The 144,179-nt window shown below is 44.0% G+C and overlaps 1 protein-coding gene across 1 annotated transcript; it reads left to right on the top strand.

Moving 5' to 3' along the window:
- The first annotated feature begins 26,010 nt into the window (after window positions 1-26,010).
- Window positions 26,011-119,312, top strand: LOC120977667 (formin-J-like). Its single transcript, XM_040405698.1, has 12 exons — window positions 26,011-26,303; window positions 34,588-35,023; window positions 45,698-45,759; window positions 52,090-52,192; window positions 52,273-52,358; window positions 69,834-69,934; window positions 80,482-80,552; window positions 88,767-88,874; window positions 92,967-93,037; window positions 97,244-97,367; window positions 106,262-106,426; window positions 116,741-119,312. Exons 2-12 carry the CDS (start codon window positions 34,643-34,645, stop codon window positions 119,096-119,098), a joined length of 3,630 nt encoding a protein of 1,209 aa, XP_040261632.1. The 5' UTR covers window positions 26,011-26,303; window positions 34,588-34,642; the 3' UTR covers window positions 119,099-119,312.
- The last annotated feature ends 24,867 nt before the right edge of the window (window positions 119,313-144,179 follow it).

Below are 144,179 nucleotides of genomic sequence, written 5' to 3' on the forward strand. Positions count from 1 at the left end.
TAATTGCATGTGAGATTATCTAGGGAGTTAAAAGATGACCTCAGAGTATGGGAGGAGTTTCTCATTCATTTTAACGGTACTAGTATTTGGCAACGGGAGTTTATAGATGGGGATACAATATTCACTGATGCTTCTGGTTCCTGGGGCTATGGAGCCTTTTTGCAGGGTCAGTGGTCAGCTGAGCCATAGCCTGAGTCTTGGAGAGCAGGAGGAGTTACATGAAATTTGGTTTTATTGGAATTATTCCCATTGGTGGTGTCATTGATTATTTGGGGTAAAAAGTTAGCGGATAAAAGAGTATTATTGCATACTGATAATAAAGGGGTATTATTTGCAGTGAATTGTTTATCTTCTAACAATAGGATGTAGTCAAGCTATTACATGTGGTGGTTAGCTGTTGTCCTTTTAGAAATATATGGTTGAAAGCTACTCATATAGCTGGTAAAGTTAATACTATAGCAGACTCTCTTTCTCGTGCGCAGTGGAAGGAATTCTATGCCCTGGCTCCGAACGCAGAGAAGGAAGGTATCCCGTGTCCACCTTACCTTTGGGAAATAATCTGGCACTGATGTGTGAGAAGATCCGGAATTCGCTAGCACCTAATACGTGGAACGGGTATGCTGAAGCTTGGAATAAATTGGAGTTTTTTTGTATTAGGAATAATTTTAATGTTTTTGATAGTGAAGTGGGGTCAGTTATGGAGTTTATTTGTCAATTGGTTAGAGCTGGTTTGGGTTTTTCAGCTATTCAGAAGTCGTTGGCAGGCGTATCTTTCTTTTTTAGGTTAGCAGGTCTTTTTCCTATAAATAGTTATTTTGCGGTAAAGCAGTTTATGAAAGGTTTTAAGAAGGGTAGTTTTGTTGCTGATGTTCATAGACCAGTTACAGTGGATTTATTGTCTAAGTTGGTTGTTGCTGCAAATCATATTACTTCGTCAGTTTTTGAGTTTAGTTTGTTCAGATCAGCATTTGTGTTGGCATTTTTTTGGTGCACTCAGAGTTAGTGAGCTGGTCGCCTCTAATGTTCGTGCAAGTCGTCATTGTTATTGTCTGATATTAAATTGTTTCAAAACTCAGTTAAGATTACAATTAGGAGATCAAAGATGGATCAAGTAGGTAAGGGTTCAATTGTCTCACTAAATCAGATCTGTGATTCTGAAGTCTGCCCAGTGTTAGCGGTCAAAGAATTTTTAGAGGTTCGTCCAGCTGGAAGTAATTCATTTTTAATTCATGAGGATGCTACCTTTTTATCAAAATTTAAATTTAATGCAGTGTTTAAAAAATGCTTGTCATTTTTGGGACTAGGATCCGAACGTTACTCATCCCATTTGTTTCGTATTGGGGCGGCTACTGAAGCCTCTAGAATGGGTTTGGATAAGGCTTTGATAAAAAGAATTGGAAGATGGGAGTCAGATAGTTACAAGATGTATGTTAGACCTAATTTAGTTTTATAATTATAATTCTTTTTCAGATTCTGAGCAGATCAGAGTTTGGATTGTCAGACATTCATTCATTTTCTGGGCAGAGAAAAGAGCCTCTTTTCGTAACTATTCTCAGCAAATGTTTTTTGATTGTCCTTCTGTCTGTTTGTATTGGCTAGGTTTCAGAGGATTACGCTGGCAACAGGTGATTCCTATTATAAAAGGAGAATTACAGTCTTGTCTTCCTCCTCAGGTTTTTATACTCCATGTTGGGGGTAATGATCTGGGTAGGAACAAAACATTGGACTTGTTGGCGGAAATGAAAAAAGATCTGATTTCTATTAGTCAGCTGGTTCCAGGAGTTGTTATAGTTTTTTCTGAAATTATCCCGCGTTTTTTATGGAATAATTTTCATAAATTTTTTTTTATTAAGATTTGCAAAAGAATTAATAGGGGCGTTGAGAAATGTATGCCTTCAGTTAATGGTTGGTCCTTTCGTCATGCAGAGCTAGATGGTTCTGTTTTAGGTCTTTACCGTGAGGATTTGGTTCACCTATCTGATATAGGTCTTGACATTTTTAGCAATGGTTTGCAGTCTATCATTGAAAGGGCCGCGGTTTTGTTGGGGGGGGGGGGGGCAAGTGTGTCTAATGTCGCACTTGCCTGTTGGGGTTAGTCGCCCAGCCTTCTGGGTGGACAAATGATAAGTGGTAACAGACTTTATTATTATGGATATTTTAAATTCATAATGGTTTATTTGCTTTTGGTTTATGTTACCCCCAAAATTTAATAAAGACCGCAGCCTTTTCATCCACAATGAATTTTGTCATTATTTATAGGTTATTTATGATATGGTCTGTTTATTGTTGAATATAACACAATGTTGGGGGCAGGGCCAGAATGGGTTTTGCCCCTCATGGTGTCATTGAAAACACAGTATGTTTTTGTGGTATTTCCCCCCCCCCTATTTTCTATTCAATTTCTCCTCAGGTTGTCAGTAAGCCGGTGACAAGTCAGACAGCTTCTGGATTGGTCAATTTGGTTGCTGCCTGGTTGTTGGGCATATTTTCTATTTTTAAATGAAACATTGATTGGTTATGGGCCCTTTGTGGCGGGAATTTCAGCTATTTATGGAGCAGTACTTAGATTGAGGACTCAGTCAGCGTGTCAAGATTCAAGCTGGAAGTTCGTCCCGCCCGCCCTCCCGAAGATTTGTCTCGGTTTTTGAATTTTGGGGGGGGGGGGGTGGGGGGGTTTGTCGCCCAGCCTTCTGGGTGGACAAATGATAAGTGGTAACAGACTTTATTATTATGGATATTTTAAATTCATAATGGTTTATTTGCTTTTGGTTTATGTTACCCCCAAAATTTAATAAAGACCGCAGCCTTTTCATCCACAATGAATTTTGTCATTATTTATAGGTTATTTTTGATATGGTCTGTTTATTGTTGAATATGACACCATGTGCCACCTATATTTTTCTGCCAGTTAAAACAACATAGTGACACAACTCCTTTTTCTAATCTGTGTATATTTCCTGATTGTATATTTTTTTATTCTATTTCTTGAACATAATTATGAGGTGCGGCCATCTTGCCTGAGCTGTTCTTAGCAGCACTAAGAAATATATTATAGAGCAACGACCATGGACAACAGACAGGAGGGGACTTGTACGGGAGAGTTTTCTAGGCATGCTCTGTGACCTGTGCAGTGGTCAGTAGGGAGTAGATAACCTTTGATATCATCTATTATGATTGGTGGATCCTGTGTTTTCTATATATAGTTGATATCTGTTATTTTAATCTTGCCTGTGATCATAATGAGATAACTTTAATAAAGTGATCTGTACAGACCAAGAAGTGGCACCTAATACTAGGCATAGTGGTCAATATGAAAACTACAGGATGTTTAGAATTTTTTACATATACAGATCGACATGGAAAATTAAAAATAAATCACCATAAATTATTTAATAATATGTTTAACATAAAACTTGCTTGTCATTTTCTGATGACACATTTCCTTTAAAGCTGGGGCAACCAAGTAACTTTGGTCACTGCAACCAAAGTTCGCTGTGCGGCATTGCCTGGATCGCAAATAAAGTAAGTGAATGCGTTGCCTTGTGATCAGCAAAGTGCTGCGACTGAGACGTAAAAAAATCCTCAAAAATTTGGATATTTTTTTTGCAAGTCTCTGGTTGCAGTCGTGGCAACTTGCAGGTCACAATGCAGCCCTATGCACTTACTTTATTTGTCACACAGTGAACTTTAGTTGTGCAACGCTTTATGTAGCCCCAGTCGTCATGATAAACACAGACCCATGAGACTTAGCAGCACCCATTTATACAGTATCAAAGGTATGTAAAAAGCTTGGTGACAGTCCCGATGGTCACAGTGTCTGTTACCCATGTCCAAGGTCACAGCAGAGTATTTTGAACATGACTTCTGGTATTTTTTTTACATTTTAAAGGGATCATTTTTAGGTAATAAACTAGCGCATGTCCTAACCAACGTAGTTTTACCCTTGCTCCACTTCAGGCCTCCGCAGACAGATAATGACAGTTCTAAAAGCCACTAAGTAAAATAACTGGTTCCCACAAGTCACCATTGTCCTACTTTCTATGCCTGTAGGTTAAGGTCTGTATACAGAGGACAGGGGGATGGCGGAGCTGTAGCATCTCTGTTGACTGCCAGACATTTATTTTAGGGAGCCAGGAGTTTGAAAGAATTATGGCTGTGTATGAACAACTCTTGCTGCTGTTCACGTCCCGGACACAGTGATGTGTGACACGTATTCCCTGGTCCCCCTCCCCCACAGGAGAACAGCTTAGCACATAACGAACAAGAACGTGACACTGTTTAATTGGCCATTGAATATACTGGAGAACACAATATACGGATGGACAGAACTCTGGAACTCTCTGATATCAGGACACCAACCTTTTTAAGGTTCCATACAGCCTCATCTGACACGATCAGTGATTTTTGTAGCATTTTTTAGACATTTTTGAGGCGTTATTGCCTATAGAACCTAGCGTTTTTTATGGCAGTTTTTGGATGCCTAGCGTTTAGATAAAAGTTTGCGCCTCCCTGTAATGCCACCTCCTCTGTAAAGCTTTATGGGAAAAAGAATTGTTAGAAATAACACCATGCAAAAACACCATTAAAAACACCAACACACATTGCACATACGGTTTTTTAAAGCTGCAAAAAAAATAAAAACAATGCAGGCCCATGGGAGAAAAACGCCAGGCAATGACAGAAAATAAAAAATGGCATTGATTAAAATGCCACAACAAAAAGAACGCCTCTTTGTCCTGCATTTAATATTTCCCATAGGCTTCCATGCAAGATCTGGGGCTGGCGTTTTTTGCCTACAAACGTTACAAAATATGCTAGAGGGAGAAAAGCACCAAAACCCACAAAACCCCTACAAAATGACATAAGAAAACTACGTGTGACACTTAGGGCTCATGCACACGACCACGCAATTTGCGGACCGCAAAAACGGATGACGCCCGTGTTCGTTCCGCAATTTGCCAGCCATAATAGAAATGCCTATTCTTGTCCACAAAACGGACAAGAATGGGAAATATTCTATTTTTTTGCAGCCCCACGGAACGGAGCAATCTTTTGCAGCTTCATTAAAGTGAATGGATCCACATCCGAACCGCAAAAAATGCGGTTCGGATGCAGAACCAAACAACGTTCATGTGCATGAGCCCTTAAACTGATACAAGGTTTGAACCAAAATAATGGCAAAAAATTACAGTTTAGCAAAACCACAGTAGATTTATTTGACAGTCTGAAACCTGTGACTACTCCCTTAGGCCTTATGCACACAACCGTAGTTATGGTCTGCATCCGAGCCGCAGTTTTTTGCGGCTCGGATGCGGACCCATTCACTTCAATGGGGCCGCAAAAGATGTGGACAGCACTCCGTGTGCTGTCCGCATCCGTTGCTCCGTTCCGAGGCCCCGCAAAAAAAATATAGCATGTCCTATTCTTGTCCGTTTTGCGGACAAGAATAGGCATGTCTACAATGGTATTCCGTTTTTTGCGGATCCGCGGTTTGCGGACCGCAAAAAAACGGCACGGTCGTGTGCATGAGGCCTAAAGCAGTGATCAGCAACCTTCGGCACGCCAGCTGTTGTGAATCTACAATTCCCAGCATGCTCCATTTATTTCTATCAGAGTTCTGAGAAGAGCAGAGCAAATATGCATGCTGGGAGTTGTAGTTTCACAACAGCTGGAGTGCCAGAGGTTGCCCACTCCTGCCCTAGAGATTAGAAGGACCACTATGCAGCCTCCTGTGCGTCACGGAGCCACAAAATGCCAGACTTTATGAGGTTAATTCACAAATCACAACTTATAAAATATACAATATGATGAGTTCACAGGAATAGGATGGCACCACTGGGAGGCATGGTTCATATAACAAATTCATACATAGGAGCAATGGCAAATAACATATTAGAGCATAATTAAAGTATATTACCCATTCTGGCTGCAACCGACACAGTTATGCTCTAATATGTTATTTAGGTGACTGTGGCGTGTGCTTATACACTGGTACCCTCATGCACTTTAGTTATTTTTTGTTTTGGGGATTATATGTAGATTTTATACACGTGATTATGGTTTTCAGGTTCTGTATGATGCCATTGTTCCTATCCTATGTATGAATTTCGTATATTAAACATGCTGTCCAGGTGATGGCATCATATTCCTGTAAATGTATTATGTTTTTAAAGTTATTTGTGATTTTTGAATTAACCTAAAATGTGACATTTTGCAGTATATATGGCTCCAGCTCTTTTAGGTGTAGTGTTTTGGTTTGGAGCAGATAAAGTATATCGGTTATATATGGCAGATGGGGTACAATGTGATAGGGCAGATAGATTATGGTTGTACCGTACACTGCGTGGTATATTTATTGTGTCTCTTTATTTGCTGCAGTTTTTCTATGCGGTTTCTGCACCGGAAATCTCCAGCCATGTACAGTGCAATGTACAGTAAGTGAATGATGTTTTCAAACAATACAGAACAACTGTGCACAAACTTTAAAATCCACAGCGTGTTGTATTCTACTGCAAAAAGGCATCAGATTTCACAGCGGATTTCAGCCTTGCCATGAAATTCAATGTCCAGTATGCGTCAAAATCCACGAGTGAACTATATCGTGGTCTGTCCCTGGTATGTGTGTGATGTACTATATCATAGTCTATAATGGTATGTTACTTGCATGGAAGCATTTAATGGGTATTTCGGTTCCAGTAAATTATTAATAAATTATAAATTATTCTTTGCATATAGAAAAGTTATGCAACTTTCTATTATGCCATACTTTCTGTATCAATTCCTCATGGTTTTCAAGATCTCTGCTTGCATTCATTCTGTAGGAACCTTTAAAATTCACGCCAAATAATGTGATTTTGTTTTGGAAACGATGTAGATGTGCAGTACAGATATCCACAAAATAAAGTTAGGTGTGGCTATATGGGAGAGAACATAACAAGTGCACTGTCAAAGCTTTTGTGGACCAATCATCAGCTTTGGCATCCAAGACCATACTTCCCTGGCATTATGTTGGTTGGGCATGGCCAATTGAAATGCATCAGAGAATCACCATATCCTTATGTAAAAACACCATAATTATACATAAAACTAGCCGCCCTTAAAGGAACAGTAACAAAAATGTTCCTTAAATCTTCCTTCCTAGACAATACAAGCTATATGCACATGCATAATACCGTAACATTTGTCCATTCAATCTGTGGCATCCCTGATGCGAGGAAGGAACATGTTAAACACTTGAGCTTTATGCACATGACTATATTTTTCATCCATGTGCTATGCGCATTGTTTGCAGATAGCACACTGAGCCATTCATTTCAATGGGGCCATGCACACTGAGCCATTTTTTTCGGATGTGAATGGCATTTCCGTAAATTATAGAACATGTCCTATTGTAGTTCACATTGTGGACAAGAATGGTCATTTCTGTTGATGGGAGTCGTAAAATGTGGAGAGCACACAGAAAGCATCTGTATTTTGCGGACCGCAATATGGACACGCCCGTATGTATAAAGACTTAACCAAAGCACATTGTGTCATGGTCCTAAATTATATGTATAAAAGATATGAAAATCAACACATCTTGGGGGGACTCCATCCGAACCTCCCAGGAGGATGGAGATCTTCCTTTGTCACTCATTACATGCATGGAATATTGCTATACATGTTACTCTGTATGAAACCAGACGGAACAGAGCAAACTTCAGATAGTGTGATTTTAAATATGAATTCACAGTAGAAGCCATGGTTTTCCCTGAGCAAGGGCATCAGAGTCTGCAGGTTGAGAAACAGGCCCTGAAATAGTGAAATACCCATGTGCAGCAGCAAAAAAAATAAAATCAATTCTGGGATGCTGATTGAACAGGCTGGTGGAAACTGGCAAATACTGGAAACTGGCAAATAAAAAAGGCTAGGCTAGGGCTAAACTAAGTCTTAATAAGGCCCTAGTCTAAATAAGGCTGGTCTTAATAAGTCCCAGCACTGGCGGTGGATCCGCCAGAGGTATGTAGAGGCGCCGACCTCTACATAACTTAGGCGGATCCTCCACCACTTCTAAATGTAAGACCACTTACTAGCTGTCTTACATTTAGACCATTTTCTATTGCAAAACCAGGCATAGAAAATGGTAAATGAGACGGTCCTGCTGAAAAGTTGCACCACAATCTGCACCAGAAATACGCCTAATATAGGCGTATTTCTGTTTAATAAATGACCCCTTATGATTTCCATAAGAACATAGCTACGGCAGCCTCGGATCCTTCAGAGGGACAGAGCCTGCCACAGGGAATGAATGGCTCCCACGATCGCTGCTACGGGGAGCCGGCGCAGCCCCGGTAGCGCAGTGCTCCTGGGTTTTTTCAGCACTCTGAGGGGAATCTGAGGGGTTCAAATGTCTGCAATTGGCATTATCGCCGGTTGGAACATTAGCCCCAGCTGTCTGCTGTGTAAAACAGCAGGCACCCGGTGGCTATGGCACTCGCTCTACTCTGGAGCTGGAGCCATCTTTAAAGAGACAACATCCGTCATACATGTACGGCGAATGTCATCAAGGGGTTAAGGTAATATATCATGTTTAACACAAAATTTTATTGAATAAGTCTTCTGTACATAAAGATTCCAAACATGTGCACATGACTTAATGTATGACAATGCGATAGTGAGAACAAAGGGGGAGATTTATCAAACTGGTGTAAAGCAGAACTGGCTTAGTTAACCATAGCAACCAATCAGATTCCACCTCTCATTTTTGACAGCTCCTTTGGAAAATGAAAGGAGAAATCTGATTGCTATGGGCTATAGGCAGTTTGATAAATCCAAAAAACCCTATATTAGTTGTAAATGTATTCCCCCCCCCCCCTTAAAGGCGTTGTCCTATATCACAGTTCTGTAGTTACTTGATTATTTCATGACTGTCAGCATGCAAAGAAAGCTAATAAATTAGAAATAAAACAGATGACCAAGGTGATATCACTAGTGTATAGCTTCATAGCTTTTATAGAATTAGACATTTTTGTATACAGATAGGGGACAATTATTTGTATTATTACTATCAGTGGAGGTCTGACTGATGGGGCCCCCACCGATCACAAGAATGGGGGGCTTCTACCCTGAAATGAATGGAATAGCTGATTGAGCACATGGCGTGCCTCTCCATTTATTCCCTATGGCACTGCCAGAGATAGCCGAGTATATCACTCAGCTATTTCGGGCAGTCCCCTAGACAATGAATAGTGCAGCACAGTGCTCCCATTTTTTTGATCGGTCAGTGTCTAAAATCCATAAAATAGGAGATAACTATTAAATCAGTGGGCGTCTGACTGCTGGGACTCCCATCAATCTAATAATTATCGGCTAGTCCAGTGATGGGTAACCTCCGGCACTCCAGCTGTGGTAAAACTACGACTCCAACTACAAAGATGTACACTACAAACACTAAAGCTACAAGATGTACACTTGCTTGGCTGTTCTCAGAACTCCACAGAAATGAACGGAACATGCTGGGAGTCGTAGTTTCACCACAGATGGAGTGCCGGGGGTTAGCCATCACTAGGTTATACTGTGGATCGCAAATGACTAGCTATAACCGGAATAGACTTTGAAGGTCCTCTTAAAGTCTCTCTTAAGACTGGATATATTGAGCTCTTTGAGGCTCTTGCACAGTATGGGGGAGATTTATCAAACTGGTGTAAAGTAGAACTATACCTTAGTTGCCCATAGCATCCAATCAGATTCCTCCTTTTCCTCATTTTTCAAAGGAGCTGTCCAAGATGAAAGGTGGAATCTGATTGGTTGCAATGAGCAACTAAGGCTACTTTCACACTTGCGTTAGGTGCAGATCCGTCTGGTATCTGCACAGACGGATCCGCACCTATAAATGCAAACGATGGTATCCGTTCAGTGCGGATCCGTCTGCATTACAGCTTTTTCAGATCTGATTTTTCACAATCGTGTAAACTCAGATCCGACAGTATATTCTAACACAGAGGCATTCCAATGGTGATGGGGACGCTTCAAGTTAGAATATACTAAGAACTGTGTACATAATGGCGCCCTGCTTCCTGGCAGCACCCGATCTCTTACAGGGGGCTGTGATCCGCACAATTAACTCTCTCCCCAGTATTAAAAGCATTGGTGGCCAGTGTGGCCCCCCTCCCCCCCAGTATTAAAAGCATTGGTGGCTAGTGCGGCCCCCCCCCCCAGTATTAAAAGCATTGGTGGCAGTGGCCACAGGCTAACAACCCCCCTCCCCCCCATCATGGTTACTTAGCTTATACTTACATGTGCTGTCTGTGGCCAGCCGGCGCTCCTCCTACTGGTAAGTGACAGGTCTGTGCGGCAGTAGCGTCCTGGCTGCCATGGTAACCGATCGGAGCCCCAGCAATTAAACTGGGACTCCAATCGGAAATGCCACTCCGCTGCTACCAATGATGGGGGGGGGGGGGGGGTTGTTAGCCTGTGGCCACTGCCACCAATGCTTTTAATACTGGGGAGGGAGGGGGGGGGCCGCACTGGCCACCAATGCTTTTAATACTGGGGAGGGATGGAGGGGGGGGGGCCGCACTGGCCACTAATGCTTTTAATACTGGGAGGGAGGGAGGGAGGGGGGCCGCACTGGCCACCAATGCTTTTAATACTGGGGAGGGAGGGGGGTCTGGCCCCTGCTGCCTGGCAGCACCCGATCAGGGGGCTGAGATCCGCACAATTAACCCCTCAGGTGCGGCACCTGAGGGGTTAATTGTGCGGATCACAGCCCCCTGTAAGAGATCGGGTGCTGCCAGGCAGCAGGGGGCAGTTATGTACACAGTTCTTAGTATATTCTAACTTGAAGCGTCCCCATCACTATGGGAACGCCTCTGTGTTAGAATATACTGTCGGATCTGAGTTTCACGATGTAACTCAAAACCGATGGTATATTCTAACATAGAGGCGTTCCCATGGTGATGGGGACGCTTCAAGTTAAAATATACCATCGGATTGGAGAAAACTCCGATCCGATGGTATAATAATAGGGACTCCTGACTTTACATTGAAAGTCAATGGGGGACGGATCCGTTTGCAATATTGTGTCAACGTCAAACTGATCCGTCCCCATTGACTTGCATTGTAAGTCAGGACGGATCCGTTTGGCTCCGCAAGCAGCGTTTTGGTGTCCGCCTCCAGAGCGGAATGGAGGCGGAACGGAGCCAAACTGATGCATTCTGAACGGATCCTTATCCATTCAGAATGCATTGGGGCTGAACTGATCCGTTTTGGGCCGCTTGTGAGAACCCTCAAACGGATCTCACAAGTGGAACCCCAAACGCAAGTGTGAAAGTAGCCTTACCCAGTTCTACTTCATACCAGTTTGATAAATGACCCCCTCTGTTTTTACTGTGTCCATCTGTATGGGAAAGCACAGTAGACTACACTTTTTTATAAAGTGGAAAAAGGTATAGAAGTAGTGAACGGTGGACATGTCAGAGGTAGATGTCAGAAAATAATCTTTCCCTCACTTTAGACTGTGCTGGGCACATTATTCACAGGAGGCTGACATTGCATTCCTGGTAATTTCACTAGATCTTGTCTGATTTCGTTACCTATGCTTCTTCTGAAATCTTTTCGGTTGACTCAATAGTCAGCGTCAGGAGCAATCTATGTGATATGTGAAGTACATACTGTAAATGGGCTTTCTATGGTGACTGTACAACATATACATTTTTATATCTTCGGCTGAAGTTGCGGAAATGTTTTCTTAGTGTCTGAGATATACAGTTGCTCTTTGTTTAGAGCTGATATATGCCAGTATGCCGTGAAGAAGTGTAGACGACGCATGCACAGCAGCAGACCAGCTCTGGAGAAGGGGTTGGTGATAGCTGCTGTAGACCTCCCACAATCTGAGTACTTTCTGTAGCATAATCCATCCTTGTGTTTCTTTAGCCACGTTTTGTTATGTCTATTGTGAGCAGGAGCAATGGGTGGTGATCCGATATAAGGAGGCGTCAAACATACAAATCTTCAGTGTGTTTAAGCTTTACAGTAGCGCATAGACTGATTTCAATGCAGCTACTAAACCAAAAGAAACAAAGAGAGAAGAGTCCAGACCTGTCTGGGTTGTTACTAAAGAAATTTACAGCTATCTTCTTAGCACTCAACACAACGCGCCATACCTTACAACAAGTTAAAGAGCGCTTGTCAATTTTCTTTTCTTTTGTGTGCACTGCATTTGTAAAATACTTTGTAATATTTAAAATGACTGTAAATAGTAATATACTGTATGTATTTTTGCATATAAAATAAGACAACGGTTCGCGGACCCATTCAAGTCAATGGGTCCGTGAAAAAACACGGAGGCACACAAGATTGTCATCCGCGTCCGTGATCCATGTCCGTTTTTTTCCTATCATTTTCAAGGCAAACTTGACTTAGGCCTCCTGCACACAAACGTATTTTTTTGCGGTCCGCAAAAACGGGTCCCGTTTTTCCGTGATCCGTGCCCGTTTTTTCGTCCGTGGGTCTTCCTTGATTTTTGGAGGGTCCACGGACATGAAAAAAAAGTCGTTTTGGTGTCCGCCTGGCCGTGCGGAGCCAAACGGATCCGTCCTGAATTACAATGCAAGTCAATGGGGACGGATCCGTTTGACGTTGACACAATATGGTGCCATTTCAAACGGATCCGTCCCCATTGACTTTCAATGTAAAGTCTGGAGTCCCTTTTATACCATCGGATCGGAGTTTTCTCCAATCCGATGGTATATTTTAACTTGAAGCGTCCCCATCACCATGGGAACGCCTCTATGTTAGAATATACTGTCGGATATGAGTTAGATCGTGAAACCTCATTTCCGACAGTATATTCTAACACAGAGGCGTTCCTATGGTGATGGGGACGCTTCTAGTTAGAATATACTACAAACTGTGTACATGACTGCCCCCTGCTGCCTAGCAGCATCCGATCTCTTACAGGGGGCTGTGATCAGCACAATTAACCCTTCAGGTGCCGCACCTGAAGGGGTTAATTGTGCTATCATCTCCCCCTGTAAGAGATCAGGGCTGCCAGGCAGCAGGGGGCAGACCCCCCCCCTCCCCAGTTTGAATATCATTGGTGGCCAGTGCAGCCCCCCCCCCCCCCCCCTTCCTCCCTCTATTGTAATAATTCCTTGGTGGCACAGTGTGCGAGCCCCCCCCCCCCCCCCCCCTTCCTCCCTCTATTGTAAAAATTCGTTGGTGGCACAGTGTGCGCCCCCCCCCCTTCCTCCCTCTATTGTAATCGTTGGTGGCACAGTGTGCGCCCCCCATTGGCCCCCCTCCCTCTATAGCATTAACAACATTGGTGGCCAGTGTGCGGCCTCCCATCTAGCCCCCCCCCCATCATTGGTGGCAGCGGGTTACTAGCAGTAGTGATTCATACTTACCTGGGAGCTGCGATGTCTGCTTCCGGCCGGGAGCTCCTCCTACTGGTAAGTGACAGTTCATTTAGCAATGACACTTACCAGTAGGTGGAGCTCCCGGCCGGACACGAACATTGCAGCAGCCGGTAAGTATGAATCTTCTACTATTGTACTATTGCTAAGTAACCATGGCAACCAGCGTCCTGGTTGCCATGGTTACCGATCGGAGCCCCAGCGATTAAACTGGGACTCCGATCGGAACTCCGCTGCCACCAATGATGGGGGATGGGGGGGAGATGGGAGGCCGCACACTGGCCACCAATGTTGTTAATGCTATAGAGGGAGGGGGGGGGGCCGATGGGGGGCGCACACTGTGCCACCAACGAATTATTACAATAGAGGAAGGGAGGGGGGGGGGCGCACACTGTGCCACCAACGAATTATTACAATAGAGGGAGGGGGGGGGCCGCACTGGCCACCAATGATATTTAAACTGGGGAGGGGGGGAGGGTCTGCCCCCTGCTGCCTGGCAGCCCTGATCTCTTACAGGGGGCCGTGATCAGCACAATTAACCCCTTCAGGTGCCGCACCTGAAGGGGTTAATTGTGCTGATCACGGCCCCCTGTAAGAGATCGGGTGCTGCCAGGCAGCAGGGGGCAGTCTTGTACACAGTTTGTAGTGTATTCTAACTAGAAGCGTCCCCATCACCATGGGAACGCTTCTGTGTTAGAATATACTGTCGGTTCTGAGTTTTCACGAAGTGAAAACTCAGCTTGAAAAAGCTTTTATACAGACGGATCTTCGGATCCGTCTGTATAAAAACTAACCTACGGCCACGGATCACGGACACGGATGCCAATCTTGTGTGCATCCGTGTTCTTTCACGGACCCATTGACTTGAATGGGTCCGTGAACCGTTGGCCGTGAAAAAAATAGGACAGGTCATATTTTTTTCACGGCCAGGAAACACGGATCACGGATGCGGCTGCAAAACGGTGCATTTTCCGATTTTTCCACGGACCCATTGAAAGTCAATGGGTCCGTGAAAAAAAGCGGAAAACGGCACAACGGCCACGGGTGCACACAACGTTCGTGTGCAGGAGGCCTTATACCATCGGATCGGAGTTTTCTCCAATCCGATGGTATATTTTAACTTGAAGCGTCCCCATCACCATGGGAACGCCCCTATGTTAGAATATACTGTCGGATATGAGTTAGATCGTGAAACCTCATTTCCGACAGTATATTCTAACACAGAGGCGTTCCCATGGTGATGGGGACGCTTCTAGTTAGAATATACTACAAACTGTGTACATGACTGCCCCCTGCTGCCTAGCAGCATCCGATCTCTTACAGGGGGCCGTGATCAGCACAATTAACCCCTCAAGTGCCGCACCTGAAGGGGTTAATTGTACTATCATATACCCCTGTAAGAGATCAGGGCTGCCAGGCAGCAGGGGGCAGACCCTCCCCCCCCTCCCCAGTTTGAATATCTACAGTCGTGGCCAAAAGTTTTGAGAATTTGATAAATATTGGAAATCGGAAAAGTTGCTGCTTAAGTTTTTATAATAGCAATTTGCATATACTCCAGAATGTTATGAAGAGTGATCAGATAAATTGCATAGTCCTTCTTTGCCATGAAAATTAACTTAATCCCAAAAAAACCTTTCCACTGCAATTCATTGCTGTCATTAAAGGACCTGCTGAGATCATTTCAGTAATCGTCTTGTTAACTCAGGTGAGAATGTTGACGAGCACAAGGCTGGAGATTATTATGTCAGGCTGATTGGGTTAAAATGGCAGACTTGACATGTTAAAAGGATGGTGATGCTTGAAATCATTGTTCTTCCATTGTTAACCATGGTGACCTGCAAAGAAACGCGTGCAGCCATCATTGCATTGCATAAAAATGGCTTCACAGGCAAGGATATTGTGGCTACTAAGATTGCACCTCAATCAACAATTTATAGGATCATCAAGAACTTCAAGGAAAGAGGTTCAATTCTTGTTAAGAAGGCTTCAGGGCATCCAAGAAAGTCCAGCAAGCGCCAGGATCGTCTCCTAAAGATGATTCAGCTGCGGGATCGGAGTGCCACCAATGCAGAGCTTGCTCAAGAATGGCAGCAGGCAGGTGTGAGCGCATCTGCACGCACAGTGAGGCGAAGACTTTTGGAAGATGGCCTGGTGTCAAGAAGGCCAGCAAAGAAGCAACTTCTCTCCAAAAAAAACATCAGGGACAGATTGATCTTCTGCAGAAAGTATGGTGAATGGACTGCTGAGGACTGGGGCAAAGTCATATTCTTCGATGAAGCCTCTTTCCGATTGTTTGGGGCATCTGGAAAAAGGCTTGTCCGGAGAAGAAAAGGTGAGCGCTACCATCAGTCCTGTGTCATGCCAACAGTAAAGCATCCTGAAACCATTCATGTGTGGGGTTGCTTCTCATCCAAGGGAGTGGGCTCACTCACAATTTTGCCCAAAAACACAGCCATGAATAAAGAATGGTACCAAAACACCCTCCAACAGCAACTTCTTCTAACAATCCAACAACAGTTTGGTGAAGAACAATGCATTTTCCAGCACGATGGAGCACCGTGCCATAAGGCAAAAGTGATAACTAAGTGGCTCGGGGACCAAAATGTTGACATTTTGGGTCCATGGCCTGGAAACTCCCCAGATCTTAATCCCATTGAGAACTTGTGGTCAATCCTCAAGAGGCGGGTGGACAAACAAAAACCCACTAATTCTGACAAACTCCAAGAAGTGATTATGAAAGAATGGGTTGCTATCAGTCAGGAATTGGCCCAGAAGTTGATTGAGGGCATGCCCAGTCGAATTGCAGAGGTCCTGAAAAAGAAGGGCCAACACTCCAAATACTGACTCTTTGCTTAAATGTCATGTAATTGTCGATAAAAGCCTTTGAAACGTATGAAGTGCGTGTAATTATATTTCACTACATCACAGAAACAACTGAAACAAAGATCTAAAAGCAGTTTAGCAGCAAACTTTGTGAAAACTAATATTTGTGTCATTCTCAAAACTTTTGGCCACGACTGTATTGTAATAAATCGTTGGTGGCACAGTGTGCGGCCCCCCCCCCTTCCTCCCTCTATTGTAATAAATCGTTGGTGGCACAGTGTGCACCCCCCCGCCCCCCCTTCCTCCCTCTATTGTAATAAATCGTTGGTGTCACAGTGTGCGCCCCCCATCGCCCCCCCCCTCCCTCTATAGCATTAACAACATTGGTGGCCAGTGTGCGGCCTCCCATCTCCCCCCCCCCCGATCATTGGTGGCAGCGGGTCACTAGCAAAGATTCATACTTACCTGGGAGAGGCGATGTTCGTGTCCGGCCGGGAGCTCCTCCTACTGGTAAGTGACAGTTCATTTAGCAATGCGCCGCACAGACCTGAGGCTGTCACTTACCAGTAGGTGGAGCTCCCGGCCGGACACGAACATCGCAGCAGCCGGTAAGTATGAATCTTCTACTACTGTACTATTGCTATGTAACCATGGCAACCAGGACTGTAGTAGCGTCCTGGTTGCCATGGTTACCGATCGGAGCCCCAGCGATTAAACTGGGACTCCGATCGGAACTCCGCTGCCACCAATGATGATGGGGGGGGGGGGGGGGGGGATGGGAGGCCGCACACTGGCCACCAATGTTGTTAATGCTATAGAGGGAGGGGGGGCCGATGGGGGGCGCACACTGTGCCACCAACGAATTATTACAATAGAGGGAGGGAGGGGGGGGGGCGCACACTGTGCCACCAACGAATAATTACAATAGAGGGGGGGGGGGGCCGCACTGGCCATCAATGATATTCAAACTGGGGAGGGGGGGGGGGTCTGCCCCCTGCTGCCTGGCAGCCCTGATCTCTTACAGGGGGATATGATAGTACAATTAACCCTTTCAGGTGCCGCACCTGAAGGGGTTAATTGTGCTGATCACGGCCCCCTGTAAGAGATCGGGTGCTGCCAGGCAGCAGGGGGCAGTCTTGTACACAGTTTGTAGTGTATTCTAACTAGAAGCGTCCCCATCACCATGGGAACGCTTCTGTGTTAGAATATACTGTCGGTTCTGAGTTTTCACGAAGCTTGTATAAAAGCTTGTATAAAAAGTAACCTACGGCCACGGATCACGGACACGGATGCCAATCTTGTGTGCATCCGTGTTCTTTCACGGACCCATTGACTTGAATGGGTCCGTGAACCGTTGGCCGTGAAAAAAATAGGACAGGTCATATTTTTTTCACGGCCATGAAACACGGATCACGAATGCGGCTGCAAAACGGTGCATTTTCCGTTTTTTCCACGGACCCATTGAAAGTCAATGGGTCCGCGAAAAAAAAACCCGAAAACGGCACAACGGCCACGGGTGCACACAACGGTCGTGTGCAGGAGGCCTTAGATTATTTTTTTCACTTTTCATGTCTGGTGATCCTCCAAAAATCAAGGTATACACACGAAAAAAAAATCGGAACGGATCACGGAACAACGGAACCCCGTTTTGCGGACCGTGAAAAAATACTGTCGTGTGCATGATGCCTTATATGTATGTACTGACTGGTACGCACTAGAGAAGAAACTGTTAGGCCTCATGCACACGACAGTGTTTTTTCACTGTCAGTGATTTGGCTTCAGTGGTCCGTGTCCGATTTTGCTTCAGTTGTGTTTCCTTGTGTCTTCCTTTTTTTTGTCTGACAGGGGGGAAAAAAGGAAGGTTAATGAAAAGTGTAATTATATTGCACCAAGGTCTTGTAGAAAAAAAACGGACACGAACGGGACACGGATGGGTCCGTTTTTTTTGACGGACCCATTGACTTGAATGGGTCCGTCCTCCGTTTTCCACTGACAAGAATAGGACAGGTTATATTTTTTTGACGGACTGGAATCACGGACGCGGAGAAAAAACGGAGTAATATCAGTTTTTTTCACAGCTCCATAGAAATGAATAAGACCTCCGCTAAACTGTGAAAAATGACGGAACGGACGCGGATGCACACAACGGTAACAAGCTGCCTGAAAACACACTGCGCTGTAGGATTTCTTTAAAAAAAAATTCAAAAGTGATCCCTTATGGTGGAAGATGCCTTCTTCTCTGTCTTCTCAACTATAAAATAGAGATCGCCATTTTGAGTAATTTATACAGGATCAATCCTAACAAATTTGGAAGCCAAAGTGATTTGGAAATTTGTAACTATTATTGGGACTTTAGGAGCACTTTGGGCTATCTATATGGCACTGTTATTTTGTAAGTATAGTACTTGGGGGCAGAGGGGATAACAACGGGCACAGCATTGAGGGATAGCAACAAGATAATACCATTGGGGCTCCAGGAGGAGAAGGATGATAGAAAATTGAGGAACCTAAGATATCTGTGTGGCAAACTCTGCAGAGATGTCATCATGGCGGTCTGGTCTGAATGGAGAAAATGAGGAAAAAGAATGTCTACATCAGAGGAGTCATCACTGGATGTAGTAGGTATGTAGTGCTGTATTTTGTAGCTCTCTGTGTAACGTCTATCCAAATATGTCTTTAGCGCTGGGGCTGGAGGGGTTGGATCAAAAATTTAGCACATATGCATTGGGGATTGGGACCCTAGCAACACCCCTGTCCATTTTGTTTAGATTTACAGGTATAGAGACCTCTAATGGGAGAAGCAGCCAAGAGCTCTCTGGAGGAGCAACAGAGATCCACAGCTCAGGTAGGAGAATCTGTCCACAGAACAATTGTTAGTCGTATTCTCCATAAATCTGACCTTTATGAAAAAGTTGCAAGAAGAAAGCCATTTTTAAAAGCAAGCCATAAGAAGTTCTGTTTGCAGTTTGCCACAAGCCATATAAGGGACACAGCAAACATGTGGAAGAAGGTGCTCTGGTCAGATGAGACCAAAATTGAACTTTTTGGCCTAAATGCAAAATGCTATGTGTGGCGTAAAACTAACACTACACATCACCCTTAAAAACCCCATCCCCACCGTAAAACAGGAACAGGGAAGCTCGTCAGAGTTTATGGGAAGATGGATGGAGTTAAATAGAGGTCAATCCTGGAAAACCTGGCAGAGGTGGCAAAAGACTTGAGACTGGGCAGCGGTTCACCGTCCAGCAGGACAATGATCCTAAACATACAGCCAGAACTACAATGGGATGATTTAGATCAAAGCATATTCATGTGTTAGAATGGCCCATTCAAAGTCCAGACCAAAATCCCATTGAGAATCTGTGGCAAGACTTGAAAATTGCTGTTCACAGATGATCTCCATCCAATCTGACTGAGCTTGAGCTATTTTGCAGAAAATTGAAGCCTCTAGATATTCAAAACTGGTAGAGGTATACCCCAAAAGACTTGCAGCTGTAATTGCAGGGAAATGTGGTCCTACAAAATATTGACTCAGGGGAGATGAATACAAATGCATGGCCAGGGGTGGTCTGGCCATAGACCCTACAAGGAAATTTCCTGGTGGGCTGATGCACAGAAGGTTGTCCGAGCTCTCTTCATAGCTGCTGGCCAAGTACATAACAATCTGATACTCTTAGCACTGGTTAATGCAAGCAGCATCAGGTACTTAAAGGGGTTATCCGAGTTAACTTAACCTTTATGGCTTTATTTCTCCTATACCTTAGTTTTCCTAAATCACTTACTGTACCTATCTTGTGCCGTTTCTCTGCTACACTAAACAGTCATGTGACCGCCCACGTCATCAGCTGTGACGTTCCGTTGACATGGAGCTCTCTGCTTGTCGGAGTGACTAAGCCATGTCAACGGAACGTCATCAGCCTTGGCCACGCCCCCACCTCTCTGCATTACAGTCCATGCGGCTGTGAGTTGATCGCGCATGCGCGATCCTCACTTGTGCCGCGGCTACCTCCAACTTTCTAACTGCGGCTAATAGCTCAACCCCTCCCACAAATATAACAGATCAACCCCTCCCACAAATATTCATGAGGGAGAGATGAGTCATTGTTGTTACTGCTGCATGTAAACACAGCAATAACAGAACCTGGAAAAGGTGTAAGGATCGTTCTTTTTTCAAAAAATCAAGCTTGACTAATGTATATGTATATCCTGATTAATTTTGTTAGGTTTTATTTTTTTTCCCATAACTCGGATAACCCCTTTAAGCACCTGGTCAGTGGTGAGGTGCTCTTCCGAATTCAACTGTATGGATGTCCTAAGGACAGTGATACGGTTGAATACTATAGCTGGGGCACCAGTATTTTGTGCTGCACTGCACTATTTTATTCTGCTGGGGCATTATTTTGTGTTGCACTATGGTATTATTGGCTCTGCCTATTTGTTCTGCTCTCGCCCTGACAATCTGGACATGGGGCCACTTTTTTTTTTCCAGGTCCACTTTAAGTTCCCAGTCCATCCCTGTGCACGCCACAATTTCCAGATTTTGATTTATTAACAATTTTGAAAAACATTTATTATTTTCTTTTCACTTTACACAAACTTGCTACTTTGTGTTGGTTTATCACATAAAAACCCAATAAAATGCATTTAGATTTGTAGGTGTAACGTGAAAAAATGTAGAAAAGTTCAAGAGGTTAATAATTTTTTGAGGCATTGCATTGTATATAAATATATTACAATTTCAGTGTGTTCGGCTGACAATATAAAGGCAAATGTCCAAGTAACCATGGCGCACAAAAGCATGTGTAAAACGTATATTTTCCTTTATTTATCTATCCAGCAAACAAATACAATCACTGCGATCACCGGGCACTCTGCTCTCCAGCTCTGCAGGCCATGAATAAGGTCCGGGAGGGACCTTGTGCTCTCCAGCTCTGCAGGCCATGAACAAGGTCCGGGAGGGACCTTGTGCTCTCCAGCTCTGCAGGCCATGAACAAGGTCCGGGAGGGACCTTGTGCTCTCCAGCTCTGCAGGCCATGAACAAGGTCCGGAAGGGACCTTATGCTCTCCAGCTCTGCAGGCCATGAATAAGGTCCGGGAGGGACCTTGTGCTCTCCATCTCTGCAGACTGCAGGCCATGAACAAGGTCCGGGAGGGACCTTGTGCTCTCCAGCTCTGCAGGCCATGAACAAGGTCCGGGAGGGACCTTGTGCTCTCCAGCTCTGCAGGCCATGAACAAGGTCTGGGAGGGACCTTATGCTCTCCAGCTCTGCAGGCCATGAATAAGGTCCGGGAGGGACCTTGTGCTCTCCAGCTCTGCAGACTGCAGGCCATGAACAAGGTCCGGGAGGGACCTTGTGCTCTCCAGCTCTGCAGGCCATGAACAAGGTCCGGGAGGGACCTTGTGCTCTCCAGCTCTGCAGGCCATGAACAAGGTCCGGGAGGGACCTTGTGCTCTCCAGCTCTGCAGGCCATGAACAAGGTCCGGGAGGGACCTTATGCTCTCCAGCTCTGCAGGCCATGAACAAGGTCCGGGAGGGACCTTGTGCTCTCCAGCTCTGCAGGCCATGAACAAGGTCCGGGAGGGACCTTGTTCATGGCCTGCAGAGCTGGAGAGCAGAGTGCCCGGTGATCGCAGTGCTGAAGGAAGCATGCTGAGCATTGAGCGCCTGGAGATTGTGACTGTGCATGTCACAATCGCCAGACCTTCCGAGGTTGTATTTGATATTTGTTTGCTGGATGGATAAATATAGAAAAACATAATTTTTATATGCACTTCTATGTGCCGTGGTTACTTGGACATCTATATTTGGAAATGTTCCTTCCACAGCAAACTGAAGAGTCAGTGTGCCCACTATAATCCTTTTAATGACAAAATAAAGGCGGTCTGACTCTCACTGTCCATCTTCTTGGGAAAAGAAGGATTGGGCTGGATTTTGGATTTTAAAATCCTATATAGCTGACCACCTAATGTATATCATAGTTGCCAACTTGAAGTGCCTTCTGGGAGATCTGAGGGTTTGGGTGTGCACAGAGCTAATCTTTTTTTCTAGCGTATTGTCACACCACTTTTTCAGACCATACCCCTAGGTAATGCCACTTTTCATTTTGCACCCCTGCCCCCAAAGTATGTTGGGCCTGTGTCTGATGACCCAGCTTCCTGGTGCCACCCACAGACAGGGCTGCTTTTCAGAAGGTGTTGGGAGCCTTCCGAGATTTGACAACCACAGGGGGGTCTCCCCTTTTTCCAGGAGCCTCCTGGACATTCATGAAAAGTTGGCAAGCATGACATGGGTTTGTCTGACATCTATCTGAAGGTGGATATACACATTAGAACAACCACTGATCAACTGACCACCTGAAGAACGATTGTTTTGAAGATAAACCCATACACAATTTACTCCATACTGGCCATTGCAGTTGTTCCAACTGGTAATACATGTTCAGTAACACCAGAAGAAGGATGAATGATCTTTCTGGTAACATTCTGTTGATAAAAGATCTTTCATCCAACTATTGGAAATAAATTTAAAACACAACTGACTTCTTTTCAGACAATGATGGTCTGCCATTGGTTGGTGAAAACAACCGTTAGGTGTTAAGTTTCGCCCAACTACTTTGACCAACTTTAGACTAACTTGCATGGGTACCTTTAGGTGCTAAGAACAAGCAAACATTTTAAGGTACCCATACACATTATTCTGAAGTTGATTTAAATGGACAATGTAAACCAAAACTATAATTCGTAGGGTGAAATTTAACTTTGAACGATTGTTTAAGCTGATCAATGACAGACCATTGCTGCCTGAAAAAATACTAGGACAAAAGATTATTCATTCAAAGAGAGGTTGTTCGTGAACGAAGGGTCAAAATTATTTCAATGGCCAGTTTGAAGGACTGTAATGGTCAATATGGAGTAAAAAGTGTTGTATGGTTGTGTCTGTGAGATGGTTGTTTGCTAGATGATCAATCATCCAATGGTTGTTCAACCATCAACCTACTCCTGTATGGCCACCTAGTTCAGCATGTTACACAATGCTAGTGAGTACTAGTGATGAGCGACAGGGGCAATACTCGAATTTGCAATATTTTGCGAATATTTGGGCGAATATTTGTCATAAATTCGTGAATTTGAGAATTCGCGATTATTTTCTTGATTGCGAAAATAGGCAACTTCACATTTTAGCATATTACTGATTGGTGCACTAAGTATTGTTGTGAACTTGTGACATCACAGCACTATGTCTGTAGCATGTATGTATGGACAGCAGAACCTATCAGCTACACTATATCACAATCTAACCTACACTGACTATCTCCTCCTAACTATCTGTATTATATATATATAAGTTAACTAACTAACTAACTAACTAACTAATGTAATGACACAGCAAAGCACAGAGCACAGCAATGACACTGCTCTCTCTCAGAACTCGATAAAACTACAGAAAATGGCTGCTGGGAGGTTCTTATACAGTAAGGGGTAAGCAACTTTCCTATTGGTTGCTAGGGATGTTGCTAACCTCAGACAAAGACATTGCAGCCTTCTCATTGGCCCACAAGCAAGAAGCAGGGAGGGATCATGAGTTCAGATGAAATAAAATCTAGAATATTCGCGAATACGAATATATAGCACTATATTCTACATCTTTGCGAATTCTCAAAGTGGGGATATTCGCGATTTGAATATTCACGATTTGAATATTCGCGATCAACACTAGTGAGAACATAAACATAACAGTTAGGGCTCATGTCCACGATTGTAAGCGCTCAGTGCCCAAGCTGCGGACTGCAAATAGCGGTCCACAATGCATGGGCACAGGCTGTGTGCACTCCGTTTGCGGATGCGGACACATTGGCTTGAATGGTTTCGTGATCCGCAACATACGGTCAAAGATAGAACGGCTGGTGTCCGTATAACGGTACCGACCGGTGGGCGGGGCTAAGCTCTGTTCATGTGAATGGAGATTAGCCCCGCCCAGGCCAGTGATACTAGTCGTGACGTCACTGGGCCTGCGGTAAACAGTGAGAAGGCCGCAGCGCTGCTGCCTTCTCAAACATTTGATCGGCAGGGGTCCCGGGTGTCGGACCCCCGCCGATCAGATGCTGATGATCTATCCAGAGGATAGATCATCAGTTTAAAAAAACTGCAGAACCCCTTTAAGAACCTAATGAAGTCCATAAATTCTCATCTTTTGGAAAGGTCCGTTCCCGCCAAATCACATGACCAGCTCAGCGCAGGAAACATGGTCTGTGTACTGCATCTCCTGGACCAACTGCCCTGTCCTGACTGTATCATAGTGTTTCCCAGACTGAGCACAGTCGTGTGAATCAGCCCTTGGGGTAACAGCACACGGTGGAGATGTGTCTGCAGAAAATTCCTATGGCATCCATACCACAACCGCACATGAGTCCACACTATTTATTGCAGTTTTGGTGTGTTTTTTTGTGCAGTTTTTATGTGTTTTTTGTTGTGGATTTTATGAGGATTTTCTGTTTATAGAAAATATGTTAACAGCCCCATTGAAGTCTATGGGAAAACCACTGTTCATAAAGTGCAGAATTGCGCAATTGACACGCTGCAGATTTTAAAATCCACACAACAGGTCAATTTTCACGTGGAAGGTAAAAGCACAATGTACATCAGATTCATCAAATCTCATTCACTTTACTGGTACTGTATTACGCTGCGGTTTTAACGCACACAAATCCACGAGGAAAAAAACGCATATAATGCACATTGTGTGCAGGTCCCTTTGGGCCCGTTCACATGACGCTTTTACGAGCTAGTTTTCTGCTAAAAAATGCCACCAAAAAAACCTTTTCCACACTGAAAAAAACATTGTGGAGAAAAGAAGCAGCATGTTCTATCTTGGCAAGAAATCTGTGCTGATTCTCCCATTTGAATGAATGAGAAAGTGAAAAAAGCGCCAAAAACCATACTTGTCCCTTACCGTTGTTTGGTTCCGCATTTTTTGTGGGTCGGATGCGGACCCATTCACTTCAATGGGGCCACAAAAGATGAGGACAACACACTGTTGTCTGCATCCTTTGCTCCGTTCCGTGGCCCCGCACAAAAAGAACATGTCCTATTCTTGTCCGTTTTGCATACAAGAACAGGTATTTTTATCATGGGCCGCCCATTCCGTTCTGCAAATTGCGGAACCAATACGGCTGGCATCTGTGTTTTGCGCAAAACATGGAACGGTCGTGTGCATGAAGCCTTCGGGAGAGAGAGAGGCGCAGCTGGCGGTGGGTTTTTTGCAAAATTTTGGCACGGCTGTCTGCGCCAAATTCTGTGGTAAATCCTGCCGTGTGAACTTAGGGTGCCTTCACACACTGCAGATTTTGTTGCAGAATTTTCCGTGACTGAAAATCTGTTCTATTTATTGGAATGGGGTGGATGAATGGATTTCTGCAAGCCCCAGTCACGTGAATGGAACCAAATCCGCAGTGTGTGAAGACGCCCCTGTGAACGTGTCTGACAACCCAGTCCTGAATGACACATTACCAGGTGGGCACGGTATCACTGCATAACCAGCCAGCAGGGCTCAGTAAATGAGTGACAACCCCTGGGCTAGACCCTCCCAAAAAATAGAAAAGGAGAAAAACATGTAACTGAATAAACCAGGACCCCTTAGGAAGATGGGCTGTATCTGGGGGGAGCTCTGAGGGAATGCCCTCCTCACCCCTGTGCTGTGGTGAGGAAGCAGCATCTCCTCAAGAGAACTAAGCTCGAGCTTCTTCCGCCATCTGCGCATGCGCCAGTTACTTTGCGAGGGACAGCGGCAGGATCGGGCAGACTGGACTGCAGGGACCAGGGAGACGGTGGTCGGGGCAGAGATCGCCAAGAAATCGGCTGCGACTAAAAGCCGCTCAGTGTGAAGATCTGCCGGGGATGCGGATACCAGACGGATGCGATCCTGAGGGGATGACAGCGGGAGAGTGCACGGCAGCTGCAGCCACATAGACTTATAAGGCAGAGACTTTACCCTGCCAGCATCAGAGAGATGTGATCGGTGGAGAGAACGGCCAGAGCACAGGAGGGCCCCCGGGGCCACACACCACAGGAGGGCTCATGACAGGTACCGAGAGCATCTAAGGGGAACTACAAGGCTCAGCATGCCTTATCTTCATATCTTCATCCTGGTATAAATCAGGACAGAAGGAAAGCAAGACATGGTGGGCGTTGTAGTCCCTGCACATTATATTATCAGCTCCATCCGATCCTGGAAAGTTCTGCAGATCTGCCCCTCTCATCTACTTTGTCTTTCTGTCCCACTATTTGCAACATCTCTGATTGCTGTCAGCACATGGAAGTCTATGGGGAATATTCACTGCAGCACACCCAGGCAGTTTTTCTTTTTTAGATTGCAGCATGTTCTCGGTGGGGCATTCTTCCATCCTTGGCTTTTTGTCCTTTGCAATGTGTGCTGCATTATTGGTTCCTTGTTCTTGTACCAATGCAAGAAACACTTAAAAAAAACGTATCTGCTCAAACACACTCTTTGGTCAAAAGTGCTTTAAAAAAGCTGCAAAAAATGTTGCAGAAGTTTCCACTTTTCCAAAAAGTGAGTGAGGCAGGGAAGTGGCGGCTACAGCCTAGCCCTTATTGTAATCGACGCCAGGAAGGTGCCAGAGATTACGGTGGAAAGTACATCTCGCTCCCACGCTGGTGCCTGTTTCCCTGCACAGATGCGTCGCTGGTGGTTTTTGGGTGGATTTATTGTGGATTTTCCACAGATCTCTCCGTTGCTTTGAAAAGAGTAAAAAATGCACGAAATGCTGCGGATTTGAAGATCTGCACAGTAGGTTTATGTCCGAAGGGAAAGAAAACGCAGTGTATATCAGATTGGTGACATTTTATATACTTTGCCAGTATTGTGGTTTTTCCGCATGAGAATCCACATGGAAAAACTGCACGTAATCCGCAACATGTGCAGGTTACCTAATAATTCTGTCACATCTGACTTTATCGAGGAATAGATTAAGACCACCATGTAATACAATGGGGGTCATTTATTAAACTGGTGTAAAGTAGAACTGGCTTAGTTGTCTATAGCAACCAATCAGATTCCACCTTTCATTTTTGACAGATCCTTTGGAAAATGAAAGGTTGAATCTGATTGGTTGCTATGGACAACTAAGCCAGTTCTACTTTACACCAGTTTGATAAATGGCCCCCAATGTTCTTAATAAATGTCCTCCATAGTATGTAGGCATCCTTACACCAGGAATAATACTCCTCAGAGCTGACAGACTGCTTCCCTTATGTCCAACCTGTTCTGTGTACCATGTATCAGTCTGAGGCCTCTTGCACATGAACGTATGGCTTTTTCAGTACTTTGTGGTCCGCCCAAAACGGATTCGCAAAAAATACGGATGACATCCATGTGCATTCCATTTTTTGCGGAACAGAACAGCTGTCCCATGATAGAACAGTACTATCCTTGTCCGTTATGCGGACAATTAGGCTCCATTCACACATCCGCAATTCCGTTCCGCAATTGCGGACAAGAATAGGCATATTCTATTAGTGCAGGCAATGTGCGGTCCGCAAAATGCCAAACGCACATTGCCGGTGTCTGTGTACAGACGGTGTGCAGTGTGAGGTGCTGCAGATTTGCACAAGGATTAGCCCCATAAGCCTACACCCGTCTTTGGCGTTACACGTTTTTTGACATGGTTGTTTTTACGCTTTCCTTGCCATATGGTAGTGGCGGGGGCCCGGAGATCGGCCCTGGTAAATTTACTAACATTTATGTAAAAGAGGAGAGAAAATGGCTCCGTTCAGGGGCTGGAATAGTCTTCACTCCAGGCGCACAGACTGCCGGCGGTGCCCCTAATTCGTCACAATCCCTCGGTATAAATGAGGTCCTTTTCTCAGACTGGCTTTGATAGATGACCCCCAATGTGTGTTGGGCTTGTCTTTCAGGTCTTCCCTGCAGAATCGGTGGGAATGAGGAGCATGCTACTTATTCTCGCTGATTTATTTCCGCACCAGAATTTTCCAAAGCATGTAAATGGATAGTTAGCTGTCATCTGCAGTAGGCTCCCGATCTCCCGCAGTCCATAGAGAGTACATTACTGGGGGAAGGAGTGGAAATCTCTGCTGGGACGGCGGTTCTGTCATTATTACATTTGTAGTTTGCTGAGCTTAGGCTACATTCCCACTAGCGGTTTTACTGGATCCGGCAGGGATCAGCAAAAACGTTTCCGTTACCAATAATACAACCATCTGCGGCCATTATGAACGGATCCGGTTGTGTTATCTGTAACATAGCAAGGATGGATCCGTCATGAACTCCACTGAAAGTCAATGGGGGACCGATCTGTTTTCTATTGTGTCAGAGAAAACGGATCCGTCCCTATTGACTTGCATCCCAGGACGGAAAGCAAACAGCAGCGGTTTGCTCTCCGGTAAGAGAACGGAACAGAATGCATTTTGGAGCATTCCCTTTCCCCATTGACAATAAATGGGGACAAAACTGAAGCATTTTTTCCGGTGTTGAGACCCTATGACGGATCTCAATACTAACTAAAAATAATATTACCGTTAGAGACTGAGCAGTACATTGTGTAACAGGAGTAGAGTATTGTCTGAAATCTCAAAATGTTATGATTTTTGTAAAAAAATATTAGCTTTAGGCCTCCTGCACACGAACGTGTGCGCCCCGTTGCCGTATTGCGGACCGCATTTGCGGATCCGCCATACACGGGTGCCGTTCCGTGGGCATTCCGCATCACAGATGCGACCCATTCACTTGAATGGGTCTGCAAATCCGGAGATGCGGAATGGAAGAACGGAACCCTACGGAAGCACTACGAAGTGCTTCCGTGGGGTTTCATCCCGTACTTCCGCTCTGCAAAAAGATAGAACATGTCCTATCTTTTTGCGGAACAGCCAGATCGTGGACCTATTAAAGTGAATGGGTCCGTGATCCGCTGCGGCTGCCCCGCGGAAAGTGTTCGTGCATTGCGGACCGCATTTTGCGGGCCGCAGCATGACCACGTTCGTGTGCAGGAGGCCTTAGTTTAAACAGCAACATAGTATTAGGGTGTGCAGATGGCTGGGGCTATAAGGTGATGTGTGTCGCGTAACAGCAAGTCGCAGAAAAATCATGTGGTAAAAAAATCCGTGCGACTTGCTGTCGTGCACTGTTTTAGACTAGGGCTGCACCATGACATTTCTTGCCCAACTATTTGTCGCAGTAATGTCGTACGTCATAATGCTAGTCAGTTATGTTGCACTGCGACATACTTCGACATGACAGTTGCAAAAAACATCCAAGATGGATTTTTGTGCAACTGTCATGTCGCAGCGCAGCATGTTTTGCAATGCGACACCATAGACTAGCATTATAAAATATGTTGCGTGCCATTACTACGACACAAATGTCGCGTGACACATGTTGCAGTGTATTGTACCCTATATGTCGAGTGACATTACTACGACACGAATGTCGCGTGACACATGTTGCAGTGTATTGTACCCTATATGTCGCGTGACACATGTTGCAGTGTATTGTACCCTATATGTCGCGTGACACATGTTGCAGTGTATTGTACCCTATATGTCGCGTGACGACACATGTTGCAGTGTATTGTACCCTATATGTCGCGTGACATTACTACGACACGAATGTCACGTGACACATGTTGCAGTGTATTGTACCCTATATGTCGCGTGACACATGTTGCAGTGTATTGTACCCTATATGTCGCGTGACACATGTTGCAGTGTATTGTACCCTATATGTCACGTGACACATATTGCAGTGTATTGTACCCTATATGTCGCGTGACACATGTTGCAGTGTATTGTACCCTATATGTCGCGTGACACATGTTGCAGTGTATTGTACCCTATATGTCGCGTGACACATGTTGCAGTGTATTGTACCCTATATGTCGCGTGACACATGTTGCAGTGTATTGTACCCTATATGTCGCGTGACGACACATGTTGCAGTGTATTGTACCCTATATGTCGCGTGACATTACTACGACACGAATGTCACGTGACACATGTTGCAGTGTATTGTACCCTATATGTCGAGTGACATTACTACGACACGAATGTCGCGTGACACATATTGCAGTGTATTGTACCCTATATGTCGCGTGACATTACTACGACACGAATGTCACGTGACACATGTTGCAGTGTATTGTACCCTATATGTCGCGTGACACATGTTGCAGTGTATTGTACCCTATATGTCGCGTGACAACACATGTCGCCATGTAGCCTTAGCGTGAGAGCTGTGATTTGGCCTCAAGAACACAGCCAAGTCACTGAAAAGTCGCAGGTGAGTCGCATATCGCACACAACTAACATTAAAGTCAAGGGAGGGAAAGTACTGCGTGACTTGCAACACAAAATCCATCCGGTCTTGACTTTTTACAGTTGTTGCATGATGCCCTGAAACTCCATTGACAATCATTAGATCCAATGCCATGCCACACATATCATCACGCTGTCCCCCAATGGGGCTCACAATCTGAGGACATCTCAGGATGTCTTTGGAGTTTGTGAGGAAGCCTACACATACATGGGGGAACATACAAACTCCACGCAGATGTTGTCCTTGGTCAGATTTCAAGGCACCAGTGCTGACCACCGAGCCACCGTGCTGCCCAGTGACACATGTTCTCTTTTGCATAAGGCTGGGGTACATGGTGATCTTGGATGCGACACACATTGTGCAGTGTAGCAGCCATAGAAATAAATGGGGGTGCGTGTAGCCTGACGCACATGTTACCACAACCCCAGAATTGCAAAGAAATTCAATCCTGCTGGTTCCTGTTGTGGCAACTTGCAAGTCGCGCCGTGACCTCATTCCGGTCTATGGTTGCCCTGCTACACAGCCAAGATCGCCATGTGGCCCCTGCCTTCTATAAGTGGGGCACCACAGGTCCAGTAGCATAAGAGATTAGGAAATGGGGAAGAAATTGATACAACATAATTTAAAGGCTAAATCAAGACTTGAATTGTCTCACCCAAAATAAAAAATAAACTGGATGTGCAAATAGTCCTAAATTACAAATCCTGCGTGGCCCGATTCTGCGCCCATCCTCCAGCGCTATCTAGTGGGTAGCATAGAGTACAGATGGAGGAGACTGTGCCTGCAGGATCAGACTAGACAGGGTTGTAGTCTGGATACCTTCATACCTTCAGAGAGCCTTGCCCGGTGCAGACTTCTGTGCAGTTTACACCTCATTGAAATCAGTGGAGACATTCTGCGTTAGAAAAGCCACAACTAGTGTTGAGCGAACTTGTGTTTTAAGTTTGGCGTCTAAAGTTCGGGTTATCGAAGTATCCCGTTATGGATTCCACTACCACGGACCATAACGGAATTTAGAATCCATAACGGGATACTTCGATAACCTGAACTTTAGACGCCGAACTTAAAACACAAGTTTGCTCAACACTAGCCACAAGGCATCATTATTTACTCAGCAGAATGTTATTCCGCAGGGCAGAGCACTTTCCCACCTTATAACATGGAGGAAGTCTTTGTGCCGCAGATTTTCTGGCAGATTTTTCCATGAAGGCATCCTAAGGCTTGTTTCAGACTTGTGTCTGCTGATCCGGCACGGAACGGGCTGCCAGAATGCCGTCCGGCCCCATTAACAATAATGGGCTCTGGTGGTGATCCAGCCGCCATTCGGCAAATATGCTGAGAAACGGACAGACAAATACTGGTTTATGTGCGGCCGATTGCCGCCATTCTGTGCCGGCAGCGTGACACAGGCCTAAGTCTACATAAGAGCTGTGGACACAAAAGGAATTTTTTAATTTTAGATGAATTACAAAGTTGCTTCTTTCTTTTAGATACTTTGGAATAAACAAAATTGTTTGCAAGGTGGACATAGCCTTAAATTGTCAGAAACGGGTATAAGCATCAGACTGGTAGGGGTCCGATGTCAGGGGCCGTCACAGTAATGAGAATGGAGCTCCTGTGTCTCCCCAATGGAATGTGAGGATCTAATATGTTCACATAATTGCAAATCTGACCTCCTATTTTACTCCGAAATCCAGTTTCCCTAGGTGAATGGAGCGGCGACCACGCCTGACATCATATACACTGCGTGCAGAATTATTAGGCAAATGAGTATTTTGACCACATCATCCTCTTTATGCATGTTGTCTTACTCCAAGCTGTATAGGCTCGAAAGCCTACTACCAATTAAGCATATTAGGTGATGTGCATCTCTGTAATGAGAAGGGGTGTGGTCTAATGACATCAACACCCTATATTAGGTGTGCATAATTATTAGGCAACTTCCTTTCCTTTGGCAAAATGGGTCAAAAGAAGGACTTGACAGGCTCAGAAAAGTCAAAAATAGTGAAATATCTTGCAGAGGGATGCAGCACTCTTAAAATTGCAAAGCTTCTGAAGCGTGATCATCGAACAATCAAGCGTTTCATTCAAAATAGTCAACAGGGTCGCAAGAAGCGTGTGGAAAAACCAAGGCGCAAAATAACTGCCCATGAACTGAGAAAAGTCAAGCGTGCAGCTGCCAAGATGCCACTTGCCACCAGTTTGGCCATATTTCAGAGCTGCAACATCACTGGAGTGCCCAAAAGCACAAGGTGTGCAATACTCAGAGACATGGCCAAGGTAAGAAAGGCTGAAAGACAACCACCACTGAACAAGACACACAAGCTGAAACGTCAAGACTGGGCCAAGAAATATCTCAAGACTGATTTTTCTAAGGTTTTATGGACTGATGAAATGAGAGTGAGTCTTGATGGGCCAGATGGATGGGCCCGTGGCTGGATTGGTAAAGGGCAGAGAGCTCCAGTCCGACTCAGACGCCAGCAAGGTGGAGGTGGAGTACTGGTTTGGGCTGGTATCATCAAAGATGAGCTTGTGGGGCCTTTTCGGGTTGAGGATGGAGTCAAGCTCAACTCCCAGTCCTACTGCCAGTTTCTGGAAGACACCTTCTTCAAGCAGTGGTACAGGAAGAAGTCTGCATCCATGATTTTCATGCAGGACAATGCTCCATCACACGCGTCCAAGTACTCCACAGCGTGGCTGGCAAGAAAGGGTATAAAAGAAGAAAATCTAATGACATGGCCTCCTTGTTCACCTGATCTGAACCCCATTGAGAACCTGTGGTCCATCATCAAATGTGAGATTTACAAGGAGGGAAAACAGTACACCTCTCTGAACAGTGTCTGGGAGGCTGTGGTTGCTGCTGCACGCAATGTTGATGGTGAACAGATCAAAACACTGACAGAATCCATGGATGGCAGGCTTTTGAGTGTCCTTGCAAAGAAAGGTGGCTATATTGGTCACTGATTTGTTTTTGTTTTGTTTTTGAATGTCAGAAATGTATATTTGTGAATGTTGAGATGTTATATTGGTTTCACTGGTAAAAATAAATAATTGAAATGGGTATATATTTGTTTTTTGTTAAGTTGCCTAATAATTATGCACAGTAATAGTCACCTGCACACACAGATATCCCCCTAAAATAGCTAAAACTAAAAACAAACTAAAAACTACTTCCAAAAATATTCAGCTTTGATATTAATGAGTTTTTTGGGTTCATTGAGAACATGGTTGTTGTTCAATAATAAAATTAATCCTCAAAAATACAACTTGCCTAATAATTCTGCACTCCCTGTATATTAGGAATCAGAAGAACCAACAATACCTCTAATGTACATCTAGTGTCAGACTCAGTCCGTTTATAATATTAGAAAAAGGCAGGCACGATGCTGAATGTACACCAGCATGTCCTCTCAAGCAGTCATGGATGATAGGACTTAAGGAGCACTCTGGAAACTCTTGCGACATCCCGTGAAGCACATCAGCGGTTTGGAGGATAACCCCACACTGCTGCTCTGGTGGGACAGACCTTGATATAATGCAGGTATTCCACCTCAGTCCCATTCACAGGGATCACGGAGCGCTGTGGCCTCTTTCAACAGCCGATCTGATATTGATGACCTATCCCGAGGACAGGCCATCAGTATCAAATTGCCAGATAATCCCTTAAAACTTTTAAAGGTATATCACCATTTATAACACTATCCATAACGAGCAAAGGAAGAGGGAGGTAGGGATTTGTTATCAGTAGTGAGATCTGATATCTACTGAAGGAGGCTTTGGTGTTGACATGTGCGGAGTGTGTGTTGGTGGTACTGCAGTCACCATTCAACACTCTCAGGTGTAGACATTTGGTAAATCATTTATATGTGAAGAAAGTGCATTTTCTTTTGTCAATGCTGGAATTCCTGTGGTTTATCTCTTGTTCTGACAGCTGTTCACAGGGATCCCACGCGTGCCTATGCTCAATGAGCCATGTGAAGCCTCCACTGACAATCTGCTGGTTATTATTCCCATTCTGCAGGTTCCAGCCCTGATCCAAGTCTGGAGGACAGAAGAACTGTGCCAGGCCCATCCACATGATTATCAACATGGGATCCATCAATAAAGACAGGACTGCAGTCCTGTACAATGACCTGGAAAAGTACACTGCTCCTGAAATCCCGGCACCCCCACCTCCACCTCCTCCAGTCATTACTTTCTCGGAGTCCTCAAGAAGCCCTTTTCAAAAATGTGACCCAAAACCTCGATCACGGTTGAAGAACTTTAACTGGGAGGCTATACCACTGGAGAAAGTTAAGGGTCGGACAAGTTTGTGGAGCTCAGAAACATTCCATGGAGATCTACAGATCGACACAGGGAAAATAGAGGAATTATTTGGAAAGCAGGAAGTAGAAGTCCTGCCAAAACCTTGTGATCGGCGTAGATCTATTTCGATCAGAGATGCAGGTTTGAACAAGGTAATATTTATCTATCTATCTATCTATCTATCTATCTATCTATCTATCTATCTATCTATCTCTCTCATATCTATCTATTATCTATCATCTATCTATCTATTATCTATCTATCTATCTATCTATCTATCTATCTATCTATCTCATATCTATCTATCTACTCTATTTATCTATCTATCTATCTATCTTTCTATCTATCTACCTATCTATAGTCTATCTTTCCATCTATCTGTTAGCTATCTATCTATCTATCTATCTATCTATCTTTCCATCTATCTCATATCTATCTATCTACTCTATTTATCTATTATCTATCGATCTATCTATCATCTATCTATCTCATATCTGTCTATCTATCTTTATCTCTATCTCATATCTATCTCTCTCTCATATCTGTCTATCTCTTTCATATCTGTCTGTCTATCTATCTCTTTCATATCTGTCTGTCTATCTATCTATCTATCTATCTATCTATCTATCTATCTATCTATATCTATCTAATATCTATCCATTTATCAAATCTATCTAATATCTATCTTTTATCTATCTCTCTCTCTCTCTCGTCTGTCTATCTATATATCTCTCTCATATATATCTATCTATCTATCTATCTATCTCTCTCATATCTATCTATCTATCTATCTATCTATCTATCTATCTATCTATCTATCTATCTATCTATCTATCTATCTATCTATCTATCTATCTATCTCTTCTATCTATCTATCTATCTATCTATCTATCTATCTATCTATCTATCTATCTATCTATCTATCTATCTATCTATCTATCTAATCTATCTATCTATCTATCTATCTATCTATCTATCTATCTATCTATCTATCTATCTATCTATCTATCTATCTATCTATCTATCTATCTATCTATCTATCTATCTATCTATCTATCTATCTATCTATCTATCTCTCATATCTATCTATCTATCTATCTATCTATCTATCTATCTATCTATCTATCTCATATCTATCTATCTCATATCTATCTCTCATATCTGTCTGTCTATCTATCTCATATCTATTGGTCATTATCTGTCTCAGTTTTTTCTGTCCATCTATGTAGATTACCTATTATATGTATTTTGCATTAATAACCTTCCCTGTATGTGAATCAGTGTTGTAGTTTGATTTGATTCACAGTTCTACTATACTAATATATGATGGTAATCATTATCCTGCTTGTTTGATGTGTTCAGTGTGGCCTGAACATACCTTCTGTCTTCTCTGTATGTCACACATGCCGTATACATCCCAGCTATATAGAATTTCTATTTGGTCAGGAACTCCTTATACACCTAGTACTGCATAGAGTATCTGGGTGGATGTGACCTTTGACTGCGGTGGTGATATACCTGTACCTAGCCCACCTGCCCCTACTCTTCTGACTGTAGAAGTAAGAAACTTAAAGTAGAAGTTGCTTTCTATAACTTTCACACAAGAACACACAAGGCTCTGGCTTTGTGAACAGGGGTCTCCCAGTCACCCTCTGGGATGTTAGTTTATGGAGAATTTGAGTGATGGGGCTCATGCAGTGGTAAAGCTGTGAGATGTTGTGCACCCCCTGGTATACAGGGACCACTCACTGTACTTCTGTACCCACTGACTCCCTACAGTTCTTCTTGAACCTCTACAAGCTTCATTTCTGATTTTCCCATGAAGCAATCTCTGATAGCAGCCAATAGATACTTTTTATGGCCAACCATCATACTGCAACCACTCCTGGCAGGAAGGATGTCTGCGGTCTTGGGAATGGGCTTGTTCACACGTGTTCCGTTTGCGGTCCCCAATGCACAGAGAACGTTCGTGCAGGCTCCGGGACGGATCCAGACCTATTCAACTTGAATGGGTCCTCATCCTTCCGTTCCGCAAGTTCTATCTTTTTGCGGAATGAAAGTACGGACCGGAACCCCATGGAAGCACTCCGTAGTGCTTCTGTAGCGTTCCGTTCTGTACTTCTGTTCCGCATCTCTGGATTTGTGGACCCATTTAAGTGAATTGGTCCGCATCCGTGATGCGGAATGCACACGGAAAGGTGTCCGTGTATTGCGGATCCGTATATGCGGCCCGCAATACGGAAACGGAACACATACGTTCATGTGAACAAACCCTAAGGCCTCTTGCACACAAACGTTTTTTTTTTCCGTTTCCATTTTTTGCATTCCGTATACGGAACTATTCATTTCAATGGATCCGCCCAAAAAAAAAAAACAGAAGGTACTCCGTATGCCTTTTGTTTCTGTATTTCCATTTTTCCGTTCTGTTCAAAGATAGAATATGTCCTATTATTGTCCGCATAACGGACAAGGATAGTACTGTTCTATCAGGGGCCAGCTGTTCCGTTCCGCAAAAAACTGAATACACACAGACGTCGTCCGTATTTTTTGCAGACCACAAAATACTGAAAAAGCCATACGGTCGTGTGCAAGAGGCCAAAGGGTCCATTCACACGTCCATAGTGTATTGGGATGAGGACCCATTTGCAGACGTGTGAATGGACCCTAAATCAGGACTTGTTTGGGTGTGTGAGGACGTTATGGAAATGTCTTACTTTCCCTTGCCCAACATTTATTTCATTGGAGACTGTCCGTAGCAAATGAGGTCTTCTATCCACCAGGAAAAGGGACTGATACCCCCTAGTTTTCTGGATTAGTTGAGGCTCCCACAGATGTGACTTTAGGGACATTTTTGATTGGAGCTTTTTGTTGGGAAACCCTCTTATGGTGGCCTAGACGAGCAATAATACGTCATAGAAGTAGTAGAAGACGTCAGAGACCACAAAGGGAACTACAAGAATGGCAGATCGTGCCGTTGTTATGGGACTGAGCTGCGTTGGAGGTCTATGTGTTGGAGGTCTCTAACATAGAGAACCTTATGGATTATTATAACTGATATTCAATGCTGTCATGTCAGTGATCTATGCCACAAATACATTTATGATTTATTTCTACGTGCTTTCTCCCACGCACATCAGTCAGCATCTTCTCCAAGCCACAAGTCGTCTAAGCATGCTCCTCCTGGATTATCCAGACTAAAATAATTGCAGTAGATTTGTTTGAGGGTCTCCAGTTATAATTATATTATGTTGCAAGGGGCCTTAGTAAATAAACCACCGTAATCCTATAAATGCATTTGCTGCACACTGAAAGATACATTTCATGACAGGCTTGATTAGGGAACACGTGGCACATCCATGAACATATTTTTATGCTGAAGTAAGATCATTCTTGCTTTTAACCACATTATTATTTAAAGGCACCCAGTCGTGACCTGTCTATAAACAATTTGCCATTATTTGGAGCTTCATATAGCGGCGTGGGTCATAGGCACTTAGACAGTATGGTTATTATTATTTATTATTAAGGCGCTATTCATTCCATATCGCTGTACATACGATAAACGATAATATTACAGACAACTGCACTAAGCATGAACAAGACGAGTTGTAAACTGGTACAGAAGGAGAGAGGGCCCTGCCCGTGAAGGGCTTGCAATCTACATGGTATGGGAGAAGGACACAGTTGGTGCGGGTGAAGCTAGTCATGGCGGTATAGAGACAGCAGGGTCACTGGTTGTAGGCTTGTCTGAAGAGGTGGGTTTTCAGGTTTCTTTTGAAGGATACCACTGTAGGTGAGAGTCTGATATGTTGGGGTAGCGAGTTCCAGAGTGTGGGGGATGTATGGGAAAAATCTTGGAGGCAATTGTGGGAAGAGGCGATAAGAGGAGAGGAGAGAAGGAGGTCTTGTGAGGATCGGAGAGTGTGTGTGTGGATGTATCGAGAAAGTAGCTCAGAGATGTAGGGAGGGGACGGGTTGTGAACGGCCTGTATGTATTTGTTAGTATTTTGAACTGAATTCTCTGGGCAATGGGGAACCAGTGAAGGGATTGGCAGAGGAATAACAGGGTGAGAGGTGGATTGGTCGGGCAGCAGAGTTGAGGATAGATTGGAGGGGTGCGAGAGTGCTAGATGGAAGGCCACAGAGGAGAATGTTGCAGTAGTCTAGGCAGGAGATGATGGGCATGTACAAGCATTTTCCACGCACATATAGCCAGTATAGAATCCAGCAGTATTGCATACACTTTACCTCCAGTTCACATGAACTATATTGCAGACATTGTTGCGCTCACTTCTTTGTACGCAGATTGTAACTATTCTAAGGACAGGAGATTTCACTGCAGTGGCCGTAGGTAGGTCACTATGGTATGTACAGAGGCCGATTATTCTTCTGACCATGTGTTATTGTTCACATTTAGTCCTCACATTTATAGTATTAATAGACTTATGTATATACCTATAGACACAGAAAGCTCTTTCCAAGGGGAGAAGAATATACATGAACTAATTTACAATTGTAGTACCCCAGACCTGGGGGTACTACAAATTGTATATTGTTGTGCCTCATGTATTTTACTGTTTGCTTTTGGCCGTAGCTACCAGCAAGAGATGGTTGGCAAAGATTAGAAAGGAACAAGGCTAACCAACTTGTTCCTTCCCTCTTGGTAGGAGTGGGCTGGGAGGAGTTCCTCTTAAGCTACATAGAGGAGAGGAAGCAACCTGCTGAGCTCCTGCTCCTGATATAGCATTCTCTAGAGAAGTACTCCAATTGTCCTCAAGTAATGCCTTGAGATTCCTGACAGCAGTGTGAACTGCTGCGAGGTGTGGGATTACAGCCAAGCCACCCATCACTAAATTATCACTAGGCCAGTATGACTTACAGTTGCAAGAAAAAGTATATGAACCCTTTGGAATGATATGGATTTCTGCACAAATTGGTCATAAAATGTGATCTGATCTTCATCTAAGTCACAACAATAGACAATCACAGTCTGCTTAAACTAATAACACACAAAGAATTAAATGTTACCATGATATTATTGAACACACCATGTAAGCATTCACAGTGCAGGTGGAAAAAGTATGTGAACCCCTAGACTAATGACATCTCCAAGAGCTAATTGGAGTGAGGTGTCAGCCAACTGGAGTCCAATCAATGAGATGAGATTGGAGGTGTTGGTTACAGCTGCCCTGTCCTATAAAAAACACACACCAGTTCTGGGTTTGCTTTTCACAAGAAGCATTGCCTGATGTGAATGATGCCTCGCACAAAAGAGCTCTCAGAAGACCTACGATTAAGAATTGTTGACTTTCATAAAGCTGGAAAGGGTTATAAAAGTATCTCCAAAAGCCTTGCTGTTCATCAGTCCACGGTAAGACAAATTGTCTATAAATGGAGAAAGTTCAGCACTGCTGCTACTCTCCCTAGGAGTGGCCGTCCTGTAAAGATGACTGCAAGAGCACAGCACAGACTGCTCAATGAGGTGAAGAAGGATCCTAGAGTGTCAGCTAAAGACTTACAAAAGTCTCTGGCATATGCTAACATCCCTGTTAGCGAATCTACGATATGTAAAACACTAAACAAGAATGGAGTTCATGGGAGGATACCACAGAGGAAGCCACTGCTGTCCCAAAAAAACATTGCTGCACGTTTACAGTTTGCACAAGAGCACCTGGATGTTCCACAGCAGTACTGGCAACATATTCTGTGGACAGATGAAATCAAAGTTGAGTTGTTTGGAAGAAACACACAACACTATGTGTGGAGAAAAAGAGACACAGCACACCAACATCAAAACCTCATCCCAACTGTGAAGTATGGTGGTGGGGGCATCATGGTTTGGGGCTGCTTTGCTGCGTCAGGGCCTGGACGGATTGCTATCATTGAAGGAAAAATGAATTTCCAAGTTTATCAAGACATTTTGCAGGAGAACTTAAGGCCTTCTGTCCACCAGCTGAAGCTCAACAGAAGATAGGTGTTGCAACAGGACAATGACCCAAAGCATAGAAGTAAATCAACAATAGAATGGCTTAAACAGAAGAAAATACGCCTTCTGGAGTGGCCCAGTCAGAGTCCTGACCTCAACCCGATTGAGATGCTGTGGCATGACCTCAAGAAAGCGATTCACACCAGACATCCCAAGAATATTGCTGAACTGAAACAGTTCTGTAAAGAAGAATGGTCAAGAATTACTCCTGACCGTTGTGCACGTCTGATCTGCAACTACAGGAAACGTTTGAAGTTATTGCAGCCAAAGAAGGTTCAACCAGTTATTAAATCCAAGGGTTCACATACCTTTTCCACCTGAACTGTGAATGTTTACAAGGTGTGTTCAATAAAAACATGGTAACATTTAATTCTTTGTGTGTTATTAGTTTAAGCAGACTGTGATTGTCTATTGTTGTGACTTAGATGAAGATCAGATCACATTTTATGACCAATTTGTGCAGAAATCCATATCATTCCAAAGGGTTCACATACTTTTTCTTGCAACTGTAAGTGAGGAATTGCCACCAACCAACTTTCCTCCGTATACTTGCTGGTGCCAAGAGTAGCTAAGGGTACTTTCACACTAGCGTTTTTCTTTTCCGCCATAGAGTTCCGTCCTAGGGGCTCAATACCGGAAAAGAACTGATCAGGCATATCCCCATGCATTCTGAATGGAGAGTAATCCGTTCAGGATGCATCAGGATGTCTTCAGTTCAGTCATTTTGACTGATTAGGCAAAAGAGAAAACCGTAGCATGCTACGGTTTTATCTCCGGCGAAAAAAACTGAAGACTTCCCTTGCATTTTTTCCCATAGGAATGTATTAGTGCCGGATCCGGCATCCAGAATACCGGAATGCCGGATCCGTCCTTCCGGTCTGCGCAGACTGAAAAAAAGGTGAAAAAAATAAATGCCGGATCCGTTTTGCCGGATAACACCGGAAAGACGGATCCGGCATTTCAATGCATTTTTTCGACTGATCAGGCATTTTTAAGACTGATAAAGATCCTGATCAGTCTTACTAATGCCATCAGTTGGCATACGTTTTGCCTGATCCGGCAGGCAGTTCCGGCGACAGAACTGCTTGCCGGATCTCTCTGCCGCAAGTGTGAAAGTACCCTAAATCTTTATAACAATTTTTAATATGATGTCCCTAGTGCCCTAATAAAACTATTTCTAATGTACTTTATTAATCAATTTAGTATTTTTCTTACTCATTTATGTCCCTTAAAGGGAGTCTGTCACCACATTTGAGCATATTAAACTGATCAAATAGCGTTATATGTGCCACCCAGAACTTAAAAACTGTACCTTTGTTGTATCTAATGGAGTTTTCTTTCAGCCAAAAATGAACTTTTAAGATTATGTAAATGCGCCCTCTCAAGTGCCCAGGGCAGTGTCTCAATCGTCCGAGCCCCAGGCAGCACCTCCTCAACGGCTCATAACCCCTCCCTCCGTGTGCCTCTGCCCGCCCGTTTACTCTCCTCCTCTCTCCTTTTCCACTGCAGCTGCGCGGTCAAATTCGTAGCGCAGTGGAAAAGGAGAGAGGAGGAGAGTAAACGGGCGGGCAGAGGCACACGGAGGGAGGGGTTATGAGCCATTGAGGAGGTGCTGCCTGGGGCTCGGACGATTGAGACACCGCCCTGGGCACTTGAGAGGGCGCATTTACAGAATCTTAAAAGTTCATTTTTGGCTGAAAGAAAACTCCATTAGATACAACAAAGGTACAGTTTTTAAGTTCTGGGTGGCACATATAACGCTATTTGATCAGTCTAATATGCTCAAATGTGGTGACAGACTCCCTTTAAGTGCACCATTCACTGTGCGCTTAAAACTCAGTTCTCCAAACACTGCTGACGTCTCAGCGGTGTACGGAGTGTGAAATTTATGAATGGCAACAGCAGCAGTGCTGTGAGTATGGGCAGGATCGCATATTGCTGCTCTTTCCCGTGCTCCCTGGAGGATTACTAATTCCTGGCATAGCACATGGGTACCCTGTACCAGGATCAGCTGAGCGTAGCGGGCTCCTGCTTCTGCCAGCTCAACTAAGCGCTGACATGCAGTTCTCTTAGTTTAGCAGAGCAGGCAGATGCAGGAGCCCGCTCCGCTAATCCTGGCATAGCCAGAAGTTACTTATCCTCCGGGGAGCAGGGGCAGGAGCAGCAATATGCACTCCTGCCCGTACGCACTGCTGCTGCTGCCCATTCATAAATTTCACACTCTGTACACCACTGAGCTGTCAGCGGTGTATGGAGAACTGAGTTTTAAGCACATAGTGAATGGTGCGCTTTAGGGACGTAAAAGAGTTAGAAAAATACAAAATTGATTAATAAAGTACATTAGAAGTTGTTTTATTAGGGCATTAGGGACATCATATTAAAAATTGTTATAAAGGTTTAGTTACTCTTTAAAGCCCACTGCTACTGTAAGAATTTAAAGTTCTATGTTGCACCTAGTAAAAAAGACTTTGGTATGATTTAGCATTTCCCTTGTGTCTGGAAGGTGGCGTTAAAAAGTTGCAACTTTTTACCTGCAACCTTTTAAAAAATTGTTGCATCTTTTGTTTTGATGCTGCACTCGCCACTTTTCAGAAAGGGGGCATGGTAACGGCGGGAAGTGGGCTGAAAATGGGTGGGGTTTGTGTATGCCCCAATTATAAATGGGTGGTCCCACAGTGTTTAGGGTTGTCCCAGGATGGAACCTATTTGTTCCGAATTTACCAACTGCAAAGTCTCTATTGTACAGATCTGCAGTATTGTATAACAAGGGCGGACTGGGAACTTAAACTGACCCTGAAAAAAGGAATACAAGTGGCACCATGTTGTAGGCGGGTCCAAATTGAGAGAAGGCAAGGCTAACACAAGTTGGCGGGCAAGCAATACCACATAATTGTAGCACAAAATACTGCCGCAGCAGAGCCAAATATTTTTTCTGATTGGAGTCATTCACTTTCTCTTTTTCTCTCTATCCAACCAGGACCACCATGACAACTTCTTCCATCAATAACTCATCTCTGCAAAATTTGCGGCCCAGATATCGATATATATATATTTTTTTAACAAACAGACTATCCAGGCATCTTGAACACCTCACTTTTCCAGTACCTTCCCACCTATTCTCTGTAAAAGTAGAAGAAGTGGATCAGCACTCACTTTTTGATGCAAATAAATCTTCACTGTATTGCCATAAACAAAATACAGGCAGATGTGATGTGTTTCGGGTAATCAGCTCTTTTCAAACATCCTCTGTACAAACTTACCAGTAGTACCTTCCTGTTACTACATCTATTACTGTGGCTGCTGCTTCCTTAGTTACCCACACTGCTGGTTATTAGTTATTACAAGTGCCCCAAAATACTGGACTTCATAAGTAGTGGTGTCACAACTAGTTACGCCAAGAAAATGACCAGATAGTGCCTTAGATGGTTAAGAGTTAGAGTAATAGTGCCCCCTTAGTGTCTGTTTACAATAATAATGCTCACTTACTGCCACTTATAGTAATAGTGCCTCCTGTTTAGTAAAAGTGCCTAATTAGTGCCCTCAACTTAGTTTTTAAGTGCCTCCTTAGTTTTCTCTACAGGGTGAAAGTTCCCCCTAAGTAAGCCCCAACACAGTAAAAAGGGCCCCTTCATTGACACTTCTCCCGCATAGTAAGTACCTGCTAATTAATCCCCAAAACAGTACAAGTGCCTCTACACAGTAACAGTGCCCCTACATAGTAATAGTGCCCCATAAGTAAGCGCCGACACAGAAAGAAATGTGCCCCCAAAATAATAATATGAATAAACTAGTATTCTCCTAACTCCATTACCACAGTGCAGGCGGTATGATGATATTACTACATCACTGTGGTCTGTGCCAGGGTATCTTGTAGGCGGCATGCCTGAAATAAGAGCTACCTGTAATGGGAGGATGGTTCTCTTTTCCGCCATAGTATTCAACTGTTAACATGTCCTGGGGATGGTGATACAGTTAAAAGTGGCAGAGTGAAGAGGGACTTGCCCTGCTTCATCCTGCCAGCCAAAAAAGTTGCCAGGGTTATCCCCTGCCCCAATGAAAACCCTGGGTTGTGTGATTTTTTTAAATATGGCTGCTTTTTACGAGAAACCACACCATCCTCGTCCTCAGACTTGTGTGGTATTGCAGCACAGTCTCATTTCAGCGGCACGGTTTCCTTAAACTGGTTGGCCAAGATGAAAATAACCCACAGTAAGAGACAGGCCAAGTTATGGAAATGTCAGCTACTCAAACAGCATAGCACAGCAAGATGCACTGCTTCTGTAACTGGCCATTCTGGGTCCTTACTGTAGGTTAATCCCATCTTGACCATGAACGGTCGAGATGGGACAATTCCTTTAAGAAAGCAGCCAAGTTATTTTCTAATTTTAGAAAACCCCTTTAATTTGTATTGTTTGTTTTAGGGGAAAATGGTCTTTGTTTTATGTAAAAGTCTGTCCAGCAAATATCTTGAAAGAGGATGACATATGATTTTACATGACTGTGCTAGAGATTCCGTGTGAAATGTGCGGGTGGCGTCTTCTCCCAGGAAGAGATGGAGAGAGTTCTTTATTATCGCTATTGTTCAGGACAGTACTGTAACTTAATATGGAAGTATTTGATGCTTCTATAGGAAGCATAGTTTGCGTTACAGTACTACATAGTGTTGTTCTTGGCATGAAAAGATATTATGAAATGGGAGTTCTTAGAGAACAGGCTGGTACATGAAGATACTGGCGGCAGGCTGGTACATGAAAAGCCGGCATGAAGGGCAGACAGGTTGTGCAGGTGTCACTTCTTTGTATTAGGATATCTTTTTAATCTTTGATCATTTACTTTGCAGGTCTTTTTGCTTGATTCAAGGAGAAGCATGAATATTGGCATCTTCCTGAAGCAGTTTAAAAGGTACCAACGAACGGTTCCAAAACAAATTCATTATGTTATGTAACAGTACACTTTATACAGAGGTGCTTGAAATCTTTTCGAATTTCTAGATTTCAGCATGCATTTGACTTATAACTACATTACATTTTCACTCAACTCCCGAAAGTACATAACGCTAAACAAATGAGTCAAAAATATTAGACTTGGTCATTTATTTATTGAGGAAAATGATCCAATAGCACATGTCTGTGAGTGCCAAAAGTATGTGAACCTTTAGGATTAGCAGATAATTTGAAGGTGAAATTAGAGTCAGGTGTTTTCGATCAATGGGATGACAATTGGGTGTGAGTGGGCAGCTTGTTTTATTTAAAGAACTGGAACCTATCAAAGTCTGATGTTTAACGCATGTTTGTGGACGTGTCTCATTGCAAAAACAAAAGAGATTTCTGAGGACCTCAGAGGAAGAATTGTTGATGCTCATCAGGCTGGAAAAGGTTACCACCTCTACAGAGGTTGGAATCCACCAAAGCACAATTAGACAGATAGTGTACAAATGGAGGAAATTCAAGACCATTATTACCCATCCCAGGAGTGATCGACCAACAAATTTTACACCAAGAACAAGGAGTCAGCAAGGTCACAAAGGAACCCAAGGTAACCTCTAAGCAACTAAACGCCTTTCTTACATTTTCTAATGTTAATGTTCTGGAGCATAGGAGGACACTGAAAGAAGAAGAAAGCCGCTGGTCTCCAAAAAAAACATTGCTGCCCATCTGCAGTTTGCTAAAGATCACCTGGACTAGCCAGAAGGTTATTAAAACTAGATGATGTGACAAAAAATATTGGTTTAAATAAGAAGCGTTATGTTTCGAAAAAGGAAAACATACTGTAGAAACCACATCCTATCATTATGAAACATGGTGGTGGAAGTATCATGGTTTGGGCCTGTTTTACTGCATCTGCGCCAGGACAGCTTGCCATCATTGATGGAACAATGAATTCTGGATTATACCAGCAAATTTTAAAGGAAAACGTCAGGACAAATGTCAGTGAGCTGATTACAGCAAGGCAATGACCCCAAGCATAAAAATCATTCTACCAAAGAATGGTTTAAGACTAATAAAGTTAAAGGAGTTGAGAGGAAGTTAATACAAGGCACTTACTAATGTATTAGCCTATGTGAGCTCCCACAGTCCCCGCTGCCAGTCCTGCACATGGCTAAAAAAAGACCATACTCACACCATATTCGCTAGTACTGATATGATACACTGATTTTTACATTTTTTATGCTATTTTCAGTGAATTTCTACAGAATTTATATTTATACCAGCCAGAAATCCTGCAAGGAATGACAAATACCTGAGATGCATTTCTCACAGGGTTGCTTTGATTATTACATTGTAACAGACTATCAGCTGTGGACAACAGGATAATAAAACGATTTGTAATCCTCTGAACGTAAAAAAGAAAAATCTCCGTTCATTGAAAACAAGAAGAGATTTTCAAAATGCTGAAATATGGAACATGACATTATATTAAACATTTGTGGAACGCTGCATAATACAGGTGAAACTCGAAAAATTAGAATATCGTGCAAAGTTCATTTATTTCAGTAATGCAACTTAAAAGGTGAAACTAACATATGAGATACTCATTACATGCAAAGCGAGATATTTCAAGCCTTTATTTGGTAGAATTTGGATGATTATGGCTTACAGCTTATGAAACCCCAAAGTCACAATTTTGAGGTACCCTTTGCTCAGGGGGTATGGATTAATTAGCTGACTAGAGTGTGACACTTTGACCCTAGAATATTAAACCTTTTCACAAAATTCTAATTTTAAGCTGCATTAATGCAATTCCTTTTAATTTGCATTTACTGAAATAAATGGACCTGTGCACGATATTCTAATTTTTTGAGTTTCACCTGTATAAATATGAATCTGGCACTCTGCCTCAATGACTGGGATCAACGAAGATGCCGATTTCCAGACATTTAAAGGGGTGTTCTGAGATTTATTTTTTTACTGATGACCTAGCCTCAGGAAAGGTAATCAGTATCTGATCAAAAGGGGTCTGACAACTGGGACCCCCGCTGATCAGCTGTTTGAGAAGGCACTGGTGCTCCTGTGAGCGGTGCAGCCTTTTCTGAGCTTTCCCTAGGCCAGTAATGTCACATTCATCCATGGTGATGGATCATGTGACGGACCATGTGATGAGCGTAGTGACGTCATCAAAGGTCCTATTCCTCACAAAAGAAGACAGAAGAGATGCTGGCTGCGCGAACAAGTGGATTAAGGTGAGTTAAATTATTATTATTATTTTTTTAACCCCTCCAGCCCTATTTTACTATGCATTCTGTATTCAGAATGCTATTATTTTTCCTTATAACCATGTTATAAGGGGAAATAATACAATCTACACAACCTTGAACCCAAACCTGAACTTCTGTAAAGAAGTTCGGGTCTGGGTACCACATTCAGTTTTTTATCACGCGCGTGCAAAACACATTGCACACGCGCGATAAAAACTGAACAACGGAACGCAATCGCAGTCAAAACTGACTGCAATTGCGTACCTACTCGCGCGGGTTTGCTGCAATGCACCGGGACGCATCCGGACCTAATCCGGACACGCTCGTGTGAAAGAGGCCTAAAAGTGATTAAGAAGTCATACATAACCCAAAAATGGTACCAATAAAAACGACAGTTTACCCTGCAAAACCAAACCCTCTTACGGCTCTGTAGACGGAAATATAAAAAATTATAGTGGTCAGAAAATGGCGATGCAATGAAAATTTTTATATTTCCAAAGGTTTTTATTGTTTTTTTAAAGTAGGAAAACAAAATGAAAACTATATAAATTTGGTATTGCTGTAATCGTACTGACCCTCAGAAAAAGGTTGTCATGTCATTTTTAGCACACAGTAAATGTTGCAAAAACAAAACCCAAAAAACCTTGCCAGAATTTGCTTTTACTTTACAATTTCACCCCACAAAACATGTTTTCCCATTTTCCAGTACAAGCTATGGTAAAATAAACAGTGGCATTAAAAAATACAACTTGTCCCGCAAAAAAAACAAAAAAACACAGTTATCGGCCATGTGAACAGAAAACCAAAAAAATGATGGCTTTTGGAAGGCAGGGAAGGAAAAGGAAATTGAAAAAATAAAATTAGTCCATGTTCCGTAATGATTAAGACAGGGAAAATGTGATGCTACTTTTGGACCCACTCAACATCAGGGGAGAGCAAAGAAAATGTGCAGACTCAGATGTGTCAAATCCCCTGTCAGGCCACAGATTTATGCTGACACTTCACCCTATATGTAATATTGTTTGATAAATCCCCGCCAAGTAAGCTTCGGAGTCCTGGCACCGTGTGCATAAGGATGAGCAGTAAGACTGGGTCCTCTGTCTCACCAGTGATGTCATGCAGCAGCAATGTTGGCAGTGTTACCCTGTGCTCCCACATTGTTAGGAAAATTGCTAATAGTTATTTTAGGCAATGCAAATACTTATTATATATTTGGGACACTTGAACTTGCAGACATTTGCTGTGTAGTTAAATGCAATCTTTCGTTTCCTGTTATCAGCCATTTCAGGATGGAGAGATGCTGGTTGGTTACTTACAACAAAATGACCACGACTTTCTCATATGCCACTGGCACTGAGATTGCCAAAGGCATTTACTTAGGTATTCTGTTTCAAAAAGAACACTGAATCACTCTGGGAACCTACACTGCTTGCTTACAGAGGATGAAAACTTGTCCAGGTCCTGTAGATGCTTGGCTCACCACAAGACGGAAATCTGATAGTTGTACTATAACCATAATGACCTGTTTGAGATATACTTGAGTAGGACAGAAACTTTCACACACAAAGTAAGCACTTAAAGGGGTTGTGCAAGAGTGGGGGGGATTTTTGGCAAGCCCCCACTTGGCAGGACCTGTAAAAAGAAGATTACTTACCTGCTTTCTGGCGGCGGCTCTTCACTCCTTCTCCTCCCGGCCTGCGATGCTCCACTGTGTTCCCTCACTGTCATCATCCTGTTTGGCATCGCCGCAGCCAATCACTGGCCATGGCAGAGACTGGATGCCCTTGCGTCATGTGACCATTTACCATGGCGTAAGGAGAATCAGTCTCCGCCGCGGCCAGTGATTGGCTGCGGCGATGTCAAATAGGATGTTGACAGTGAGGGAGCCTAGTAAAGCATCGCAAGAGAGGAGCCAGCGTTGGGAAAAGCGGTGAGTAAACTTCCCTTAACAGGTCTGGCCAAGTGGGGGAGTTACCAAATTCCTCCCCTCCCCATTCTTGCACAAGCACTTTAAGGTTACCATGGAATTACAGCAAACGGATCTTGAAGACTCTGGGAAAATGAAGCTCACACATATTGAAAGATGACATAACCTTTTATTATAAAAATGTGTCATTTGCTAAAACCAGAAAATAAAACATCAGAGAGATTTATCAAAACCGGTGTAAGGAAAAACTGGCTTAGTTGCCCCTAGCAATCAATCAGATTCCATCTTTCATTTTCCAAAGGAGCTATGAAAGGTGGAATCTGATTGGATGCTATTGGCAAGTAAGCCAGTTTTTCTTTCCACCAGTTTTAATAAATTCTCCCCTTAATGTTTATTCTATATAAAACTGACATCTGAACATCATTTTCGTTGCACAAGAGTATTTGAAAGAATTGGCATTTCCAGTTGCTAACTGCATGCAGAATGGTAGGATCTGTTCATATCTGCTGCCTCCATCACAGATTCCATCACATTTGATGGGGGAAAAACAGTATTGCATACAGCAGTGATTATTTATTTTTTTAGCAACAGACACCTCAGTGTAACCCAACAAACCCCAACATAAAGCCTCATTCACACGTCAGTGTTTCACGGACGTGTGCTGTACGTGTTCTCCACGGACAGCACACGCCCCCATTCATTTTTATGTGTGTATTCAGACATCAGTGTCTTAGCACGGTCCGTGGGTCAGTGTTTTTAGCACGGATGCATGCACTATTTTGTCCGTGTTAATGGATCCATCACGCCTATTATAGTCTAATGGGTCAGTGAAAACCACAGATGCAACACGGATGCCATCTGTGTTGCATCCGTGTTTCACAGACCATTAGGAAGAGATGCTTTGAAAAAAAAATTTCAGCTGTTCAGTGTTAGGCCTCATGCACACGACCGTTGTTGTGTTCCGTTCCGCAAAATGTTGTTCCGTGATCCGTTTCCGTTTTTGTTTCCGTGTGTCTTCCTGTCACGGCGGACTGGATCTAAGATACACAGATAACAAAACAAACAAGTATCTAGGCGAGAAGCTGGGGATAAGGTCACCTCCTAGCAAATCCCTAACAGCTCTCCCTATACTGCTAAGCCCACATTCAGACCCTTATGGTGGGAATAATATGTCCTCGTCCCTGGGCTGAAAATACCCTAGAATCCCTGAGATGGTGAAAGGGGAAAAGGGGCAGCCTGCTCCCTCAGAACCAGGAGGGGATAGACGTCATTCAAACAGCCTAGACAGCAAACCAAAGAAATCAGAAACCAACTTATCTTATCAGAGCAGGAACAGCCAATCCTTCCTTCCTTGCTTCCACAGCCTGACAGAAGCTATAACCCGCACGGAACCCTGGGAGTGAGAGTAATTTAAACCAACGACCCCACCCAGAGCACCTGAAGGGAGGCGGATCTAGCACGACTCCAAAACAAAACAAATGACTAGACACGTGCTGCTAATCTGGCAGACCTCCGCACATCGTCTGAGCAGGGCATGACACTTCCTTTATTTTTGGAGGATCACCAGACATGAAGGAAAGTAAAAAAAAATCTAAGACAGGTTTGCCATGCAAATGATAGGAAAAAAACCGACGTGGACGCGCGGACGCGGATGACAATCTTGTATGCCTCCACGTTTTTTCACGGTCCCATTGACTTGAATGGGTCTGCGAACCATTTTCCGTGAAAAAAATAGGACAGGTTATATTTTTTTGACGGACTGGAACCATGGATCGCGGATGACAAACGGTACATTAGCCGAGTTTTCAACGGGCTCATTGAAAGTCAATGGGTCCACAGAAAATCACGAAAAACGGAACAACGGACACGGAATAATACAACGGTCGTGTGCATGAGGCCTTAGTGAAACACGGATGGCATACGGACAGCAAAAAGCGGACACATGGAGCGCACACAGAGCCTTCATGGACATCTTCACGGATACATCACTGACCACCTCACAGATTTGAGCACGGATGTGTGAATGAGGCTTAAGTCATTGGGGGACAATCAAACAGTTTTTATGTTTGCTACTATGAATGAATGAGTCATGGATTTGCTTTCCTTGTAGATCAGCTGCAGAGATTGTAGAAGATATAAGGCTGGGGAGAGGAGATATATACACTTCCGAAAGACTAAATGAGCTTCTGAAGCACCTGCCCGACAGAGAAGAGGTAAGAAGCAACCTGCACGTGCCGTCATCTGTGGTGGATCCAGTCTTCATTATTTTTTTTAACTCTTGTCTTCACACAAGGTGCAACGTCTGAAATCCTTTCAGGGGGACAGAAAGTGTTTGAGTGAAGCAGATCTGTTCATGTTACTCCTCTTGGATGTTCCATGGTAGGTGATGTCACCCTTATTCCATGATCTCCTAAATGTTGCTGTGATTTCATGCTATTCTTATTAGTGGTGTGTGATGTTTGCACTGGAGGTGGACAGCGCAATTTCATGATAAAATGGCTTGAAGTATAACTGAGGGAGCTGGTGAACACCATACTACACCAAAAGCTAGAGAACTCTGTGTTATCACCTGCCTAGGCAACTGGGCCGCATGCTACTCTGACCACATATAACTTCTGGCCTGAGACACAGCAATCAGAACTAGCATTGAGTACCATTCAGAGCACCCATAGATAAGACACAGTTGGATGATGCTGTAGCCAAAAGATATTTCCATAAATATGGAGCTAGGATCCATCATGCATGGTTACGTGTGAGGGTAGAAAAGCAGAATGCAGTAAAACACAACAAAGATAACTAGATCAGTGACTGCACAGAATTTATTCTGTTGAATTGCATTGTGGGCATTGTAGTCATCAGGCAATGAACTATAATCTGATGTAGGAGAAACATATGGTTGTTTTATACCTGAAGATAAATTTGTAATAACAAGCGCCGATTGACGATGTAGAGTTGGTAAAAAGATTTTCCAGCTTCCCAATACTGGTGATCTGTCCTCAGGATAGGTCATCAATATCCAATCGGTAGGGTGGTGGTTCCAGTGGTCCAACCCCCATCGATTGAATATTGATGAACTATCCTAAGGAAAGGTCTTCATTATTTGGAGCCCAGAACACATCTTTATATTGAAAGACTGCATTTATATGTAACAGTGACCCTATGTTTTTGTAATTTTGATTGCTTTTGAAATTGCTTGTCTTTCCTACTGTCTCCCTTGCTAACAACTAAAAGATGCCTGCCTATACGAGGGGCTTTATTGTAGACAAATGATCATTTTTAGGTCATCATAACAGATTCAGTCAACAACAAAAGGTAAAATTATTGGTAATTGTGCAGGCGAGTTTACACTGTACAGCACTGGCAAAGTTTTACTTAATATAGCAATATTTTACAGAACTTACCTGTAGAAGAAATTTAGGATTTACAGTACTTACTTTCTCAAAATTGTGTGGATTGGCCACTCGGGAACCAAGTCTCGTGATGCTCATCCACTGACGTCACATATTTACTAGGTTTCAGGCCTGGGACGTCACTTCCACAGTCCAGTATGGGAGAACTGATGTGGATGAGGCAAGAACTACTCTACTCCCTGGCAAATGCGCAGATGAGGTGGATTAAGGAGTTTGTAGAACTTTTGCAAGGGAGAGGAAATATTCTTGCCCATCCACAGCACCTTCCCCATCATGGGCTGTGGAAGTGACATCCCGAATGTAGCCCAGGCCAAAAACCTATGATGGCAGAAGCATGATTTTTAGAAGAGGAGCATTACATGATCCAGTTCCCAAGCGGGTGATCCATGCAACTGCAAGACGGTAAGTATATTAGGAACGTTGTTCTGCAGGTGAGTTATGTGTAGTTAAGGTGGATTTGCAAGGCCTGCTGAATCACAGAAAACTATCTAATTTAATGATTATCTAATACTGTGCAGGAAACATACCTGCCAGGCTGGTTAAAACCAAAGAAATCCAGCAACCAGTTAATGGGGTGTTCTGCATAAATTTCAGAAATCCCATACATTGACCTGTAATGACATAAGACAATGCTACAGCACTTCAAGGCTTACCTTAACGAACGCAGAGAAGCCTTCTCCTGGTGCCCATGGGTACCGATTTCCTGTTCTTCTCTCACTTCCATGCACTCTGAGTGCATAATTAACATATAAAGACATATAATTTACATATTAATATATACAGTTCAGTGTAAATTTTCCATTCAGCAGAGACCCTTCCTCCAGAGCCACATAAAGTCACAGCACTAGGGTGCCTATAGGTAAATCCGGCCCTCGTTACACCGTTTTAAGCATGTTATACATGTGTTATCGCATCAAGGTTTTATGCTTTTGGAACCAATTAGACTAATAGATATTATGGTCGTGGCTACGGATACTGATGCTAGCGTGGTGAGCCCAGGAACCTAGACATACCATTAAACTAAGTAGGCCTGGATTGTGCCCATAGCCGTGAAACGTGGGTAGCCTATAAGGGGCCAAAAGCAAGGCAAAAGGTAGATTTAGCATTAATTGAAGGGTACATGGTTTACAATGCCAGTTTGCGGAAAACGTCTGATATTTCCTGATGCGGATTGGGAATGTACCTGGTGAAGCAAGATAACTCCCAACGTCCCGTCTTGCGGATGATATGACTGGGAACGTTGTGCTTGGAGGCTGCGGAAGCCGCCCCGATCCGAAACGAGTGATCTGAAATTGTTTTGGGATCGAAACCTAGGCCGGCGACTAGAAGGTGAATGTGGGAAATGATTTGCGCGGTCGTGAGGGGCTTGGATTTGAAGGTCAGCAGCGGGCTGTCTGGGGAGGAATGACCTGAGGAGCTTATTAATTGGTTGAAAACCTGGACTGGGCACCATTTGTTGAAGGACCTGAAATAGCAGTAGCAGGATGAAATGGTCGTGACTCCAAGCTAACTGGCTCTTGGTCAGACCCTTGGATTTTGGGGAGAAACCTGTGAATGCCCCTGGCCGCAAAAACCCATGGAAACCTGAATGCATGGCCGCTTTTATGACGGTGCTGGGATGGAGCCCGAAAGGGTTGCTGTCTAGGGAATTGGAAGCTTCCTAAACAGATCCCCTGAGACTGGTTGCCTGCTGGGAGTGCATGGCAGGCTGCTTTTTTTAATCCCCCTAGGGACTGCCTTGATGGAGGGGAACGCAAATATGGCCTTACTACCTGGATGTTTGAGAGTGAAGTAGTATTGCACCCCTGCCATGTACAATCTGATGGAGATGTAGCCAAGCTTGAGGTGATGGTGACAATAAGCTAGAAAAGCCATCAATAGGTGGTCCTATCCGTGCTGCTCCTAGGATGTAGACGATAAATTTTTTGGAAGCTGTTCCAACCGGTTTTATAGTTTCTAGCTGTTTGGGCTGATAGTGTTTTTTTTGGTTTTGTTTTTTAAGGGATTTGGCGTATGAAATGATTTGCGCTAGTCCGTGCGTAGGGTGTTGAACTCTGGAGGGGACAATCCTGCTGGATCAGCCTCTGGCATGACCTGAAAGAACGGTGGAAATGGAAGCGGGACAGCGCGTCAGCCGCGGAGTTCTGGACACCCTGGATGTGTCTGCATGAAAATTGGAAATGTGCTGCAGGGAGAACCAAACTAATTTGCGGACGAAAGGCATGATGTGACGGGATTTGGACCTGCCTTTGGTAATGATGTCCACTACCGACTGATTGTCCGTGATGAATGTCACCGGGGAGTTTTTCCACTGCCTGCCCCAACTTGAGCGGCCGCTACAATTGGGTAGGTTTCTAGGAGGGGGGAGGATCTGAGTTACTTGCTGAGCGAAGGAGGATGAGAGCGATGGCTTCACTGAGAGAGGAGTTTTTCATTGAGAACTCCTCAGACGGAACTAGGGCGTTGAGGCTGGGAATGTGAGAACCATGAGGAGCTGAGAGGTCATGAATTAAACTTTTTTTTTTTTGGTAAATATTTTGGTGATGATTCCGATAGGGTTTATCCTCCCGTGACCAAAGGAATGCTAGAGAAAGGGTCGATGAGAAAACCCCTCTCCAGTTCCACCTGGACCAGAGAACCCACCGAGGCGGCCTCGGAAATGGCGGACCTGAGGTTGGGGCCCTCCCAAGATGACTGAGGAAGGGCCACGAGATCAGTGTGAAACCCTTCCTTGAACCCTTGATGAGGAAGTGAACCTGGTGGGGGTTGTGATGGTCGCGGAGAAGTGCGGCTAGCAGGTCCACGTTTACCACGCCTAGTCACTTGGTTCTGGCCGATCTGTTGGGCAAACCGATAGGGGTTGGGCCCTGAAACAAGTGGAGCAGACATGGAGTGCTCTGCACTAATTGTAATGGCAGGTTGCAGAGTTGTAGTTGTTGCATACCTGACTATTTTCTAGGAAAAACTATGGGGCGACCCAGCTTGTCCGTGCCCGAGGTGTGTCTAGGCTGGGACCCCGAGGTGCCTGCCACAGACCTAGGCTGGGACGATGGAAGGCTGGGATTTGGACGCCAATCTGAGGCATGCAGAATGGATTGGCATGATGAGCAAACGGGGGGCCGTGAGGCCAGCGAATGTCGGCCAAACAGCTCCCTGTCCAGGGACGCTCAATTGGTGAACGTTGGAACTGGGCGAGGGCCGCCGCTGCTTTGGCCGAGAAGGAGCGATGGTAGTCATGAAATGTGTACCCTCCGTACTTGTGCCCCAGATCTGTGACCCTGTACAGGTACAAATCTAGCTCATCGCGCCTTTTCGGGAAGGCGGAGCAGATTATGTCCCTGAACCGGTTGAAGGCCAGGACGAACTCTGGGATACAAAGTTTCCTGTTCAATCGGGCGTCCCTGGACCTGGGAACTATCGACACATTTTCGCAGGCGATGGTCCTATTCTCAACCGTGTCGTGGGTGGGAATGAGGATGGTGGCCAAATTTACGTCCTCCAAGATGTCTGGTTGAGGGTGTCAGTCACGAAATGGGACGGGGCTACCTCGGACAAGGCGGGATGTGGATTGGGACGTGGAAGCGACCGGGAGAGGAGGGACGGGGAGGCTGGGAGGCGGATTTCTGGACTCCACTGCCGACAGCCTGGTCTGAATGTCTGAAACGGAAGTGGCTAGGGTGTTGATGGTGGCGTGCAGCTGAGTTAATGACAACTGGATTGTTGACATTGACACCTGTTCTTCGGAGTGAGAGGAATCGGCCACCAGGAGTCGATAAAGGTCCGCCTTCCTGGCCGAAGCTGGGTAACGAATCCCTCTTTTGGTGAACTCAACTATGATTTTGGGGATCGTCCAGCTCCGAAGTGACCCCACGCTGGCGTGGCTGGATGCCAGGGAATCTGAAAGGGAAGCGGAGTCATCGATTTCAGAACGATGTGACATGTTGGAAAGCTGAAAGAGAGAGCAAGATTTAGTGTTCTTTTGGGGTTAGCCGAGACGTAGCCTCGGAATCATTAGGGCCCTGGATCCAAGGAGGTGCGTTGCGTTTGCTGCCCCCCAGATAAACGTTTTGGAGCGACCTGAAAAATACGTGACGAGGCTTCATAACCGGATGAATTTAGATAAAGAGAGTATCAGTACCAGAAGATCCCACCTGGCCTAACGAGGCCTCAGGTCCTGAAGGTTCGTGGCAGCGTAGACGAAATCAGAGATAAAAGTAAAAGTTTTAGCGGAGGGGCCTATGGCCAGTGAACAAGATTGCGAATGAATTAACCTAATGCCTGGTTAGGCCGCCATGAAGACAGACGAACAAGGATGAGGGACCGAAATTACCTGCCTGGCATGACAGGTGTGAGACCAAGAGTGACAGGGGCGTGACCAAATGATAAAACCAGGGCGTGTGTGTGAAACGGAGTAGCCTGATGGAGGATGAGGATGGAATACATGGATGGAACGAGAAGAAGAGATGTGGCTTGACACGTGAACAGGAGGGGGACGTGAGAAGACAAGACATGGCCTGAATAACGAAAACAGGCATGAGACGTACATGACAGACGTGGCCTGAATAACGGAAACAGGCATGAGACGTGGATGACAGACGTGGCCTGAATAACGAAAACAGGCGTGAGACGTAAAAAAACAGACGTGGCCTGAATAACGAAAACAGGCGTGAGACGTAACTGACAGACGTGGCCTGAATAACGAAAACAGGCGTGAGACGTAGATGACAGACGTGGCCTGAATAACGAAAACAGGCGTGAGACGTAAATGACAGACGTGGCCTGAATGACACAAACAGGCGTGAGACGTAAAAGACAGATGTGGCCTGAATGACGTAGACAGGCGTGAATACTGCCAATTTTTTTTAAAGAGGACCTTTCACCAGAGGAAAGCCTCTAAACTAACTATACAGAAGTGTAGAGCGGCGCCCAGGGATCCCGCTGCACTTACTGTTATCCCCGGGCGCCGCTCCGTTCTCCGGTTATAGCCTCCGGTATGTAAGTAGTTAGGCTCCACCCACTTGATCCTGCCGGCGTCTTCTTCTCCTATGCTGTAGCGCTGGCCAATCGCAGCGCCCAGCTCATAGCTGGGCGCTGCGATTGGCCAGCGCTACAGCATAGGAGAAGAAGACGCCGGCAGGATCAAGTGGGTGGAGCCTAACTACTTACATACCGGAGGCTATAACCGGAGAACGGAGCGGCGCCCGGGGATTACAGTAAGTGCAGCGGGATCCCTGGGCGCCGCTCTACACTTCTGTATAGTTAGTTTAGAGGCTTTCCTCTGGTGAAAGGTCATCTTTAATTTTTTTATTAGCACCTGAGTAACGTAAACTGGCGTGAAGAGTAAGACAGACGTGGCCAGAATAACGAAAACAGGCGTGGGACGTAAATGACAGACGTGGCCTGAAGGACGTAGACAGGCGTGAATACTGCCAATTTTTTTTTTTTTTTTTTAAGCCTGAGTAACGTAAACTGGCGTAAATTTTCCATTCAGCAGAGACCCTTCCTCCAGAGCCACATAAAGACACAGGACTAGGGTGCCTATAGGTAAATCCGTCCCTCGTTACACCGTTTTAAGCATGTTATACATGTGTTATCGCGTCAAGGTTTTATGCTTTTGGAACCAATTAGACTAATAGATAATATAAAGCTCATGCTTCTATTTTTACCTTAAAGTCAATATTATCTGTATTTTATGTCTCCACAAGTTATGAAAGTAAAAATTGTAGTAGCAGGATGTTTGAGGAACAGTTATGAGGTTGTTTTATAAGGTGAACCTGAGCAAGAGTTGAAAAGTGTACTTATAATCCATGAACTAAACACAGGAAAAGAGCGGAAACGGGAAATTAAAGTTGATATGTAGGGAGGAGACGTCATGTGAGACAATAAGCTGGTGATCTACAGGTTGATGGACAGCAGTGACCCAACCTTGGCACTGAGCCTTGAGAACATTGGGAGGTTCAGACTGAAAGTGAGGACAAGTGCTTGGATATTTCTTAGTGTTAGATTCCTAAAGACGTACAGAAAAGTAACCACCTCCTGTTAATATAGATTAAAATGACACTGATGGATCATAATACTATGGGATACATGCTTTCTGTGGAGCCATATACATGTCTTATGCCTCCGCATGGTGCCCAGAGGCGGATTGTCCATAAATCTTACAAGGAAATTTCCCGGTGGGACGATGCCCAGGGGGCCACCTGAGTCCTCCTCACGGCTGGCAAGTGGAAGTTTTTGAGGATGTATTTTGTGCTGCTGGTAGTATTTTGTGATGGACTGTGGTATTTTGCTCTGTTGGGGTGGTATAATGTACCACAATATGGTATTGCTGGCCCTGCATTCCACCAATTTGGACCCAACTACAACACGGGCCACTATTAGTATTTTTTCCAGGGCTACTTTAAGTTCCCAGTCCGCCCCTGATGGTGCCTGTGTACTGTGTTCTTCTAGAGGAAAATACCAGCTGCAGTATTTTATGTTGGAGGCAGATGGAAGTATATTCTAGCCCAGTGATGGTGAACCTTTTTAAGACCGAGTGCCCAAACTGTAACCCAAAACCCATTTATTTATCGTAAAGTGCCAACACGGCAATTTACCCTGAATACAACAGTCCAATATAGTATATCTTCCATGTACTTTATCATTTAGCTATAATAGCCTGCCTACATTCAATGCGCTGCCTGCATTGTTCATAGTGCGCCCTGCACTGATGAATGGCAGGAAAAGTCTAAGGCATATTGGTACACCATAGACTTTTTCCAGGGTGTGGGTGCCCACAGAGAGGGCTCTGAGTGCCGCCTCCAGCACCCGTGCCATAGGTTCGCCAACACTGTTATAGCCCATAGATATCAATGGATGCAGCATCTTGGCTCCATACAACTCCGCTGTATGCATAAGCATTACTTTTTAGTTTCTCAGATTTTACGATAATTGCATATGAATAGCAAGCTTTGTTCTGTGCTGATTGCACTGCCCAGCGTCCCATATTTCTATATGCAGATATTTGTCTGAACTGATTTCTTTATGGAAAACTTTTATATGAGTGAAAAAGCAACACAAGGAAGTAGAGGAAAATTGTCAATCAAAACCCACTTTCCCTTTTAACTGCTCAGAAATGCCTTGAGAATAATTGTAGGAAGGAAGGAGGATAGGTGGGGAAGGTCATGAAGGGTTGTGAGACGGGCTGTAAAATGGCATTTGTTGAATTTATTTAACAGCAATAAAAGACTATTTTGAAATAACTTTTCTTGCAGTAGATTATTTCTTGCTGATACTCACTTGCATCTGCCCGGTTAGGAAAAGATTCACTCCCACTTCCAGCAAATGTTCGTTGGAACACATCACGCTCCCTTCCTGCTCAGGTTTGAAGGTGAAAAGCAGAGACATAAGGAAACTTTTATCTACATTGGCCTCTGTCATCTAAAGGCTGCAGACTCCAATTTTGTTTTTATTATACTGCAAATATTTTGGGCGAAAAATCATTTTTGCACTTGTTCTTTTTATGACTTATTCTGCAGTCTGCATGTATGCCAATACATACCAGGCTGTGGAACCAGTTGGGCTATCTGATGGCTTGATCTCCAGTAGCTCCTCTGATCTTTTGAACGCTGATCTAAGATCAATTTGGATCAACAAAAATTTTGAATAAAAAACAATTACAAACATATTTTAGCCCAAAATATATTTAATTAAATAAAATATAATTCAATAGTGATCTTGATGTACATCTTAACGTTGGCTGATAGAAAGGCAGTCCTGACTGAGTTAACCCCTGTGCCAGTATATTATTTTTGAGAACCTCTTTTCTATGTGAATTTTATGTGTTTTCTGTTTAGTTACGTAGAAACATAGAAGATTGATAACAGAAATAGACCACATGGTCCATCTAGCCTGTACTTCTAGTAGTAAGGTATACCTGTTTATTATCATTTTCATGGACCATTCAAATGCCATCCTTCATGGAAGACATCATTCACAATGGTTTTTACCTAGAGAACATGTCTAGCACCTTTGTTGCATTTGTCTAGTGCAATATGTTACATAGTTACATGTACAGTCCTAATCAAAAGTTTAAGACCACTTGAAAAATGGCAAAAAATCATATTTAGCATGGCTGGATCTTAACAAGGTTCCAAGTAGAGCTTCAACGTGCAACAAGAAGAAATGGGAGTGAGACAAAACATTTTTTGAGCATTCAATTTAATGAAAACAACGAATAAACTGAAACAGGCTGTTTTTCAGCTGATCAAAAGTTTAGGACCACACCTCCAAAAAAAAAAATAAACCCCCCCAAAACAGAAATCTAATTCAAAACATGAACTCAGTAATGAGTAGCTCCGCCGTTATTGTTTATCACTTCAAAAATTCGTTTCAGCATGCTTGATGCAAGCGTTTCCATGAGGTGAGTGGGAACATTTCTCCAAGTGGTGAAGACGGCCGCACGAAGGCCATCTACTGTCTGGAACTGTTGTCCATTTTTGTAAACTTCCCTTGCCATCTGTAACGGAACGCCTAGCTCCCCGACCGGGTACCTCCGTCGATAGATACTCCTAGTGCTTCCAGAGGACTCCAAGCACTCCACTTGACACCGTCAGCACTGCAGACCCCACGAACCGCCGAAGCTTGGTGGAGGTCTCGCCGTCTCCTACCCACCCTGGACCTACGACAAGGCTCCAGTGGGTAACCCTCTCCTAAATCCAGAGACAGGAACCAGGAACAAGCTCTTACAAGAGCTTATACTCAGGGGACTATTGTGATATAGCAATCCCCAAGAGTGTAGTTATCCCATGAGCCAAACATGAGCCAAGACTTCATGAAGGTATGAAAACAGGAACTCCTTTATTGAGGGCTACCCGCCCGTATTTATGCAGGTCCCCATCTGGTGGACACGCCCCTAGTGGACAAGAAGGAAGACTGCGACACAGGACAGATATGCAGCAACTCAGGATACACAGACACAACACATAACCACAATGCATCATGGTTTCCTCCTCTCTGCCCTGGAGACACCCGAGGAGTAATCCAATTATCTCTCAAGACACAGGGAAATCGCCAATACACATGTGGGGACAACCGGACAGAAATCACCACCCAAACACACAATGTCACACCCCCACAGCAAACACAGACATTTAACATATTCCCAGATAGCTCAAGTCTGAGTGCATATCATTAGGTGAATGGCACTCAGAATACACAAATACAATACAATTAGCTATCTGGGGACCCTCACATAACAAAATACAATTGCAAAGACAGATTTAAGCTGTGCGGCTGGTCTGTCTGCTCCTTTAACCACCTCCGGACCGCTGTACGCACAGACGCGTCCTGGAGGTGGTTGATTCATTCCGAGTGGACGCGCCGGCGCGTCCTCTCGCGAGACGCGAGATTTCCTGTGAACGCGCGCACACAGGCGCGTGCGTTCACAGGATCGGAAGGTAAGAGAGTGGATCTCCAGCCTGCCAGCGGCGATCGTTCGCTGGCAGGCTGGAGATGTGATTTTTTTTAACCCCTAACAGGTATATTAGACGCTGTTTTGATAACAGCGTCTAATATACCTGCTACCTGGTCCTCTGGTGGTCCCCTTTGTTTGGATCGACCACCAGAGGACACAGGCAGCTCAGTAATATGTTGCACCAAGCACCACACTACACTACACCCCCCCCTGTCACTTATTAACCCCTTATTCGCCCCTGATCGCCCCTGATCACCCCTGATCACCCCATATAGACTCCCTGATCACCCCCCTGTCATTGATTACCCCCCTGTCATTGATCACCCCCCTGTAAAGCTCCATTCAGATGTCCGCATGATTTTTACGGATCCACTGATAGACTGATCGGATCCGCAAAACGCATACGGACGTCTGAATGTAGCCTTACAGGGGAGTGATCAATGACTGTGGTGATCACCCCATATAGACTCCCTGATCACCCCCCTGTCATTGATTACCCCCCTGTCATTGATCACCCCCCTGTAAAGCTCCATTCAGATGTCCGCATGATTTTTACGGATCCACTGATAGACTGATCGGATCCGTAAAAATCATACGAACGTCTGAATGGAGCCTTACAGGGGAGTGATCAATGACTGTGGTAATCACCCCATATAGACTCCCTGATCACCCCCTGTCATTGATTACCCCCCTGTCATTGATCACCCCCCTGTAAAGCTCCATTCAGATGTCCGCATGATTTTTACGGATCCACTGATAGACTGATCGGATCCGTAAAAATCATACGGACGTCTGAATGGAGCCTTACAGGGGAGTGATCAATGACTGTGGTGATCACCCCATATAGACTCCCTGATCACCCCCCTGTCATTGATTACCCCCCTGTCATTGATCACCCCCCTGTAAAGCTCCATTCAGATGTCCGCATGATTTTTACGGATCCACTGATAGACTGATCGGATCCGTAAAAATCATACGGACGTCTGAATGGAGCCTTACAGGGGAGTGATCAATGACTGTGGTGATCACCCCATATAGACTCCCTGATCACCCCCCTGTCATTGATTACCCCCCTGTCATTGATCACCCCCCTGTAAAGCTCCATTCAGATGTCCGCATGATTTTTACGGATCCACGGATACATGGATCGGTTCCGCAAAACACATACGGACATCTGAATGGAGCCTTACAGGGGGGTGATCAATGACAGGGGGGTGATCACCCCATTTAGACTCCCTGATCACCCCCCTGTCATTGATCACCCCCCTGTCATTGATCACCCCCCTGTCATTGATCCCCCCCCCCTGTAAGGCTCCATTCAGACATTTTTTTGGCCCAAGTTAGCGGAATTTTTTTTTTTTTTCTTACAAACTCTCATATTCCACTAACTTGTGTCAAAAAATAAAATCTCACATGAACTCACCATACCCCTCACGGAATCCAAATGCGTAAAAATGTTTAGACATTTATATTCCAGACTTCTTCTCACCCTTTAGGGCCCCTAGAATGCCAGGGCAGTATAAATACCCCACATGTGACCCCATTTTGGAAAGAAGACACCCCAAGGTATTCCGTGAGGGGCATATTGAGTCCATGAAAGATTGAAATTTTTGTCCCAAGTTAGCGGAAAGGGAGACTTTGAGAGAACAAAATAAAAAAAAATCAATTTGGGCTAACTTGTGCCAAATTTTTTTTTTTCTATGAACTCGCCATGCCCCTCATTGAATACCTTGGGGTGTCTTCTTTCCAAAATGGGGTCACATGTGGGGTATTTATACTGCCCTGGCATTTTAGGGGCCCCAAAGCGTGAGAAGAAGTCTGGTATCCAAATGTCTAAAAATGCCCTCCTAAAAGGAATTTGGGCACCTTTGCCCACCTAGGCTGCAAAAAAGTGTCACACATGTGGTATCTCCGTATTCAGGAGAAGTTGGGCAATGTGTTTTGGGGTGTCATTTTACATATACCCATGCTGGGTGAGATAAATATCTTGGTCAAATGCCAACTTTGTATAAAAAAATGGGAAAAGTTGTCTTTTGCCAAGATATTTCTCTCACCCAGCATGGGTATATGTAAAATGACACCACAAAACACATTGCCCAACTTCTCCTGAATACGGCAATACCACATGTTTGACACTTTTTTGCAGCCTAGGTGGGCAAAGGGGCCCACATTCCAAAGAGCACCTTTCGGATTTCACAGGTCATTTACCTACTTACCACACATTAGGCCCCCTGGAAAATGCCAGGGCAGTATAACTACCCCACAAGTGACCCCATTTTGGAAAGAAGACACCCCAAGGTATTCCGTGAGGGGCATGGCAAGTTCCTAGAATTTTTTATTTTTTGTCACAAGTTAGTGGAAAATGATGATTTTTTTTTTTAATTTTTTTTTCATACAAAGTCTCATATTCCACTAACTTGTGACAAAAAATAAAAACTTCTATGAACTCACTATGCCCATCAGCGAATACCTTGGGGTCTCTTCTTTCCAAAATTGCAGGTGGAAGACCTGCACCTTTCGGATTTCACTGGTCATTTTTTACAGAATTTGATTTCAAACTCCTTACCACACATTTGGGCCCCTAGAATGCCAGGGCAGTATAACTACCCCACAAGTGACCCCATTTTGGAAAGAAGAGACCCCAAGGTATTTCGTGATGGGCATAGTGAGTTCATAGAACTTTTTATTTTTTGTCACAAGTTAGTGGAATATGAGACTTTGTAAGAAAAAAAAATCAAAAAAAAAAAATCATCATTTTCCGCTAACTTCTGACAAAAAATAAAAAGTTCTATGAACTCACTATGCCCATCAGCGAATACCTTAGGGTGTGTACTTTCCGAAATGGGGTCATTTGTGGGGTGTTTGTACTGTCTGGGCATTGTAGAATCTCAGGAAACATGACAGGTGCTCAGAAAGTCAGAGCTGCTTCAAAAAGCGGAAATTCAAATTTTTGTACCATAGTTTGTAAACGCTATAACTTTTACCCAAACCATTTTTTTTTTACCCAAACATTTTTTTTTTATCAAAGACATGTAGAACAATAAATTTAGAGCAAAATTTATATATGGATGTCGTTTTTTTTGCAAAATTTTACAACTGAAAGTGAAAAATGTCATTTTTTTGCAAAAAAATCGTTAAATTTCGATTAATAACAAAAAAAGTAAAAATGTCAGCAGCAATGAAATACCACCAAATGAAAGCTCTATTAGTGAGAAGAAAAGGAGGTAAAATTCATTTGGGTGGTAAGTTGCATGACCGAGCAATAAACGGTGAAAGTAGTGTAGGTCAGAAGTGTAAAAAGTGGCCTGGTCTTTCAGGGTGTTTAAGCACTGGGGGCTGAGGTGGTTAAAGTTAGTATGGGCCATAATCCTGAGGCAAGAGGCTGATAAAAACCCTCTCCAAAACCCAGTGGCGAGGTTGGTTTCGCCACACAATCCATCCCCAAAGGTTCTCAATTGGATTTAGATCAGGGGAACACGCAGGATGGGCCAAAAGAGTGATGTTATTCTCCTAGAAGAAGTCCCTTGTCCTGCGGGCATTGTGTACTGTAGAGTTGTCCTGTTTGAAAAACCCAGTCGTTACCACACAGACGAGGGCCCTCAGTCATGAGGAATGCTCTCTCCAACATCTGGACATAGCCAGCGGCCGTTTGACACCCCTGCACTTCCTGAAGCTCCATTGCTCCACTGAAGGAAAAAGCACCCCAGACCATTATGGCGCCCCCTCCACTGTGGCGCGTAGAAAACATCTCAGGTGGGATCTCCTTGTCATGCCAGTAACGTTGGAAACCATCAGGACCATCAAGGTTAAATTTTTTCTCAACGGAGAATAAAACTTTCTTCCACCTTCGAATGTCCCATGTTTGGTGCTCTCTTGCAAAGTCTAAACGAGCAGTTCTGTGGTGTTCAAGGAGACGAGGTCTTTGAAGACGTTTTTTGTTTTTGAAGCCCTTCAGTCTCAGATGCCGTCTGATGGTTATGGGGCTGCAGTCAGCACCAGTAAGGGCCTTAATTTGGGTCGAGGATCGTCCAGTGTCTTGACGGACAGCCAATTGGATCCTCCGGCTCAGTGCTGATGAAATTTTTTTGGGTCTTCCACTTGACTTTTTTGTTCCATAACCCTCAGGATCATTTAAGACATTCCAAATGACTGTCCTACTGCGTCCCACCTCAACAGCGATGGCGCGCTGTGAGAGACCCTGCTTATGCAGTTCAACAACCTGACCACGTTCAAAAAAGGAGATTTTTTTTTGCCATCACAACGTGTGACTACCTGACAGAAAATAACAATGAATCCACATCTTTGCACAGATTTGGCCTTTTAAAGGCATGTGGTGCTAAACTTTTGATCAGCTGAAAAACAGCCTGTTTCAGTTTATTTGTTGTTTTCATTAAATTGAATGCTCAAAAAATGTTTTGTCTCACTCCCATTTCTTCTTGTTGCATGTTGAAGCTCTACTTGGAACCTTGTTATAATCCAGCCATGCTAAATATGATTTTTTGCCATTTTTCAAGTGGTCTTAAACTTTTGATCAGGACTGTATAAGAGCATGCGCTGTGTTTTCATCATCAGTATGCTCTCCCCCTACCATGTTTTACCATTGACTCCAATAAAAACTGCATATCTATTGTTACATTGCATTTTTCAATAGGATGCAGTTCTGTGGACTTTTGGGAGACACATTTGCTGTAAAATATATGGCATTCCTGCTTTTAAGGATGTACTAATTCATCCATTTCTCAAATACACTCATTGGGGAAGATTTATTAATCCAGGCACACTGTGCAAATGCTACCCAGGTCTCTCCCCCAGTGCAGGGCTGATGATTGCATTAGCTAAACACGACTGGCATTCTCTATGGACCACTGAACATTGATAAATATGTATGTATAAAGCTTCTAGACAGCCACCATATTCTCATCAGTCAGCCATAAAGAGGTGCAGACATCTTTTGCTTTTAAAGTGCATATCTTTATTTAGGTGCAAAACATAGCAATGTTTCGGGCCCTATTATGAGTGGCCCTTTGTCAATCTAGTAAAAAAAATAAAAAATCAAGTGAAACATATCTCTTTACATAGAGCTGAAAGATAACAACTGTGGGGAAACGCTCTGGTAGACAGGATTAGCGGACGCAGTATAGAGGCAACAACAAGTTCTTTGGATCAAACTGTTCAGTGTTTTATTCACACTTTAGGCAAGTGACAAAACAAGCAGCCATATTCAAACAAAAAGTAATCTTGCGGTGCTGGTGGTAATTCACACCATGCGGCAATTCTGCCTCAAAGAGTCCTTGCTGACAGCAGCACCAATCTGTTTTCACGCCAAAGCCAAACAAGTAGCAAGCCTTCATCCAGACACAAGGCTCCCAGATCTCAACACAGAGACATGGCTTCTGAGCCCAGCTGCCTATTTAAGGACAGCCAGGTGCTGCCAAAACCCAGATCGGCATTTAAAATCCGGTCCGGTATTTGACCTCAACTGACTGTAAATCAGCCCAGCAGCACATGCTGGGAGGAAAATACCTGTTTTCCCAGACCAAACCTTTCACTGTGTCACACAACTTATGGAGAGAATGTCATGAATCAATAGTATTAGGGTACTTTCACACTAGCGATATTCTTTTCCGGTATTGAAATCCGGTAAAGGGTCTCAATACCGGGAAAAAACGCATCAATTTTGTCCTAATGCATTCTGAATGGAAAGCAATCCGTTCAGTATGCATCAGGATGTCTTCCGTCCCTTGTACGGTATTTGTCCGGAAAAAATGCCGCAGCAAGCAGCTGTATTTCTTCCGGACAAAATCCCGGAACACTACCGCACTTGCCGGCATTCATTTCCATAGATATGTATTATTGCCAGATCCCGTACCAAGTGTTCTGGAAATTTCCGCGTTGGTGGATCCGGTTTTCCGGTCTACACATGCGCTGGGACATAGAAGGAGCTATTTGTGCTTTTGCTTTTTGAAAAAGAAAAAATACCGGATCCGTTATTCCAGATGAGACGGATCCGGTATATCACGGATACGGAAAAAATATATTTCCGTTTGCATACGGTTTGCTGGATCCGGCAGTTCAGTTGCCGGAACTGCCTGCCGGATCCGAACAACGGTAGTGTGAAAGTGCCCTTAGATGGGAGTGGAGGCATGATTTTATGGAGGAATAAACCAAGACATAGTTATGGTAAAAATCATATGGTGAATTTATAGAATGAAAATTGTCAGCATGATTGTTGGAAGATTAGTCAAATGATTAAACACCTATTACTCGGGGGGAGGGGGGAATAATGCAGATAAATATATGGTTAAAAAAATAATAACATTGAGAGAAGGACTGGTTAGCAGAATATATAAGTATATTATATGTCAGGGGGACATATGATATGTAATGTCCACAAGATTTAAAAAGTCACATGACAGGTCAGATCAGACATTTAAAAAAAAAAAAATAAATAAACTTACCTCTTACGCTCCCTGGTCTTCTTCCCGCCGCGCTGTACTGTGACCTGACAGCGCACAGCGTCAGGTCACAGTGCGCGTCTACGTGCACTACATCCAGACGTACGTGTCAGGACACAGCGTGGGGCTGGAAGAAGACCAGGGAAGGTGAGTACAGCCAGTGCAGCGCTCCCGCATGGTGATTAGCATTTTCACAATATGTTCTGGCAGGGGGCCGGGGGCCACATGAAATTATCCCGCGGATTCCCCAACCCTGCTCTAGAGTGAGAATCCAGAATTAGGCATATCTCCATAGACAATATACATTAAAACTGTCTAACCATCTCAGACTCTAGTGTGTGTCTAGTAACATAGCATGTAAATGTTTGTACACCATGGTGTTCCCAAGGAGTCCTTGTATCATGTCTTTGGCTTATTTAATGGTAAGGTGGATGACTATCGTATATGACCTTTTACACCATTGGTATATGATATATACTGTATACTATTGCATGAGCAATAATAATTGCCACGTGTTAATACTTTCTCCTTGTAGCTACTGCCTGCGTCTGGAAGCCCTTATTCTCAAGAAGGATTTCTACCCGGCTGTCCTATCTCAGTTATCTGCAGCAAGAGACCTGACAGCAGCTGCAGTAGGTGAGACACCGTCATGTTCTGATAGGGTTATTCCAGCTGTTTGATATTGATGTGTCAGTATTAGATCTGGCCCCGGAAACTAAACAGGAGCTGGAGCCAGAAGACTAACCCCACCGTGCAGTGGCCGTAGTGCAGCTCAGCCCCCATTGGTGTGAAAGAGAGCTGAGCTGCGGTATGCTGGCACTGCCATTACACAATAGACGGAGCTTCTGGCTCCATCCACAGCTGATCAGTGGTGGGTGCCCGGTGTCAGGCTTGACTGAAATGATATTGATGACCGCTCCAGAGAATAGGTCATCAGTATCAATAAGCTGGAAAACCCCTTTAAGGCTATTCCTGCTTCACATGTATGATTATTATTAAAAAAATGTAAAAAACACATTTCTCCTGAGTTGTGACAGGCGTTATTGGCTATTATTGGAGCTTCCCCATAGGACCCAACTTACTCAGACTCCATAAAGAACTAGATTTATCATTCAGGAGCCTGGGAAAGCCACTCTCCGAATTTTCACTTGAATGGAGCTGTGTCACAGTTCCCCTCCTTCGATCAGTAAATTCATGGCACATCTTAATTATATGTAAAACATAGTACCCGTTATAGGGTATGTTCCCATGTAGTGTGGGGGAGGGGTGCATTTTTCCCTGCATTTGTGGGGCATCAAAATTACTTCTTTTAATGCAATTTTATGAAAACAAACAAAACACTGCAGCAAATGTCCCCTGTGGACATAACCTTATGATTAATCCTTGATCTAGTTTAATAGTAGAGATGAGCGAACTTCTGTTTTAAGTTCGGCGTCTAAAGTTCGGCTTCCGGTTAGCGGAGGATCCCGATATGGATTCCGAATTCCGTTGTGGTCCGTGGTTATCGGAATCAATAATGGCCATTATTGATTCCGCTACCACGGACCACAACGGAAGTCATATCGGGATCCTCCGCTAACCGGAAGCCGAATTTTAGACGCTGAACTTAAAACAGAAGTTCGCTCATCTCTATTTAATAGCCTATTGACTAGATTTGCCATCCGAGTCTGATCAGTGCGGGTCCAACAGCTTTCTTGTATAGAAGTCTGTGTGGCAGCTCCAGTTTGGGTCCGACGTGCTTCACAAAGAGATGCTTATTGTGCACAACCGCTTTATGTGTCCCCTGGAAATACATGTTGTGAGGCTTAATGAACCAAGTCCTCTTCAGAGACACAATTCATAGAAATGTGCACGCTCCCCGGATCACGCCTCTCGTATGGAGCCAGTGAAATATTTGCTGTTGACAAGATAAACAATACCAAGTAAAGTAAGCAAAGTAGAAGCGCTTGGCCATTGATCAGCAGACATATATGGAGCTGACTTCTCTTCAGTTCTCTGATATATACAAAGCAGCGCTCTGCCATACACATTAGGGGAAGCTACATTAGTGATTGCATTCATTTAGTCAAATGCAGCTAAAGGTTCCACAGATGCTGGTAAATGATCTACAGGTTCCCGTTTCTATACGTTTTTTTCCCCATGTTCTGGAACAATGGCAGGTGATATCACCGCTCCATAGAGTCCGGTGTGTTTTTTACGTAGGCCCCTAAGCAATCAGCTCGCGATATGCACTCTCAAGGCGGTGTGATTCTGTCAAGGGATTGCATCAGAACCTGGTTCACTCCCCAAGGAGAATCATGCCCTCCTTGACAGCGCATGGTGTGAATAGGATAACAGCACCGATTGCTCAGGAATGGGTAAACTTAGGGAAAAAAAGTGCTAAAGTGGCAGCTACGGACCAGTAATGGAAGCCTCCTTTGTTCAAGGATGTGATAAGTCCTCTGTAAAATGTAGGAAAAGGGGGGACATTTTCAGTAAAGAGTATTTGACATCTTCTAAGAGTCACAATAGATTTACATTGTGATTCAACAACTCTGAATCTCAGACTTCACATAAAGATCGTCTCATTTCTAACATGGCCGCTCAACTTGGTAAGGACTACGAGTGTCCAGGCGATGGATGTCATGAGGAGTCATGCACACAGCAGAGCCTGTATAGCACAAAGGGGGTCATTTACTAAACAAAAATACGCCTATATTAGGTCCTTTGCGCTGTAATCTGCGACTTTCCCCACCCACGCCAGGTCTAAAAACGTGGGCGGGCTGGCATGCCCATCTTATTTACAATTTTCTACGCATGTTTTAGGCATACAAAATGATATAAATGTAAGACAGCTAGAAAGCAGTCTTACATTTAGAAGCGGCGGTGGATCCGCCCTAAATTAAGTAGAGGCCAGTGCCTCTACATAACTGCAGCGGATCCTCCGCCAGAGCAGGGCTTTATTTAGACTGGCGCCTAAAATGCCGGTCTTAATAAATGTGCCCCAAAGTCCTTACTGCCCTTAATACATATTGGGGGACATTTACTAATCACATTGCACCAGAATTATTGTGTAACGTGTCAAAAATAATGGCCTTTTGATTTGTGCCAAATATATCAAATGTTTTCTCTTTATTTTTCGCCAGAAAGAATGAAACATTCCAGAACCAAATTGGCGTATATTACGTATATTACGACTCATTTATAAACTTTTTTTCAGCTTAAAAGGGGCAAATTATAGCAGTACATTACAGTCAGAGTAAAAGTCGCACTGCGCATCAGAAACATGCGACTTTTTAAAACGTGGTGTAGATTTTAAAGTTTAAAAATCCGCATATCACTTGTCTAATGAACTGTATCTGCGTTCCCAGAACAAGAGACTTATCAGCTCCCGCATCACTATTAGGCTACGTTTACATCTGCGCTTTGTATTCCGGTTTTGGGATCCGGCAGAGGATCTCAGAACCGGAGCAAATTTTTATAAAAAAAAACCGATCCGTAACCGATTGACTTACATTGTTTTTAGTTTGTTCAGTTTCGATTTAATACAGCCACATCTGAACGGAATGGATGCATTCTAAAGTATTAAATCCTGCGGAAGCGTTTTGCTCTGGTTTTGAGAACCTCTGCCGGATCTCAATACCAGAATACAAAGCGCAGATGTGAAAGTAGCCTTACTCTTCCTTGTCATCAGTTCAGCACAAGAAGATGTGATATTCTGACATCATGTCATGAGTTCAAGGCAAAATTCGCAATTTTGTCTTTAATATGTTGCACATTTTGCTGCTTGATAAAATGTCAATAGCTATAAAAAGTCGCATTTAGATTTTTAGCGATAAAAAGCGCAAAATATCGGGGAAAAGAGACAGATTAAAAGTTTATATTTAGCAAAGATACATTTTAAAAGTAGCGTGCGCCTTTTTAAAAATTAAGTGAAAGATATTGCCGCTTTTGGTTTGTAATGTTAGTATTTTTGTGGTGCAAAACACGCAAATGTCCCTCATTGTGTCTCAGTGTGAACTCAGTGCTCCGCAGATACAGTAGGATCCCATAAACGTTTACAACTGCAGTATTTCGGCTCCTTGGAACCTGTAAGGAGCCATAATACAACCTTGTGAATAAGGAAGGTCCCCAGAGCTTACTGCGTGATCTGACGGCGCATGGCTGACCGATCGAGAAGGATCACAGCAGAGAGGTGCGCAGCCACATGCAGGGAGTCTCTTTTCACCCTTCATATGTGGCACTTTGGTGTCCATTGCACCCACTAGTATAGCTCTTTTAGAGTCTCATACGGATTCCAATTTAACAGTATGGGTCATGTAAACCTGCGCTAAAGAGCTAACGTAAATCACTAGAAAGATGTCAGGGGATTGATGCCAGAGCTTGCCCATCGCTGGCTCCAAGGGCAAACAGGGAACTTAAAGTGGCCCTGGAAAAAATACTAAGAATTGCCCCATTTTGTAGTCGGGTCCAAATTAATGGAAGGCAGGGCCAGCAATACGACATTTTAGCACGTTATACCAAAAAGAAACCCAAGAGAGCCAAAAACCACAGTCCATCACAAACTACTGCCGCCAGGAACATAAAATACATCCCCAAAAACTTCCACTGGCTAGCCTGAGGAGGGACATTTCCCTGTAAGGTCTATGGCCAATCCTCCCCTGCCTGGCACGCAGGCAAGCAGTTGTTTTATACTTTATGGCGTTCAGTGGTCTACAGCTATTGTGTCCTTATGTATATTCCAGAGTCAGAACTGACTTCAGATTTTTGGATAACACTTTTCACTTCTTCTATGACCACTGCGTTCCTTAGCCCCTTAAGGACCTAGGACGTACCGGTACGCCCTATTTCCCGAGTCCTTAAGGACCCAGGACGTACCGGTACGTCCTGACTTAAAATCTGTATTCCGGCGCCCCAGGGGTTAATTGGAACGGGATTTCGGCTGAAATCATTCAGCCGGCATCCCGTAACAATGCAGGGGGGGGGTCATTTGACCCCCCGTATCGGCGATCGCAGCAAACCGCAGGTCAATTCAGACCTGCGGTTTGCTGCGCTTTTTGCAGTTTCTGATCGCCGCGGTCCCTGACCGCGGGGATCAGAAACTTTAGAGTGGCTAAAATAAATATTTTTCACCCCCCCCCCTGCACCCCTGCACGATTTTATGCCGGAGGGTGGTGCGGGGGGGGGGGGGGGGGGGTGTCGCAGGTGGTGGGGGCGTTGCGGGAGGCGGGCGGTGCGGCAGGCGGAATCGCGATCCCCCGCCCGCCTCCCCATGAACGATCGTTGGCTTCTAGTGGTTGTACCAGGGTGCCAGCACATTGCTGGCACCCTGGTATAAACGGCTGACATCTGTGAAGATGTCAGCCGTTTAACCCTTTCCATACCGCGGTCCGTACGGACCGCTGTATGGAAAAAGTTATCTGTCATCGGTCAGGGAGCTCCCTCCCTCTCCATCGGGGGGCTGCTGTGCCTTTGCAGCCCACCGATGGAGAGGGAGAGAGCCCCCAGAGAGCCCCCCTCAGCCCCGTGCTTACCCTTCCCCGTCTGCGAAGTTCTGAGCAGACGGGGAGGGTTCCCATGGCAACAGGACGCCTGCTCAGGCGTCCTGCTGTCCATGGTGCTGAACAGATCTATGCTAAAAGCACAGATCTGTTCAGTGTAAGTAAAATACAGTACAGAACAATATATATTGTACTGTACTGTATTATACAGACACCAGACCCACTGGATCTTCAAGAACCAAGTGGGTCTGGGTCACAAAAATGTAAAAAAAAGTGAAAAAAGTTAAGATAAAAAAAAAACATTTATCACTGAATAAAAATTAAAAAAATAAAATAAACTACACATATTAGGTATCGCCGCGTCCGTAACGACCTGATCTATAAAATGGTCATGTTACTTTCCCCGCACGGTGAACGCCATAAAAATAAAAAAATAAAAACTATGAGAAAATTGAAATTTTGCCCACCTTACTTCCCAAAAAAGGTAATAAAAGTGATCAAAAAAGTTGCATGTACGCCAAAATAGTACCAATCAAACCGTCATCTCATCCCGCAAAAAATGAGACCCTACTCAAGATAATCGCCCAAAAGCTTAAAAAACTATGGCTCTTAGACTATGGAGACACTAAAACATGATTTTTTTTTTTTCAAAAATGAACTCATTCTGTAAAACTTACATAAATAAAAAAAAAGTATACATATTAGGTATCGCCGCGTCCGTATCGACCGGCTCTATAAAAATATCACATGACCTAACCCCTCAGATGACCACCGTAAAAAAATAAAAACAGTGTAAAAAAAGCCATTTTTTGCCATCTTACGTCACAAAAAGTGTAATAGCAAGCGATCACAAAGTCATATGCACCCCAAAATAGTGCCAATCAAACCGTCATCTCATCCCGCAAAAAATGAGACCCTACTCAAGATAATCGCCCAAAAACTGAAAAAACTATGGCTCTTAGAATATGGAGACACTAAAACATTTTTTTGGTTTTAAAAATGAAGTTATTGTATAAAACTTAGATAAATAAAAAAAAATGTATACATATTAGGTATCGCCGCATCCGCGACAACCTTCTCTATAAAAATACCACATGATCTAACCTGTCAGATGAATGTTGTAAATAACAAAAAAAAAAAACGTGCCAAAAAAGCTATTTCTTGTTACCTTGCTGCACAAAAAGTGTAATATAGAGCAACCAAAAATCATATGTACCCTAAACTAGTACCAACAAAACTGCCACCCTATCCCGTAGTTTCTAAAATGGAGTCACTTTTTTGGAGTTTTTACTCTAGGGGTGCATCAGGGGGGCTTCAAATGGGACATGGTGTCAAAAAAAACAGTCCAGCAAAACCTGCCTTCCAAAAACCGTATGGAATTCCTTTCCTTCTGCACCCTGCCGTGTGCCCGTACAGCAGTTTACGACCACATATGGGGTGTTTCTGTAAACTACAGAATAAGGGCCATATATATTGAGTTTTGTTTGGCTGTTAACCCTTGCTTTGTAACTGGAAAAAAAATATTAAAATGGAAAATCTGCCAAAAATGTGAAATTTTGAAATTGTGTCTCTATTTTCCATTAAATCTTGTGCAACACCTAAAGGGTTAACAAAGTTTGTAAAATCAGTTTTGAATAGCTTGAGGGGTGTAGTTTCTTAGATGGGGTCACTTTTATGGAATTTCTAATCTAGGGGTGCATCAGGGGGGCTTCAAATGGGACATGGTGTCAAAAAACCAGTCCAGCAAAATCTGGCTTCCAAAAACCAAACCGCGCACCTTTCACTCTACGCCCTACTGTGTGCCCGTACAGTAGTTTACGGCCACATATGGGGTGTTTCTGTAAACGGCAGAGTCAGGGCAATAAAGATACAATCTTGTTTGGCTGTTAACCCTTGCTTTGTTAGTGGAAAAAATGGGTTAAAATTGAAAATTAGGCAAAAAAATTAAATTCTCAAATTTCATCCCCATTTGCCAATAACTCTTGTGCAACACCTAAAGGGTTAACGACGTATGTAAAATCAGTTTTGAATACCTTGAGGGGTGTAGTTTCTTAGATGGGGTCACTTTTAGGGAGTTTCTCCTCTAGGGGTGCATCAGGGGGCTTCAAATGGGACATGGTGTCAAAAAACCAGTCCATAAAAATCAGCCTTCAAAAAACCAAACGACGCACCTTTCACTCTACGCCCTGCTGTGTGGCCGTACAGCAGTTTACGGTCACATATTGGGTGTTTCTGTAAACGGCAGAGTCAGGGCAATAAAGATACAATCTTGTTTGGCTGTTAACCCTTGCTTTGTTAGTGGAAAAAATGGGTTAAAATGAAAAATTTGACAAAAATATGAAATTCTCAAATTTCCTCCCCATTTGCCAATAACTCTTGTGCAACACCTAAAGGGTTAACAATGTATGCAAAATCAGTTTTGAATACCTTGAGGGGTGTAGTTTCTTAGATGGGGTCATTTTTGGGTGGTTTCTATTATGTAAGCCTCGCAAAGTGACTTCAGACCTGAACTGGTCGCTAAAAATTTAGTTTTTGTAAATTTCTGAAAAATTTCAAGATTTGCTTCTAAACTTCTAAGCCTTATAACATCCCCAAAAAATAAAATATCATTCCCAAAACAATTCAAACATGAAGTAGACATATGGGGAATGTAAAGTCATCACAATTTTTTGGGGTATTACTATGTATTACAGAAGTAGAGAAACTGAAACTTTGAAATTTGCTAATTTTTTTCAAATTTTTGGTAAATTAGGTATTTTTTTGTGCAAAAAAAATAATTTTTTTGACTTCATTTTACCAGTGTCATGAAGTACAATATGTGACGAAAAAACAATCTCAGAATGGCCTGGATAAGTCAAAGCGTTTTAAAGTTATGAGCACTTAAAGTGACACTGGTCAGATTTGCAAAAAATGGCCTGGTCCTTAAGGTGAAAATGAGCCCGGTCCTTAAGGGGTTAGAATTTAGTCGCTACTTGAATATTTTTCTCTTTTGCTTTCCTTATTGAATGATATTAATTAGCTACAAGGAGGCTTTATTCTTTTACAACAACGTAATGAGTATCTCCGTCATACCACATGCCCCCAGGTGACTTCCTTTCTTTTATGTCCTGGCATCAGATATAATAAGACATCCTGCCAGTTAGATGAATCCCTGCTTTAATGGGAGTTTTCCAGCTACATTTTGAAGGGAACCTCTCCAGAACTTCGTGCTGCAGAATGTAATCCCGACGGACTCCAAACACTGAGGCTTTTCAGAGAAAACATAGGGGGGATTTATCATGAGATGACTTTTTAAAGTCAGTTTTGCTTTGAGTTTGCAGTGGCAAAAGTTGTGCTAAATTTATAAAATGGTGCACATTGTCCGATAAATTTGGAGTTTAAAACCTAACACTTTTGTCTACAAATGCTGCTAAACTTTTTTTCTGAAGTGCTCCTACTGGAGCTAAAAAGCTCACAGTGATACATCTAGGGTGGAGCTAATCAATATAATAGTATATTATTATTATAATTAATAAAAATATACTGTAATAATTCAAAAGTTGCAAAGGTGGCAAAAAACAGCAGAAAAGCACAAACTTTGCTGCAAAACGGGACTTGCGTCTAAATGTGATTTTTCTACACCATCAATGGGCGCAGAATTTTGATATATTCCCCCCTACAGTTTGAGGCCTCTTTCACACTACCGTTTTTTTTTTCCGTTTTGCGGGCCCTTTTTTGCGTTCTGTATACTGTCCGTATACAGAACCATTAATTTCAATGGTTCCGCAAAAAAAACGGAATGTGCTCCATATGCATTCCGTTTCCATATTTCCGTTTTACCGTTCCGTTGAAAGATAGAACATGTCCTATTATTGCCCGCAAATCACGTTCCGTGGCTCCATTCAAGTCAATTGGTCCGCAAAAAAAACGGAACACATACGGAAATGCATCCGTATGTTTTCCGTATCCGTTCCGTTTTTGCCGAACCATCTATTGAAAATGTTATGCCCAGCCCAATTTTTTCTATGTAATTACTGTATACTGTATTTGCCATACGGAAAAACGGAATGGAAACAGAAACACAATGGAAACAAAAAAAATGGAACAACGGATCTGTGAAAAATGGACCGCAAAACACTGAAATAGCCATACGGTAGTGTGAAAGAGGTCTAAAGATGAGTTGGGCGCATGGAGAAGTGTCACGGGGGGGCTCCCTGCTAACTCACCCGCTGCTCAGATGACTCCTCCTAGTTCCCAGGTTTTAAACTAGGTTTTCTCTAAAATGCTGCGCTGTTTCATAGTAAGGCCTTCTGCACACAACCGTATACAGATACTTGTGTTTCCCACACATCTCACGGGCCTCAATGTAGAAATGCCTATGCTTGTCCGCAAAATGGACAAGAATAGGACATGTTGTATAATTTGCGGCATGACCGCACGGATGCGGACAGCAGACAGATGATGTACGTGTGCTGTCCGCATTTTTTGTATCCCATAGAAGTTAAAAAAATGCAGATCGGATGCGGACCGAAAATACAGTCGTGTGCATGAGGCCTAAAGCATAGTTGTTTGTAACCAGGGAGCCTGTTGGGATTTCTTGCTGCCCATGGTTCAGGCTGCTTGAAGCTCCTGACAGGTTCCCCTTACATTTAGTATAGAGATATGAGTTGATAACTAATTGTTATCTTTATACAATACAATTTACCAGTATACAAGTGTAGACATATTGAGGATTACCGGTATATATACATTGATCCCTCAACATACAATGGCCTCTGGATGCAATATTTTCAACACACAATGGTCTTTTCTGACCCATCGTAAGAAAATGTGTCAGACTCAGATCCAACCAGTCAAGGCCACCTCTCAGGTAATATACCTGTATTAGTTGCTAGTTAGCAGCTATTCCTGCCTGTTATATGTAAGGACTTGTTTTATATCTCTTAGTTATCAAATCTTCATTTTCTCTTATCTTGGATGACATTTTGGGGCTTTGGAACCGATTACTCAACTCACAATGGTTTCAACATACAATGGTCGCCCTGGAACCAATTAATATTGTATCTTGAGGGACCACTGTAGATGTTTATCACAGAGCTATAAGGCCAATATTAGATGGCTGCCATGTGGTTACATTACTGTATCATGGCTGCAGCCAAAACCTCCCATGGTTTTACTGGACCGAACTTCAGTCACTATACTGTTCCATTGTGACCGATGTTTGGTTCAGCTGAATTGTGGTATAACACACCATAGAAAAATACATGAAAAAACACAGATGCAGTTCTAGCAACATTACCTCTAGAACCGAGTACTTCTTTTTAAGGAGACGAGTACTTCTTTTTAAGGAGATCTTGGCAAAAACTTCCTGTAATAGGATAAAGTGCATCCCTATTGTCAGGACCCTCATGCACGTTACAGATCTCCAAGGTGGATACATTATTGCTTATTTTATGCAAACTGCTGCTGCAGAAACTCTTGAAATGTTAGTGTTTCTGCTATCTGCCATAAGCTCGATGTGTTGGCTGCAATCCTGTGATACAGTATGATACACAATTACCATGTCCTTACCAACCCAATACAGCCTATATACAGACGCAGAAATGATTATACTGTAAGCATCGAACGATGTGATGATTTTGCACTTGAAAGATACAGAATTCTCAGAATTCATAGAAAGCAGTCACCTAATGATGAATTCTATGATGTCTGCATTTCTTCTAGAGTTGCTGCAATGCTCAGAACTTCATTTCATCCTGAAGCTGGTACTGAAGGCTGGCAACTTTATGAATGCCGTAAGTACATGCTCCATACAGAGGGTAAGCTCCCACACGTGACCATCACTCACTGCTTTCCTGACGGCAGTCATCGTTCATCCATTACTGTATCCCAGCATACCGTGAAATACTTTTTCTGTTTGTAACCTGATTATTCCACGGATTCGCACTGCAGTTGGTTCTCTCCTACCGTAGTGCAAACAGAATGGGAACTGTGTCCTATTAGTAAGGCCTCATGCACACGACCGTTGTTGTGTTCCGTAAAATGGGGTTCCGTGATCCGTTTTTGTTTCCGTGTGTCTTCCTTTATTTTTGGAGGACCACCAGACATAAAGGAATGTAAAAAAAAAAGTCTAAGACAGGTTTGCCATGCAAATGATAGGAAAAAAACGGACGCAGACGCGGATGACAATCTTGTGTGCCTCCGCATTTTTTAGCGGTCCCATTGACTTGAATGGGTCCGCGAACCGTTTTCCGCGAAAATAATAGGACAGGTTATATTTTTTTAACGGACTGGAACCACGGATCACGGACGGGGATGGCAAACGGTGCATTAGCCGAGTTTTCAACGGACCCATTGAAAATCAATGGGTCCGCAGAAAATCACGAAAAACGGCGCAACGGACAGGGAATAAAACAACTGTCGTGTGCATGAGGCCTAACAATAAGGGAGGACTCACATTAAAGAATTGTATGCACTGCTTGTGGATTTTGATACAGATTTAGATGCGGATTTGCCACAGACTTGCCCTGGATTTCACAAAGGATAAAATAATAGCAATTCTGCATCAAATTCACATCTGAATCCACACGTAAAACATGCAGATTTTACAGTGGATTTGTCCGCAGTGTAAAATGGGCTTAGATTACAGACAAGAGGGGCGCTGTTTCACCACGAAAAAAGCCATATTTTTTGATGTTCTGCCACCTCTTTATAATCATACTAGTCATTGTGTGTAACAGACATCACATACATGTGTCCATCCATTTTATGCATATAAATTCCTAAATGAAGTGTACAAATTTTTGCACTGAAGTGTTAGTCTGCGATTTAATGAATTGCTTAGTCTTTGGTACTAAAAATGATCTCTTCTGACTAATGAAAATCGGGGAAAAATGAAAATATATCATGCAGTGTGTATTTTCAATAATCCTGTACATCTGAATAACATTTCCATCATTGCAGATATCTTAGAATGTTTCCACTAAAAAGGGTTATGGCAAGTTTTGAAGTTCTTCCTGATCCACAAGATAGCGGATCGGTGGGGGTCCGACCCTGACTCTCAATTAATTCTCTATGGGACTGCCAGAGATAGCCGAGTATAGTGCTCTGCTATTTTGGACAGCCCCATAGAGCATGCTCCATCAGATCGGGTTCTCGGATGGGACCCCCACCGCTCAGTTAGCTTCCCCCTATCCCGTGGATAGGGAATAACTTCCAAACTTAGCACAACCCCTTTAGCTCTCCTAGCTCCCCTATACATATACACATCTCAGATTGGCTCAGGAGAGAGGCGCTGCCTTTGGCAGTGGTTTATCTCTCAGGAGAACGAAGGGATTGGGTGCTGAAAATGATACAGATTGTCGGCTGATCCCACAAAAAATGTCAGGATCAGCAAAAAATCATCTAATGTGAATGAGGACCTTCATAACTAGCAGTTATATTGGGTCTTGGGCAGATCTTACTATCTGCTTTAGTACATGATCGACATATTAACACATTGGTGGCATGATACGTGAATATGAAATGACATCTGCAAATCAATAAATTACACGGCTGGAATGAAACTAGAAAAAAAGATTTGTGAATTTTATAGAAACAGAGCCTTTTTTGTCCTTGGGTGGTGTCTGGAACTGCAGCTCAGCACCTTTTACTTCATAAATCTTAAGGCTGACACAGTAGTCAATTATTGTGAGCAACAAGAGCATACACAGTGAATTTAGCTACTGACCGGACCCAAACTAGGGAGGATAAAGGGTGACCCCTGTCAGACCCTAAAAGCTCTCCCTATGCTGCTAAGCACATGTCCGGATCCAAATGGTGGATCGAGACATGCCCGCGTACCTAAGGCTGATGACCACTGTAACCCCTACAATAGTGGAAGGGGCACGGCCACCGGTGCCCTGCTCAGTATATGGACGGAACCGGGGTCGCCTCGGATCCAGTCATCAAACAAACAGAAACACACAATGTCTGCACACTTAACTGAAGGAGCTGCAGCAGCAGTGAAAACAGATCCAAAGTCAGCTGACAATATCCGAGGTACTTGCTGCAGCAGAACACAGGTCCAGTGAAATGATATCACACAAGTGAAGATACTCAAGCGAGAGATACAACTCAAATGAAAAATATAATCCGCACCCTACAAAGGAGGAGGGGTGATTTAAAGGCAGAGAAATCAAACACAGGAGGAACAGCTGGGAGGAAGGAAACAGAAAGTAAAGACCTCATCACAGGGGCGGAGAAACAGAGCAGAGAGAACTCCTCCAAGCTCTAGTAGTGACATCATCACAGGGGTGGAGAAACAGAGCTGTGAGAACGTCTCAAAGCTCTGGTAGTGACAATTATTGGGAACAAACCATTTGTTCCCAATAATGTCTTGCTTGTTGGAGGAGGTGAAATCTGAATTTATGGTACTTACAGCAATTACCTGATCTCTTGTCCCCTTACCGATTCATTGTTTCCGGGGAGCAACATGATCTGCTGCCCAGAAGTGATGATTTAGTTGACCAGAGCAGAGAGAACTCCTCCAAGCTCTAGTAGTGACATCATCACAGGGGTGGAGAAACAGAGCTGTGAGAACGTCTCAAAGCTCTGGTAGTGACAGTACCCCCCCTCGACGGGTGGACTCCGGACACCCAGGACCCACCTTCTCAGGATGAGCCCTATGAAATGCCCTGATGAGGCGAGTGGCTTTAATGTCCGACACCGGAACCCACATCCTCTCCTCAGGACCATAACCCTTCCAATGAACGAGGTACTGAAGAGAACCGCGGACAATGCGAGAGTCCACAATTCTGGAAACCTCAAACTCCAGATTGCCATCAACCAAAATCGAAGGAGGAGGCAAAGAGGAGGGTACCGTGGGCTGGACATATGGTTTTAAGAGAGATCTGTGAAATACATTTTTCTATCTTCCAAACCCGTGGAAGATCAAGACGGAAGGCAACAGGATTGACGACTGACAAGATTTTATAAGGCCCAATAAACTTGGGACCCAATTTCCAGGAGGGAACCTTCAGTATTTCTTGTAGACAACCACACCAGATCACCCACATTCAGGTCCGGACCAGGCACATATCTCTTATCTCTTATCAGCCACACGCTTATATTTCTCACTCATCTTTCTAAGATTACTCTGAATCTTTTGCCAAATGGTAGACAAAGACGAGGAAAATCTCTCCTCCTCAGGCAAACCAGAAGGAGCCCCTCCCGAGAATGTCCCAAACTGCGGATGGAACCCATATGCACCAAAGAATGGTGACTTATCAGAAGATTCCTGACGACGGTTGTTCAGAGCAAACTCAGCAAGAGGGAGAAATGAACACCAATCCTCCTGGTTCTCTGCCACAAAACAGCGCAAATATGTCTCCAGATTCTGATTGACGCGTTCAGTCTGACCATTCGACTGCGGGTGAAAAGCAGAAGAGAAGGACAGCCGAACCCCCAGGCGAGAACAGAAAGCCTTCCAGAATCTGGACACAAACTGCGTGCCTCTATCGGAAACAATATCAGAGGGAATGCCATGCAATTTAACAATATGGTCGACAAAAGCTTGCGCCAACGTTTTAGCATTGGGTAAACCAGGGAAAGGTACGAAATGAGCCATCTTGCTAAAACGGTCCACCACCACCAGGATCACCGACTTCCCTGAGGAACGAGGAAGATCCGTGATAAAGTCCATGGACAGGTGTGTCCAAGGACGGGAAGGTATGAGTAACGGGAGAACGGGACCTGGCCGTGAACGAGGGACCTTAGCGCAAGCACACGTCTCACAAGCAGCCACAAAACCCTCCACCGACTTACGAAGAGCCGGCCACCAAAATCTCAGAGCAATGAGATCTACCGTGGCTCTACTCCTGGGGTGACCAGCAAGAACAGTATCATGATGCTCCTTGAAGAGTTTGTGACGTAACTCAGGAGGCACAAACAACTTCCCAGAAGGACAACGGGCAGGTGCCTCAGTCTGGGCAGCCTGGACCTCGGCCTCCAAATCAGAATACAGAGCAGAAACAACTACCCCCTCCGCCAAAATGGGACCCGGGTCCTCGGAGTTTCCTCCTCCCGGAAAACAGCGAGAGAGAGCATCAGCCTTCACATTTTTGATCCCAGGGCGGAATGTAACGACAAAATTGAATCTGGAAAAGAACAGAGACCATCTGGCCTGTCTCGGATTCATACGCCTGGCCGACTCCAAGTACGCCAGATTCTTATGGTCGGTAAAAACGGTGATAGGGTGCCTGGCCCCCTCCAACCAATGGCGCCATTCCTCGAAAGCCAACTTGATGGCCAACAACTCCCTATCTCCCACATCATAGTTTTTCTCTGCCGGGGAGAGTTTTTTAGAGAAAAAGGCACAGGGTCGCCATTTGGCAGGAGAAGGGCCCTGGGACAAAACCGCACCCACACCCACCTCGGAAGCATCCACCTCAACAATAAAAGGTAAGGAAACATCGGGATGCACCAAGACGGGAGCAGACGCAAAACTCTCTTTAATCTTAGAAAAAGCTGCAAGCGCCTCCTCCGACCAAGAGGAAAAATCCGCCCCCTTTTTTGTCATGTCAGTGAGGGGTTTGACAACAGAGGAATAATTCAAAATGAACTTTCTGTAATAGTTCGCAAAACCCAGAAAGCGCATCAATGCCTTCTGATTCTCAGGAAGCTCCCACTCAAGTACAGCACAGACCTTCTCCGGATCCATGCGAAAACCAGAAGCAGAGAGGAAAAAACCCAGAAATTGAATCTCCGATACCATAAAAACACATTTCTCCAGCTTGGCGTACAATTTATTTTCCCGCAGAATCCTCAGAACCTGAAAAAGATGATCCTGATGGGTCTGAACATCAGGGGAAAAAAATCAAAATATCATCAAGATACACCAATACAAATTTCCCCATTAAATGGTAGAAAATACTGTTAACAAAATGCTGAAAGACGGCCGGAGCATTCATCAGGCCGAAAGGCATAACGAGATTCTCGAAATGCCTGTTAGGGGTATTAAAGGCCGTTTTCCATTCATCCCCCTCTCTGACCCTGACCAGGTTGTACGCGCCTCTCAAATCCAATTTGGAAAAAACCTTGGCCCCAACAATTTGGTTGAAGAGGTCCGGGATCAGAGGAAGGGGATAGGGATCGCGAATCGTGATACGGTTCAGCTCCCTAAAATCTAGGCAAGGTCTCAGAGAGCCATCTTTTTTTTTAACAAAAAAAAACCCAGCGGCAACAGGTGATTTTGAGGGACGAATATGCCCCTTATCGAGACTCTCGGAGATATAGGTTCGCATTGCGATTCTTTCCGGTTGTGAGAGATTGTAGAGGCGTGCTTTTGGCAGCTTGGCGCCGGGAATGAGGTTAATGGGACAGTCAAACTCCCGGTGAGGAGGTAGCTCCTGAACACCGCTCTCGGAAAACACGTCCGAGAAATCTGAGAGAAATGATGGCACAGTTTTAGTAGACACCTCTGCAAAAGTCGCTGTGAGACAATTCTCTCTACAAAAGTCACTCCACTCATTTATTTGCATTCTTTGCCAATCAATAGTGGGGTTATGTCTAGTGAGCCAGGGTAACCCCAAAACTAGAGGAGAAGGCAATCCGTTAAGGCCAAAACAAGATATATCCTCCACATGAGTGTCACCTACAGCTAACCGGATATTGTGAACAATGCCCTTCAGGGATCTCTGTGAGAGTGGAGCAGAGTCAATAGCAAAAACAGGTATATCCTTTTCTAATGTGCAAACCTGAAAACCATGCATGGCTACAAATTGAGAGTCAATAAGATTGACGGCCACTCCACTATCGACAAAAATCTCACAAGAAATGACTTTGCTCTCTAGCGCCACCCTGGCAGAAAGGAGAAAACGGGAACTGCAGGTCAGAGGAAAAGCATCAATTCCTACATCAACTTTGCCCAAAGTAGCAGATGAAGCAGAGTTTGATGATTTACCTTTTGAGGTTTTTCTCTTATTATCACTCTTAGTACAGTTCAAGAATCTCCTAGACGGACAAACATTTGCCAAATGACCTATGCCCCCACAACAAAAACACACCATACTCTGAGGACTAAATCCTCTTTTATCAGGGGCAAGTCGACCTAGCTGCATGGGCTCCTCCTCAGAGGGGACCGAGACAGGATGAGGCCCCTGCACACTGAATGAGTCCGCACCACTGCCCCTAGACTGACAATAGCTGGACAGAGAGGTCTCGTTTCTTTCTCTTAGACGCCTGTCAAGGCGTACCGCCAATGACATGGCAGACTCTAAGGACGTTGGTCTCTCATGGAAAGCAAACGCATCTTTCAATCTCTCTGAGAGACCATGACAGAACTGACTCCGGAGTGCAGCATCATTCCAACCTGAATCAGCTGCCCACCTCCGAAATTCAGAACAATAAAGCTCCGCAGACAGTTTGTTCTGGCATAAAAAACGTAAGTTAGATTCGGCCAGAGCAACACGATCCGGGTCATCATATATCTGCCCCAGGGCCACAAAAAATCTTTCCACGGATCGAAGGGAGGGATCCCCCGATGGCAGCGAAAAAGCCCAAGTCTGAGCATTACCCCTGAGCAGGGAGATGACAATCCTCACCCTCTGCTCCTCATTACCAGAGGAATGGGGACACAAGCAAAAATGGAGTTTGCATGCCTCTCTGAAGCGAACAAAATTCTCACTGCCCCCGGAGAACGTTTCCGGAAGTGAGACCTTTGGCTCGCAACAGACTCCATGGGCCGGAGCAGAGCCCAATGCTTGAAGCTGAATCATAGATTGACGGAGATCCGCTACCTCCAAAGAAAGACCCTACATGCGGTCGACCAGGCCAGAAAGCAGATCCATGTCAAAAAGGACGGTTTTGGCGGATTATAATGTCACGACTGTATGTGAGCAACAAGAGCATACACAGTGAATTTAGCTACTGACCAGACCCAAACTGGGGAGGATAAAGGGTGACCCCTGTCAGACCCTAAAAGCTCTCCCTATGCTGCTAAGCACATGTCCGGATCCAAATGGTGGATCGAGACATGCCCGCGTACCTAAGGCTGATGACCACTGTAACCCCTACAATAGTGGAAGGGGCACGGCCACCGGTGCCCTGCTCAGTATATGGACGGAACCGGGGTCGCCTCGGATCCAGTCATCAAACAAACAGAAACACACAATGTCTGCACACTTAACTGAAGGAGCTGCAGCAGCAGTGAAAACAGATCCAAAGTCAGCTGACAATATCCGAGGTACTTGCTGCAGCAGAACACAGGTCCAGTGAAATGATATCACACAAGTGAAGATACTCAAGCGAGAGATACAACTCAAATGAAAAATATAATCCGCACCCTACAAAGGAGGAGGGGTGATTTAAAGGCAGAGAAATCAAACACAGGAGGAACAGCTGGGAGGAAGGAAACAGAAAGTAAAGACCTCATCACAGGGGCGGAGAAACAGAGCAGAGAGAACTCCTCCAAGCTCTAGTAGTGACATCATCACAGGGGTGGAGAAACAGAGCTGTGAGAACGTCTCAAAGCTCTGGTAGTGACAATTATTGGGAACAAACCATTTGTTCCCAATAATGTCTTGCTTGTTGGGGGAGGTGAAATCTGAATTTATGGTACTTACAGCAATTACCTGATCTCTTGTCCCCTTACCGATTCATTGTTTCCGGGGAGCAACATGATCTGCTGCCCAGAAGTGATGATTTAGTTGACCACACCAGCAATTGCTCATTTATCAGGTGATCGGCGGCACCTTTAGACAAGGCAGTTATCAGGAAGGAGCGTTCCTAGAACCCGCAAGTAGCGGTGAGCGAGGAACACCAGTGCAACAGCCTTTATGCCTATAGTGGGACAATTAGATTGTAATCTCCACTAGGAGGGGACTAAGGTGTCTGAGTGCTAACACATTTACAGCTTTGAGTGGAAATCTGTGCTATAAAAGTGGAGATAGTGGAGCATATTGTGTACTTACATATGGAGAGTTGGGCCGTCTCACAGTCCGTTTGTGTTATTTTCTTTATTGTCTTCACAGGGCGGCTATGCTGGGAATGCAGCCGGTTTTCGTGTGTCATCTCTTCTCAAACTTGCAGACACAAAAGCCAACAAACCTGGGATGAATCTCTTGCATTTCGTAGTGATGGTATGTGGCTGAACACAACAAAGGAAGGCTAGCTGTGAACTCCACTTGGCATAGACCCCACATGACTAGATTGGATACTTTGACTAATACGCATTTCAGTGTTACTGGAAATCAAATGAATCTCATATAAAGCTGGAATCTCTCTGGGAGACACATTTTAACTTATTGTCCATGATCATAGTGGAAAACATTGATATTTTCTTAAAGGGATTACATTTATTTATTTAGAGAAAAATATATAAGAAGGAAGAACAATTTTCTAATATACATCTATTTTAAATTTGTATTTTATCTGCACAGAAACCTCTCTCAACAGAAAAAAAAAATGATAAGGCACGTTTTGGTTATGTAAAATGGATCGATAGGAGAGATGGATAGGACTAAACACGAGTCATGTGACCCTCACATGTGATCTGACTTTCAGTATCAGATGCATAGTAGTGTATTGGAACTAGACATATACAGTATATACAATATTACCACCTGAAGCAGCACCTCAGCATGTGTCAGTGTTTGTGTAGAAGCAGATTTCTTTGTGTTCATTTTTTTTTTTTACACTAAATTTTATTAACATCACCTACAGATAAACAGCCATTTTACAACATCACCTAAAGACAGGTGACCCTTTTACAACTCACCCAGTGACAGGCGACTATTTTACAACCACCTAGAAACAGAGCCATGTAAATACACATAGTAATGTAGTCACTGAAATAACCACAATAAAAAGTATTGTGGTTATTCCACCACTCCATGGACGTGTCCTTGTGCCGACCCTGCATGTGTATGTCATATAACACTGTTGCTAACTGCATGTCAGGGATTATATGCTGTGAAGAGTGTCACATAACTGATGTTTCAGTTACTCCATGAGTACATTACATAGGATTGACACATGGGCTATATCATTATATTGCATGCAACTGCCTGATACTAAGAATTTGTAGAATTTGTATGTAGAATTTTAAATACATGTATATTAGAAAACTGTATGATTTCCCATTTATATAAAATAAAATAAAAAAATTGGAATGCCCCTTTAACTTCTCACAATCATGGACATACTGTGGCTCAACGGAGCCTTTCACATAATACTATTTGCAGAGTAGTAGCAATTATTGTGGGGAAAGTATTGAAGAAAACATCATTTTTGTATCTGTATTCCAGTTGAACCTTATTTGTAAGCAGGATTCTGTATTTTAGCTTATATTCCATAATAGCAGCAGACAGTTAAGTGATAATAATAATATAGGACGTATAACAATGTCCATTGAATAAGTTCCATACTCGTTACATAACTATTAAGGAGAAACACCCTGTGAATCATGCTAGGTGATTGTGTTATCAGCCTGCGGTGACATAACATGTATGCCATGCCTATATTTTTTGTATGATAACATGACTACATACCCTGGGAACGTAGGTTCAAGTACCTATGGAAGGTGCTATATCAGAAGTTTGTAAGAGGAGCATATCATTGATCGAATCTTGATTATGTTATGTTGCATAAATGTGAAAGCCTAGAAATAGAATCAAGTAGCACCCATCTAAGAACGTCATTGCTTACAGTAGATAAAACAGGCTCGGAGAGTCTGTAAAGAATATAATAACTTGTATGCAGGCACTGTAGCAAGCTAAATAAGCAAGTCATTGGAACATACCATTCCCAAGAAGAACTATTCTGTAACGTAAGATGCCTTTGTATGTAGAAGTCTGCACAGCAGTAAGACTTCACCTGAGAAGTGTTCATCATCACTACAGGACCAGTGCTATATGGACATCCAGACTCCACATACATATGTGTTTGGTGAACATTTCATTCCAACATGAACAGCGTCCACTCTTTTGGGAAGGCTTTCCACCATACCAGTCTTTCCCAACCAGTGTTCCCTGGAGTCCTGGGGTTACCTGGAACTTGGTCAGATGTTCCCCATGTGTTTCCACTGCTGTAGAGCATGATGGTGTGTATTCTGCATGTACATGGTGAGCTCAGGCTTGTGTGGTTCCACCTGGAAACCTATTTCAGGAGCATCTCAATCATTTGATCTCAAGGAAGTGATTACTTCCTAAAGGGGTTTAGAACTCTATAGTGAGTTTTGCAGCCAAAACGTTTCTGAACTACATATTTCAGCAATCAAGCTGTCCTCTTCTGTGGTCCTCAGTTTTATGGCCAAGTTTTTGATGTTTCTATGACACAAAAAAGGCTGTACATCCTGTGTTGTGTAGAACCATAGATCCATATGATGCTATATAATGCCCTGTCTGGTACCTTATGTACTGAGCTGTTCAGTCTTAGACAAATCTCTTAGGCCCCTTTCACACGGGCGAGATTTCCGCGCGGGTGCAATCCGTGAGGTGAATGCATTGCACCCGCACTGAATCCGGACCCATTCATTTCTATGGGGCTGTGCACATGAGCGGTGATTTTCACGCATCACTTGTGCGTTGCGTGAAAATCGCAGCATGCTCCTCTTTGTGCGTTTTTCACGTAACGCAGGCCCCATAGAAATAAATGGGGTTGCGTGAAAATCACAAGCTTCCGCAAGCAAGTGTGGATGCAGTGCGATTTTTTCACGCACGGTTGCTAGGTGACGATCTTCTGTCTTCTTTTGTGAGGAATAGGACTTTTGATGACGTTACCATGGTGATGGATCGTGTGACGGACCATGTGATGAGCGTAGTGACGTCATCAAAGGATCTGTTTGGCTCAGTTTCATCAGACGGACAAGCAAGCAGCGTTTTGGTGTCTGTATCCAAAGCGGATTGGTGACTGAACTGATGCATTCTGAGCGGATCCTTCACCATTCAGAATGCATTAGGGCAAAACTGTTCCGTTTTGGACGGCTTGTAAGAGCCCATGACGGATCTCACTAACGGAAAACAAAACGCCAGTGTGGAAGTAAACACGGGCCAATGCACGTTGTGAAATGCACTGATGGACAATGTAACATGCTGTTACAAACTGGTAGGGGATTAGCAATTGTTAGTGCCAGATGTGCTGCTGATGGTTGAATGATCATCTGATCGACACATTGGGCAATGAAAGGGAGCAAGTGTTCTTAAAGGGGTTTTCCCGGATTTTTATATTGATGACCTATCCTCAAAATAGGTCATCAATATCAGATCGGCGGGGGCCCGACACCTGTCACCCCTGCTGATCAGCTGATTCATGTTTAATGGAACGGCATGTTGCTATTCAAGTGTAATAGGAAGGAGCCGTCCCATAGAAGTGAATGGGATGACTTGTAATTACCCCTGATCACTGCTGCGATGTCAGCGGCGAGCAGGTAAACAATAAAGGGAAGGCTGTGGAGCGTGGCCTTCTCTTCAACCAGCTGATCCGGCACCCCCGCCGATCTGATATTGCTGACCTGTCCTGAGGATAGGCCATCAATATAAAAATCCCAGAAAAATCCTTTAAAGGGATTCTGTCACCAGGTTTGGGGCTATAGAGATACGGACATGCACGGCTAGATCGCCGCTAGCATGTCCGCAATATATGTGTCCTATAGGGCTGTGTGGTTTTAATTTCTTTAAAAAAGGATTTTATAGATATGTAAATGAGTGTTGAATGTGTCCAACGGGCTGTACGAACCTTCCTGGAGCCCAGCCACGCCCGCCTGTGAAGGAGCCCAGCACCGCCTTTGTCTCCTCCTTTCATCAACAATAGATAGCCGTAATCTCGCGATGCCACACAGCCCTATAGGACACATATATTGCGGACATGCTAGCGGCGATCTAGCCGTGCATGTCCGTATCTCTATAGCCCCAAACCTGGTGACAGAATCCCTTTAAGAATGCACATTTGGCCAGTCATCAGCCCACGTACCTGCTGCCTTTAGGAGTCTGGAGAAGGTGGGTGACAACCTCAGTGGGTGCTGATATTGATTTCACCCAGCATTATCTTTCCTGTGATTTTTATTTTATTTTAGAGGGAAATGGCCTTTAATATTTTCTGAGCAACTAAACACAAATTAGAAGGAAGCGGTAGTTAGTGTGTAGACCACATAGTAATAATGACATTACAGGCCTCTGGCATTGTTTGTGCTGTAGATTATGTATTTTTTTCTAAATTTCTCTTTGTTTTTAAAGGAAGTCCAAAAACAGGATCCAAGATTTCTTTCATTTGCAGACAAACTAGAGCATGTTCACAGCGCCAGCAAGTAAGTCAGAGTCTGTGCAGTATCTTCACTTTTTATTGGATTGGTTTTATAGATATTCTTGGATACAGATTTGTTTGCTCTGTCTACCCGTGTATCACATCTAAAGCCACATATTTTAGATGTTCTATGTTGATTTTAGAAGGATTTGTCCGCTTTAACTTTTGGTTTTGTCCAAATTGTACATATTGACCTGATAGAAGAAGAATAGTCCCTGTGCGCTAGCGATATGTGCACTGCATTGTCAAAAGGCTTCTATACATGCAGTTAACAGCATTTAGAGATATGCTGTACAGCAGCCACATAGACACAGTAGACCGGAGCTGACCCTATGGACTTCTGTGGGAACGTTTTCTAGGCATATTCTGTGGCTTGTGCAGGGTTCATTGCGCGGGGAGTGGGAGGAGATGAGCCATGACTATCACATATTGTCAGTGGGGGATCCAGTGTTATCTAAACAGCTCTCTTACCTGTCATTGTAATCCTACCTCTGAAGATAATGAGATGACTACTGAGAATTGATCTAAACAGTAAGTGTTAGCCTATTTAGTAGGCTTAGTTGCAGGATTTTAGCATTTTTAACATATATACAGTGACATGGAAAAAATAACAACCACAAATACTTAACAAAATATATTTGATATAAAAACTTGATTTAAACTATGGGTCATTTTCTGATGACACATTACCTTTAAAAATCTGTGAATTAATGAAGGGTGCTGAAATGCAGCCATATTACAGTCCTGTGAAAATAGCCTAAGGGCTCATTCACATGACCGTTGGCCATCCGTGCCTGTCTAGTGGGCCTCAAACGTCAACAACCGATTGACTTGAACGTGTCTGCAATCTGCAAGATACGGAGCGGAGGCACAGCTCGTAAGCCCACAGAAGCACAACAAAGTGCTTCCGTGCAATACCACAGCCGATACCCGTGCATTGCAGTTCGCAGCATGGACGGTCTACGGCCGTCTGAATGAGCCCTAATGGTGTCACCAAGTATACATTCTATCTTTCTCTATATATATATAAAATCTGTAGCCAAAGTCTCAAATATTAGCCCCAAACACACGTTGTAGTCCTTATTACCAATAACGTATCAGTCCAAGGAAAATTTCAAGTACCAGATGCACGTTCTTTGAGTCTCTGTCTACAGATTTATTTCTGCATTTCCTAATGGTTTTTTCTTGTGACAAACAATCTGTTTTAGTCTTTACAGTCTGTTTTTGCTCTCTATAAAATACAGACCTATGCTGGATATACACCTTCATACTTTTAACCACACTCCATTCTACTTTGTAGCTCAATGTGGGGGATTGACTAGGAGAACTTGTTGATTTTGTGTTCTATTCGTTCTCTCACTTACTTTTTTGTTTTATTTTGATGTATTTTATATGTTAGCTTCATTTATAGCAACTGGTCATTTGCTCAGTTGTCATGGTCCTTTTTCCCTGTGTGCTTATATTGCAATATATATATTTCGGAACATAAAATACAGACCTCTGGTGTATTTCTAAAGCTAAAGTTCAGTTTGGTGTACCCGCACAGTTATTTGCTCGTAGGCAGTAAACTTTGCTGTTCTCTTTAGGCGGTGCATTTTTGTTCATGGCCTATATTCTGCTGACAACACTTTTGGATGGCTACCCTGGGGAATCTAAAATTTCTCCACCTGATCTCCTGTTACTCAAGTTGGTCCAACGTGTAAAGAAAGTCATTCAGAGTATAGCCAATAATGCACTTCTGTAAAATACAAGGGACGATTCACTAAATAGGGCCTCTGGTAGATAATATTAGGCATGACTGACCCCTTTGCATTATGAGAATGCTTGTACTTTCATGTAACTTGATTGTATAGAGCTTTACTCTAATACCCGTCCTGATTTCAGCCATGTTTTCTCCCCACATATGTTGCTGCGTCTCCACGGTTCACATGCTATATCTCTTTCACATTTAACAGATGTGTCTGCGAGGGTTGGAGAAATCATTCATCTCTAAGCTTGAGCCAAAGGCTTTATTGTTATGCATAGGGAGCTCTCATTTATGGTTGTTTGAAGTCACATTGATTTATCTATATATGGAGCTGAACAGAAGTAGACTCCCCTCCCCACATCAACTCGAAGCATGTGGCTCGGAATTATGCTTTATGCTGAAATGGAGCAATACACACGTGGAGAGAAAACGAAAAAAGTCACCTGCAAATAGTCTCTGAGCTGTCCTCTGTGGTCAGATTGTTAGCCAAACTTGCATACAATCTATGCCCATATTGTACAAGCTCTTGTAACCCTTGACAAGTGACACCACGGCCTGTGCCTTCAATAAAGGTTTGGGATTGATAGTCATTCCTTTATTATTTCTGCTAGAAGTTATGAATGAATGAAGGTCCAGATGGGTGTTACCAGTTGGGGTTGTGTCCCTGCACAGTCTGACACTATCCAGTCAGTGCTGCCAGTAGCAGTTCATTCATTCATAACTTCTAGCAGGAATAATAAAGAAATGGTACAACATAGAGACATAAGAATAGATGTCCCAGATTTGCTATTACATGAGGAATGCAAGTAGTTACTAAAACAGACATGTCAGGAGCGGTGACAGCTCCGCTTTATGTAGAGCCTTGAATAATGATGTTTAACTAAAAATTCCAGTTTCTGTTAAACTCATTATTTCCATTCCCCTAATGTCATGCTCAAAGCCACCAGGAAGGTAAGCTACAGGGAGTTGTTTGGTGGACTCCTTGCCCATGGAAAAGTAGTTAAAGAGAACCTGTCACCTTCCTGGATGCTATTAGGAGCATTACTATATGAAGCGGCGTTACTGCTTACTCATTTTTAAGTTCATACTCCCCCATGTGCCTACAAAGCGCCTCTATAATACTCTCCATTAGGTGCACATGGCCCATGAGTCTTCTCAGTGTATTACAGCAGGAGAAGGGAAGGGGGAAGTATGGACCTAGAAATGAGCGATCCCGACTCAGCAGGGGCAGCACTGCTCCTAATAGCGCTCCAAGGAGGTTTCAGATTCCCTTTTAGTTTTAAGTAAGCCAAGGCAATATTTTCTCAGTCCGCAGTGACCTCTATAGTTTATTACAGGCAAGCACAGGGTCAAGTGAAGTACCTCTACACGTAATGGCTTCTCCAAACAACCCTTATATCTCTGCTTCCCTGACCCTTTGCATATGATATTGGTAGATGTGTTTAACTACACTAAAACTTGATTTTTTTAGATTTAGACCAGATGTTATGAGTAAAGTGGTTGTGCAAGAATAGGTAGGTTTTTGGCAAACCCCCTCACATAGCCAGACCTGTAAAGGGAAACTAATTTACCTGCTTCCTGGCGCTGCCTCCCCGCTCCGTCTCCTGGCCTGCGATGCTCCGTTGGGCTCCTTCGCTGTAAATATCCGGTTTGACATCGCCCACAGCCAATTACTGGCCATAGTGGTGACCGGCTCCTCCTATATCATGACAAATAGTCACTTGACACAAGGGGATCCCGTCTTCACCGCGGCCAGTGATTGGCTGCGGCGTTGTCAAAAAGGATGCTTTCATTGAGGCAGTCCTGGAGGAGAAGCCTTGGGGAGCCTCAGGTAAGTAAGCCAAGTGAGGGGGTTTGTAAACTTCCCTCCCCCCCATTCATTGACGACCCCTTTAAGGCCTCATGCACATGACCATATCCGTTTTCTGGACCGCAAAATACATATGGTCATGTACATGAGGCCTTAATTGTTATGTACTGCCATAATATACACTGTACAATCAGCCAGTCTGGAAGCTCATTATTTTCATTTAAATAGGCAGCATTAACCTAAATTTTTGTCATCGACTTTAAGTTTTGTCCCCTTCAAGTGGGACTGCCCAGTGTCCTTTTAGAAGGCAGTAGACAAGTGGCGTTGAAGTAGTGTAGACAGAAGATAGGCAGTGTCCCCTAGTCTACTATTGATCTAATGTAGTCTACATTTTGTGTGAACTCTCATAGACTGTATAAATAATAGGAAATCTGGTTGAGCGGACATTTCCCATCCATTCTAATTACAATGTGTGACACGGCAGTATCTTTTCTATATCTCATTCTTGGTGAGAAGAGCAGCAGGGTTCCTTGTGGTTCTGGTTTTTATGTCCCACTAGAGGTTGAAAGGGCTTGACAATTATTTTGGAGCCGTAAATATGCAGACACATTGGTATATTTATGTGTCTGAGCAGATCTGGTTTTTGCTCCTAGGCTGTCTGAAGATGGCTTGCTGGAGGAGTTCTACAGGCTACAGTCTCGGATAACTTCAGTTCATCAGACATTGACGGTGCCAGAGCTACAAGAGCTAAGAATACAGATGGAGGAGTTTCTAGAGGTATGACTACAAGATTTATATGGGAAACTGAAGTATGAAGCATACACAGGAGGGCCGGGCTCTGCTCACTGCATTAATGAGCTGCAAAACTGCGTTAAACATTGTTACACTATTCAACTTGCTAACAAAAAAATAGAAACCAAACGTAATCTTTAAGATTTTGCAACTGGCAGATCGTTCATATTTAATATTGGTAATTGTTAATATTTAACACTGGTGAAAAAGGGTGCTACTTGTAAATATGACTTATGGTGGCAGCTTTAAAGGGGTTTTCTGAAATAATAAAAAATCTCGGAAAGTTTAAAATAAGAAACATGTTACACTCACCCCGTTCTCCAGCGCTATTCTCTAAGAGCAACAGCGATGACGTACCTGGATGTGGCATGAATCCGCTGCAGCCAATCACTGATCTTAGCGGGCTGCCATTGAGGGTGGTGATTGGATGCAGCCGTCATATGCCTAATGTCACTATACGTGTCACAGTAACGATGATGTGCACAGTGATATTTAGTGACGGGAATTAAATTGTGGAGGGAATAATTCACTGGCTTTATGCTGGAAAAGTTGCCTTCAAAAGCACCCACTACTTCTCAAAAAAAGTGTCCAAGGTGTGCCAAGGCAGCTGGGCACATTTGCTATAATTTATGCCAGAAAACTGGCCTAAATTATACCTGAAATCGATGTCATCTGGTAGCTTTCAGTTCTGGCGCACAGACGGCCTGAATAGGTCATAGTTATTAAGCACTGTGCTCCTCAGGTTATGACCGCCGTATGCAACACCATTCTTACTAAATGCTGCTCTATATGTGAGCTCTTACACAGGGGCAGACAACAGCAACAAGGGGATCCTGTGCCGGAGCAGTATATATGTATGCTCTAAGCTTAACCACTGCTTATTTCATGGGACAGCTGGTTTGTCCACCGGTGTGCTTTCCTGACGGAATCCACTTGTGATGTCACAACATTTCAATCAACTGAACCCCACTTGTGATGTCACAACATTTCAATTTACTGAACCCCACTTGTGATGTCACAACATTTCAATCAACTGAACCCCACTTGTGATGTCACAACATTTCAATTTACTGAACCCCACTTGTGATGTCACAACATTTCAATCAACTGAACCCCACTTGTGATATCACAACATTTCAATTTACTGAACCCCACTTGTGATGTCACAACATTTCAATCAACTGAACCCCACTTGTGATGTCACAACATTTCAATCAACTGAACCCCACTTGTGATGTCACAACATTTCAATTTACTGAACCCCACTTGTGATGTCACAACATTTCAATCAACTGAACCCCACTTGTGATGTCACAACATTTTAATTTACTGAACCCCACTTGTGATGTCACAACATTTCAATCAACTGAACCCCACTTGTGATGTCACATTTCAATCAACTGAACCCCACTTGTGATGTCACAACATTTCAATTTACTGAAACCCACTTGTGATGTCACAGAAGGTTTCCTGACTGAAACCAAGTTGTGAGGTTACAGGATTTTACCTGCCTGTAACTCAATTTTAATGTCACAGTTGACATACTTGTGATATCACAGCACCTCAAATGACCGGATTCCACTTTTTATGTCGTAGTACCTTACATAACTGTAACTCATTTGTGAAGTCACAGCCACCCACCTGATTGATCCACAATTGTGATGTCACAGCAGCTTACCTGACTGAAACCCAGCTGTGATGTCACCGCAGCTTACCTGACTGAAACCCAGCTGTGATGTCACAGCAGCTTACCTGACTGAAACCCAGCTGTGATGTCACAGCAGCTTACCTGACTGAAACCCAGCTGTGATGTCACCGCAGCTTACCTGACTGAAACCCTGCTGTGATGTCACCGCAGCTTACCTGACTGAAACCCTGCTGTGATGTCACAGCAGCTTACCTGACTGAAACCCAGTTGTGATGTCACCGCAGCTTACCTGACTGAAACCCAGCTGTGATGTCACCGCAGCTTACCTGACTGAAACCCAGCTGTGATGTCACAGCAGCTTACCTGACTGAAACCCAGCTGTGATGTCACCGCAGCTTACCTGACTGAAACCGTGCTGTGATGTCACAGCAGCTTACCTGACTGAAACCCAGTTGTGATGTCACCGCAGCTTACCTGTTGTGAACAGTGTTGTGAGATCACATTACCTGGGGTCAGACACCAACACTAGAGCACCCCTGTGTAAGAACAGTATATTCTATCCAAGGGTTAATATAATGACAGCTGGGTGTTAGCCATAGACCACCTCATTCAAGTCTCACCAGATAATTCCTCACCACTGTACCAAACCACCAGTAGTTGCTTACATATGTTCTAATAGAACTAGTATTGTATTATAGAATAGTATAATTTTTCTTTAAAGGGAATCAGTCACCATGTTTCTAGACCATTATCTGCTGTACTACTTGAGAAGTACTGCAGATAAGGAGTCCAGATAACAATTTTTAATTTTATTTCTGCCCCCTGTTGGCTGTGACCTCTCAACGCTGCTCTGAAATACACAGTCTGGACCTCTGTGCCATTGTAACATAATGGGTAGGACTCCTGTGCGCATGCACAGCAGTCCTGACAATGCATTTCAGTGCAGCTTTGAGTGCTGACAGTGGAGTAAAGGGGAACATTAGGAAAATATAAAATAGCAACCTGGATTCCTTATCTGCAGCGGTACTCATGTAGTACAGCAGATAATAGTCCAAGTTTGTAGTGACAGATTCCTTTTTTAAAGGGTTTCTGTCACCAGAATTACCCCTCTTAAACTGTCTGACATTAGCGATGTGCTAATGTCAGCAGAATCCAACTCTGCTATTTTTATGTTTATTGATGCCCCCCTTACGGCACAATTCTGACTTTAGTAATGAGCAAATTAGCCTCTAGGAGCGGGGAAGGGGGGCACTTTGCTCCTGCTCATAGAGCCTCTACCCTATTGTGCGCCCCTTTCTTTTTCTCTATTTCCCTCATATATTTGAGTGGAATCTAGTTACGTCCAGTATTAAAAATCTGCAGTCCTTGATTGACAGGCCAGCGTTCTTCTTCTCCTGCCGGCCCTGTGTGCTGGTTAAATGGATTCTGTCATCAGAAATGAGCCCTATAAGCTAAACATATGGCGATGTCCCTTGTAAAACACAGAATCCTAAAGTGAGTTTATCAAATGCCCCTGTGGCTCTATAATCATAAAAAAGACGTTTATATCACCTGTCAATCACTTCAAAATGTGTCCAAGGGGACGTCTCATGGTGAAAGGTGCCCGGCTGCAGCCATGTCGTTTAGGTGCCCAGCGCTGCCTTCTGAGCTGAAATCGCCGCCCTCCCTTTCATGCGATCCACCTACCTCACGTCATCACTGCCTCTCTAACCACCGCTCGCTTCATCCAGATCCCGCACATGCGCACTAGGTACTAGCTTTGAAGTGGAGGTTTGAGTGAAGTGCGCCGGCCGGCGCATGCGCACTTCGCTATACGAGGCCGCTGCCAGTAGTCCGCACGGGCGCATCAGGATATAACTAGTGCGCACGCGCGGGATCTGGATGAAGCGAGCGGTGGTGAGAGAAGCAGAGATGACGTGAGGTAGGCGGATCGCATGAAAGGGAGGGCGGCGATTTCAGCTCAGAAGGCGGCGCTGGGCACCTAAACGACATGGCTGCAGCCGGGCACCTTTCACCATGAGACGTCCCCTTGGACACATTTTGAAGTGATTGACAGGTGATATAAATCGCTTTTTTATGATTATAGAGCCACAGGGGCATTTGATAAACTCACTTTAGGATTCTGTGTTTTACAAGGGACATCGCCATATGTTTAGCTTATAGGGCTCATTTCTGATGACAGAATCCCTTTAAACGGCACTGCGCAGGCGCGAGACTTACCCAGCGCACAGGGCCGGCAGAAGAAGACGAACGCTGGCCTGTCAATCAAGGACGGCAGGGCGTGGAATGAGGTGGGAGAACAGAGCCTCTAGGAGCAGGAGCAACGTGCCCCCCTTCCCCGCTCCTAGAGGCTAATTTGCTCATTACAAAAGTCAGAATTGTGCCGTAAGGGGGGCATCAATAAACATAAAAATAGCAGATTCTGCTGACATTAGCACATCGCTAATGTCAGACAGTTTAAGAGGGTAATTCTGGTGACAGAAACCCTTTGAAGATGCAGTGATCCCCTTGTCAGCAGAGCCCCTGTCCACTTGCATTTTTTGATGTCTATAGTACTTGGTAGGCTCATGGTTAAAAAAAAAGACTAATATTATGAGTGGCAAGTCAGCTGTATACCCTAACAGCAAAAAAGGATTAAAATCAATAATTAGGACTGCTGTAGCATGTAATAATATCAAAAAGTGTATGAAATATATACCAAAATGTATTGTTACCAAACATATGAATAACACAGATATCACACAGACTTAGTTAATAAGTGGTAGAGTTATTCACAGATAATAACACAAACAATAAAAAATATCACAAAAAGATACATAAAAACTCATAATAAAATACCAATAAAAACTGGTCTCACTGTGCTCATTAATATAAATATATAACCATATAATCCTGGTCCAGTAGCAGCCAAAGCGGGTACTGTACATCTAAAAAATGAATTGGACACAGATAGGGCTGTATTGGGTCACTAATGGACCTACAGGGAGTGCAGAATTATTAGGCAAATGAGTATTTTGACCACATCATCCTCTTTATGCATGTTGTCTTACTCCAAGCTGTATAGGCTCGAAAGCCTACTACCAATTAAGCATATTAGGTGATGTGCATCTCTGTAATGAGAAGGGGTGTGGTCTAATGAAATCAACACCCTATACTAGGTGTGCATAATTATTAGGCAACTTCCTTTCCTTTGGCAAAATGGGTCAAAAGAAGGACTTGACAGGCTCAGAAAAGTCAAAAATAGTGAGATATCTTGCAGAGGGATGCAGCACTCTTAAAATTGCAAAGCTTCTGAAGCGTGATCATCGAACAATCAATCGTTTCATTCAAAATAGTCAACAGGGTCGCAAGAAGCGTGTGGAAAAACCAAGGCGCAAAATAACTGCCCATGAACTGAGAAAAGTCAAGCGTGCAGCTGCCAAGATGCCACTTGCCACCAGTTTGGCCATATTTCAGAGCTGCAACATCACTGGAGTGCCCAAAAGCACAAGGTGTGCAATACTCAGAGACATGGCCAAGGTAAGAAAGGCTGAAAGACGACCACCACTGAACAAGACACACAAGCTGAAACGTCAAGACTGGGCCAAGAAATATCTCAAGACTGATTTATCTAAGGTTTTATGGACTGATGAAATGAGAGTGAGTCTTGATGGGCCAGATGGATGGGCCCGTGGCTGGATTGGTAAAGGGCAGAGAGCTCCAGTCCGACTCAGACGCCAGCAAGGTGGAGGTGGAGGTGGAGTACTGGTTTGGGCTGGTATCATCAAAGATGAGCTTGTGGGGCCTTTTCGGGTTGAGGATGGAGTCAAGCTCAACTCCCAGTCCTACTGCCAGTTTCTGGAAGACACCTTCTTCAAGCAGTGGTACAGGAAGAAGTCTGCATCCTTCAAGAAAAACATGATTTTCATGCAGGACAATGCTCCATCACATCAGTCCAAGTACTCCACAGCGTGGCTGGCAAGAAAGGGTATAAAAGAAGAAAATCTAATGACATGGCCTCCTTGTTCACCTGATCTGAACCCCATTGAGAACCTGTGGTCCATCATCAAATGTGAGATTTACAAGGAGGGAAAACAGTACACCTCTCTGAACAGTGTCTGGGAGGCTGTGGTTGCTGCTGCACGCAATGTTGATGGTGAACAGATCAAAACACTGACAGAATCCATGGATGGCAGGCTTTTGAGTGTCCTTGCAAAGAAAGGTGGCTATATTGGTCACTGATTTGTTTTTGTGTTTTTTTTGAATGTCAGAAATGTATATTTGTGAATGTTGAGATGTTATATTGGTTTCACTGGTAAAAATAAATAATTGAAATGGGTATATATTTGTTTTTTGTTAAGTTGCCTAATAATTATGCACAATAATAGTCACCTGCACACACAGATATCCCCCTAAAATAGCTAAAACTAAAAACAAACTAAAAACTACTTCCAAAAATATTCAGCTTTGATATTAATGAGTTTTTTGGGTTCATTGAGAACATGGTTGTTGTTCAATAATAAAATTAATCCTCAAAAATACAACTTGCCTAATAATTCTGCACTCCCTGTATGGGGTTATTGAGTATTGATATTGCACTAGAACAGTTTGTGCTAATTACTAGATAAATCGGTGCCACACTGTGATATCTAATAATTTTCGTGTTAGCAAATCAGCCAGATAGTATACATACGTTTTCTTTAAATGGACCGCGCTGCTCCAGGACAAAGCTAATAAAACCTTGCAGTTGGAACCTCTTGTGAATGTACTTCACTATTGGTGGCACCTTGATTTCTCATAAGGTTTCCCTGGGGAAAGGTGAATCTGAGTGAACTGATCGCTTACCCATATTCAGGAAATTCCTGTGAGATCTGGAAGGGAGGATTTTTCAGCTCTGTCCGGGTGCAGCGCGGTCCATTTAAAGAAAACGCGTCTATAGATGTGAACATTGCCCACTTCACTATTGGAACTCGCGACGCACCAAAAGAAAGGCAACGTACCTAAGGCTGTTTTATATATTGTATTTAGCTAGTATACATACCGTATATACTCGAGTATAAGCCGACCCGAGTATAAGCCGAGCCCCTAATTTTACCCCAAAAAAATGGGAAAAATTATTGACTCGAGTATAAGACTAGGGTGGGAAATGCAGCTATAATGCAGAGTGTATGTGTATATAATGCACACACTCTACATTATATACACACATCTGCAAGAGGGTGACTCCCTGTATTTAATGCAGAGTGTGTGCATTATATACACACACACTCTGCATTAAATACAGGGAGCCATCCACAGATCTCCCCCCTAAACAGTGCCATCCACAGATCCCCCCTAAACAGTGCCATCCACAGATCCCCCCTCCCCTAAACAGTGCCATGATGGCACTGTTTAGGGGAGGGGGTATCTGTGGATGGCACTGTAGGGGGATCTGTGGATGGCACTGCCATCCACAGATCCCCCTGCAGTGCCATCCACAGATCCCCCTGCAGTGCCATCCACAGATCCCCCTGCAGTGCCATCCACAGATCCCCCTGCAGTGCCATCCACAGATCCCCCTGCAGTGCCATCCACAGATCCCCCTACAGTGCCATCCACAGATCCCCCTACAGTGCCATCCACAGATCCCCCTACAGTGCCATCCACAGATCCCCCTACAGTGCCATCCACAGATCCCCCTACAGTGCCATCCACAGATCCCCCTACAGTGCCATTCACAGATCCCCCTACAGTGCCATCCACAGATCCCCCTACAGTGCCATCCACAGATCCCCCTACAGTGCCATCCACAGATCCCCCTACAGTGCCATCCACAGATCCCCCTACAGTGCCATCCACAGATCCCCCTACAGTGCCATTCACAGATCCCCCTACAGTGCCATCCACAGATCCCCCTACAGTGCCATCCACAGATCCCCCTACAGTGCCATCCACAGATCCCCCTACAGTGCCATCCACAGATCCCCCTACAGTGCCATCCACAGATCCCCCTACAGTGCCATCCACAGATCCCCCTACAGTGCCATCCACAGATCCCCCTCCCCGACGCTCACAGTAGTATTCTTTTCTTACTTTGTCTTTGCTCCGGTAATACAGGCAGTGCGGGGAGCGGCGCTCACTCACTGACGTCACGCGCCTTCTCCCACTAGGCGGCGCAGGTGCGTGACGTCAGTGAGTGAGCGCCGCCCCCCGCTCTGCCTGTATTACCGGAGCTAGACTAGACTCGAGTATAAGACGAGGAGGCTTTTTGAGCACAAAAATATGTGGCAAAAAACTAGTCTTATACTCGAGTATATACGGTAGATGTGTGCGGTCAATAACCAAGTCTTTTGGTCTATCACTATGTCCTTGATGAGGGACGTATATGTCAGTCACAATAATAATAGCATAGGTGTGCTTAAAGGGAATCTGTCACTAGTTTTCTGCTGCTAGGTGCGAACAGCTCCAGCACATGCCAAGAAGTCCCCATATTCATGAGCTCACCGCTCTCCCCGCACACCTGCCTCTGATTGACAGGTTCTTTTTCCATATGAATCAGCAGTCGGTGGGTGGGGAAAGACAGGAGCTCATGAATATCAGGACTCATTCGGCATGTGCTCGAGATTAAAGAAAGTGACATTTTGGTAAGGGGGTCTGTCACTAGTTTTTGTTGCCTTTAGTTAGGACCAAACACAGATCCTTCATGGATGAACCACTGACCATCTTGTCACAGATGTCATCACGGACACAGACTTGTGAAAGAGGCCTTAATCTCATAGTTGGGTGGTTTGTCTTTTCGCTAACTTGCCACTGTATTAAAGGGGACCTGTCACATTGAACATGATATCTGAGCTGCAGGCAGAATCTAATAGAGCAGGAGGAGCTGAGCAGATTGATATATAATTTTGTGGGAAAAGATTCAGTAAAACATGTAATTTCTACATATAAATTCCTGCTCATTCTGGGCTTTAAAGTCAAGGAGGCGGTCCTATCAGTGATTGACAGCCTTCCCTCTATGACTGTGCACAGAGATAGCTGTCAATCACTGATAGGACCGCCTCCTTGACTTCAAAGCCCCGAATGACCAGGAATTGATATGTGTAAAATACAAGTTACACTGAATCTTTTCCCATAAAACTATATATCAAACTGCTCAGCTCCTCCTGCTCTATAATTTGCTGCCTGTAGCTTATGTTACATTTTCATGTTGACAGGTTCCCTTTAAGAATGTTTAGAATTATTTAGTGTTGTGACAATCAGTATTGTTTCCTAGTATGCTGATCACCAGTTACAAGAGGTTCGGAAAGAAATAGATGCCTTGCAAGTCTCAAGACAGAACCTGTGTGAATTTCTGTGTGAGGATGAAGATACATTTCACTTGGAGGAGTGCTGCAAAGTATTCAGCTGCTTTTGTCAAAAGTTTCAGCTGGCCATCAAGGTGAGTTAATGGAAAACAACAGCTGCTTATAATCCAGTGTGAGACGGGTAGGGATGGTGAATATCATGCATGACATTAAAATGACTACTGTAGGGGAGCCAGGCCAGTTTTCTATCAAGTACTCAACAACACTGTATTCCTACACCACGTTCCTGTTTTTAATTCCTCCAAATCCAGGAAAGCACTGGTTTTATTCATATATGTCCACACATATGTGACGAATGCCAAAGAACTGGATTATGAAAAGCAATGAAACTTAATATTATATTTGTGTTTCAACTTGTCAACGTCTCTGTTGTTGTCAGTGAATGGAAACATAGGGGCTATTTCTAAATCATTTTATGACTCTTTTTCAGTGGAAAATTGGCACGGGATTTGGTGCATTGTCTTTTATTTGCTGCGACATTTACCCAAATACAACAGTTCACACCACTTTCCAAAGTGGTCTTTGTTTTAGATCATCTATTGTGATTAGACCTGTTGTCTGGAGCATTTACCATGTGCAACTTCTGTAAAAGTCACAAAAAAGGCACATCTCCACACCAGGTAGCCCCCTGGTGTACTTTTACAGACATAGGCCTCATGCAAACGACCGTTTTTCGGGTCCGCATCCGAGCCGCAGTTTTTGCAGCTCGGGTGCGGACCCATTCACTTCAATTGGGCCACAAAAGATGGGTCCACAAAAGATGCGGACCGTGGCCCCGCAAAAAAAAATATAGCATGTCCTATTCTTGTCCGTTTTGCGGACAAGAATAGGCATTTCTACAATGGGCCGCCCGTTCCGTTTCGCAAATTGCCGAAGGCACACAGGCGGCTTCGGTTTTTTGCAGATCCGCGGTTTGCGGACCACAAAAAAACGGAACGGTCGTGTGCATGAGGCCATAGGAGTATACCACAATGCACTTGCACCATATATATTATTACTGTGCGGCATAAAATTTTTTTGGCACAACCGCACAAAGCAAAGATAGACTTAAAACAGAAACAAAAAAAATTGCAAATGATAAATTCCCCCATAATTCTTAATATTCAGAGACTGAAAATCTGTCCTGAGCTAGTCATGCTCGGTATTATTCTAGGTATACTTCTATAAGCTAGACACAGTGGCAGCACAACTCTCCCGTCCTGGGCTCTAGGCTGATATCTTATAGGCCGCCTACACAAATTAGCTCTGGCATTTCTGTTCACTAAAAAAAAAAAGCCATAGAGACCACCTCATCAGGAAATAATATCCCATAGACTTTCAGCTAAAGTCTGGGGCTGCTGTTTTTTACGGAAAAAAAAGATCCAAAAAACGCATTTGCAAAAAACACCACTAAAACTGCAATAGTGCACAAAAAAAACACTTAAAACCTGAGTGAACCCACCCATACACTTAGGCCCCTTGCAGACGAGCGTGAGCGGATTAGGTCCGGATGCATTGCGGATGCGTTAAGTGAAAAATGTGTGATTTTGCAATCAAGTTCATTCAGTTTTGGATGCGATCACGTTCAGTTGTTATCGCGTGGATGCAATGCGCATTGATGCGTTTTTCATGTGTGTGATAAAAAACTGAAGCTTTACAAACATCTCTTAGCAACCATCCGTGAAAAATGCATCGCATCCACACTTGCTTGCGGATGTGATGCGATTTTCACGCAGCTCCATTCACTTCTATGGGGCCAGCATTGCGTTAAAAAACTCTGAATATAGAACATGCTGCGATTTTCACGCAACGCACAAGTGATGTGTGAAAACCAATGCTCATGTACCAAAACCATTGAAAGAATGGGTCCGGATTCAGTGCGGGCGCAATGCGTTCGCATCACGCATTACACCCGTGCGGAAAACTAAGGAGCCTTAGTTGTAGTTAACCTTTGGCTTGTGTTTAATATAATATTCTCCCATATGTAAGTTTATAATTGTGAATTATAGATGTTGATTTCCTGGACTGCAAAGAAAAAAAAGTTGGGCTAGTCAGCACACCCCAGTGCGCAGGTGCAAGTCGCCATGGCTGAAAGCACAAAAGCAAAACAAGAAAACAATGCACCAGCACTCTGCAAACACAAATAATAAAGTAAATACAATAGTGAAATATACCTTTTTTTTTTTTTTAAATATGTATTAAAATATGAAAACCTCTCAAGGAAGTATAAGTATAATCTTAAGCAGTCATATAATACACCATCTATATAGGGTCTGGGTTATAGGCAAGTATATCAAGTATAGGGTCTAGATTATAAACAGGTATATCAAGAGGTGGGACATTATATGTCCTTCTTTACTCTCGGTTTGTTGACACAGGATATAATGAGAGAATGGGATTATATATGTCTTTTATATTCTCAATCTTTTGATGTTCAACATGTCCCAAATATGTCTCCAGATCCAGGTGTTGTTGGGAAAAACATATATATCCCTATTCCATCCCTAGATCTCTCCCTGACTACAGGCAGAGCACCTCGCCCGAAAGGGGCGACCCTACCTTACAATCACTGCCCTTGCCCTAAAAAGCTGAAGGTTATTCCCAAGCAAAAACAATCTAACAAGTATAGATGAACTATCTATAAACAGGGCAGTCCCAAGAGAACCATTAAGATGATATAGTCCTGTTCCAATGGGTCTCAAGGGACACAAAAAAGAAAAAAGTCCCAACGCTGCGTTTCCCCAGTATTCTCACTGGTTCTTCAGGGGATAGTATAGTATATGGGGGTCAGACTGATGGGGATCCGATGATTCAATTCCTCGGCCTGGTATCTCCTCCAGCCAAAATCCCTGTAGTTGGGAAATAGAGCCTAGACTCCCCCCTCCCCCTTTTATTGTACTAATAATATTGGCATAATTTCCTAGTAATTAATGATACATTAAATTTAATTTTGCCTATTAATGGAGAAACTGTCTCTTGATACACAGTATATGATCTCCTATTCCTATGGAGTAAATATTAATAGAGAACAGGAGTTAAGGGTGAGCATCGTGCACTTCCTGTGCTGTGGAGCGTTCCACGGGCTTCATCGGCTGTGGAGCGCATAGGGAAGGAGACATCACTTCCGGATTTGGCCGCATAGTGGAATGCATATGCGTTCCATAGCGGCATTCATTGTATTCTTAGGTTTGTTACATCGATGAGGGATGGCTCCCACTAGTTTGGTAAATTATCCCCAATATGAGATACCCTTTATTTATAACCTGCATAAGATATTTTTGGTAGTTTTTTGGATAGAGGAGGCGGGGTAAGAAACAGGAAATGTAGGGGAGGAGTACAAAGGGATATAAGGCGGCAAGTTTAATCAGCATATTAACCCTGATTTATGTGTGGAGTATTATAGGCCATGTTATGTTTTATTCGTTCGGTAGAGGAATCTACCGACCCACGTTTTCTGCCTGTGAGTGATTACGTTATCCCATTGTGTTGATTCATTGTATCACATGTGTGTTTTCTGCCTGTAACTGCATGCGATTGGTTTATGTCAGAAACTGTCTTAGTTTTCCACATGGTCCCTTGCTGGAAGACCTGCATAAAAGGCTGACATGTTGCCCCATCAGGCCCAAGACCAGGATCCAGCTTCCATTGGGTAGAACGGAGTTGTAATCCCAGGGGAGTATAATACCGATAGAAATCCCCAGAGTAAATATAGCTGTTCCCCCCACACATGAGATGAGACTCTATGTTGAGGGTGAAACAAATTAAGAACTCTCTTTATTGAAGACCAACTCAGTATATATACAGTTCAAGAAGTCTAACAACATAACTCAATCAAACATGAACAGCATGCAAACAGACATCCCCTCCCCAATGTCTTAATGAAAGAATAGGGAGAGAGAAGACACATGTGATGGGATTCTCTCCTGAGTGTATCATAGGGTGATCTACTCCTCTACACCGGAGTCCTACTCCTAGAGTCAGCTATCTTAATCCTATCACTAACACAATAGAACAAAGGGACAAATAAACATTCATTGGGAGTCTCAGTGCAGAGTTAACCCTTTTTGTGTTGCGGGATTCACACCCTGCACCTTTAATGGGCAATAGGAAAGATGTGGCCTGTAACTCCACACATAAATCAGGGTTAATAGTTCCTTGTAACCCCAAGAGGTCTGAGGGGGGTCTCCATAGTTCTGGGTCCATAGTCAGTAGGAAGGAGGCTAGCCCTCAAGCTTCTCCAGCAGCCCGATTGACGGTTCAGTCTGTCACAGACGCCATACATTTGGAACCCACATCTATGGTCTATTTCCCAACTACAGGGATTTTGGCTGGAGGAGATACCAGGCCGAGGAATTAAATCATCGGATCCCCATTGGTCTGACTCCCATATACTATACTATCCCCTGAAGAACCAGTGAGAATACTGGGGAAACGCAGCGTTGGGACTTATTTTTTTTTGTGTCCCTTGGGACCCATTGGAATGGGACCATATCATCTTAATGGTTCTCTTGGGACTGCCCTGTTTATAAGAGAGTTCATCTATACTTGTTAGATTGTTTTTGCTTGGGAATAACATTCAGCTTTTTAGGGCAAGGGCAGGAATTGTAAGGGTTTAGCCACCGAGAGACGGGTGCTCTGCCCGAAGTCAGGGAGAGATCTAGGGATGGAATAGGGATATATATGTTATTCCCAATAACACCTGGATCTGGAGACATATTTGGGACATGTTGAACATCAAAAGATTGAGAATATAAAAGACATATATAATCCCATTCTCTCATTATATCCTGTGTCAACAAACCGTGAGTAAAGAAGGACATCTCATGTCCCACCTCTTGATATACCTGTTTATAATCTAGACCCTATACTTAAAATACTTGCCTATAACCCAGACCCTATATAGTTGGTGTATTATATGACTGCTTAAGATTAAAAATTGCACTTCCTTGAGAGTTTTTCAAATTTTAATACATATTTAATAAAAGGTATATTTTAAATTAAGGGAGATTAATACGATATTTGTTTGGTTTTTGTCATACTCCTGATGAGTACCTAATATGTGTTGTGGTTTTTAAATACAATAGTGCCATACTATAGAAAATGTAAAAATCGAATGCTACGTTGTAAATGTGAGATTCTTGGCAAATATATTTTGTACAGAATTATTAATTGTACCTGTCCACCAACAACAAGGTGATTTCTTTAGAACAGGAACCTAACAGTAAATACTACCTCCACTAGTGACGCTGGTGGACAGGCATAAATAATGTTGTACAAAATGTATTTGCCAAGAATCTCACATTTCTAATGTAGCATTAGCATTTTACATTTTCTATAGTGAGAATGGCACTATTGTGTTTACGTTATTATTTGTGTTTGCAAAGTGCTGTTGCATTGTTTGTTTTTCCCTTTTGATTTCCTGGAAACAGCACCTTTCTTGGTGTCTGTGTACACTGTCCATTACCATCTCAGGAGTTCTCCAACTGAAGCTGAAGCCTATTCTGAACTCTGCTCCTCTGACAGGATCGCAAAGCATTATACTGATTTATAATGCTGTGTAACCCTTAGAGTCCTGGAATTTATTATATTACGCTAACAGCTTTATGTCAGTGTGAGAGCTCATGCTCATGACCCTGGTTTTTGTCCACATCCGACCTGCATTTTTTGCGAATCAAATGCAGACCCATTCACTTCAATGTGGCCACAACATATGTGGACATTTGTGAAGGAGTGAAAAAAAAATGGCAGCAGGCTTTCGGCCAGTATCCGCATTTTGCAGTTCTGCGATTTGCAGACCGCAAAAACGCCTATGGTGTGCCTGAGCCCTAATTCAGTAGATTTCAGAATTAGACTCCAATGCCTTATTCACACAGTCCGTGTTTGGTCAGTGTTTTCCATCAGTAATTTTGAGCCAGGTGCAGCTCTAAACAAAGAACAGGTGCAGAACTTTCCCTTATACCTTATGTCTGTGTAGCCTCCACTCCTGGCTTCGGTTCACAATCACTGATCAAAACACTGACGTGTGACTAAGGCCTCATGCACACGGCCGTGTTCCGCGGCCAAGAGCGGTCCGTGGTAACCCGGCCGGGATTCCTTCTGACAGCAGGAGCGCACGGCATCATTGGTTGCTATGACGCCGTGCGCTTCATGCCGCCGCCGCTGTACAGTGATACACTGGTACGACTGCTGTCAGAAGGAATCCCGGCCGGGTTACCACGGACTGCTCTCGGCCACAGAACACGGCCGTATGCATGAGGCCTAAGGCCAATGAATGTATAAATTCTCATGTGTACCATATCTCTAATTCTATCTCAGGCCGTGAGCAAGGTCTTGTGATAAGACCGAAACGTGGGCCAGTTTGTACAATTAATTCCTGGATGGATAAAAAAAGGAAAAAAAATGCATAATTGATTCAACTATAAATAACGAGTGCCGCGGCCGGTGTCCCGTGTATTGCGGACCCGCCGTATGCGGGGGACACACGGCCATGTGCAAGAGGCCTAAGGGTTACACAGCATTATAAATCATTATAATGCTTTGCGAGCCTATCAGAGGAACAGAGGCCAGAACGGGACCTCTCACTGACACACGCTGCGAGTTCCTCACATTCAACTCGCTCGTGTGTGTATGACCTTATACTTTCTCTCCTTTTCACTGCTTGGCTTCCAAAGCTGCATCCAGAAACCTGAATGTGTGGCAGTACCTTAAGGATATCAATAGAGCATACCAGTGTTTCAATATAAATCGCAGTATATACAGATATGTATTCACTTTCAACATCTCTGCTCATTATAGTCTGCTAATTATTGTAAGATAATTATTACTACTGCTGATATAATAATTATGCCTCTGGGATTCACCAATTCTTTGGCAGAATCCATAGTGTATCTGGATATATTAAATCAAGGCAGGTGCAAGGGTTAAGTGCAGAGTTACCGCTGGGCTCTCACTGCCCCTAATTACACAAAACTGAGCACAGCAGACATCATGTCTGCTTCATCATAATCTGTTCTATCAGTAATACAACTATTTGCATTTATCACGCATGTGAAAAAGATTTTCTTATTCTGATAGCTACAGGAAGCTACAGGAATACTAAATAGCCATTTTTCTGTTTTGTGTTAGTAATTGTGTTTTTAATACGCAATCATATGCATGCCTTGAAGCTTCTGAGTTTCACTCTATAACAGGGCTCTCCATACACCATGTATTATACTGTCCTCCTCATATAGGTTGGAAGGACATCTGGAGTCCCCTCAGGCTCCAGGGACCACATGTACCTGCCATCTTTATAGTCACATCTTGCACTCATTGGCTGCACACAACAGTAACCACTTAACAGTTTTGCTCGAGCTCTGCTTGGGCTTTGAGAAAAGGGCTTAACAGTTTAGCATCACCATAGCTCAGGCAGCAGGGTAAGGGGGGCTGCTTTAACCCCTCATATCTCAGGATTGGTAGCAGCTAGAGATATGGGCCTGGTCTTGGTGAAATCTAAGTTTTAAAACACAACCAGAACCACAGCATTATCTTCACTACTTTGGAGTGATAGTAGCAGGTTTCAGATGCTTTCACTCTTGACCTGATTTCTAACAGCAATATCCTCTCATGTAGTAGAGATAATGCTGTGATTCTGTTATTGTTTTATAGAGTGTCAGCTTTCATACATGACCAGGTCCATATCTATCGCTGCTACCCAGTCTGAGATATGAAGAGTTAAAGCAGACCTTTCTCTATCAATTGGCTGTGATCTCAGCCAGCCTGAAGGAGGAGCGGGGAGGAGGGGCAGTGGGGGAGCTGACAGCCTGCAAGAGGAAAGGAAAAAAAATAACAAACTAAAACATAAATTCAGTATCATTACAATTGTAGTGACCCATAGAATACAGTTATTTATACCACACAGTGAACGCCTTAAAAGAACTTCCTACAAAATAATGTCAAAATATCAGGGTTTTTTTCTTTCCCCCTAAAGATAAAAGCTATTTTATACATTATATTTATTTTACTCACGTATATATCGCTGACATATTCCACAGCGCTTCACAGACATTATTATCACACTGTCCTCAATGGGGCTCACAATCTAAGTTCCCTATTGGTATGTCTTTGGAGCGTGGGAGGAAACTGGAGTACCCAGAGGAAACCCATGCAAACATAGGGAGAACGTACAAACTGCATGTTGGTCAGATTCAAACCCAGGACCCCAGCGCTGCAAGGCACCAGTGCTAACCACTAGTTTCCAAAGTGGTTCCTGAGAAAACCAACTCATCCCAAAAATCCAAAGTCTCATACAGATTAATTGAAAAGAAAAATGGAAATACTGTATTATGACCGCTGAAACACAGAGGGGGAACATGTTACTGGTCCTTAAGGCTAAAATTTGTTATGTCAATAAGAGATTAAAAATGCACTTGTGTCTCCTGAATTGTTTGCCAAATTACTTTTTTGGGAGGGTTTTTTCCAGTTTTAATGTTAAAGGGGTTGTGTCACTTAAGCAAATGGCATTTATCATGTAGAGGAAGTTAATACAAGACACTTACTAATGTATTGTTAGTATCCATATTGCCTCCTTTGCTGGCCGGATTCATTTTTCTATCACATTATACACTAATCATTTCCATGGTTACAGACCACCCTGCAATCCATCAGCGGTGGCCATGCTTGCAAACTATAGGTAAAAGCAGCGGCCTACGTGAGATCCTACAGTCCCGGCCACCAAAGAGGCCGGACCTTTTTCCTATAGTATGCAAGCACGGCCACCGCTGATGGATTGCAGGGTGGTCGTAACCATGGAAACGAGCAGTGTATCATGTGATGGAAAAATTAATCAAGCCAGCAAAAGAAGCAATATGGAGAATCACAATACATTAGTAAGTGCCTTGTATTAAATTTCTCTACATGTTAAATGCCATTTCCTAAAGTGACACAACGCCTTTAAGGGGTTAAAGATGACCTGCCAACTCTGTTATGTCTGTCTTAGGGCTCTTTCACACGAGTGAGTTTTCTGTCCGGTTGCGATGCGTGTTACGAACGGACAGCACTCAGACTGAATCCTGACGCATTCATTTCAGCGAGTCTTTGCACATGAGCGTTGTTTATCACTGATCATCGCTGCATTCAGGAAAAATTGCAGCATGTTTTCTATATTGTCCAATTTTTCACGCAGCCCTGGTCCTATAGGGGTGAATGGGGCTTGTGTGAAAAATGGAAGGCATCTGGATATAATGCGTTTTCACTGATGGTGACTAGGAGATGTAGATTGTTATTCTTCAGTTTTTCTTTACATGCGTGAAAAACGTATGCAATCCAGAAGACACTGAAGGAAATCGCAGAAAAAAAACTGATTGAATTTGCGTGCAAAACCCAGCAGTTTTTTCCTGAACAGATCCTGACGCTATTCATATCACTCGAGGGAAACAAGCCTTAGTATTTTAATGCATTACCTAAAAATCCTGTTTTTTTTTTTTTATTATATCCCAACTTTCTGTGCTTCCTAACATATTCTTCCTGAAAATATGTGAATAGATTGAAATTCCTCTTATCAATAGGCTGCTTTCCCACAGTCAGTGATGTTGAGCATATACAGAAATAAGGTACAATGGTAAGATTTGCACCTGTTCTTTGTTTCTGACCCGCACCTGGCTATGGCTCAAAACCACTGATGGGAATCACTGATCAAACACTGACTGTGTGAAAGCAGCCTAAGGGTACAACCACATGGTGCGGTCGTGATGCAGTTACTGTATGCTGCAGTTAGAAACCGTAGCACCTCATTTCCCAGTAGAAGTCAAAAGGGAAACAGGTTTCTAAGTTTCCAAGTTTTGATGACTACACCTGTGATACGTGCGGTTGACAACACGTAAAACATGCGTCTCCGCTCGAGTCAGCTGACTGCATTGGCTGTACAGTTGATCAGCAGCTCGCATTATATGTTTAGCATATTTTACCACATTTCACTATTTGAAGTTAATCAGAATGCTAAAGATACACCCCAAAAGCATGATTAAACACGTGGTAATCACACGTGGTCATGAAAGAAACCGTTGTTAGCAAATATCATCAGGTTTATGCGACTAAAATAATTGGCCCTGATCAATGGAAATAACAGGTGTAGGTTTAGTTCAGCATTTTTTTGCATCAGTTTCAGATATTGTATAGGAAAATACATTGTAATAGTTGCAAATACTGTATCTGGCAGTGTATGCCCTTAATACACCCAGCACCCACATGGTGTAAAATATCTGAACGCTGGTCAGATTGGTGCAGATAGACATGTGTATGGTCAGCTTTGTACCATATGAAGTTCAGTAACTAGTACAATGAGTAGTTTAGCATAGTATGTGAAAGACTGAAAGCTAAAAAATTTTTTTTGCATAATTGTAATCACAATCATTTTAATGATTTTTATGTAGGAAAATAAACATCGGGAACAAGAAGATCAAAGACGGAAAGAATGGGAGAAGACACGTTTACAGAAAAGACATTCAATGGCTACTTGTAGCGCACTAGAAGCTAGCCAGTCAAAAGATGAACTTGAACTTACACTGGAAAGAAACCTACTTAACACACGTAGACCATTGGGAAGACGTGTCTGTAGAATGCGTTCTTTAGGCTGGAATAGTGCAAAGCCCTTTATATCTTGTAATGCCCAGGGTGAGGAACACTGTGACCAGAAAAGTGTTGACCAGATGAGGAAGGTGTCAGAGCGTGTTCTGAGGCAACAGATGGAATATAAAAGTCAAAAGAAACCCCATATGGATAACAATAGACTTCATCAATTACCTGCTGCAAAAAATAGTACTTCACCACCAGAAGGCAAAGTTGACATACAGAAAGTCAGTGTATTGTTGTCAAAGGAGAAAACTGAGATTTTCGAGATGTCCCCTGAGACATATGAGTTTCATGCTTCTGATCAACAGCTAAGCATTCACAGGCCTAGATGTTCAGAAACTAATATGCACGTACTATGTAATAGGAATCAACAAGATATATCAGAGCCAGTTCAGAACTCACTACAAGAATATAATATAAGGTGCCCCAATAATACATTTTGGCCACTAACTGAAGAGTCTCATGAGCTCATTGGACAGAGTTCAGTCCAATTACTTGACAATCATTCAGTGGACCATTTACTGGTTGAAACATCGAACCAATTAAAATCATTAGATGGACACGAAAACCAAATATCATCTCCCCAGGAATCAACATCCCATTCACAACCCAAATATACAAGCCAAATGTATCTAAAGCCACTACATGAACAATTGGACATTGACAATGTCAGCCAGTCACAAACTCAGGTTAGTGATGACTGTCTTACAACAGAAACTTTACCAAACAGTTTGAAAGCCCAGGTTCCCACCCAATTAATAGAAAAGGACAAGCTCGACAGTGGCCTTCACACACTAGATCAATCACATTTACCCAGAAAAATGCTCTGCTTCTCTGCACCTAAGACTACATTTTCAGGAAGTCTTGCTGGAATTGATGCTCAGGTACATGAAACCAATACAAGATCAGCTATGCAGTGTATATCTGTATCCTCCAAGCAGACAGAAGGGAAATCACAGAAACTAAGCGACTTTACAGAAATTTCAGGAAACAAACTGAAAGATGAGAATTCCTTACATAGATTGGAGTATGGTGAATCAGGGAACCTTGAACAATCATCTGGCCTTCAGGAACTTACATCTTCCAAACAGACAAATGGCCTTAACATTGTGTCAGAATCATCAGGTAATCCTAAGACTTCCAAACCATTAACCCAAGTTACTTCTAAAACAATGAAACAAACATCAGGAAAATCTGCACTCCGGAATACTAAACACTCAATAGCTCCTCCTGGCTCCCAGTTATCCAGTCCATCATCAATTTCAACAAGATCTGATGCATCCAATCAAAATCAAATATTTAATAATACAGAGACTCCTAAACTTCGGAGATCTCAGCCTGGATGTTTTATGTCCAAGATAAAACTTGTGGAGCCATTATCAGATGAACAATCAGGCACAACTAAAGAAGTGAATGATCACATTCCACAGCCAAAGGAGAAGAATGTGGACCCACCAAATGAAACATCAAGAGGGCCCCAGTATGTGGAATATAATTCCTTCTCAAAGGGCATAAAAGATGTCCATATTGTGGTACAAAAACCCTGCTCTAAATGGAAAAGGGAATTAAAAAATAACTCAGAAAAAGCAAACAGTTTTAGAGCAGAACCAATGCTAGACAACACTACAGGAAGTAATAGGAATAATTTGGAGCACAAAAGCGGAGATACCGTCAAAAACACTTTATCAGTGAAAAATGGAAGAAGCATCCCCAAAAAATCAAAACCTAATGACTTGGGGATCAGAAGAGTCCCTTTAACCAAAGACCTAGCTATAGGAGCAGTGAGTCCATGTGTCATAAAACAACCTGTGATCTCTTCTAGACATGTGCAAAAAGATAGCAAGATACCACAAAAAATAAGCCAATCTACTGCTGGAGCAAGCAGATTAACCCCAAGCAAAAATATGGGCACATTCAAGGAGAAGGAGGGTTCACTTGTAAATAATAATGACTGTGGTAAATCTGCGAGCAATGGAAGCCCCTCTGTAACTTCTAAACAGTCACTTAAGGGTGAGGCCTGGACATCACAGATATCATCTAAGAAGTCTAGTTCTGTGGCACGTTTGGCTATTCATGTCATTAAACACTGCGAGGTAAACACAACTCTTACACGAGGGCCAAAAAATACATACATGGATACCCACCCGATCTGGAGGTGAAAAATTGGTCGAGGAACAAATTGTTTAAATATCACTGATGGGGTACTACACCGTAGTGGTGACAGGTGAACACACAAGGTTCAGCTGAGAGATAGGTGGAAGAGGCTACTTTCACACTGGCGTTTTGGTTTCTGTTTGTGAGATCTGTTCAGGGCTCTCACAAGCGGTCCAAAATGGGTCAGTTTTGCCCTAATGCATTCTGAATGGATAAGGATCCGCTTAGAATGCATCAGTTTGCCTCCGTTCCGCCTCCATTCTGCTTTGGTGTCCGTCTGACGAAACTGCGCCAAACGGATCCATCCTGACATACAATGTAAGTCAATGGGGACGGATCTGTTTTCAGACACAATATGGCACAATAGAAAACTGATCCGTCCCCCATTGACTTTTAATGGTGTTCAAGACGGATCTGTTTTGGCAATGTTAAAGATAATACAAACGGATACGTTCTGAACGGATGCATGCGGTTGCATTATCTGAACAGATGCGTTTGTGCAGATCCATGACGGATCCGCACCAAACGCCAGTGTGAAAGTAGCCTAAACCATAATGAAGTACTGTCTTATATATATAGTGGTGTAGAGGTACAGTACATGACTGCATTTAGTCATTTCTACACTACCAGTGTGCTTTATACTACAGCACCATTATGAGGAACTGACCAAGAGGAACAGATAGTGAATTGTACATGGTTCTTTTGAAACCTACATGACACCAGGACCTGTATGAAGACTGTGGTAGAAGGTACTCTCTAAAATGATTGACTGCGTCTCTGAATGTGATTATTTAATGTACGACAAATTACATTGTTGCCTTGGAATATTATTTATTCACTACGATGTTTCCACTAGAAAAATATTTATTTTTTTAGAATATGGGATGACAGAGTGACTGTTCATTCAGCCTCTGATTATTGGGGTCTTTTCTCTCTTACACCCGGGGTTGAGGAGTAGTACAAAATTTCTATACCATTCTAACAAGGCCTACTGTAACTCATTTTAGTGTGGCTTATATCTTTACCTCTCACCAATGCTTGGCTAGGTTTACTATGCACTCCTTTGTCTACAACCTTTCTTCACAGTAGTGGATATGCCGAGAGAATTCAGATATTATCTTTTGTATTGATATTGCCACCAGGGATTGCTCTGCTGTATATATTTTTATGAAGCACTATTTTTCTTGTATTGTGCTGCTTTCTTGAGAATTTATTTATGAAGGGGAATGTACTGGTTTAGTTTGTGTATTACACATATGACGTTTGTAAAATTTCAATAAAGTTTCACCCTAATTAAGATATAGATTCTGAAAAGTACAATGGAAAAAAAATGATTATCTTACACATTTTCCTGCATATTGACATTACAGTTGAAGCAAAACTTAACTTGACCTTTTCAATGGATTTTGTTGTGTTAAATGTCGATGTTGCTGCAACTGTATATCATTCACTAAACTCAAAACTTGCACAATAGGGATTATTTACTATAGCTGTGTTCTGCTGTTTCTTCAATAGATTTTGAGACTTTTTCACTCTTCTGACACCCTTGCCACTTTCCAAAAAAGGGGTCGGGAGCAGGCAGACTACAGGTGGGAGCTCCGCAGCCAAACTCATTTAACAGCATGTGCACCAGAAAACTTGTGCACATTACACCGGAAATTTACTCCAGATCATGGCTGCAGAAGACTTCAGTCCTGCCCCACAAACAGAAGATGCAACAAACTTATTAAGAGTTATGTGCCTCCTACTAAATTTCTCCAGCAGGGTTTTTACTAAGACTGGCGTGTGACATGTGGCATGCTAGTCTTTAGTAAATTACCCCCAATGCATGTATGCTTGTAAAATAAATGTTACCTGGTGAATTCCCAATATAAACTGAACAAAAATATAAACGCAACACTTTCGGTTTTTCTCCCATTTTGCATGAGCTGAACTCCATACTTCTCCTTTGCCAAGATAATCTGATCCTGTACCGCGGATCGAACAGAGCTCGGCCACGCTACACTAGAGGTGGGGGTAGAATGAGAGTGACAAGGCGGGAGGGGGGGTGGAAATAATGAGAGTGACAAGGGAGGGGGGGGTGGAAATAAGGAGAGTGACAAGGGAGGGGGGGGGTGGAAATAATGAGAGTGACAAGGGAGAGGGGGGGTGGAAATAATGAGAGTGACAAGGGAGAAGGGGGGGGGTGGAAATAATGAGAGTGACAAGGGAGGGGGGGGGGTGGAAATAATGAGAGTGACAAGGGAGGGGGGGTGGAAATAATGAGAGTGACAAGGGAGAGGGGGGGGAATAATGAGAGTGACAAGGGAGAGGGGGGGGGAATAATGAGAGTGACAAGGGAGAGGGGGGGGGGGAATAATGAGAGTGACAAGGGAGAGGGGAGTGGAAATAATGAGAGTGACAAGGGAGGGGGGGTGGAATAATGAGAGTGACAAGGGAGGGGGGGTGGAATAATGAGAGTGACAAGGGGGGGTGGAATAATGAGAGTGACAAGGGGGGGGTGGAATAATGGGAGTGACAAGTGGGGGGGTGGAAATAATGAGAGTGACAAGGGAGAGGGGGTGGAATAATGGGAGTGACAAGGGAGGGGGGGAATAATGAGAGTGACAAGGGGGGGGGGGGAGAGTGACAAGGGAGGGGCGGGAGAGTGACAAAGGAGGGAGGGGCGGGGAAGAGAGTGACAAGGGAGTCCCCAGAGCCACACTGCAGCCAGAGACCAGATCATCTTATTGTCCTGGTGGTAAGTAGACAATGCAATATGTTTATTATTTAATTGTTTAGTTATTAATACTACATTGGAAACTAATTGACCTCACATTTAGGGTCCATTCACACATCCGTGTGTGTTTTGCGGATCCACAAAACACGGACAGCGGCAATGTGCGTTCCGCATTTTGCGGACCGCACATTGCTGGCACTAAGAGAATATGCCTATTCTTGTCCGCTATTGCGGACAAGAATAGGACATGTTCTATTTTTTTCAGGATCGGAATTGAGGATGTGCGGCCCCATAGAAATGTATGGGTCCGCAATTCCGTTCCGCAAAAAGAGACGGCTACAAGAAGCTGGATTAACCGTAAGGGAAACATAGCAGTTCTTTTAATTTAAAAGCTGAGAAAGGGGTGGAACATGATATGGGCAGATCATCTGATAGGGGGGGGGGGGCGGCAATTTTTATCTTGCCTAGGGCGGCAAAAATATCCTTGCACCGGCCCTGATAACGATTAATAGTATGAATACACCTGACCTTTGCATTATTGCTGCTTGTGCTACTTGTATAGATAAAGCATAATTTTCAATTCACCAGGGTTATATGGAATTTTTATATAGTCCCTAGGCTTTCATGTTTTTCACCCATGCTCTACACTGTAATCACCTAACTACCCCACTTTATATGCCCTTAAGGATTGTCATAAATGCAAAGGTTTGTCAATAATCTGACCCATGTTCAAATATCTTTCAGTATTGATAGACTGGTTCTTAAAGGGGTTTTCCAGTACTTAGATATTGATGACCGGTCCTCAGGATAGATCGTCAATATCAGATCGGTGGAGTCTGACACCTTCCACCAAGTTGTCTTGGCCAGTAACTATACAGTGATAGGAGCCAGAAGCAGAAGGTTCCATCCACTATGTAATGGCTGTGCTGGGGTACTGAATGGGAACTGAGCTGCATGATGCTAGTGCCAGAAACTACACAGTGGACAGGGCCTTCTGTCACCAGTGGCTGGCCAACACATCTGATCAGTGGGGATGCCGGGTGTCAGACCCCTACCAATCAGATACTGATAACCTATCTTGAGGTACGTCATAGCAGTGATATAGTACAGGTGGGGGACTATATTTGTTATTTTGTACCATAAGCAGTTGCCAGAATTTTTTTTTATCAGAAAAACCCTTCTAATGTTACGCTCATAGAATTTATCATTGAAGATTTTGAAATAAGTTCTATGAGGAACGTACATGCTAACCTCCCCAAATGCTAAAACCTTGATCCTATTCCCAAGAAAAAAAAACAGACAAGATTTGGTGAAACTTTTAAGGCAAAAGTCACTGAATTTATTTGTTATATAGATCACCTATACATCATAGAACCTCAACCAGACTACGTTGCCAGCTGCTCGGCCTTTGGGATTACAATAGGGCATTTTGGGCAGCCTGGATGGCCAGAACATTTAGGCCTTGGGGCATGGATGTTTTATCCAGGGCCCCACATTTGAACATTGGCTCCCATTCCCACCGTTCACTCTCATAGGCCAGAGGCCACTAGGTCTGAAGCCTATGAGACAGTAGGGCAGCATAGATGATCACGGAGCGATAGCATCATCATTTGTGCTTGTTCCGGCTCTCAGGCAGCATGATGATGTAATTGCGATTGCCTACACCGGGATGCAGCCGACTCAGGCTGCATGTGGCCTTAGACTTTTTTTCAGAGAGTAAAATAGCCTGAACAGGCGTCTATGATGCTTGTACAGGCGTTATTGTGACCTCTGGAGGCCTCATTACAAGGGACTATTATAAATACTGTGGGCACTACAGGGGGCATTATAGCTACTGAGGACACTGCAGGGGGCATTATAGTTACTAGGGCACTACAGGAGATATAATAATTAGTTGGGTTTTAGGCCAGCTATGGTCTGTTGTGCTGCTCAAGTCTTGAGAGACCCCAAGCGACACAGCTGTGCCCTCTAATACAATAGCTAGTACGCTACCCAGAAATGGTTAGAAGCACAATTCTATCTTACATAGATGCAATTTAATCATCCTACCAAAAAAGTACTTTGCTCCAAACCACAGCCCTCAAACACCAGAACAGTCATTTATGGTGGTCGCAATAGTCCCTTTTATGGCTCCTAAGTACTTGTTTTTTTTGGTGGACCCATTGTAACAATGCCAAACGCACAATATAGAACATGCTGTGATTTTTCCCTGAACACAGAGATGATACGTGAAAAATGTATGTGTTTTCAATGGTGAGGGAGAGATTCCTATTGCCATGATGGAAAGGCCATCTGATCCCCACCATCGATTTATCAAACTAGTAATCCTTCATTGGTGTAAAGGAACCTTTATTCATATACTACATATGTGCATAAATCACAGCTTTCAAACTGATGTGGGTGTAAGGGAAGGATGTGGAAAAGACATGTGCACAGGCTAGAACACTGGGAAAAGGAGGGATAGCACATGCTTCCCAGGGAAAGTCCACTGAACTCAGAGCTTGCAGCTTCATATGCCCACATGCCAGAAAAAGCGAGGCTTAAAAACTATCAATGCAGACATCATCCATCATATTGCAACCTGGAACTCTCCAGGTACAAGACACATAAAATGGCACGGTCATGTAAAACCCCAGGTCATGCCTCGCAACATGCAGACAGAATCAGTACGAACCTCTAGTTGATGAGAAGGGCATCTCTAGTTTAATGTGGCAGTAATGGATTAAGTGTTTGGAGGACTGATTGATCCGGCTTATTTTCTCACAAGTTATAAAGGGATTGTCTCACTTCAGCAAATGGCCTTTATCATGTAGAGAAAGGTAATACAAGGCACCTACTAATATATTATTAACCATATTGCTTCCTTTCCTGGCTCGTTTCATTTTCCCTTGCATTATACACTGCTCTTTTCCATGGTTACGACCACCCTGTAATACAGCAGCAATGGCCGTGCATGCACACTATAGGAGGAAGCCTCTCTGGTGGCTGGGACCACGTGAGTGAGCATAGACCGGCGTTTTTCACTGCCCACCACTGATGGATTGCAGGGTGGTCGTAACCATAGAAACGAGCAGTGTATAATGTGATGGAAAAATGAAGGAGGCAATATGGACAATCACAATGCATTAGTAAGGGCCTTCTATTAACTTTCTCTACATGATAAATGCCATTTGCTGGAGTTAGAAATATTGAGATGTATACGCTTGCGCTCTTTCTACCCTTTGTACAGTTTTTGCCATTGCAGGATATGTACAGACTGATCTGGTAAGTACATTTAGTAAATGTCATTACCGGTGGCAGATCTCCGTCCGACAAATGTGTTTCTTTACACTGTGGGTTTGTAAATGAAGGTGTGATAGTGGATATTGTGTGGATTCAGCCAAGTGTGCTTGTTTCTGTCTGTCTCACACAAAGACATTCTGGAAAGAAAAAACAGAAGAGGAAAATTCTATAAATGAAAAGAGGAGTCTACAAGCCGCTGGGCCATATTTATGTAAACCGCTCCGTGTTACTTGCCTGTGTAGTTTGTCTTTCTGATGGGTTTCTATTCTACAATTTCAGAAGCCTTAACCTCTTGTGTATAGAGTGGAGCTTAAAGCCCCACCTTATCTGTTGACTTTGGTTAAGGGATTTTTGTGGGAAATTACAGATCCACCTCTACACGGTTTCCTGTCCGTATAAACAGAGTTCCAGGGTCAATTGTTTCCTTTTGCTGGGGGCACATACTTCTTCCCTGGAAATAAACAAATGAAATAACCCAGGTGCACACTTGAGACTGCGGAATAATCTCTAGTAACCTTCATGCACACACGTCCTCCATTACTTACTCAAATATTCCCTTATCTGCCTCTTTACCATTCAAAGTATACATCTCAACCTGTTCTAATATAAGGAGCTTAATCCTTTATATGACCACAAACTGAGGCTGAGAGGTTTGGGAATGTCAACCTGAAACACCAAAATTCCATCTGGAAGGAATGTGTCTAATTGACCTACAGAGAAGCGTCCTATTTGTTTTAAAGCAACTTTTGTCTTGTAGTAAAAGAAAATGTGTTTGGTATTCTTCGGTAAATTTGACCAAAGATATATATATATATTTAGATTCACGAGGACTATTTGTCTTCAGCTCTGGTCCATGGAACACAAGATGAAGGAGGTGCAGTCACCACATAAAGACCTGTTATTTTTTTTTGGGGGGGGGGGGGGCTGCCTACATTAACAGCTGGAATACATACTTATAGAAAAATGTCTATAAACTATTACAAAAATCCATCAAATTCTGATAAATACTTATATGGCAAGTTAAAGTGTAAACATTGCCACTCAAGACATTGATGGTGTATTGTTATGGCATAATGTCAATGTTCAACCAGTGAGGGTCCAACCTATGTGACCCTGTGGCTATCGCTAGATTATTTACAACCGTCCATTCCAGCCATTGGCCTACCACTCGGCCCCTGGATAAAGAAATTACTAGAGCTATTGCCAGAAAACTGTTTCCCAGGGAGCCTTTGTCCATAAATACTTAATATCCATCCAGGAATTTCTGCAGTCATAAGAATTTATTACAGTTTTTTCAGAAGCCTCCACATCACTTGACTTGCACTGAAATTTTTCATTTTCTATAAGGCCTCCTCATGAAGGTTTAAGCAGAGCACGCTTGACTTGTAGATTACGATGAGTGTCACAGGAATTATATTGCAATCTGCCATTGCTTTGGACAATACCTCTCTCCATTTAGTTTCCCTGTAGTGTCACCACAGAGGAAATCAAGCATTGCACAGTGCCCATTCATATCAATGGGTTGCTTATGTTATACAAGACAGGGCAGATTCTCCAGAGCAAGAGACTTTCTGACCCAAAGCTGATCCTGAACAGGACACTCCCCTCTATTAAAGGGGTTTTCTGGGACTCCTATATTAATGACCTATCCTAAGAATCCCGGTCATCAATATATGAATCCCAGAAAACTTCAAAGAATCCTCTAATAGGTTATATGATAATGGGTTTTATAAACTAAACAACCCTATTAGCTAAGAAGAATTAAAGGGGTTCTGCCACTAATAACACGTATCCCCTATACACAGCAGGAAACCATATTAATAGAAGGGTAGGAGTCATATATTTAGCCCCTTCCTGACAATTGACTTACATTTATGTCATAATGGCAGAAGGGAAATATGAGCAGCTGAGCCCAATCCATACGCGGTGGGTGCAGCTATGTTACACAGCTGGGATTGGTGTTATCTTTGATCCTGGTCATTTAACCCCCACAGATGCCGCGCCAATAGTGACCACAGCATCTGAGTGCTTAGAAGGAGATGGCTCCCAGGCCTGCCATGGTAATCTTCCTATTAAGCCCTCATCAAAATCTTCATAGGGGGACTAAAAATAAAAAAAAGTTTAAACCGTTTTTTTATTTTATTTAAAAACCACCAAAAGTATTAAACATTCAAATTACCCCCTTTACCCAATGTAAATATTGTGACACAGTAAGGGGTTGTGTATGGCAAGGCAGGTATTTTCCTCCCAGCATGTGCGGCTGGGCTGGTTTCCAGCCAGATGAGGTCAAATACGGGACCAGAGTTTAAGCGCCGATCCGGGTTTTGGCAACACCTGGCTGTCCTTAAATAGGCACCTGGGCTCAGCAGAGATGTCTCTGTTTTTGGGATCTGAGGCTTTGGGCCGTGCTGGAGGGCTGAGAGCCGCATGCTGGGGAAACAGGCCCCCTAAAGCCTGCTGTGGACTACTGGAGGCAGAACTGCAAGGTGACTTGTGTTATATGAACATTCCATTGCGTGTAAATTAACACCAAGACTGCAAAGTTACGTGCTGTTTTGTGCAATTGCCTCGTGTGAATAAACACTGATGTTTTGAGTTAAGAACTTGTATTTTGCCTCTGTACTGCGCCCGCTTACCCTATCTACCAGAGACGAAACCCCACAATATACACTGCTGAAAAAAATAAAGGGAACACTTAAACAACACAATGTAACTCCAAGTCAATCACACTTCTGTGAAATCAAACTGTCCACTTAGGAAGCAACACTGAGTGACAATCAATTTCACATGCTGTTGTGCAAATGGGATAGACAACAGGTGGAAATTATAGGCAATTAGCAAGACACCCCCAATAAAGGAGTGGTTCTGCAGGTGGTGACCACAGATCACTTCTCAGTTCCTATGTTTCCTGGCTGATGTTTTGGTCACTTTTGAATGCTGGCGGTGCTTTCACTCTAGTAGTAGCATGAGACGGAGTCTACAACCCACACAAGTGGCTCAGGTAGTGCAGCTTATCCAGGATGGCACATCAATGCGAGCTGTGGCAAGAAGGTTTGCTGTGTCTGTCAGCGTAGTGTCCAGAGCATGGAGGCGCTACCAGGAGACAGGCCAGTACATCAGGAGACGTGGAGGAGGCCGTAGGAGGGCAACAACCCAGCAGCAGGACCGCTACCTCCGTCTTTGTGCAAGGAGGAACAGGAGGAGCACTGCCAGAGCCCTGCAAAATGACATCCAGCAGGCCACAAATGTGCATGTGTCTGCTCAAACGGTCAGAAACAGACTCCATGAGGGCCTGACGTCCACAGGTGGGGGTTGTGCTTACAGCCCACCGTGCAGGACGTTTGGCATTTGCCAGGGAACACCAAGATTGGCAAATTCGCCACTGGCGCCCTGTGCTCTTCACAGATGAAAGCAGGTTCACACTGAGCATATGTGACAGAGTCTGGAGACGCCGTGGAGAACTGCTGCCTGCAACATCCTCCAGCATGACCGGTTTGGCATTGGGTCAGTAATGGTGTGGGGTGGCATTTCTTTGGAGGGCCGCACAGCCCTTCATGTGCTCGCCAGAGGTAGCCTGACTGCCATTAGGTACCGAGATGAGCTCCTCAGACCCCTTGTGAGACCATATGCTGGTGCGGTTGGCCCTGGGTTCCTCCTAATGCAAGACAATGCTAGACCTCATGTGGCTGGAGTGTGTCAGCAGTTCCTGCAAGACGAAGGCATTGATGCTATGGACTGGCCCGCCCGTTCCCCAGACCTGAATCCAATTGAGCACATCTGGGACATCATGTCTCGCTCTATCCACCAACGTCACGTTGCACCACAGACTGTCCAGGAGTTGGCAGATGCTTTAGTCCAGGTCTGGGAGGAGATCTCTCAGGAGACCGTCCGCCACCTCATCAGGAGCATGCACAGGCGTTGTAGGGAGGTCATACAGGCACGTGGAGGCCACACACACTACTGAGCCCTATTTTGACTTGTTTTAAGGACATTACATCAAAGTTGGATCAGCCTGTAGTGTGTTTTTCCACTTTAATTTTGAGTGTGACTCCAAATCCAGACCTCCATGGGTTAAAAAATTTGATTTCCATATTTTTATTTTTGTGTGATTTTGTTGTCAGCACATTCAACTATGTAAAGAACAAAGTATTTCAGAAGAATATTTAATTAATTCAGATCTAGGATGTGTTATTTTTGTGTTCCCTTTATTTTTTTGAGCAGTGTATAAAAATGAACAATAAAATAAACTTAACTGGGTATCACCCTTTAAAAAAAAAAAAAGTCCTCACAGCTTTGTAGATGGAAATATAAAAAAAAAACAACTGAGGGCTGTTTCACATGAGCCGATGCAGTGCGTGGCATCCGCTCCGTGAAAGAGTGCCAAGACCCGATGCAGACTGCAGAGGCACGGAGCATTAACATGACTGATAATGCTCCGTGCCTCTCTGTGATCTCTTTACTACGAAATCACAGTGACAACTTTATCTCACTGTGATTTCGTAGTAAAGAGATCACAGAGAGGCACGGAGCATTATCAGTCATGTTAATGCTCCATGCCTCTGCAGTCTGCATCGGGTCTTGGCACTCTTTCACGGAGCGGATGCCACGCACGGCATCCGCTCGTGTGAAACAGCCCTTATGGTTGTCAGAATAAGGTGATACAAAGCTAATTTTTTCTTTTTAAAGTTTTTTATTTTGTTAAAAATAGCAAAGCATAAGAAAAACTATAGAAATGTTGTATTGCACTGCCCCACAGAAAAAAGGGAACAAAACCCCAAAACAACAACTTTTTTTTTTTACTTTTTCAATGCATTATATTTTACAGGGTGTATTCTTTGCCCTATAAAACACATTTTTTTCCCTCCAAAGTAGGGGGAAAATGTCAGTGCATCTTATGGAGTAAATACTAATGAGCACTTCCATTCTGGAAGAGCTCATTAGCACAGGAGGACCAGGGAGCGGTGACTGCAGCTCTCCCTGTACTCACCACTTCCTGGTCTTCTCCTGCTGGACTCCGCACACTGTGCTGTGACCTGCGCACAGCATGAGGACGTCGGTCTGCTCTGTGACCTCATGCTGTGTGAAGCCAGCAGGAATAGTGCTGGATCTCATGAGCAGCGCCAGTGTCCAGAGCAGGAGAGGCAAGTTGATTTATTTATTTTTGTCTGAATAACACAGTGATCTGATCTGAGGTCTGATTGGGGGTCTGAGCTGAGGTCTAATTGGGGGTCTTTTTCACGTGGTCTGAGCTGAGGTCTAATTGGGGGTCTTTTTCACGTGGTCTGAGCTGAGGTCTGATTGGGGGTCTTTTTCACTTGGTCTGATGATTTTTTTTTTTTTCTTATTTTCCTCCTCTACAACCTAGGTGCATTTTTCGTTTGTATTTTTTCCTTCGGCCTTCCAAGAGCTATACCTTTTATACTTGTCGGTTCACATAGGGACATGTTATATTTTCTAATGGCACTGTTTAATATTCCATATGATGTATTGGTAAGCAGGTTTTGTATTTATGGCATTTGCTGCACAGTAAAAATGACATTATCTTTATTCTGCAGATTATAAAGTTAGATTGTTTTTCTGTTTTAATACATAAAAAAAAATTTTTTTACATATTCTGACCCCCATAAATTTCCATCTATGGAGCTGTGTGAGGGCTGTTTTTTGCGAGGTGAGCTGCAGTTTTTATTTATACCATTTTGGGGCATGACTTTTTGATGATTTATAAGGGTACTTTCACACTAGCGTTTTTCTTTTCCGGCGCTGAGTTCCGTCCTAGGGGCTCAAATCCGGAAAAGAACTGATCAGTTTTATCCCCATGCATTCTGAATGGAGAGTCAGTCCTTCAGGATGCATCAGGATGTCTTCAGTTCAGTCTTTTTGACTGATCAGGCTTTTCAGAAAAACGTAGCATGCAGTATTTTTACCTCCGGCCAAAAAGCCTGAACACTTTGACTGAACGCCGGATCAGGCCTTTTTCCCATTGACTTGCATTAACGCCGGATCTGGCACTGTGTGTTCAGTCAAAACGGATCCGGCTTTTGCATGTTAAACCCGAAAAATGTGAAAAGAAAGTTAAAGTCCATAAATGGCGGATCCGTTTTTTCCAATGCATTTTTTCATTGTGATCAAAATCCTGATCAGGATTCAAATGTAATCAGTTTTCACCCGTTTTTCCGGATCCGGCGGGCAGTTCCGGTGTCGGAATTGAACGCCGGATTAAAACAACGCTAGTGTGAAAGTAGCCTTATTCAGTTTTTTAGGGGAGTTGAAGCAACCAAAAAACGTTGATTCAGCTATTTTGATGTTTTTTTTCTCCATTATGGCGATTACCGTATGGGATAAATACCTTTAGGTTTTGATAGTTAGGGCACCGATTATATCTATTTTGTTTATTTTTATGTGTAAAATTGAAATGGAGGAGATCTGTATTTTTAGTCCCCTAAGGGATGTTGGATCGCTTATAATAGTTTACCATTGCAGTCTATGGTAAAATCACTGTGTTCTGAAATTCTGATATTGATGACCTATCCTCAGGATAGGTGTTCAGCTGGTTCAGGAGGCCAAGGCACTTCGATAAGCTTAGCAAGCACAGCTCCATCCACTGGTTAGTGGCTGTCCTTGGTATTGCAACTCGGTCCCATTCACTTAAATGGGACTGAACCGCTTCTAGGCCATGTAATCGATGAGGATACGTCATCATTTTTAAACACTTGGACAACCCCTTTAAACTCTCAATAAGAACTTTGCTATGGCAGACCTACAAGCCTTCAGTCTCCTTGGGGGGGAGGGGGGCATTTGGTCAGTGGGAGTAGTAAATGGCTGCCCAGATTCAGTGGTCGCAGTTTTTATTGCTATCATTTTGGAGTTTGTATTACTTTTTGATCACTTATTTTTTAGGGAGGTGAAGCGACAAAAAAATGGAGAATCAGCCATTTAGAATTCTTTTTTTCGTTACGCTGTTGTAATGACCGACGTCACGCACAGGGAGGAAAACAGGGAAAGCCCTGCCCAAGGGAGAGGGAAAGGTGGTGACCCCTAACTCACCTTGCGGCTGGCACCTGACTGCCCTGACGTCCCTAGACGGGTTCCTCACCCGTGCGGCGATCACGTGCCTAAACCCTGGCTTTCCCTAATATGAGCCCTGGATAGTGAACAGGCCGGTGGGAACGCTAGTCCACACCACTAACACTAAGAGGGAAACACCAGGAAGAGGACAGACAAAACATACAAACACATACACCCAGGTGGGCGACCACAATAAACCAAAAAGGTCCAACAGGGATCCGGAGGGTAGCGTACTGGACCAACTACCAGCGAACGCAGCAACACAGCTCCAGAAGGTCAGAATAGATGTCCAGGCAGGAAGCTCCATCTCTGGCAACCAGAGAAGTGTGAGAGAGGAATATAAGGAGGTCTGGGAGTGTTGGACAAGGAACAGCTGAGGAGAAGGAGCTACGGATCCCTGTGTGAGCCAAAAGGGTTTGCTAAGCAAACCCAGAAAGCTACCATAAAGGAAAACAGCCCTATCTTAAATAGAGCGTGCAGCCAACCGCTGCGACTTCCTGACCCCGGGTATAACGGAGTCAGGTGTGGTCCTCGACACCCTCGTGACAGCTGTTCACTGTATGGGATAAATATTTTTAGGTTTTACTGGCATTTTGGGACGTGGCGATACCCATGATGTATGTTTGTTTGTTTTCTGGGCAAAAGCAAAGAAAACAAACAAAGATTTGAATCTATATTTTTAAAAACTTTTTTTACTTCTTTTTTTTAGGACCCAAGGGGTCAAACAACTAACTTGCATTCGTCAGATTACCATTTCTATTCAGCAATGTGATTGAAGACCTTGCTAAATACAAAATGTAGTATATTCCAATGTAGTGCTGCCACCTGCAGACCAACATTAGAATATACCTGTGAAAGGCTTGGTACTCTCCTGCAGGCAAACAAATGGCTCTCCCAGTTGTCGCATGGGGAGCCATTCCAGGCCCAGGTGTTTTCAGCTCTTAGATGCCATGGTCACATTTGACCACAGCATCTAAGGCAGTGTTCCTCAACTCCAGTCCTCAGGGCGCACCTACCGGTCATGATTTGAAAATACCCCCAGGGCTCAACAAATCCCGGTCGCCATGGCGACTAGGAATTTTGTCCTGGCGCCTGGGTATTTGCCCCTGCTTGAAAATAGGCCCAGCACACCAGCACCGGGCACAGCCACTGGAGGGTTAGGACCGCGAGCAAAATGAAACCTTTTTTTTTTTTTTTATCACTTGCGCCCAGGCTCGGACTGTCACCCTGCCCGGACCCCTCAGCTTTTGGCTCCATCGTGGTTTGGCCACTCTCTCTCGCCGTCTATCGGTCACAGCGTGCTGATGTCGCCGTGCGTCATCTCCAGGGCAGTTAAAAATGGCAAAGCCTTTACCGGAGCCCGGCCGATACTTATGTGATAACTGTCCGACAGACATCAGAGCCCGTGTCCCGGTGAGAGAGGCTCGGCGGGGGAAGAGGAGTTAGTGCAGCAGGGGAGGCAGAGCGGGAGCACAGGTAGCGGCGCTGCACTCGCTGACAAGTGGAGGGAAGACAATCAGCCCATCATCATTCCTCCTGCTGTATACAGCAGGGGACATGATCGGGCAGCGCAACATCCCAGGACACCAAGTGCTGCCAGGTCCCTGCACGGCCGGCTCTGCGGCGGTAAATGATGTGCTCTGCACTTATCCGCCAGGCTCAAAGTTTGTAATGTCTGCCTGCTACAGCCAAGTTGGCCTCGAGCACGGCCATGAACCCAGCGGGGAGCTGCATACCTGCTGCCGTCATTAGGCCGGAGCTCCTGCTAGCCACAACTGGTGGCCATTCCTGCACCGTGCTCCATCCCTGCAGTTACCATTCGGCCATTTCTTAGTTCTTTCCCTTTCTAGGAAAGCTGGGTGACAGCCTGTATACCACACAGAAAGCCAGGTGGCAGCTCCTAGGAGAGCTGTGTGGTATACAGGCTGTCTGTCACCCAGCTTTCCCGGTCTCCTGAACAGAATATATCTCAGTATAGGAACATTTAGATACATCATCATATGATTTACCCATTCAGGAGTTTTGGAAAGCCGGGTTGCAGCTCCTATGAGAACTAAGACTCCTGAATGGCCAAATCATCTGATGACTTCTCTATATGTTCCCATACTGAGATGTATTCTCCTCAGGAAAGCTGGGTGACAGGCTGTATACCACACAGGTCTCCTAGGAGCTGCCATAAGACTCCTGAATGGCCAAATCCTCTGATAACTTCTCTATATGTTCCCATACTGAGATGTATTCTCCTCAGGAAAGCTGGGTGACAGGCTGTATACCACACAGGTCTCCTAGGAGCTGCCATAAGACTCCTGAATGGCTAAATCCTCTGATAACTTCTCTATATGTTCCCATACTGAGATGTATTCTCCTCAGGACTGGGAGACCAGGAAAGCTTGGTGACAATCCATGAGAGAGCTGGAAGGCCCGCAGTATTCCTAGGGTAATTCCAATGGAAATATTTTCCACAGAGGATTACCTGTTGTGGATTTATATCAGACTCTACATGTAGCGGGTGGATTTGCTGTGGAATTCAGCCACGATCAGTTACACGTGGTGAAATCATATATTACCACGGTGCGGATTTGAAATGTGCACAGTAGGTTCATTTCCGTATGGATTTTATGAAGTGTGAGGATTTTGGGTAAAATCTTATCCATTTTGCTGGTATTTGCTGCAATACGCTGTGGAGTTCTATGAGATGAATGATGAGCCCGGACCAAACATCCTGGGGAAGGGATCTCAGTTCTGTCAGCTGCAGCACAGGGATTATACACACAGTGACGTCACAGCGCAGGGATTATACACACAGTGACGTCACAGCGCAGGGATTATACACACAGTGACGTCACAGCGCAGGGATTATACACACAGTGACGTCACAGCGCAGGGATTATACACACAGTGACGTCACAGCGCAGGGATTATACACACAGTGACGTCACAGCGCAGGGATTATACACACAGTGACGTCACAGCGCAGGGATTATACACACAGTGACGTCACAGCGCAGGGATTATACACACAGTGACGTCACAGCGCAGGGAATATACACTGACGTCACAGCGCAGGGATTATACACACAGTGACGTCACAGCGCAGGGATTATACATACAGTGACGTCACAGTACACTGATAAACACTGAAGAGATGCTGCACACAGTGACGTCACAGCGCAGGGATTATACACACAGTGACGTCACAGCGCAGGGATTATACACACACAGTGACGTCACAGCGCAGGGATTATACACACAGTGACGTCACAGCGCAGGGATTATACACACAGTGACGTCACAGCGCAGGGATTATACACACAGTGACGTCACAGTACACTGATAAACACTGAAGAGATGCTGCACACAGTGACGTCACAGCGCAGGGATTATACACACAGTGACGTCACAGCGCAGGGATTATACACACACAGTGACGTCACAGCGCAGGGATTATACACACAGTGACGTCACAGCGCAGGGATTATACACACAGTGACGTCACAGCGCAGGGATTATACACACAGTGACGTCACAGTACACTGATAAACACTGAAGAGATGCTGCACACAGTGACGTCACAGCGCAGGGATTATACACACAGTGACGTCACAGCGCAGGGATTATACACACACAGTGACGTCACAGCGCAGGGATTATACACACAGTGACGTCACAGCGCAGGGATTATACACACAGTGACGTCACAGCGCAGGGATTATACACACAGTGACGTCACAGCGCAGGGATTATACATACAGTGACGTCACAGTACACTGATAAACACTGAAGAGATGCTGCACACAGTGACGTCACAGCGCAGGGATTATACACACAGTGACGTCACAGCGCAGGGATTATACACACACAGTGACGTCACAGCGCAGGGATTATACACAGTGACGTCACAGCGCAGGGATCATACACACAGTGACGTCACAGCGCAGGGATTATACACACAGTGACGTCACAGCGCAGGGATTATACACACAGTGACGTCACAGCGCAGGGATTATACACACAGTGACGTCACAGCGCAGGGATTATACACACAGTGACGTCACAGCGCAGGGATTATACACACACAGTGACGTCACAGCGCAGGGATTATACACACACAGTGACGTCACAGCGCAGGGATTATACACACACAGTGACGTCACAGCGCAGGGATTATACACACACAGTGACGTCACAGCGCAGGGATTATACACACACAGTGACGTCACAGCGCAGGGATTATACACACAGTGACGTCACAGCGCAGGGATTATACATACAGTGACGTCACAGTACACTGATAAACACTGAAGAGATGCTGCACACAGTGACGTCACAGCGCAGGGATTATACACACACAGTGACGTCACAGCGCAGGGATTATACACACTGACGTCACAGCGCAGGGATTATACACACAGTGACGTCACAGCGCAGGGATTATACACACAGTGACGTCACAGCGCAGGGATTATACAAACAGTGACGTCACAGCGCAGGGATTATACACACAGTGACATCACAGCGCAGGGATTATACACACAGTGACGTCACAGTACACTGATAATAAACAATGCCCATGTTGTTTGGTTCTAGACTTCTTTATATGTTAATTTAAGAGGTGTTATTTTTATCGCTGAAAATAAGGCTTGTTAAGGTAAAAAAAAAAACTAAAAAGAAAACGGCACCTAACTTTTTTAGCTGGCTCCTAGATTCCAAGGAAATTTATCAAGCCCTGCCCCACAGAATGAATACCTGTGGTAGGTCCTGATGCACTGACACTAATTATATCACCTGCTGAATACTAAGGAAATCCTGAAAACATGACCGGCAGGTGGGCCCTGAGGACTGGAGTTGAGGAACCCTAATCTTGCGACAGGTACCATTTTCACATGTACAGCAGACATCCAAAAAAGAGTTAAAGGGAACCTGTCACCAGAATTTTGTGTCTAGAGCTGAGGACATGGGCTGCTAGATGGCCGCTAGCACATCGGTAATACCCAGTCCCCATAGCTCTGTGTGCTTTTATTGTGTAAAAAAAACGATTGGATACATATGCAAATTAACCAGAGATGTGTCAGAGCTTGAAAATATGACTCTTCTCTGGTCACACAAGTAAGATATGACTCTTATGTTAATTTGCATATGTATCAAATCTTTTTTTTACACAATAAAAGCACACAGAGCTATGGGGACTGGGTATTGCGGATGTGCTAGCGGCCATCTAGCAACCCATGTCCTCAGCTCTATACCCAAAATCCAGGTGACAGGTTCCCTTCTACCTTACAGAAGAGGTCGCAAACAGGTTCAAAAATACAACATATAGGACTCTACAGCTATTTGAACAGTAAAGCAAAAAGTTACAGCTGTTGGAAGGCAAGGAAAAATACCAAAAATTGTTTCAGCCCTGAAAAGGTTCATCTCTGTTTCCGATGTATTATTTATTGTGGCTCACTACCACTTGTATTTAAAAAAAAAAGCTCACAAGTTATAAAAATTTGAGGACCTGTGTTCTACATTGTTTATTGGGTTTCTGGATGTGTTGGTAAAGGTGTTGCTAACTTCGCACAATATAGAAGCTGAATAGTGAGACTTTTGTTTTTAGTCCATTTACTATATAAAGGTAAGACGCTGGCTCAGTGGTTAGCACCGCTTCCTTGCAGCACTGGGGTCCTGGTTTTGAATCCAGTAGAGGACAATATATGCCTGACGTATCTTCACCCTATGGATTCTCTGGTTTCTGACCAAACTCCAAAAACATACTGACAGGTTAAGGCTACTTTCACACTTGCGGCAGGACGGATCCGACAGGCTGTTCACCCTGTCGGATCCATCCTGCCGCTATTTCGCCGTGCCGCCGCTCCGTCCCCATTGCCTATAATGGGGACAGGGGCGGAGCTCCGGTGCAGCACGGCGGTACACAGCGAAAGGTCGCCGGACTAAAAGTCCTGCATGTCCGACTTTTTAGTCCGGCGGCTCTCGCCGTGCTGCGCCGGAGCTCCGCCCCTGTCCCCATTATAGTCAATGGGGACGGAGCGGCGGCACGGCGAAATAGCGGCAGGATGGATCCGACATGGTGAACAGCCTGTCGGATCCGTCCTGCCGCAAGTGTGAAAGTACCCTAACGGACTTCCAATAAAACTGGCCCTAGTATGTGTGTCGTAGATAGGGAAATGACATTACAGTATGAGCCCCACTGGGGAAAGAGACTGATGTGACAGGTGACAATATCTGTACAGCTGTAAGCAATACTGAGACACCACAACAACATGAAAGAATAAATGACAGATAAAGCACTGAAGAGCTACACTGACATCTTCTCTGCATGGAGTGAGGGCAGAGCATAGCAGAAACAGCACTGCGAAAAGGAGGCCTAAGGTGTTATCCTGGAATTAATATCGATAACCTAGAACCCCTGCCGATCAGCTTGGAGGAGAGGCCGGGTGCTCCGCGAGTGCTGTGACCTCTTCCTAGGCCATGTGCGTCACCATACATCAGTTACATGGCCTAGTTGTAGCTAATGGGGCTGAGCTGCAATACCAAGCACAGCCACTATACTATGTACGGCGCTGTGCTTGGTGAGCAGCTGGGAGCCCACTACACTCACCAGGACTCCATGGAACAGCTAATCGGCAGGGGTGCCGAGACTTGGACCCCTGTCGATGTGATAATGGTGACCTATCCTGAGGATAGGTTATCATTATCAGTTCCTGGATAACCCTTTTAAGGTTCATAGATAGATCAAAGATGAATAACTGAAGAGCAACAGCATCCTGTGAAATAAACTGTATAGTATATTGTATATTCAACACAAACCATAGCAATGCTTTGACTGCTAAAGCTACTCTAGCCATACCAAGCAATGTACATGGTCACTGATCTATATACAACCCACCAGCTCCCTGATGCCTGACATTGGGGAAAGCAGGATTGGGCATGTTGGATTTTGAAATCCCGGATCCTGTTTACCTCCATGAGAAAAAGCTCCTTCCCCTGTCTTCATTGAGTGTGCATGTTTATGGGGGAGCCCATTGAGATAACAATCTGTTTTGGAGAGAATATAAAATGAAAGTCTGTTTAGTAACTGTGTGCAGTCACCATGTAATAACAGTGCTGGAGCAGATTCCTTCTACGTGTTTATGGATAAATTGTATGTGCAGTACCCCAGAGCAGGGGGTACATGCAAATAGTTGTGTTCGTTTAGGTTATGTTACTTTATGCTTTGGATGCTCAGTATGGTAATGTATGGGAGTGATGGAGTTAACCAACTTTGGCACGGCCAAGTCTAAGAGAGTCTAGTGTTAGCAGAGAAGGAGAGAGTCCATGTGCTCAGCTCCTTGCTACTAGACCTCAAGATACAGAGACTAACCATCTCTGCATTATCTACGGAGAGAACCATCTTTACACTTAAAGAGGACCTTTCACTTGTAAAAACAATGTGAACTAAGTATGCTGCCATGTAGAGCGGCGCCCGGGGATCTCACTGCACTTACTATTATCCCTGGGCGCCGCTCCGTTCTCCCGTTATGCCCTCCGGTACCTTTGCTCTGTAAGTTATAGTAGGCGGTGTCTGCCCTTGTCCTGTGGGCGTCTCCTTCTAGGCTGCAGCGCTGGCCAATCGCAGCGCACAGCTCACAGCCTGGGAGGTTGGCGATTGGCCAGCGCTGCAGCCTAGGAGAAGGAGACACCCACAGGACAAGGGCAGACTCCGCCTACTATAACTTACAGAGCAAAGGGCATAACGGGAGAACGGAGCGGCGCCCGGGGATAATAGTAAGTGCAGTGAGATCCCCGGGCGCCGCTCTACATGGCAGCATACTTAGTTCACATTGTTTTTACAAGTGAAAGGTCCTCTTTAAATACTCCTGAAGAAAGAGAGAAAGGAAAATCTGAGAAAACTGAGTCAGTAAGCCAAAAGCTATAGACTTTACTGCTGTGAGTGGAATACTGATAAGACACCATCCTCACTTAGATACGACTTGGATCCATACAAACATTGCAACCAAGGGCACCCCAAACTACCATCAGGCAGGAGTCCTAACACCAGGGAAGAAAGGGTGTGCTGGCCCTAGGGAGCAACGGTGTGAGGAAAGCCACTGTGATAGACTTCTGCAGCCAGAGCCACTACTACTCCCATCCTTCGCTCTGGCCCCTCAGGAGCTGGCTGCACAAGGTCCATCTGGGTGTTACCAGTTGGGGGGGTCCCTGCACAGTCTGTCACTATCTAATCAAAGCTGCCAGTGTCAGACGGTGCAGGGACACACTCCCGACTGGTAACACCCAGTTAACTTTACTAACAGTTTGCTAAATTCATAAATTCATTACAAACGCTTACTAAAACTAAAAAAACACAAATTCCACTAAAATACCATCCGGGTTTCCATGCTGACAAGTGTCTTCCACCCTCTCTCTCATACGTGCTTGTGTTTTTTGCTATGGGCCTTCCTGCAGTCATGAATTGCTTATTACTCATTAGTAGCCAATAGCACTAGTTAGGACATGTCTCACCCCTGATTAAGGGCTCTTTCACACCTGCGTTCTTGTCTTCCGGCATAGAGTTCCGTCGTCGGGGCTCTATGCCGGAAGAATCCTGATCAGGATTATCCTAATGCATTCTGAATGGAGAGAAATCCGTTCAGGATGCATCAGGATGTCTTCAGTTCCGGAACGGAACGTTTTTTGGCCGGAGAAAATACCGCAGCATGCTGCGCTTTTTGCTCCGGCCAAAAATCCGGAACACTTGCCGCAAGGCCGGATCCGGAATTAATGCCCATTGAAAGGCATCAATCCGGATCCGGCCTTAAGCTAAACGTCGTTTCGGCGCATTGCCGGAGCCAACATTTAGCTTTTTCAGAGTGGTTACCATGGCTGCCAAGACGCTAAAGTCCTGGCAGCCATGGTAAAGTGTAGCGGGGAGCGGGGGAGCAGTGTACTTACCGTTCGTGCGGCTCCCCGGGCGCTCCAGAGTGACGTCAGGGCGCCCCAAGCGCATGGATCATGTGATCACATGGATCACGTCATCCATGCGCATGGGGCGCTCTGACGTCATTCCGGGGCGCCCCCGGAGCCGCACGAACTGTAAGTATACTGCTCCCCCGCTCCCCGCTCCTACTATGGCAACCAGGACTTTAATAGCGTCCTGGGTGCCATAGTAACACTGAACGCATTTGGAAGACGGTTCCGTCTTCAAATGCTTTCAGTACACTTGCGTTTTTCCGGATCCGGCGTGTAATTCCGGCAAGTGGAGTACACGCCGGATCCGGACAACGCAAGTGTGAAAGAGGCCTAACAAAAGGGTCGCTAATTACATGGCCCATCCATTAAAGACCTATTTATCCAGGACTAATTATGGGCTCATCTGAGCTATGTCACTAATAAACTGAACATCGTACTCACCACAGATATTTCTCATATGAATATATCTATTGAGGAAGAAATACAAAAAATATGCTTACACCTAGGCAATATATATACATATGACATGTACACCAAACATCATAACAATAAAAAAGTTGTATAATGACTACATGTTCGGATCTGTGTTGTGGTGTGCCTCCGAGACTTCCATCCAGTGGATTGCTCACAATGAGTTTATTCTATCACCCATAACGCCTAACAAAGCCCAAAGGAGAACTATTTGGCCTCTGTTGTTAGAATGGCGCCTATGTGTCTGCAGTAAAAAAAAATAAACCCCTCTGGATACTGGCACATTTGCCTTTTGCTGGGTAGATCTCTCTATTACAGTCAATGGAACTGGCGGGCATTCAGGTAACATCTGGCAATGCCAGATCCTAAGATTGCCAGCCAAAACAGCCACACTACACTACTGGCAGCAGTGTCAAGAGGCCTAACAGAGACCAAAGGAAAGCTATTTTGGCTTCTGTTGGTATAACGGCGACCAGTGGGTCTGCAGGGGCATGCGCACTAAGTATCGTGAGGCCGATGCCCACCGCAGGGCATTTAATGCGCAAGCGCCAACAGTTGATTTCTCCGAAGGACAGTGCTCACCAGCCGGCCGGAACTGAAGGAGGATCGTGACGTCGCAGTGGAGGGGGCGGGCTGGATGAGCAAGGGGAGGTACAGGGAACAAGTGAAGAGGAGGGGCTGGGCACTTATACAGTTATGAACGTCCCGCTGGGCATCTTGAGACCACATTTGCGTATGAATCAAGATTAAAGAGGTTTTACCATCACATACAATGGCGGCATATCGCTAGGATATGCCATCGTCTGACATCGTCTACAACAAGAACGAAGCGGCGCATGCGCAGCCGCCCTCCATTTATGTCAATGGGGCTGCTGAAAATAGCCGAGCTATTTCAGTATGCCCCCATAGAAATTAATAGGAGCAGGGGCCGCACGCGCGCGGTGCACTCCCGTTCACTTGTATGGGAGCAGCGCTTGTTGATGGGACTGAACCCAGGAAACTTGGGGTCCTCCAGCCACAACTCTTTCCACTCCGTTCTCCTTGTAGGTGCGGGTCCCAGAGGTGGAACCCGCACCTATCAGGCAATGGGGGCATATGCTAGCGATATTCCCCCATTGTATGTGATGGGAATACCCCTTTAATTTTCTGCTCTTCAGAAATACACATAATACTAAGACAGGTAGGTTTTGCGTTGTGTCAGGTAGCACTATGTAGCCCTGGACCGGGTTACATATACAGTGCCTTGCAAAAGTATTCACCCCCCTTGATTTTTTTTGTGTTTTGTTACATTACAGCCTTAAGTTCAATGTTTTGTTAATCTGAATTTTAACACATGACAGGAGGCTTCCTATTTTGCATTAACTCTCTTTACTAACTCCACAGCAGTAAAGAAAAAAGTAAAGAGTAACAAGTAAATCACTGCGCAGCATAGTATATAAGGGTCATGCTGCCTGTACACTTCCTCTTTCTTTACTGCTCCATCACAGACAGGTCAGACTTTTTTGCTCCCCTGGAGCTATATTACTTATTGTACTTTTATATCTTATTTTATTATTATCATTTACCTCGGATTCCTGAGGTCGTCCCCTAGCCTGGAGTGCCTCTGGCTTCCTTTTCGCGCCGTTTTCGCGGCCGTTTTTTCACGCCGGCCGCTTCAAAATCGCGGCCGGCCTAAAAATTTCGTCCCCGGCTTGCGGCCTACACTCGCGGCCGCCATTTTGGATTGCAAACATCGCGAGATTTCGCGGCCATCTTAATTTACCACATAATTTACCTCATGAATCTCATTTGGGACTCAGTGTGGCTATACTAATTAGCAGTTACCTCACATTACCGGTTTTTCACCCTGCTGTCTAAACAACTGTGCCTATCTCAGACTACTATTCAGCTCTCTACTCTGTGCCTCATGTGACTGGGTCAGTCAGGTCAGTGCTGCTGCCTGTTTATTAGTGTGACCTGCATTTAAGGGTTTCTGCCCTGTGCAACCGGGGTGAGCCCCCACTAGTAATACGCTGCTTATTGGGAGACTAGCTGTTGCAGTTCTCTCTAACTGGGTGAGCCCCAGTTTATAAGGTCACTACTTTACCCTGCTGGGGTTATTCTGGGCTTTGTTCCCATACTATTATAACTGACCCTACACCTATTTTCAAGACCTGGGTGACCGTTTTTTACTCTGCCTTTCAGTGACATACCAGCCTACCCTTATCATGGAGGATTCCCAGAATATCCCTGTAGACTTCCAGGCCATGATTAACGCAGCTGTCGCTGCCTCTGTGGAGAAGGCACTCTCCAAGGCCCGAGCTTCGGCTCCTGACGGATCTAAAACCCGCAGACGTCCACGTCACGAGTCGGACTCCGACCGGTCCGACTATCAGACAGGGGATGAATCCCGCCTTACAAAACGCCATGACAAAGGCGAGGGCTATACACCCAAACCACCCAAGGGTAAGACATCTGCCAAGCGTAAACCTGCCAAACTTCACACCCCGACTCCGCGTCAGGACTACTCTTCAGAAGAAGAGCAGGGTCCTACCCACTCCATGTCAGTGCTAGATGAGTGGCAAGCTGACGCTTCAGAGTCGGATTATGACGCATGGGGCTTG

Source organism: Bufo bufo, chromosome 8 (genome assembly GCF_905171765.1).
Source record: "Bufo bufo chromosome 8, aBufBuf1.1, whole genome shotgun sequence".
Lineage (NCBI taxonomy): Eukaryota > Metazoa > Chordata > Amphibia > Anura > Bufonidae > Bufo > Bufo bufo.

What these genes read in the sequence shown, in the direction of transcription:
- LOC120977667 (XM_040405698.1), top strand. Translation starts at nt 34,643, where the DNA reads ATGATTATCAACATGGGATCCATCAATAAAGACAGGACTGCAGTCCTG. An exon ending in CTGGCAACTTTATGAATGCC is followed by an intron (nt 80,553 to 88,766) that starts GTAAGTACATGC and finishes TTGTCTTCACAG; the next exon opens with GGCGGCTATGCTGGGAATGC. An exon ending in CATGTTCACAGCGCCAGCAA is followed by an intron (nt 93,038 to 97,243) that starts GTAAGTCAGAGT and finishes TTTTGCTCCTAG; the next exon opens with GCTGTCTGAAGATGGCTTGC.